General features: G+C 41.0%; 1 protein-coding gene across 1 annotated transcript; it reads left to right on the top strand.

Annotated features, from left to right (window-relative positions):
* Window positions 1-46656: 46656 nt before the first annotated feature.
* Window positions 46657-104900, top strand: RSPO3 (R-spondin 3; the record flags this gene model as incomplete). Its single annotated transcript, XM_079550466.1, has 5 exons — window positions 46657-46753; window positions 81009-81200; window positions 82566-82712; window positions 85027-85224; window positions 104707-104900. The coding sequence occupies 5 exons, from the start codon at window positions 46657-46659 to the stop codon at window positions 104898-104900; spliced, it is 828 nt and encodes a 275-aa protein (XP_079406592.1).
* Window positions 104901-135764: the final 30864 nt, after the last annotated feature.

The raw sequence follows: 135764 nt of genomic DNA, 5'->3' as shown, positions 1-135764 counted from the left end.
TGTAAATGTAATTATTTTTTTATTTAGTTTCCACATGGCATTCAAACATAACATCTCAGTTTTCTTAAATAAAAGTGTTGGAGATTTGTTTCACTGTTTATTCACTTTTCTGTGATCTCATTGTCCATGTCTTGGTCAATTTGGTCTAGTAAAACAGATGTAGGTCTCACAGATACTTTATCTATGTGACAACAATGGCTGTAAACCAAGTGATCATGCTTATGTTTCTCTTGTGTTCACAGTCAGCTGCTACAAATAGAGAACATGATCAAAGAGCATTTAGAGAAACAAGATCACAACTGAAATTGGTATTATTTTCCTTTTTTTGTATTTTGCTTTTTTTTTTTTCTTTTAGTATCTGCCTTTCAGCTCAGAAGTCCAATTGCAATACATAGCTAACATGCTGTGTCATGATGTGTCTATTTTCCATCTGGTTTGCATCCTACTTGAAAGATAGATACTCCCTAATATTACAGATCAACAGATTTTGCCAACTTTTTTTTCTTTTTTCTCCCTCTTTATTCTTCATTTTTTCCTTTTTCACCCAAATGATTCCCTCCTACCACTTTTAACCACATAACAATGATAGGTTTGTATGCATTTCTGGGTACGGTGACCTGTATTTTATTTTGATATATTCTGGAAGATCCTCACTGACTTCATCAGAACTGAAATTAATTTGAACTCCGCAAAAATACAGCCCACTTTTCCTTAAGATCATTCATATATATTCCCCTGAGAAGGTTAAAATAGTCTCAGCATTTTCCTGTAATTGACAGCCCCATGTGCTGCAGCCCCTTCTGTTGCCTGTCATGTTGGTTATCACAGGAGGTAATCAGGTGGTCTATGGGCATCCCACATTTTGTTCTGTGTTTGGCCTGTAAACTGGTGGTGTTCTGCTGTACAATTTTGTGGCTTGCTATATACAGATTTGGGCTTGGCTTGGCTCACTGTGGTATAAAGTCATGTAGGAAGGATCAGAAGCGGACTCTCGAGTAAGATGGTTTAGAGCCCTATTGAGGTTTTCTTGTGAAAGGGGAAAAAAATCTCCCACACAACCAACTCTAAGGAAGGGATTACCTGTTTTCATTTGCCACTGAACCAAATCTGAACATCTCCAAGATGTTTTTGTGGCTAAAGTATAGCTGGTATTGTGAGAAATGATGAAAGTTGTGGCTGAATCCTGTTCTCAGCGATGCCCATGTACGGCTGAAATAACTACTTTTTGCAAAGGAGTCATGCAGTTTTACACTAGTGAAACCAAGGGCAGAATTTGCCCCAGTGGTTAAATGTCTGTCTCAGCGAAGGACTAAGCACAGTGAAATCAAAGCAGCCAATGAGCCCTCCTTGGAGGTGCGCTCATTTACATCAGCTAAAATGATCCTACTCAGTTATTGTTCTTGAAAGTATTTGGATGTGCACTTATTTTACATCAGCTGAAGGCTGCAAAGCAGTTAAATGCATATTGAATTTCACACTGATATCTCTGAGATGTAGTGCTGGTCATGAAGACTTTTGAAGAGCTTCTACCATGCTTCCAAGCAATGGAAATTAGGTAAATGTGTTGGTTCTCTGACTGTCCTTCACTCCTGAAAGCAGCCTCAAGGGCCAAAGGGATTGTATGTCAGTGTGAACCAGACAAGCATGATAGGGTAAGTGGAGACCATAGTGGCTGTAGGCAGGGCATCGGCATGGTTGACTTTTGCCTCATATCTGTAACTGGGAGTGATTTAGGCAGGCTCATGATACATTCAGCATTGCATTGCTCTGGCCTCTTAGAAAGTTTCCATATTTTCTGCAGACCTTTTCAAAGATCCCATTTTCTGGATGGGTAGAAAAGGTGTTGCTGTGAAAACATAGCAAACTATATGTCTCTCCTTTTGTTTTTTTTTTTTTTCTTTTGTTTTGATTTGTTTTGTTTTCATATAGGGCATGGTATTTGGCCCTGTAATATGGAAAACTGTATTGCAAAGGATATTTGTCAGCTTTTACACTGGTGTATGAAAGCAGTAGTTATGAGTGATTAGCAGTGAGTTATATTAAACTGAATGTCCAGACTTGAATATTCATGGGCCCTTCCCTTGGTACACATTTGGGACAATATTCTCCCAGACTCATATTAAAAAGAGTTATTTCTTCCTCTACACTTTCACTTTTGTTGTATGCAGAAGAAATTCTTCCCTTGAAGCATCCTGTGAAGTGTATTCAGAAAGGGGTTGCATCCAGAATTAACATCAGAGTAGGATTTTGGTAATATTTTGTTCCCTGCAGACTCTAACTCACTGAGTGAGAAGCGCCATTCATAGAATCATAGAATCATAGAATCATAGAATCATAGTGTCATAGAATCATAGTGTCATAGAATCATAGAATTGCAGAATCATAGAATGGCCTGGGTTGAAAAAGACCTCAAAGATCTCAAAGATTCAACCCCTCTGCCATGGGCAGCGTTGCCAAACACCAGACCAAAATTCCTTCCAGTACCATTCCTTCCAGTACCCAACTTCTGAAGCACATAGATAAAGAAGATCTGTGAACCATGGATGTGAGATAGTGAAAAGTGTAACTTAGGTATTATGGAGACCAGAGATTGGAGTTGGGTGGGTTATTCAACTTCCAAGAGGCTGTAAAGTTAAATGAAGTGCCTACCTATACTTGCTAACAGAAAAAAAAAAAAAAAAAAAAAAAGGAAAAAAGAAAGAAAAAAAAAAGGGGCTCCACTCTTTTCTTCTTTGCAATTATTCTGCAATTATCCTGCTCCATACCTCATAAGCCTCTCTCTTCAGTAGGCAACATACTGAAATTTTTAGATAAATTTAATATTCTTTTGGTATCCCCAACTCCTTCACAAAGGACTTGACCCTTGAGTAGGTGAAGAGCATAGAACTGTATTGCTGTGCAGACACTCTTGTTGTGGAAGCAGCGTAGTTACTTGAGACTATGTATGCTTTTAGATTCATAACAGAACTGCTAAGGTCAGAGATGAAACTGCTTCAAAACATCTCAGGGCATCTAGAAATGTTGGATCAGCCATATTACCCCCTATGGAGCCACAGTTTTTCTTCAGGGAAGTGAGTGCTGCTTAAAACAATATCATGCACTGATCACTGTGCAGTAAATTCCAGTTTTTTTCCCCAGTGTCAGTTTCAAGCTTTGGTTTTCCCTTGACACCTCAGATATTTTCACAGGCCATGACCTGTTTGTGTATCTTATGTTGAGGACTAGTTTTGTTACAGGTGTTAAAATGGCATCATACTGACTGGGAAATTTTGACACAAGCTCTGAAATAAACATTTGTAACATAGGTCCATACCCATTTTTCAACATGCACATCACAGCAGTGTGTAGCCACACTTACCAAGGACGCTCATGGGACAGCACAGCACTGCCTGCAGCAATCAGCCCCAAAACAGTCCCTGATGGGGTGGTGAGGCTGTGCTGAAATCTTCCCCCTTTCAGAAGACTTCACAGCATAACCTGAAGTCTACTTAAAGCAGTGGGAATCTTTTCAGGGTTTTACATAAGGGCATCTTGGTCTGGCTGTGAATTAAATGTGCTTAGGTGGATGTGCAGTTTGGGAGGGGTCTTTGAGAAAAGCCTAGATACTGCAAAAGAATGTATCAGTTTGGCAGTAGGCAAGATGAATTAACTGGACTTTGAGGATGCACAATAAAGCATGATTATTTTCACATGCAACTTTCAAGCTATGAAGCTCTCTGTTTCTATAAAATAGGTTCACAGGAATAAAAATTCACTGGAACAGGTTGCCCAGAGATGCAGTGGAAGCCCCGTCCCTGGTGACATTCAAGACCAAGCTGGAGCGGCTCTGAGCAACCTGATCTAGCTATGCATGTCCCTGTTCATTGCAGGGGAGTTGGACTAGATGACTTTTTAAGGTCCCTTCCAACTCTAAGGATTCTATGATTCTATATCTTTTCAAAATTCCCTTCGGAAATTGGCAAATTCTGCATGTATGGATTTTTGTGTATAGCTGATAGTAATAAGATTAAATCTTTTCTTAGCAACATAGAGAGAGGTCCTTTGGAACTTCTCTGCAGAAATACATATATTTGCCTAGAAAACCATAGAATAGATAACTTTGGAGGTTTTTCCTTTTTGTCCTGCTTGGTTTTAGCACCCAGTCCAAGATGCTCAATGTGTGTTATCATTTTGCTTTCGCACTGGGATTACATCACAGAAAAAGGGAAGGTGGTGTTGTTAATACTAGAATGCAATATGTAAAAAAGTTCTTCTTCTTCCCATTCATACTGATGGAACATGTTGGATTTTGAGGATATTTTAATGTCTTCTAATGGAGCTGGTCTGAAGGCAGAACTAGTTTATATATAGCAACTTAGAACATGGAGGAAAGGGAGCATTTGTGCACAGGAGGGGCAAGGACAGAGCTACTCAGAAACATCATAAATTAGCATACTGTGATGACATATGAAAAAAAGGGACCTGGTTAACGAACCAAATTGTTATTGCAATGAATGTTTATTTTTAGAGTTACAGGAGGTATATTTTAGAGGCTATTAGTGAAGAAGAAAAAAAAAAAAGCGTGGGGGAGGGGAGGGGGGGTTCTCTTAACATCTAACCACATGCTTATGCCCTGCAATGCAGGGAAACAAGGAGAGCATTGGATTTCACAGATAGCACCACAGACAGCTATTAAGGTCTAATCCAGTGTCACATTTCTGCTCAGTGCTGGCTAACGACCAGCCCAATTTGCTGGCTTCTCCCTCCCTGTGTTTCTTCATTGTTTCAAGCCATGCAGAGACTTATCCTAATAACGGGTCAACCCTCAGCCAAATGTGTTCAATTGAAGGCCACCATGGGAGAATGGCAGGATATTGTCTTTCCAACAGCAAGTGAATTTCAGGCAGCTTAAGGCAGTATCCATTTCACTATAATGCTGGTTTATGTTACAGCCCTTTTCAAACTTCTAATTGCCCTGTACTGCTGACATTTATAGACATCCCCTACTTTAAATGAAAACACAACACTGAGGTCAGAAGGAGGTTCTGGGACAGCAGAGATCCCAGGTGAGGCCAAGGGAGGAAATTACTTCAAAACTTCCAAATGCCAAACATGTTGGGGTGGGGGAGAGGAGAAGAGAGAGGAGAATAAAATCCAGAGGTGAAGGAGACCTTGTTCACAGCCCCAGAGGTATGGATGAATAATAGTGACTCTCGCTTAGAGAAACATTCAAGGCTTTGAGCACAGCCAGCCCTCTCTCCCCTCATTTTCTCCCCCCAGATACAAACATTTTTCACTGTTCATGTGAATGCATGACTCTATTTTGGCCTGGCTTTTCAGCTTTGTTAAACTGGTGGATCCCCAACAAAGTTAGTGACTTTAGGAAAGCCAGGAGCCTTGTCATACCTCAGTGAGAAAGTCCTCTACCCAGCGAAGAGGAGAAACTCCCAGATTTTCTGTCCTGTTCTGGCATCCTCATCCAGAGGAAACTGATTTAATGGCTGCTGACAAATAGGTATTGTTACATAGGTTGATGCTTGCATTCCAGCATGCTGTGCAACCTGCCAGCCACAACATGAGGTGAAATCCTAGCCAGAGGCCAAGGTGAAGCAGGGTGAAGTCTTTTCTTCACGTGGGGATCTACTGGAGTGATTGATTTTGTCCTTTTCACATCATTCCTATACTGTGATATTATTCCCCTACTGCCACTATTCCAAGGGAAAAATACCTGGTTAGGACAAAAGTGAAGGTTTGCTACTGTGTTTCAGTGAAGTGCTCTTTATTCTTCTATATCTACAACCATTCTTGAGCAACTCTGGGGAATCAAAGCTTGGCAGCCTGGCTGAGCAGGGTAAGGCAGGGCAGAGTAAGGTAGCAGAAATCAGGGGCAGGACTAAGGACGGCAGTTTTTCACTCCACCGGTTTTACTCTTTTGTAAGGAGTTGGGTGTTGAGCATAGGATGCATTCTTGCCTGCAGGAGTGCAGGGCACAAGCTCACAGGTTTGTGAAACAGGTGGAAAGAGAGAAGATAAGACAGCAGGAGGGTCTGCTTGGTTCTCTATCCTGATGCCACAGCTCCTTAAGAAGCGTGAACACATCATTGCTTTGATCCTGCTGGAGGGTTTCCTACTGCATCAAGGGAACAACCCCTTACTGCTTCTGAATGGAGAGAAATTCAAAGGGAGAAAGCACAGGGACTGAAGAGATTGTGATCTTCTGGTTCTGTTCATTGCTAACCACCACAAAGTGATGTTACATTGGAAATTTATTCTTCCTTTCTCTTTGTTTTATTAAACACATCCAGGAAATGAACTGGCTTGGAAGTAGAGATTGGGATGTGAAAAACTGCACTGCCTGACCTGCTACTTGGTGCTCTCCTTGAGCAGACCATTTCCAGGACTGCAGTGGATCAAAACAGGAGCTTTACTTCTTCCCTTGTGTCAGTATCACCTTTTGAAAGACAAGATTGTGAACTATGACACTGCAAAGGAGGATAAATGACATTGACGTAGAATTTGGAGTATATACCTACTATTCTGTAACTGAAAAAAAAATAAGATAATTCTGTCCCAGTTATGTAAAAATATGCTTAATCCCAATGTAGAAAAGCGGAGAATATATGGCTTATAGTTCAAATACACTGCTTAAAACTTTTAGGTACATAATACTTTTTTACTTGAAATACAAGTATGTTTATGTATAACACCAAAATTCTGTGATTACACATTGCTATAATAAATATTTAAAATGCTTTTATACATCAGTATAAAATCTTCTAAACTGTCTGATATGTGCTGACTATGAAGTCTCGTGGTTTATCCTGTCCATAGATACACTTGCACACTTTTCCTGGTGTTTTGCAAATTATCTGGCAGTTATGTACTAGCTATTACACAAGATAGTCAGAAGACACAAGGTGATGGGTTAGAATGTTTCAGATCAGTTGCTGATTATTAAAATGCAGCTCCAGTGACTTTCAGTGAGAGAATAGTGACAAATGTTTTTGAAAATCCTATGACAAACATCTCAATGCTTTGATTCAGTTGCTTGTATGCAGACCTCATAGTATCTGAGAGAGGGTATCTGCTATATAGGACTGGTAGATATTAATAGGACCTCATGGAAGTTCCTAGATTTCTGGACAAATAGCATGAATATTTTTATGATAAAAGTTGGGGAGGGGAGGTGAGGATGCAGCATATTCTCCACGTTTAGGGGAACTTAGCTCTGGGTGTCATACAATGCCTGCAGATCTGACCTCTGTTGGTCATGGCAAGTTTGAGTTTGAAATTATCAAACTAAGGGCAATTCCCGATAAAGAAATGCTTTATGCTTCCTTGTGGAAGGACGATAATCTGCAGCTCTTAAAGAAACAACCTGGAAAGATTCCTCTGCCTGACTTTTTTGCAATTTTGTCTTTGACCTTTCATAGGGTTAGATGATGAGGGAAAAAAAAAAAATCAAATTCCTTTGATTTGGCATTTTCAGCAGTTTGGAAAATATAGTTGGAGTTCTAAATATCATCTTATCAAAACAATGAAGTTTAAGACCTTATAAGACCTAAATGGAACTTAGAACTAATGCAGGACACCTGGCACTAACGTATCTGTTTTTCTCTATGTTTGCATCTGTTCTGCTCCAGACATCAGCAGAAGATAACTGAAGTTCTTCCTAGTAGGCAGATCAGCCAAGTCCCATAAGACTTAAAATCCTTGTCCTCCAGCATCCCATTGTTGTGTCAAGTAACATTCATGCTGTGTTAGGCTTCCTGTGGCTTTTCTGCTTATACCCTGCAATGCCTGTACCACTGAAAACTTATCCAGCTTCTGTTTCTGCCTGATCCATCTTGGTTCCGTGCTGCACAGAAAAGTCCATACCTGGAGAGAGGGAGTAAATAGGGAGAGCTCTTGCAAATGTGTTTATGCCATATCTTATCTTTGACATTTTTTCCAGAGTGGTGACAACCTGAGTCCATGTTATTAATAGCTCCAATGTCTGCAAGTAATTTTACCTGCTATTGTATTCTATTTTTGTGAGAGATGATATTTCCACTAAAATTCACCAGTACAAATGTATTGCCTCAGTATATAAAGTACATTTTTTATTTCTTTTCCTCTTAATTTCTGTCAAGTGACGATGTACTATCTCAGAAAGAAAAATGTCATTCTGCTAATGGGATGTGTCAGTCTCCTTAAGCCCTGGTAGGTTTTTATTTGAAGCTTTTGTTCCCTTCTGACTCTAGCTGTTCATGAAAAAGAAGCCTATTCCAAACAATGCTTATCATATATTTATGAATGGGAAACCCATTTCTAATGCAGCTCCTTGTTCTTGCACTATCATTTCTGAGCAGAAACTCTGACCTATGTTTCCATCGTTTTCAGATTTCAGCTTGTTAAAGGGAGTATTCGGTATGCAGCACAACATTCTGCCAACATTTCATTACATTTAGGGATCCAATTACTCATGCAGAAAGTATTTTTTTTCTAATTTGGAGTAAGTTTCCTTTGTCTGGGGAAGTTTTATTTTAATTCCCTTCAGTTTGCAATATCCTACAAGTATTCAATTTTTTAAATTGTAGCAAATGACAAAATAAACAACTTTTTTTCTCCTCTCCTCTCCTCTCCTCTCCTCTCCTCTCCTCTCCTCTCCTCTCCTCTCCTCTCCTCTCCTCTCCTCTCCTCTCCTCTCCTCTCCTCTCCTCTCCTCTCCTCTCCTCTCCTCTCCTCTCCTCTCCTCTCCTCTCCTCTCCTCTCCTCTCCTCTCCTCTCCTCTCCTCTCCTCTCCTCTCCTCTCCCTCTCCTCTCCCTCTCCTCTCCTCTCCTCTCCTCTCCTCTCCTCTCCTCTCCCCTCCCCTCCCCTCCCCTCCCCTCCCCTCCCCTCCCCTCCCCTCCCCTCCCCTCCCCTCCCCTCCCCTCCCCTCCCCTCCCCTCCCCTCTCCTCTCCTCTCCTCTCCTCTCCTCTCCTCTCCTCTCCTCTCCTCTCCTCTCCTCTCCTCTCCTCTCCTCTCCTCTCCTCTCCTCTCCTCTCCTCTCCTCTCCTCTCCTCTCCTCTCCTCTCCTCTCCTCTCCTCTCCTCTCCTCTCCTCTCCTCTCCTCTCCTCTCCTCTCCTCTCTATCTCTCTCTCTCTCATTTTTTTTTTTTTTTAAGTGACTCTGGAAAAGAACCAAATCCAGATGAGATGCATCTACAGGACTTCTGAGTGAAGGCAACATTAGAGGGTATCTAATTAGACCTACAGTAATAACATCACCATCCTTGTTACAAGACATATATATCTAAAGGCTTGTGATCTGCTGAGTTAGGAAGTTAGCAAGCTGGAGGGTCTACCACAATTTCTGAGGGCCCAATCAGCTATACCACACATTACACACACCATGGAAATTATAACCTACTGTATAGCTTTTGTGTAATCAATTTGGAATGACCAGATTTGCTCTCAAAACAAGACTTCCAGGATGTGAAAACCGCAGATCTGAGCAAAACCACAACTCCCTATATGCAAACTGTCACATTTTTATGTAGTACAGTGAATCTAAAGAATTTAAAACAAGATGCAGAAAATCTGAAATGCCAGCAAACTAGTTGTGCTGTTTGCCCATGACCACAGAAAATGAGTTTGCATGTCCTATAGAGTCTGCAACTTTTTAAAGAACATTTAATGAGTATATTGAAATTGCTATCTATGAATCCAGGCATATAGCCTCACCAAATCCTAATAAAGCATTTCTTCTTCTTGCTCTTGCTTGACTCCTGAATTCCAATTCAGTATTGTAAGGGTAAATGTCCTTATTCTCTGAAATGTTGATCTATGCTTGTGAATTTTAAGTAGCATTTGTTCTTAAGAATTTCAATTACTTTGTTGGGCACTTATATCTCTTTTTTTTTTTTTTTAATTTTCCTCTTCCACTGTATCTATTTGCCATTTTACGCAACATTGAGTTTTGATGCTTTTATTAATTTTGGCAAAAGACAGGAAATGAAATATCATAAATAATTCTAGTCCGTTTAGAAAAGTCCATGACTGTCACACACTGAAAAAGGCCTTTCAAATGAATCCCATTCAAATAAAAAATACAAGGCAGCATCTTGCCTTGTAAAATTCCCCTTTATTTTGACACATTTCTGTTATTTTATCACATATGCCATGAATACAGTGAAATTAGTTAAAGGAAAATGAAAACTGGACGATAAATTTATCTCAGGCATTGCAGAGATTACATTCAACGTATACCCTGGACTAAAACTTTTTCTAGGTAGTCTGTTTAATACTCTTTCCTTGCTAGATTTTAAAAGGAAATATTGTACTTTTTAGCATCCAACAAAGCACCTTTTACCAATTAACTTCTCTGCAAGTATGTTGGTTTTTTCCTTTTTTTGCTTGAGTGATTGAAGTTTTAAGCTGTCAAACTTAATCTCAGGAAATCTGGAGTTATCCCCAGTGCCCCCTTGTGTAGCCCGGAGTTCACCACCTGAGCTGAAATGGGGATAACAGAGAGTGGTGCCCTTCTCTCTTTCATCACACTGTCCTCCACCTGGCATTATATGGGCAGAACCCTTCTGGCTTCTGTATTTAAAAGATGCAGTCAGTATTTAGAACACTGCAAAGAGAGTCTAAGCACTGAGCAGGCTGAGGCAAACCCAGAGAACTCATATGGATAGTCCTATCCTCCCAAAAAGAGATGTGGCAATCTCTGGTGGCCTGTGACAACAGGCTAACAGGGCAGGCAAATGACACACTAGTCTGGCTAGTTAAGTAAGAATTCATCCATCCATATCCTTGGTTCTTCAAATATAAATTGAAATTTCCCATACATATACATATTAAGGAAAAACTATTCATACCTGTGTCAGTGCTTCTGTACAACAGGAAGATGTTGGAAGAGGTATGTTTCTTCACAGCAACTTGCCCTCAAATTTTTGAGGTCAAATTTTCAGTGTTCTATATTCAGTCAACTCAAATTACATTATTAGTACCATCATTAGAAGTTTCTTAGTGTCATGAACCCAAAGTCATTTGATCATAGATATCAACCCATTAACTGCTTGTCCTTGTTTCCCATTGTAGCCACTTGGAAGAGAAAAGAATATTTACAATTGAGGTTTTTTTTATAAGACATTTTATGACCAAATTCTTCAGGTGGGTGGTGGAGGAGAGTGTACAAAACTAGCTGGCAATTGCCCTTATTTAGTTAACTGAATCTTACCAACTGATACAGCTGGGACAAGGCTCTTGGGGGAACGCTGATTAAAGAACAGTGGTGTACCAAGGGCTGAGAACAGTGGCAACTGAAGCCATGATTTAGATGGAAGGGTGTACACCTAACAGCCACAAACATCATGTAATACAGAAGCACACGTTGGCCTGGCCAACAACTCAGGGAGCAAAAACTCTCTCCTTTCCTCTCTGCAGTATATCCACACTTGCCAGTCATAACTGTATAGGAGCAGAAAAAGGAAAGTTACACAGAGCAAGTGTCTGGTTTGAGAAACATCTGAGTAACCTGAATCAAGTGGCAATGCAGAGGTGTCTATTTTGACACATACTAGCAAAATGTTTATAGATCTACTCTGGGATCCAGAAAAATGTTCTGTTTTCTGTTGCACTCAGTTAAATAGATCTGGATACTATGCACTCCCTCTGTTATCAGTAAGGCATTTACGCTCCTAAAAACCCTCACTTCCATGAAGTTGTGGATCAGAATGAGCAACCAAATCTTCTGAAACTTTAAACTGCTAGTCTGAAGTTGTTCCAGAGTATGTCTGCAGATAGAGTCAGCAAGGAAACAGATTTACAACATGTGATGAGGGGATGGGGACAGGAATTCCTTTGGTGTTTAGTCCATACTGGATCAAAATACATGATTAATCCCAAATCATTTTTTCCCCTATCTTGCAATTCTTTGGAGAAATCAACACTTTTCCTGAGCAGTAACAGGAGCTTCTGATGCTTCACTGTTCTCAAACAAGACTGACTGCCCAAGGCTGGGGACCCACTGATCCTCCCCTTCGAGCAGAGCTGTCAAGAATGAAGAGAATTTGCAGAACATGCCTTTGCTTTGCCGAAAGTTTCCCAAATTCATTATATTTTCAGGAAAACAAATACACATATCACACAGAGAGCATTCTGCCATCAGGAAAATGTTGGCAGGATGTATTCACAGCAAAGAACAAAGGCATAAAAATAAATAAGACTAACAAAGACAAGTATTCAAACATACTGAAGTATGTGTTCAGAGTCAGGCATCTCTGATACTTACTCAAGAAAGTAATTACTTTCTTGAAGTATATCCAAAACACTAAGCTAACTTACTTGTTATTCTAGAAATAAAGATGGACAATACAGTTCTGGTTTTCTTGCATGCCCTGCTGTATCAATTACAAAGACCAAAGAGAATAAGTACAAAACCCCCTTCACACGACAGCAGTTGCACTTAACATGTAATTTCCATCCACAGAAATATATGAAGTTTAGAAAACAGATTTTATATGTATGTATATGTCCAAACTCATCTGCACATACAGAGTTTGCATGATTTCCTAAACTGCTGCAAGGCATAAGAAGACAACACAGTCAATTAATTCACTATAGCACTTCTCCCTATCAAACAGAATATAAGTAAACTGCAGTACATCTTCACACTGTGTAAGAAAATGCATTAATTAGTGGTGAGGACTGATGGGGGCTCAAGGTGGTCTTAATGTCCCTCTTACACCAGCATCATGACAGGACTTGCCTAGGGATGCAACCATGCCACTGATGAGGTTACTTTCTCCTGCCATCACAGCACTGAACACTGTCACGTCTATGCATCTTCTCTCTATGCCCTGACACTTCCTTTCATCATTTTACAATGTACAAAGAATGCACTGTAGTATTATTTTCAGTCTACAAATGGTGATGATGTGTTGATTGTTGGACTGGATGATCTTAGGGGTCTTTTCCAGTCTTAATGATTTCTATGGATTCTGTAAGCACTTTAAGGATTTTGTTTCCTTGTACACCATAAATTCTGAAGTTTTTCTACCACAGGCACTGTTTCTTTCTCTTTCCAATGACAAGAAAAGAAATGTAGCAAGTCTGCCTCTAACTGAAGTACACCTATAAAGGTCCTGAAATTAGATGGAATGATTATAGGTCATTTTGATGACCTGCCATAGTCCCTCTCCACTTGAATTTCAAAATGCATCTTCAATAATATGACACTTCAATCATTCAAACTCCCTTGTCCTGCCAAAGATTTCACATTGCTGCATGCTGATTTGTTCACATTAGTAAATGCTACAAATGAGTCTAGTAGGTAAACTTGCACAGCAGTATGTGATCACGTACTTTGGCCGCATATCCTAAGACTTTTTCCTAGCTTTCACACTGACATAGTAGCTAATTATATGAGCAAACTGTAAGCCTATCTGTTTGCCCTTCCCTGTTGCCAAGTAATGTTTGGTTTGACATGTGACAATAGTTTCAAGATGCTTGAACCAAGGTTGATATATAATAAGAGAATGATGTTGAGTGGAAACAATTGCAGTAAGTAACTTCCCTTATAAGGTAAAGAATCAGGAAACTATAAGGTATACATTTAAAATGCTGTATCCCTTTAGCAGTAATTTCCATGTTAGGGGATAAATCATATTATCATTTTACCTTATTTGATATTTATAACAAATAAAGAAGTACACAGCTTTCTTTATAGACTTCTACAAAAGAGAAGAAAAAGAAGAAAATAATGTATATATAAACTATCCAAGTATGACTTTGGATCCATGATTTCCGAGCTGGCTGGTTACTTCATCTGTGACTTTGATCCAGCCAGTGTCTACAGTTATGCATAAGTTTACATATATTGAACGCTATGCAACCAATGACAAAGATTTTGCAGCTAATTCATAAGCAATTGCAGATTCACTTCCTAAGCTTGTATCTCAGAACATGCAGTCAGTATCATGGCACAGCAGAGATAATTCTTTCCACTTTCCTACATCTTTTCAAGTTGGAATAATTTGGCTAAAATTAACTTAATTTCTAAGTCATCAGAAAGCAAACAAAAAGAAGTCTTGCTTATATATATGCAATTATTTGGTGTCCTTGAGAATTCTTGGGGAAAACTGAATCCACTGATTCCCAAATATGTGAAACCTTTCCATAATATTTATATATATATATATATTTATGTGCTATGCAGCATTTTACATCTTAAACCCACAAGTATTGAATGAACCCCTTAGAAGCATATGGGAGAGTTGGGCTGGAATTTCTGTTGACTCTACTCTAGTACTGACAAGTGCCCCACATGTAATCTTTTGCTTTTTAAATTTTCTTGGTTGCCTAACTTAAGCAAATGTTGGAAGAGCCTGTTCATAATCCTCCTAAATTGTTGTTAACATCCTATTCTTTTCAAAGCCCTAAGAATTGAGAATAATTACTATTTTCTCTGCTCCACAGTCAAAGTAAATCCCTCTGAATTCTATTCAAGTCAGAGTAGAATTCTGCTCAGAGGGTAAAAAAAGGTGTACTGATGCAAGTATGTCTGATTTGTTGGAATAGTGATACTATTGTCAATAGCAGTAAAGCACCCATTAATTTCTCACAGAAATGCATTGTGCCTCAAAGAAAAACAAACAAACAAAACAAAACAAACAAAAAACAAACAGGAAAGAACATTCTCTTCATTCTATTCATTTCATAACTGTTCCAGCTATTTATGGCCTGTTCTTTCTACCCAACCTTTTGGAGGCATCCATGTTTTTCCCTGGATGCCTCTATCTGTAAAGAAGGAAAGGGATTGCTTTTGATTGATCAGTTGAATCTCTGGTGAGAATGAAAATTAATTCCCTATTATGAGTGGAGAAGGAGTGGTTTCAATGTCTTGACCTGACCTGACAGCCATCTACTTAGTATGTTGTCTGAAACACTTATTTTGGGATGTCAGCTATTCATCCTAATCAACTGAAACTTTTAGTAGGAGACTAAGGGAAAACAGCTTTCTATTACAACTGATCAAAGTTTAAATAACAAATGGCTAAATGGTTAGGTTTTGTAGAGAGAAATCTGAAGAAGAATGTATGATACATTTTAATATTTCACTAACATTTTGTACTGTTCAACCTTGTTTAATTACACTTCTAATTTAAATAAATAAATAAAACATGACATCACTGCATCCAGGAGAAAAACATCCTTTTACCTCCACCACGTTCTGTACAAAGGCACAGTCACAGGTTCAAGAGAAAACACAGTCTATTTCTGGATGGCAGATGCTCCGCAGTGTAATCATTATTCACTGGGCACAGGGATTTTGGGGCAGGCTGCCAAACATCCCATGTGACTCTGCTTATTACCACATTTCTTAAAGGAGGGATTTTTCTTGGAAGAGGTGAGAGTTTATGTTTGATTTGCTATGTAGTTCTTGACAAGTAGTTTTTAAAATTAAATGCTATCATATTTTTTCACATGTACAAAACTTCAAAGAATGTGATCTTCTGCCTCCCAAACAATCACACATTAAACTATAATTCTATGTAGAACTCAGCTCTTCATAAGAAGATAGGAAAACCGAGGCCTGCAGCTCAAACCCTTAGATAAGTGCATGTAAAATATACTATAAAGAGCAAGCAATATGTTCACTAACATGTTCCTTCTCCAATACAAATTGATCTTATGGTTATTTTGCCTATGTGCCTCTATTTAGACATCTATGTTCATCTATGATCTGTACAACATACTCCTCCCAAATGGTAGTGGATAAAATAATCTAAAGATGAATTTAGTTCCAGGATTTGATGGGACACAGGACATAGGACATGACAAACACATGGTTAACATACTCTAGATCCTCTCTGAGAATTCACAGCTGTAGATCACCAGATCCTTAAGCTTTGCTCTTTAGATAAAGGATGTAACCTTATAGGGATGGAATAATAGGACTTCATTTTAGACAAATAAAAGGTGGTGAAAAGATGAATATATTTCTTCACTGCAAACTTCAAAGGCCCAGATTTATATCTTTTAACTTATTCTAGGTTTGTAAGAGTTAATTTCAGCACCTCCAAATTAAAATGTCATTTAGACATATAGATGTCTTAATTGGTAACTAGTTGGGCTTTAGCTTACTTCATGTATGTGTCAGCAATGCAAATGTCTCATCTGAGCTGGTCATCTAAGCTCTCCTTTTAGATAGTTAGAGAATGTGGCACCTTATAAAGCTATTCTCTTCCTGAAGTAGATTTCCAGAGTAAATCTTTTAGCCACATCTTAAAACAAAACAAAAAAAAGTCCTTTATTGATGTTGACAATAAAGAGAAGATAGGGAACTGGTTCCCATGTAGATATCTGTGTTGTGGACATCGTAAGTACTAACATCTTAAGTACTAACCCACTAGGCAAATAAAACACAACCACGTTTAAAAACTGGAAGCAAGATGGATTATTTATGAGGAAAGACAGAAAATGCTGGCATATGAATTCAGCTTGGTTAAGCTAAGACAAAAATTCTCTTTCATGTTCTTCAGCAACACAAATAACAGGAAAGAAGAGGAAGCTTTCCTGATATGATGAGACTGCCCAGCCTTGTCTACATCAGCTGACTGGCAATAAGAGTTTGCCTGTGGATTGATGGCTGACCCAATCTCTGGCTGAGAGGAAGCACACCAGAGGGTAACAGCATCCCAGCCACTCTGTAATGGAGACATCGGGCCCTGTAGGAGCCACAGCCACCTCCTGTGCTTGCCTCATTCCACGAAGCCTCCTTCTTGGCATCCATCTTGGGGACAGAAGTTCCTTCACTTCCTTTCTGGAAGCATGAGAGAATTATTACTAGAGAATAATGGGAGGGAGAAGGCAGATGGACCTGTGGCTCGGGACCACCAGGAGCTCCAAACTGCTGTCCTACTTCCCGGCTCTTCAGCTAAATAAGGGATCTGAGATTCTTAGGAAGGAAGGAAAAGAGCATCTCAGAACAAAAATGCCTTTGAAATGTTCTCAGATGCTGAAGAAGTCCTTAGGGGAAAAATTAAAATAAAATGGGTTTGATAGCCTCTGGTTTGAACGATTAAGCAGCTTTTTCCATCTCTAATTTCTATGACTTCATACTGGTATGTTGAAATCCACACTCCATTGAAACTAAGGATGAAACTCCCACTGAATTCCAGGAGCCAGGCTTTTATCTGCAGTGATTGAGGAGACCCTTTGCTAATTCTAATGTCCTAAGTGCTATTCTAGGAATTTCCCCATTGTCATTAAAGCCACTGTTGTCTTCCTAGTGCCGCAAGAGTAATTCCAGTTGAAAAGTGATCAGCAGAAATACAAGAATCATAATTGTAAAGCTCCCTTCCTTTTTCTCACTGTCTTTAACAAGAGATGTTTCCACTAATCAGTCTGAGAGCTTAAAATGTTAACCTACAGATGGGATGTAAATCTTGGTAAGATCAAGTTTGGCTCTACAAGTCTCCATGGCCCATATGCAGCTTAACAGCTTCTTTCTATGCTGACACCTCCCACTAGTCACAGCTGATAGCCCAAAGCAGCTCTCAGGCTTAACAAATCTATAGATAGGAGGCAATAACTGAGATCTGAAGGGAACTTGGAGATCCCAGCTTGTTTCTTACTAGATCTATCCATTGCAACTAATGCAAAACATGGAAGCATTTAAATGGTTTTTCTCTCTCCGTGCTAGACTCTCTTCAGTATGAACACTCCACAAGTATCCTTTTGGATATGCTCTTCTTCCTTGCTTGTGGAGGGGTCACACCATGTTTGTGCAGTTGTTTCATTTTTGAGGAGCTGAGGTAGTGAGGAGAATGCAACAAACCCTTTCAATTTAACCATGGCTGTTTAAATACATAAGCACAGAAAGAAGAATGCAGTGTGAAGGCACACCTCTGAGATTTAGTGCCTATCCCTGGATGATGGGGAGTGTCCTTCTTGTAGTATTTCCCTACTCTTGATGGTATCAGGCTCTGTAGTGTTTCCAGCCCACCTTCTAATGCTGGAAATGCTTCAGCTTGGAATCCTGGATAGATCAATGAGCCATGTATGACTCTTCAGTGTATCAATACCAGTCAAAACAGGAGGGCAGTCCTTTGTTCCCTTAAGTGCTTCTCCTTTCCTCATGCCACCTGGGCAGCTTGAGACTTCAGTAGGTCTCAGCTTCCAGAAAGCACCAAAAGCTCAAAGTGAATCCAAAGCTTAGGTGTTCTGAGTAATCCTGTATTTTTGTAATCAGAGATTTGTAATCAGAGAGAACTAACAATATAGGTATAACTAAGATGAGAGGCTGTCATTGTCCAGCCTAACAGGATTGTTAGTTTTGGCTTTATCCAGGAGCCTTAATTTGGCTGGGCTTCATTGCACATCAGCTGTATGGTAATCAGTATTATTTTACCACACTTTCCCTATGTGGCAGTTTGGACAATATCTACATAGTTTTGTTCATATTAAATACTAATGGTGCTTGGCATTGCTTCTTTGCAAGATGCTTCTTCGTGTTCTTTCATTTGTAGCTTTCTCTTCCTTGACTGCCTCAAATTTTCCTACATGCTTATAATTGCTTTTAGCAAATCCGTGCTTCCTAAATGAGGCATGCGACTCTACACACTGGAGTGCTCCACAGCAGATAGACTGCAAAATTGCATTCAACTTTGTTGGGGTTTCTTTCTCTACCAACAAAACTAGAAAAGGATTATGAAAAAAAACAAATCTGCCTCCAGAACATCCTGATGGCAATTATTTTGTCCTGCAAATGGCAATTTAATATTACTTTTTTTTTTATCTGATGTGTAAAACCGTAAGAAAAAAAGTGGGTTTGATCATAACCATGTGCACAGCAATATGAATAACAGATTATATGAATAACATTAATGCTCTTTCTATCAAAAGGTTGGGAGCTTTTTTCTTTACTTTTCCACTTTGTATGAAATTACCATTATCATCTGTTTTTTTTCAAACATCAAGGCAACCGTAAAGTGAAGCAAATACCTGTTGAAGTTGAAGTAGGAGAAGCACTGCTATATTGAAAAGAATCTTGTGTGGCAACCAGACTTCTATCTTCATTCCCAAGATAAACTAACATAAGACTATGGATTTTGACATCTCTAGATTTATTCCTGGTTTCTGATTAATGTGATATATAGAATTGATCAAAGTGATACATGTGCACCAATCTTCCACATGTGAATTCAGCAAAAACGGTTTAGATTATCACCATATAAATTAGGAATGTGTCATTTTCTTGAATGAATTTGTATCAACTTTTTGCTGCCAAACAATTGAAAAGTCCCTGCTCTGGGAAATTCCTTGGCATCAGCTCTATCCATATTCTAAGAATAAGTAATTAACTGCTTATATTGAAAACAGCAAAGAAAAAAAAAATGGAAACAAATGGCTCTCTGCACAAATACTTACAGACTGAGTTTTCTAGTAGAGTATCTTTGAGGTTCCTGACAGTAAAATAGCATGAGAAAAAAGACATATTTTTTACCAGAAAAATCAGCAAGAAAAGAATCAAAAGGGAGGTTGGAACTTGATGATCCTTGGGGTCCCTTCCAACTCAAGTCACTCTATGATTCTATGATACTTGTATGTAACAGAAAGCAGAAGTACCAAAGAAGTTTTTTTTTTTTGCCATCGAACAAACTAGTTTCTAACAATAAGAAATAAGAATGATAGTAATTGTAAATAAGTAAATAAATAAATAAGTAAAAAAATAAATAACAGAACTTAATAAATTAAGTTGTATTCTCACAAAGTGGAAGTAAATTCTGTGTTTATATTTGTATGTTGAAAAAAAAACACACTGGGCCTTAATAAGTGAGAGATTTTCCATTGCTACCAATTTGCAATACCTTAGCAGATTGCATAGGAAATCATTAGAACAAGTCCAAATGCCTGTCTGTGCTTTCTGGAATTGTATTTGCTAAAGAGAACTGGCTCACACTATTAAGCAGAGTTAAAGCTACTATGGAGGTTTAGTAGCTAAACAGCAGAGAATACCTGGGAAATACATTGTGTATTTGTCAGCTCAGTTGTGGTTTTCTGAATAGTTCTAAACTGTAGACATGGAAAAAAAAGCTTTGAGGAAATAAGATCTTGTTATTCTCCCCCCTCCCTCAATCCCTCAGAAGAAAAAATACAGAAAGATATAAGTGAAAGATTCTAATTTCCCTCTTCTGTAAATTATTGTTCAAAGCCCATACCCATAAGAAGCCTCAAAGGCTGTATAGATTACAAACTTATGCATCATCTTTGTATGCAATGAATTATGACCTGGATGAACTTCATAAATCTCTGTGCAAGAAATCATGCTGTAATGATATCAAGGTTTCCTGGGAGGGCATTTATCTTTCTCTGCTGTGAGATTATCCCTTCCCTGCAATTTCCCACCTTGGTCAATACAAAATTGTTATCTTCTGCAGCAAAGGAGCCAGAAACTTAAATGGTAAAACATTTTTCTCATCATATGATTCTTTCTCAATCCCCATGTATGTACACTGGATTTGCCATCAAAGCTGTTCTTCATGTAACTGTCCTAAGGAAACCTCAAGTTCTAACTATTCATTTCAGAGATCCACATAAATCTGAAGATGCTGTTGTTTGCATTGTGATTTTTATTTCCAGTATTCTGGGGATTTCCAGAGCTGCAAGTAAATCCACTAAGCTCAGAAAATTTGAAATCTACTATTCTCAAATATTCCAATTCTCCCTCTAGTAAATAAACCCAAAATAAATTTGTAATAAATAAGTTTTTCTAAAATGATGTAATACTTACTTTGTCAGCTTGGCAAAATGCCATCAAAAGTGCAAGATTCCTCAACTTATTCAGTCTTTACTAAAACTTGCTTTTAGGCAACACGTGGCAAAGCTCAGTGGCATCTATAATTTGTGTAACCCTAGTAAACTGTCTAACACAAGACAAATAGATACATCATCAGCTTCAGTGAGTCTTCCTATCAGAATGTAACTATTTTACTGGAAAGACAAATACTGAGCTGTGCTCTCAGATACATTAACACAAAGTTGGAATTATTTCAGTTAAAATCAGTGGAATTACTTTAGCTTCCACTTAGCTGCACTGTGATGCAATTGACATCATTCAATTTTCAGTCCCGTGGAATATAAGAATATTGTCCACAATCTATCACTCATTTCCAAAAAAGTAAAAAATCTCTGTAAAAATCTGTACATGTGAAGATTTTTGAAACATTCAATCACTTTGCCTTCTGAATAGTAAAGTTTTCCTGCATTGTATCATAGCCATGCTTTGCATACCAAGATATATTAGTAATGGCCATTCAAGGATCCTGTCAGTTAAGAAACAAAATTACAAAATAGCTGTGACATTTGACAGAATTACCATTTACAAGAGTAGAGTTACACAAATGCAAGAAGCTGAAAGGGTGATCACTTTCTTTATTTCTTCGTATTAGCTTAATTGGATATTAATCTTCCTTCAGTGTTCCCAACACCAGGAATTATGTGTGGAAACTGTCAAAACTGTTTTCTGTCTGGTACTAACTGGCTTCTATTGATGCTCATGAATTCAGACTTTAATAAAGACTGTCCAACATTAAGCACATTTGAAAATTGCTTCTGCAAGTTACTTCTGACTGGGGAAAATGTTTTCTTCAGGCTGAGCCCTTCTTTGGTCAAGAATCGTCTCAAAATAGATCCCACAGTGGGACAAATGTGTTTGTTGCTTAGATATGGTCTGCCAAATTTTCATGTGGAATCTCTCAAGCCAAGGAGAGAGAATGACCTGTACCGTGCAAGTTCTTCATGGGTGTTTAATACCCTTAGTTTGAAACCCTAGCTCTGTTTATTTTTCTCATATAAAAACCAAGTCTTGTTTCTGGGTCCTAGGTTTGGACCAGACCTCCCTGCCAGTGAGGCCTGGCAGGAACAACTGAATAAGCAATTGCTTTGGGTCATGCTGAAGTAACCCTGTGTGACTGACTGGTGGGAGCAGGCAGAACTTGCAGTTGCTCCTGGGCTGGCTGACAACTGAAGGCTGTTATTGCTTACCCTTCCCCTAACCTTCAGCTTATCTTGTAGCTACTGGCTTTGTTTGGTCCCTGAATCTTCAACCTAAGTGCTGACTTGCACCATGCCTATCCTACTGCTGAAGCAAAGGTCATGTGATGTGTTTACCAAGCATAGAGAGTAAATCTTAACAGTCTCTGAGTTCTTCAGAATATGCCACTCCTGTGAATGTCATTCAGAAGCTCCCTAGCATCTGGGTTAGCTGCATCTGGATGTGAACAGCTACAGCAGAAAGCATCCTCTAATCACTGCTTCCAGATGTGCACACCTCTCATATGAGGTGCTAGGACTCATAAGGACATATCCTGTGACTCATAGTACTGCATGTACTGGCACTACTCTGAATTGTTTTCATTACGTGTTAGGAGTGATCCCGTTCATTTCCAGATGCCTACACTGAAGCACTCACAGCCCACTAGCTCAACATTTCCTTCCTATTTCTTATGCTCCATATTCCTGCCTAGGATTCTTACTCCAACAGATGGCAAGACACAGACTCTACGGAGGGTGCAGACCTGTTCTGGCTGCTGACATTAATCCAGTTTTCATTCTGTAGCCCCAGAGCAGACTTCATGATGTGGGGTATGTGCAGTAGAGCAGCTTGGCATCTGAAGAAGGCATCTTGGCCTTGTAAAGAAGACCACATAGATTGCAAGTGGATACAGCAGGCTTTAGTAACTACAACATTTCCTTGTGCTGATGGTCAATACTGGAATAGAGTACCAAGACTGTATCACTGTGCTTTCTGGTAAGAAACGTTCAGAAAACTATAAAAGGGACATGCTCCCACTCAGATAAGAACAAACAAGTCAGAAAGACTCTATTGTGCTAGAAATGAGTTATTATTAAACATAACATAAATGGCCTTTAAATGGCTAGAAGTTTGTGTTTCACAACAGCTGACAATTTATAGTGATTGTAACATAGGATATTTTTCAGGTGAGCTACTGCTGTGGTAGTGGTACTGCTGAAGACTTCTAAAATTCCTGAAACGTTGAAACAAATAAAATATCAGGGCTTTCATCTAGTTCACTGGACTTTGTGAAGCAAGAGATAAGGAATCCCCTACTAGCCTACAGTGCTGGCACATTTTGAGGATGAGGTAGAACTGGAATTGCTGAACTTAGCTGGCAGAAGCATATCTACCTAGTTTGTGGAGCTTACCTGAGATTTGGTGACAGCACAAAGAAGATTGAGAGAATGCTAGAAGTTCATTCTCTGACAGTCTGCCCTGACATTTCTTCTACAAAGGAAATTACCCTGCATCAGCGTACAGGCAGGCACTGAAATTAGTGTTTACAGGAACAAGATGCTAAGTGAAGTTGTGGGAGCCCTGATTATTGCATCCTGCTTTGGGATCTGCGCAGTTCTGCAGTTTCTTGAATTTTAAAATCAAGTCAACCAGAAGACTGAAGTTACACATTGAGCTTTCAAAAAGAGCTTCCTTCTTCTCTATATGGAGATCAAAGAATGATAGTTTGGGTTTACAAAGGCTGAAAACTGTTTCTCTCGTCCCAAAATGCCAGTGACTGTTCCAGCTCTTCTCATCTATCTTCTCTTAGATGAGCTCCCATTTTTCAAAATGGAAATGGACTTCCTTTTTAGACAAAGTGTAAGTAATTGTTCTGGTCCATCATATTATGGACAAGTTCTGCTGACAGATGAGTCAGCAGACAAAGGCATTGACAGGGATTCCATACACTAAGAATGTCAGATCAACAGATTTGCAGTACCGTTACTGGGGCAAATCCAAGTGCAAGACAGTGCAGAGAGATTATTAGGAACAGCTCTGAGAAAGTCTTGGATGAGATTCAAATCATTTGACTTAATAATGTGTTTCAGATTTGGCCAAGAGGCAGAATTGAGCCTTCAATTTCCACAGAAAGGTGCCTACCATTAAATAATGCATTCTTTCTGACACATCACTTTTTACCAACCTTACTGTTACAGCACTTTAATGATTAGTTACTTCTACTATCAGAGAGGTTTGTGTGCAGATAGGATGATGTGTTTCCTACATCCAAAATGTTTGCTGCAGGCTGTGTTTGCTGCTAAGTAGATAAACCACATCTGAAGCACTAATGCTCTTATAAACTGGCTTTTGCTTTCTGATCATTTCTTTTAAACACAGCTTCTACTCAGCATCAGAAAACATTAGCACTTTTCAGAGAAACCAGATCCCTCAGCTCTGACAAAATTTAGCACCCTGATCATTACACAACACATGGTTTCAAAGTGTCTGTTGCAATTTTAAACATGTGTGATGCTACTTGAACTACACTGTCTTTTTCACAAACTGCCCTGGGGAGTTTGTGGAACACATTTTCAGTCAGGTTTCCTGGCACTTTAAGTATAGTTTTCTCAAATAGCAGGGAACATTGAAGTACAAGATGAAACAAAATAATGCAGCACGGAGTAAGCAGGTGCAACTTTCATGGAGTGTGCTAAGAGGTGTTGTGAATTCACAAGTGTTTTGAGTTATTCCAAGTTGGGTTTGATCTGTTTTATCCCATTTTGTCATTTGGGAAGAGTCTTCAAAAAGTCTATCACAAAAGCCAGGAAAGCTGGACAGCAACAAATTGTTCCCTGCTAATTTAATTTCCATCTTTCCTGTCCTGAGCCATTTTTAGGACGCAAACTCCTAGCAGAGGCAGACAGAGCACTTCTGAGGAAGCACTTGTTCATGTTGGTATGAAGCCTTTCGTGATCAAAGGAGTGGGTGAGAAATGGTTTTGCAATGGGATGATCTCTTTGATCCAGCTCACCACGTATGCACTAGTGATAGCAGTAGGGAAGGCTGTGAGTGAAGGAGTGAGCCCACAGGACAAGATGAGACCACCACTTTCAGCAACAGATTAGATTTATTCATATGATCCTAGATGTGTGCTGTGTGTTTACCCATTGCTCACGGCTACTGAAAAAATGAGCGTGGACTACAGTCATGGCCAAGTCAACTTCTTTCTTGCAGCTTCAGAAATATAAAGTCATGCTGTCTGCCAGTCACAGGAAAGGGCAAGATGTTGATCAGAAACTGCAGTCAAGGGAGAGGATCACAGAATCACAGAGTAATAGATGTTGGAAGAGACCTCTGGGCATCACCTTCTGCTAAAAAGTGTTCCCTAGAGCAGGTTACACAATAAAGTAACCTGATTTTTTCCTCATATTCAATTTTTTCCTCATATTCAGACAGAACTTCCTGTATTCCAGTTTGTGCTCATTACCTCTTGTTCTCTCATTGGCACCACCAAAAAAAGTGTGACTTCTGTTATCTGAAAGCCAGCTCAGTGTTTCATAGTATGAATTGGCATTTTTCAGCAAAAGCTGTTTCCTGTGAATTCCCTTGCTTGTGTCTGCCTTGCTTGCTTCATCCAGGCCAAAGAAACAATGGAGCTTCTCTGCTCTTTCTCTTCTCTCTCTCTTCTCTTCTGCGCTCTTCTAGGAGCGCAGTCAGTTCCCATCAGATTTAATACTGATGTCTATGCTAAATAAGAGGCAAAATTTAGCCCTACATATGCTAATTTTGGAAGGTACTATTTCCAGAGCTATTATCAAGTGTGGTACCTGCTGAAATATCAATTCCCTTTGTCTTCGTGATCTTTCCCTGGTGTATGCCTGCTTCAGCAGGAGTAAGCTAATAAGAAAAGAACCCTCTGCATTACCTTAGCCAGCTGAAACGGGGATATGGTGCCCTGGGGAATAGCTCTAGTCATTCAAGTTTTTCTGCAGACACTAATAGTAATTGGCCATGAAGGCAAAAGACATACCTGTTCTCCTGACACATAGCTTAGTGAGATGAGCAAATCACCAAGGGGAGCTTCAAACCCACTGTTCCACCTCTATAGACTGACATCTCCCCCTCTGAAGAACAAAAGTAAATCTCAGCTCTAGGGTAAACAGATGTAACAGTACCATTGTCAGTGATATTTTACTAGACAGACAGTTCTGTATAGTGAAGGCTCAACTGGAATACATACATATACAGAGCTTAAAAAGATCTGGTTTAAAATCAAGCAAGAATAAAAAGCTGAAGAAAGCTTTACAATAAATTAAATACAAAACTCCGAAACAGAAGAGAGCACTGTTAGTCTTCTGGCACAAATATAATACGAAGTTCTGATCTCAACAGATTTTAGCTTTTCTTAGGCAGAACATCCAGAGCAGGTATCTGCCACTGTGAAACTTTAACAGAAATTTTATTTGAGTCATGTTCATAAAGTCTATGGAGCAGAATAAGCTATGACTCTTTTGGAACATTGTTGTCTGGCCTTTGAAAGTCTCTTTAAGATTTGTTATCCTGCTCACGCTGCTTTCTTCTCTTCTGCACATATCACTATCACCAGCATGCACGCAAATTGACCTGGCATTCTTTTTATCACATGGGAGAGATGTTTCATTGTAAATAGTTGTGGTGATATAAGACAATATAAGATTCGTAAGATAATAATCAGATCAATGAAATCATCATCTAGTTACAAAAGAAAGCAAACCATATGTGAAATAAATTTTAAGCCAGCAGAAAGAAAATCCAGTGCTGTCATCACCAGAGTACTTTATCACCTGTATAGAAGCAGTGCATGTGTATTGGACATTCTTGCCACCCACGTCCTAAAATGTTCATACAGACCAGTTTTACCATGCTATCATAAAGCAGAATTTATGCATGATACCGCTGTGGAAAGAGTATATGCCATCCTCATTCAACATGCTTTCTCATGTTGAATGTGCAGAAGAAATAGTCAAAAGCTTCAGAAGTTTTTGGACGAGATTTCTGAGCAAGAAGCAAGAAGACTTCTTTGATATAAATAGCTTTATATCTCCTTCCCACCTTCATAACTAATTCTTAGCTGTTACTATTGTATTGGGAATCCAACATCTAGGCAATGGGCTTCAATTATGGGAGAGCTATCCAAACTGAAGCAGCTATTTTTATTATTCTCTGGCATATTCTTTTTTTTTTTTTTTTTTTTTTTTTTCATGAGGGATGTCACAGGATGACTGTGAGGCTGGGATTTCCCTGACTAATGTAAAAGCTCTGCCTGGGTGAAGTGGGCAGATGCTGACCAGAGTCTTGTGGAAAATGTTGCTGGCTCCTGCTCTGACATTTAACTTGTCCGTTCCTGTCCAAGTTTTCTCTGCATCCAGCCATTGGACCACAATAATACTGGAACTCATCATTTTCCTGGCATTTCATCCACTCTCTCCCCAGTCCCTGCACTGCTAACACAAAGATTTGCAGCATGCAGCGCACTGCTTTTGGCATGTGAGAGAACAGGCTAAGAGATTAAAGATAGCCAGGTAGCACATGCTTCCTCTCCAGGCATGCATCTTCCCTGAGAAAAAGAAAAGAACCACTGTGGTACATGCTGCGATGGCATGGTCTTTTCTCTTCTAGGGGCAAGATCAGACCTGTAGGCCAGATTCTGCCTGCATGCCTCTCACTGGGCATCCTCTGTGTTAGAACGGCATTGAAAATCAAAGCTTGCTAAACAGAGACTTGGGGCTTGAATAATTACAGGGAATATAGCAAAGTTTGTATGGAGTCACCTGCTGATTTTGCACCAGCAGTAATGAAGGTTGTTTTCTCTGCAGTTCTGCATAGGAAAGGACACACCCATTGAGATCTTATGTCTCTACATTGCCTCATACTCCATGGCACATCACGGCACCATGCAAAGGATGAGAAATGGAGCCACGCTCATAGCCACTCATAGCTACTCTTGTTATGTGGGCATATAGTCACATGCATTTAATCATGGCATTTGCAACAGTTTGGTCACACAAGAACCATGCAGATGAAGTAGCATTCCTCATGTGGATCCTATCACCAGAGCTTGCTTTCTGCTGTTGATGGTAGCATGACTCATGTTCTTGAACCTGAGCACAAATGAGCTGTGAAAACCCCTGAGAAATTCAGAAGCAGAGGCAGTGTGTTGTGACACTGAATGCCACAGAACAAACTCATCTCTGTGTTATGTTCCAACATGACAGTGCTTCAGCTGCACACTCCTAGAAAGCATCTACCATTAAGCCATCCATTACCAGTGGAAGCCTCTCATTCCTTTGCTGCAAAGGCAAAAGTAGGTAACTCGTGTGTGATTTATGGGGAAAACTCTCACTAGATGAGTGCAACACACACCCTGTGCCAGCAGCAGTAAATCCAACCCAGTGTGCTCTCCAGGGAATGCTTTGTGCAGTAGCCTGAAAAATATGTGCAATGCCTTTGAAAATCTTGCGGTTGAGGGTTGGTGGAACATTTCTCACCGATGTTCTCTGTGGCTACCTGCCTGCGCCGAGAGACTGCTGTGGCTGCTGCCACAGCAAACACTGCCTGGTGTCAGGGCTTGTGTCAGACTTCCCACATCACCCTTGTGTACAGTCAGAAGGCTACAAAGTTTACCTGTGTTAATAAAGTCTGTATTTGTAAAAGAGAGAGGAAGAGATGATTTTAACTAGTCTTGAAAAGAAGGATACTGTAATTGCAGCGCTGAAGTGTTTGAAAGTGTTATTCGAGGACTTTGAAAAAGTCCTGTTCAAATTCCTATGAGGAGAGCAAAGCAAGCTCTGAGGTTACTGAAGAACTCATCTGAAACCAGCATCAGTAAAGCAAATTCTTCTGCATCGGGGCCCTGAGAAGGACTGATGAGCAGCGGCTGGGGCAGACAGCACGATGTTCTCAGGAAAAAGAGGAATTAAGCTAGCTGTCATCAGTTGTAAGTTGTTTTCCATTTTTGTTCATTGGAGTGGATTAAAATAATCCCAAACTGTTAAAATACTCTGTTCAACTCCAAATAAGAAAAGGAGCTCATCTCCTGCCATCTGAATAACCCCAGCAAAGAGTGGAGAGACACACAGGAGGTGAATGAATGCCTGTCCTTAATGAACTACAGGGCAGCAGGAGAGCAGAAAGGAAGCAGGTCTCCATGGCACTGTGCTGGGATATGTCTCTGCGACCTCCATCCTGCAGCAGGGCAGCAGCCAAGCAACTTGTCCCTGGGACTTCCCCAGGGAAACACTCACCAGCTGCTTGGTCCTCCTGGGACCCTCTGCTGCTGCCAGCAGCAAGGGTTTATTTCTCCCTGAGCTCAGCACAGACTGCTCCAGGCAGCCACGTACAGCTGCCATGTTACGAAATGAAGAGCATCTCAATAGTTCATTTACTTGAACTGGCTAATGGTGGTGACTACGTTGAAAAATAGTGTTTTGTAGCAGAGAATTTGCTCTGTCAAATAATATTATGGTGCTCTTTGTAGCTGTCTTATGGAAATAAATAGGAGACATTACTTTCAGAGCGATCTACACATAATCACTACCTTAAAGGAAAAGGAAAAATTAAATCAGTCTCAGAAATCTGGGAGATGGCAGGCGCTAGCCTTCTTAATGGGATTAATAAAAATAATGGCTGCTGTTAATATTAGGTATCTGATTTCCAGTGCTGAGCAAGAAAAGTGCAATACCTGCCATTTTAAATTAATCTGTCATGTTTTTATTCCTTCCTTTCCCCCTGGGATTTCAAAAATCTTGACGAAATGTGTATATACTCTTCAAATATTTCCTGAGGCCAGGGGGGTCCATATGCTCCTAGGAACAAATTTTTCACTCTGTGGGTCATTCCTGATGACATTTAGATTTTCTGATTGGTATATATTGGCAGCACAAAGCTAGAAGATGATAGGGATTTATTTCTCCTCACATATAATGTCATGCTTTCTACAGTTTAAGAGCAGCAGAGAAGTAATGTGGTATTTTACAAAGATTAAGCGAAACACCTCAGTGTTCGAATTTTGATTACAAAGCTCCTAAATTAGACTGTCATTGTCAAGGTAAGAATGATATTTTATTTAAACTGCTGCTGAACATATGGTGTTATTTATGCATCAGACATCCATGACAGAAGGAATTTTCTAAGTCTAATTTATGCTGCTAGTGAGCAGCCAGCAAAAGATGAGACCTCACTGCTTTTACCAGCTAACAGAGTGCTGGTTTAGATTAAAATAGTTCAGGGCTGTATTTTCTTGAAGGAAAAATAATCTACACATTTGTACAGAAACCGTGACTAATGTAAGTATAGATCAGTATCCTTCCTCCACTGTCAGACTGTGCCTATGACATAGTCTCTGTTTATCCTTGGCTACCCATTGCGCATCATATTCCACGGCCTTTTCTGTTTTGATTTTTTTTTAATTTTTTTAATGAAAGCATTATTTGCACAGGTTAGAACAGAGGAGGCTATGTTCAGGGATGGTGGACACGTCTGTATTCATCTCTGTATGCACTGAGTTATTGAGATTGCTCTTTCACTTATGTGGAACATGAAAGTAGAATTTGGAATATGGAATATGAAGCTGAATTTTTTTTTTTTTTTGAAGTCATTTTTACTCCTAACTAGGGACAAACAGTCTAGGAGTTAATGTGGTACATGCTGGGAATTATTATTATTATTATTATTATTATTATTACTACTATTACTATTATTACTATTACTATTATTATTATTTAGGAAAATAGGAAATGAGTCAGAAGTTTAGAAAAAGTTGAATATATTTCAGTTCTGAATCCTTTCTCCATTCCTCACCTTTCCAGTACTGAGGGAGGGCTCGAGCCTGTATCCATCACCTTGATGCATTTAGCTCAGCTCTGTAGTTGGCCTTTAGAGGTACAAAATAGATACTTCTTTTAAAGCATGATCCACCTAATTGCTCCTTCTTGTCATTGTCTGCTTCCACCAGAAAATAGATTTATTTTTCCTTAAATGTTAGCACTTACTCATATTAGAGATCCCCCAGGCAGGGATTTGTGATACAGCACTGCTAAATAAATGCAAGTGTGTGCTATGAATCACTCAAAGGGAGCTGCTAAGTGTGCTAATAGGTGGGAAATAGATGTAAGATCTTCACTTTTCAGTTAGAACTTCTGAGCTTTATCTGAATTTTTTTTTTTTTAATTATACTTTATCTATGTAACAAACATACTTACATTGAAAAGACAGTTCTAATGTCAGTTGCTTGCCATGCCCCCCACTGTGAAGTGGCTGCCCCTGTGGAGGCAAGAGTTCTCTACAGAATCAGGACAGACAGTGCGAGGCCTGATCCAGCCCTAGCTTCCAGAGTGCAGCTTTCAGCCGTCTTCCACTTACAGACTTTAAGCTTTTCCCAAGGATGCAACGAGGCTTGTTCTCCCCTGCCTGCACTCCTGGATCTAGTGGCACCATTGAGCCCTGCAAGAGGCATAGAGAAGCACTAGGCTTGCAGGCATGCTGTCATCTGCCTCCTTGATCAGAACAGGGAGAGATCAGCAGGGAGCAGCAACAATGACCAGCAGGATAAAATAGTCTGAAGTTTTGGGACATACTCTTTGGGATAGGATAGGATAGGATAGGATAGGATAGGATAGGATAGGATAGGATAGGATAGGATAGGATAGGATAGGATAGGATAGGATAGGATAGGATAGGATAGGATAGGATAGGATAGGATAGGATAGGATAGGATAGGGGGAAATGGATTCAAAGTATAAGAAGGGAGAATTAGATCAGATATAAGGAAGAAATTTTTTACAGTAGGAGCGGTGAGGCACTGGAACAGGATGCCCAGAGATGTGGTGGATGATTCTATGATTCTATGTTTCTGTTCTAAGGAGTGTTTTGTCAAGAGAGCCTATGCATCAAAAAAAAAAAAAAAAAAAAAAAAAAAAAAGGCACAGAGATGGTGCCTGTTGTTTGAAAGAAAATGCATCTGCTGTTGCCACTTATTTCAGCAAATCTTTGCAAAGTACTCAGGTTTCACCGTCAAAAACATTAAACACATGTTTATATCCAACTCAGCACCATTATTAAGAATTTTCAACAGGATATGAACGAAGTCAATAAATCTAGAAAGCGGCTATCTGACAAAGTCCTCTGACCTGCAACAAGGACATCCAACAGCGACACAGAAAGGGGCGGTGGTGCTTTCACAGGCAGGGTATAATAACACCAGCCTGAACAAGCTGACCAATACCCAAGTGGACCAGTGTCAGAATTATGGTACACTGCCTTACACTGATGGTATCTGCTATTTCTAAAATGACACCATTGAGCAAGGTAACTTTGGGTTAATTCTCCAGCCTGTTTATTAGCAAGTTCCCAGCTGCATCCATGCTGGTTTTGCTGAGGTACCAAAACCAAAAGGAGATAGAATCTGATATCCTATTGTCTCTAATGCGCAAGAGTTGCTCTTTAAGACATTCATATTCTAACTCTGTGTTGACAGCACAAGTGTGAGATGCAGATGTGCGCCAGTGAGTGAAGCAGAGGTACATCTGCTGACTCAGACAGCAACACTCTCTCAAGTTGGTATTTCACACTTCATGATCAACATGAAATGGCCTAATTTCACCATAATGTTCAGTTTTCCTTAAGCCAAGTTCACCATTTTTAAAAATACCTGAATTTTTTAAACTCCAGTAAGACGTGGCTATATTTTTTACTCTCATAAACCCTAAATAACTCTACTCAGTGGGCTGTTGGTGCATACCAATAGGTGGGATCTGGCTCCCGCCAACCTCCTTGGCTGTAAAAGTGAATAGCAGTTTAAGTTTGCCGTGAGATAGTGCTTGTCTGTTTGTTTCCCCTGCCTTGATGAGTGGGAATGAACCTGAGGCTTTGTTCTGACAGCAAAGTACCGATAGTGTGGAAGCCATCTGCAAACAGCCCCTGACTTCTGGCCTACAAACCCCAGCTATTCCCATCTCCAGCTTCTTCCCAGCAGATCCTGCCAATCATGACAAATTGTGCAAAATTTGCAGTGAATTTGTGATGTGGAGAAAAGTCCGCTAAGGGACTAATTTGACACCATCAGATGCAATTTTCCTTTATTACCCTAAGGCAAGATTTAAACTAGTTTCCAGGGGTGAGAGGTGACTCCATTAACCTGCTGTGCTTGCTGCCACCTAGACTGTCTTAAGCACAGCAAAGCAGAGCTTTTGCTCATTTTCTCGTCTTTTCTGGTATTTTTGTCTTAGGGAGGAACTTTTTATTTTCCAGTGGACATCTCTTTTCATATCAGTACTGATAGGCACCAAAGCCTTTTTTACAGCTGTTTTTCGGCGTGAGAAAACCCAGATGTAGGCTCTATTGCTCCAACAGACCTGGTTAACCCTATGTGGTCTGGCACAGGGAGCCAGGGCTATGGAGGGCAGGGACATGAGGCCCCAAGTGAAGCTGAGGAAATGGAGGAAGTTGAAGTGGGGGGAGATGTGGAACATGGAGCCGGCCCCAGTCCTGCAGCGCCACAAGGGCCAGCTCTATGAAATGGAGTCATAGAGTACGAGTGACAAGAACAAACAAGGACTTTTACACTTCAGATAAACATCTGTGTTTGCGTCACCATATCCTTGTTGCACCACATCCAGCATTCTGGGATAGTGTAAGGCTCTCCCATTTGGCTCCACACAGCTCCAGCCCAGGCCCAGCAGGGCTCCTAGCTTAGGGTTCACACTCAATAAAGCAACTTCTTTGGTTCTGGATTCCAGCAGGCACTAGAATAGTGAAGCCCTAATCTCTTGTAATCACCTCTGAGTTGTAAATCTTCCATGTGGTGCTTGCTCTTGTGTATGTTTATCCATGGTACAGTTACTCTACTACACAAACTGCATAGCAGTAACATAAGCTATGACATAGTGACATAACACTATGTGTGACATAAGTGTCATATGTGTGACTATAGTGACATAAACTATGACAAGTGACATAACACTAACTCCACATGAGATTGCAGAGCCACATCTACTGCCCAATTTATGATCATTCAGGACTCAGTTCCATCAGAATGCACCATGAGAACTCAATGCTGCAAGTAAGGAGAGAGTTTACAAAAAATCTGTCTGTATATGTTTCTTTTTTTTTTTTTTTTCCTTTGAATAATCTGAAAAAAAAATGAGCCTAGTCCTGTTCTGTGCTGGTGAACAAGCTGAACAAGCTGCGAAGGACAAAAGCAGTGCTCAGCAGTGTTTTCAGTGATTAGTTAGAAAAACAAGGACAAAAAAAAAAAAAAAAAAAAAAATCTTGAGCATGAAAGAGATACCTCTCCTACAATGAGTGGTAAGTGGTTTAGCTGTACCAGGGATTTCTGGTGTAGCAGAGGCGAAACCATCTTGAATCTGCAAATATTCAATGTTTGTCTTTGGCAATAATTTGGAAAAGGCATTGCAGAGCCAAGAACAAGAATCCTTGGGAGAGCAGATACAACACAATCTGCCCCAGTGAAGTATTCTCCATGGTTTTAATAGATGGCATAAATTCTGAATGATGAGGTAGTTCCATCACTTTTCAAAAGTCTTTTTAATTATCAAGAAGAGCTGCTAAGTGAGCTAAAGTGAGCTAGTTTTAAGAAATGAAATCAAAATATTTGTATAGGGAATTGGATGGGTTTGTCTTCACCTATTTAACTAAATTAGGTGAAGCCAAAATGTTGAGGACTGATGATTATTGCAAAATAATCTGGATGAAGAACAGTTATAATTTTCAAGTTAATTAGCTATCTCTAAATAGTTTTACATATCTGTGGATATTTTTGTCCTGAGGCAGACAACTGAAAGACTCTGCAGACTGCATCACCTGAGAGCACAAATCTGGGCCACCGTACTTCTGATGGCAGCCATGCATTTCTGTGGTTAGGTACCACCTTGTGTGGCTAATGCTACTCAGTGTCCTTCAGGAACTGACCAATATTCTCAATTTTTGACACATGCTCTCCGCTCTTTTCCCTCTCAGAGGCAGTGTGGGAGGCAGGCCTCATTGCCATGTAAAAATGCTTGCAACACCCTCCACCAGGAGCGATGCATTTGCTTTCAAGATCAACAATCTCTTTGGGAAGAAAAGATAAAATAAATACAACCAGGAAAATATATTTGAATTGAATTACTGGCACTACTGTTTTTACCTCTCCACAACCTAGCTATGACTTGTAGAACATCCTAAGTTAAGAGTTCATAATTCCAGCTAAACTTAATGATAGTACTTACACAATAGTTATGTTGCAACAGCTAATAGGCTTGGTTGTGGACAAATCTGTTTTGCTACATCTCTACTGACTTTGATCCACAGAATGTTCCCACTGCTGTAGTTCCACCGGTAGGTAGGAACAACTGTAGCACTGATGCAAGTGACCACAGCTAATTCAATGATAATATTGTCTAATTGTAGCCCAGGGCAGGCTGCTGTGCTGGCAGTCCTTGCTAGTGGTTGCTGTTGGCTTGCCCACCCAGATCTCCCAGCATCAGTAGTACAATGCAAATGTTTCTGATGGACAGCTTGTAAGGAAAATTGTGAACAGATCAACTCTATCTCAGCTTTCTTCATAAACACAATGATAACAGTAAAAGAGTTTCTCAAGGTTACTATGAAGACTAACAAACTAATGCATATAGAGTTATTTGAAAATGAAGAATTTTTAATATTCTATCCAGTTATAAAAGCTTAGATGCAAAGATAGTAGCCTTCCTTCTAATTCAAGTGAAGTGTACTTTTAGAAAGTTCTATAGGTGCTGGGCTTTGACTGTGACAGAGAGCAGTTGATTGCTGTAGATAGATGTGACACTGAGAGATGAACTTTCTCTTCATGAACTTTGGAAAATCTGATTCATCTCAAGTAATTAAAAAAAGAAAAAAAAAAAAAAAAAAAAAAAGATGGGAGAAAGATAAAAAGCAAGAAAAAGCAAGAGAGACAGAAAAGGAAAATACATTCTTTGTGCCAGAGTAAGGTGTAGGGCAATGTTTCATATTAACCCTGGTTTCCTTTTCGTCCAGCTGATTTCTTCAAAAAACACAGCTATAGCTGATCCACCAGTCCTATGGCCTGCATTTTTCCTCAGGGAAACTTGTTAGGGTTAGAAAATGCACGAGGAAAAATGTTGCTCAGAAATCTGAACATATTTTTTTCAATATAGTATCTTTGTAAGAAAAGGGGATGAATTGAAGATGAAGTTTCTCATTGCAATCTCATTTATTTATTAATTTATTTGTTATTTAGTTTAGTTTAGTTTAGACTATCAGGAAAGACTGGAAAATTTCCAGCCATGCCTAGATAGAAATCATTGGACTGCACTGTGTTGAGTTGTGTTAGGCTTGACCATGGCACTTTCTGAGGGTGTAGAGGGCTGGAAGTCAAACTCATGTCCCACCTGGCTTCAAAAAAGAATGCTTCAAAAAAATATGACTCTCCCCTACCATAGCCAGTGATTTCTGATCAATGGCTTTCTCTTTCCCAAATCAAGTGGGAATTTTCCAGAAAGGAGATAGTCACAGAGGAAGAGGGATCTCCCAGCCTGCAGTAATAGGCTTGCTGGTTATCCATCCCTGGGGCTGATCACAGACAGCGAAAGCAACCTGACCTGGCTGCACAGAGCTTTGCTCTGGAGCTCAGCACCCAGGAGAGCATTGATGGTAAATTGCAGAAGATCAAGCTGCAAAATCCTACACCAATATGGATGAGCTTATCAGGTAAGATGTCCTGTTCAATTTCTCTCTGCCAGGTCAGTAGCAATTGTGATGACAAAGAGAGACACAAGCACAGACTTCCCACAGAACAGATGTGCTCCCATCACCCAGCAAGCTGAGGCAGATTACAGAAAGTGAGTAGTGCCTTCTAGGGGCTTCTTCAAAATGCCTCAGGCCTATGAGAAACAAAGGTAAAAAGAATCATTTTGTAAATCAGAAATACCAGTCAACTAAGATGCTATTTCGTGTGCTGTACCAGTGGACTGAGCTTCCTTCTGTGCTCTCCTTCATATGCAGCAGCACAGAAGATAAACTATTTCAGCTAATTTCAGACACCTACATGTCTTAGGGCTCAGCTCAGCTCTTTCAGACATCTATCCTAAGACAAATTAATCAGTTATAGAAATCCCTGTCTTTCCGATGACTGCAAAGGCAGTCTAAGTGACAAGTTCATATGCAGATATGTGATCAGATCAGTTCTGTCCACTGCTAACTACTGCCCCCACATCCTCCCCACTTCCCCCATCAAAAAATGCAGATGCTCTGAAAGCACAAGTCTCAGCACAAACCGGGCTGTGTTCATTGATGAGTAAAACCAGGTTGAAATTCAACTGCTAACTCTGGCCTCCCACTCATTATCTCTGCTTCGTGTTTAGATCTCAGGGAATTTGTGGAGTTTCTGGGTTGCCAGACACCAGATAGTCTTTTCTGTGAGACAGTGGGTGTAATTCCTTCAACGATTGTGGATCCCTAGATGGGAACCTCGTGAGTATTGCTCTCTCTCTTCTGAGTTCATAGGCTGTCTGACAAACGCTTATTTTCTGCTGATGTCAGAAAGCCAGTAGACATTCAGCAGCTGTGAACAGTGGAAGCTTAATAAGAGCAGAAAAGTTTCCAGTCTGCTGCTGCACTGGTTATGTATGCAAAGTGAGGTTAAGGAGAGGTAGCTCTGCCCTGTCCCTCAGAATAATTTTTGAGGTAGAACAGTATTCCCTCTTGTCTATCTCAGTATATGTTTAATTCTTAAAAAGACTTCAGTGATCCTTGCAATGCAAGGATAGTAGGTAGGATATTCAGATAATAAATAAGTTAGTAGTGTGTAGCTGATGGGATGCTACATCCAATTCAAAGGTACATTTCAAATGCAGAGTTGTCATGCAACAGACATAGCGTGTCACCAGATACTGAGGTCATACAAAGCACTGTAGAAAATGATCTTCAATACAAGCAATATCTCCATTTCTTTGGGATGTGAAATTCTTATACTTTTTTTTTTTCTTTTGTTTCTTAGTGCTAAGTTTCCTTCAAAGCTAAGCTGGTATTTGCTGGTTTCAAGGGCTATTTATTGATGTGACAGTGACACATTGCTCTGAGTAATGCCTCTTAAGTACTATTAGCATGTATCTGATCTGAAAACACACAAACACATTCAAACAAAAATGCTGTATTAAAAGTCAGGCCTAAAATAAATAAACAGGAAGCAAAATGAACATCTTGAAAGAGGGAACTGTATTTGAAATACTTTAAAGATAAATAAACTTTTAGATTTGACTCCCTCTAGAGTAATTTTAAGGAAAAGCTTGATAGAGGAGGTTTCTTTTTTGGTTACAGAAACTCCCTCCCAGCAGTCCTGAAGAAATGTATTCCTTTCTAAGTGCAATCCCTTTGTGCTTCTTTGTGGCAGAGCACTCTCCTGGTGCCATTGAAGCTGGGCCCTGCACAGCTCAGAGCAGTGTACGTCACTGACAGAAAACCAAGGAAGACCTTCATTTTTAGTAAGTACTGAAACAGCTGTAGTAGTGTATGTTGACATTTTCAGGACTGGAGATCAAGTCTTGTCCGTCTTTGTCAACCCTTGGTCTGTCCTGCTTAGTTCGACCATACTGGACCCATATCTACAGGGAACTGTAGTAGGACAAGATCTTCTTCACTTTGACCCTTGGGGTCAAGAATCTCCTGAGCTGCAGTTTCAAACAAACTCAGTACTGCAATACTGCAACATCTGCATATCCCAAGGGTCTATTTTTCCTAGAAGGAAGATCACCTCATTCAAAATTAACAGTATCATTGTAGCTACTGAGGTCTATACAACTGCTTCAGCTGAACACTCTCATCTCCGTTGTCCATAACACAAGATCCAAAATTGCATGGCCATGCATTTATATCCTCTGCCAACTCCACTGCTGCTCACTCTGAGGGAGCTGCAAAGGATTAAGTAGTAGTCAGATGTTCAGAAGAAGAAAAGGTAGCACATAAAATAAAACACTCCATTTCAAGAAACCACATATAGTCTTTCCAAAGTGTTTGTATGTCTAATGAAAACAGAATATCCAGTACATTCTGTAAGTTTCATATGTAACAAAGAAGAGAGAATAAAGGACAGGAATGATTTTTCTTCTTTGCCAGACACTAAGATGCAAAAATACCTAAAGGAAATAAATGCTTAAATATACTGCAGCTGCCTGATTTGAAAACACATTAAATATATTTTTCACTAACTTCTGAGCCTGTGATGAATTCTCAGTTGCTAGTTTTGCAAAAACACAAAGGAAAACAACCAAACAAAGCAAGCAGCATCTTTTCAGCTGTAGAAATGAATAAATAAACTCAATCACTACAGCTCGCGTACTGCACTGCAGTCCCTTCAGGAATAAATTTGGATCAGTACACCATAGACTCCAAAGGGTCAACATGACATATTGCATCATATCCCCCTACACAAAAAGGAATTCACTAACAAACATCACTTCCAAAAGTACTTCTTTATTCCCCTTTCACATTATAGTTTCTTATGAAATATTCTAGTGGATGGCTTTGGTGCTTTGCCACATTTCTCTCAATCTATTTATAAATGTTTTGTTGGAAAGAAAGTAAACATTCTGGGACAAACACTTTCTAAACCTTAGCTATTTTCATATAATACTCAAACTGGAATTGGTTTTGTTTAAAATAATAATAATCCTGAACTGCTGTACAGAATGACACAAAATCTCCCAAGCTTATTAAAATGCAAGAAGGAAAAAATGAAAAAGCATAAACCAAAGGGGCTTATACCTCATCTACAAACACAGAAATGATTTATTTTATGAGGGGAAAAAAAAAAAAAAAAAAAAAAAAAAAGGCCTGCCAGGTAGACTGCATCCTGCTTGGTATTTAGCTGTTAACAGCCTTAAGGGCAACCACCGTCGTTTGATTATAATTGACTAACATCCCACTGGAAAAACAGCAGCAGCGATGAGCCCGTGTTTTATTTCCTTCCCTCTCTCCCCTCCAGTAGCGGATGAAACAAATGTTTCGCACCTGAAGGCTCTGCCTTCACCCGGAGGACAGCACACCCGGTTCCTGGGGGCAGGCATTCCGCATGCTGCTGCGGCGGCGGTGGGCTCCGTGATGGCCGCATCCTTCCCACCACACCGGAGCGGGGGACTCGCCTCTTGTTTATTTAAATGACACTGTTGTTTGAAAGGATGGGGGTTTCTTATCCTCTTGAGTCATGCATTCTCTGTCTGGGATCCTCTGTTTAGGCACTTTTAGCACCTCATTAATTACTAACTGCAACTAAGTCATGCTGTTTTGCAACTCTATTGCCTTTGTTAAGAAATCTCAATCCTGTGTTAGAATGTGAAAGGGGACTGTTATCTACCATATGCCCTGCTTGACTCCTTTTTACAAAATTAGCTTTCTAGTTCTTAAAATCCTTATACAGGTGCTCTTTATACCCTTACGGTTAAACATCCGGGCGGTCACACTTCTAGAAGCTACTGGTGTCGGTAAAGAGAGAGAATAAAAAACTACTCCGATCCCTGCATTATATATAACATTTTAGCCAGAAAGGCACAATTTCTTAACAAAATTTTAGAAGTCCTGGTATAAAACTCAACTCCAGACGCCATTTAATGAATCTGTGGATACTTAAATACTCTCAAACAGTTAATTATTAAAGATGAATAACTAACAAACCAAGCAATTGGAGATTTTATTTCACTTTTAGAAGAGAGGTTGATGGGATGCTATCACGTAAGGAGCAGATAAACTTCCCTGCTGTGTGCTACATGTTATTGCTATGTGTAACTGCAAGCATGTTAAAGCAGGTTGGTACGAGAATCCAGATCCAAACAAGGACTTTGATAACTCTGCAGAAAGCTGTGATCTAAGAATCAGCAGCAGCAGCAGCAGCTCAGCCTGGAAGCATGCCACATTCTTCCCTCTTTGGGGTGAATGCTCTCGGGATTCAGCCCTGTGGAGACCTGGAACCAACACGGGCAGGGCTTCTGGGAGAGCAGTTTGAGGGCCAAACCCAAGCAAAGCAAAGCATAAATGCTCTGAGGAGCCAGACCTGGCTGCCAGTCCAACCTCTGAACAAGCACCGTGCAATAAGTTCTTTATAAGTTAGTAAAGGGAAACTGTTTAAACTAAAAGAGGGGAGACTTAGCTTAGATGTCAGGGGAAATTTTTCACTGAGAGGATGGTGAGGTGCTGGAACAAGCAGCCCAGAGAGGTTGTAGATGTTCCTGTTCCTCTCCACCCTATCCTGTGCTTTTCTTGCAGTACAGCTTTCTTGTAATTTAGCTCCCCAAACCAGCTCCATGCAAGGTGCAAAAGTGCTGGTATTAGTACAAAGGCAGTGCCAATAGCATCTGACAACACTGGGACCAAAGGCTTGATATAAAACTGCCTTACACCTTTAAGACTGAAGCCACCAGAAGCCACTTACTACCATCAGGCAACCCCCTAGCTATTGCTACACTGTAGAAGACATCAATATGTGACAAATCCACCACACATAACTTCACTGAATTGACTAAAGGAACCTCTGGTGGTCTTCCATTCCAAGAAATAAGCAGGCTTTATTCTTTTTTCAAAAGAGAAAAGATTGTAACACTGTCGATATTGTGATAACAGATAATTAATGACAAGAGTTTTGATCTGCTCATCCTCTTTGAAGTATGAGGGTGGAGCCTCAACTCTCGTGTTCTCTCTCTGGTCCAGCAAGTCTTAGATTAGAGAAACCCACAGCTACAGAACCCATTCCCTTCCTCCTGGGAGAATATTCTGTTTTTTAAATGAAAATGAAATGATATTTAGAAGATAGAGTAGTTTTCTTGGTGTGTTTCTGAGCTTTTCCTGTGATGGAACTGGGACAAGGAACTATCTGTGCCTGGGCCTGAGGCAGACAGAAAGGCTGTCCATGGGCATATGCAATCTTAGCACAGAGGAAGATTCTTCAGTTCACCGGAGCTGAACTGCATCAAGACTTCCTAGCAAGTGGAGGTGGCTGCTGAGGACAGCTGTAACAGCAGCACAGAAACTCCATGCCATGCACCATGTCTTTCCTCATGCCTGCCTGTTGACTTGTGCACATGCAGGGCAAAGTGCACATCACCCACACTACAGAGTGAGCACTCAGATGAAGAAACAGATTTCTCTACTCCCTGCATTCCTGAAGGATTCTACATCAATAATTTCATCAGTAGTGTCCTTACTAAATCAACACTTTTGAGACCTTCCTGTCCTTTAGTGTCTACTTTACATGTCAGGCTCGTTACTCCTTGCTTTTCATTGTGCACTAGATTAGGAAACCAAATGCGATGAAGTGAAATTTTTTTAAAACTTTTTTTTAAAAAAAAAAAAAAATTTTTTTTTTAATCCCCTCAGGATTTCACATTTTTTTTCAGACAGCTATTTCCCCAGTCCAATGTGCTACTGCTAATCGTTGGGTCAGCACCACCCAGGAAGTGGGAATGAGCAAGTCATTCCAGTGAGTCAGTGGGATTTGTTTAGGGGATCATAACCACCAAACAAATTCACTGGGAGTACAACCACAGTGAGAAAACACCCAGGCTTATGATTTGGGTGCTGTGAGTCGTTCTCCCAAATACTGGGATCACAGAGAATTCAACAGCCAGACAAATGAATGTGTCAGAAAGCCCCGTGAAACTTTCGTTGTTGGTTACTCACATCCTCCAGTTTTACTCAGTCACAGCTTTACCTCGTGGGCTATCACCACACAAAAAGTAAACTTGTGTAAAGTGATGCATGAATTTAGACCGGTGTGTAGTGATTCTGGTGCTACCCCCGTCTAGACTGAAAGCATTCTTTTAAACTTAGCATAGATCACAAAAGTATTTGTGTTAATCACCCCCATTCCAGGCTATTTACACCCAAACTACACTGAGACTTCCATGGCAATGCTGAGCTTTTTACTAGTAAATCACTGTTGCTCTAGGCACAGATTCTGCAGAGACAGAACAAAAAGTTGGTCTCAATCCCAAAGGCTTTACAATCTGATGGCAAGTCCAAGAGATGGCCATCTGACAGATGAACTGAGAGAAACAATGAGTTAGCAAGGTTTTGAACATCCTCGCATTAACTGCTACAGCTTTCTCTGTGCCAAAAAGTTCTCCATTTCATTTTGACGCCTTCCTGTTGGACTTTCTTAACTGAGCTGCATCTGGAAGGTTTGTACCGCGGAATCCACCCATGCATTTTTCCCACAAATACTCTTTTTTTCCCCTACATATAATAAAACAACAATTCAGCTTCCTTCCAGAGCTATCCTGAAGACCAGATCCAAACCTCTCTTGGACTCACGAGGGGTCAAGCTGACGGCAGCGGGCTTTGGAGCTGGCTTGGGCAGAGGGATCGTCCAGACCGACATGCTAATTTAGGGTCTGATCCTGCAGGCTTTGATTACACTGAGATTTCATTACAATGACAGAAGTCATTGCACAAGTCAGAGATGGGAAAAATCAATTAGGTCATCCAGTTGTTCTCTGCCAATGTAGGATTGTTCCCTATTGTGCATTTTATTAATGTTATGCCATTATGTCTTTTAAATATTTAAAGCATAAAGACATTATTAAAAATATTGGGATTGGAACATCAGGAGCTAGTTTACTTTTAAAAAGCACGCACTTTCTCACAGTTTTAACCTACCGTGAGTGAAGCATTTCTCATCACTCCCTTCTTTTGGTTTATTTAGACTACACAATTATAATCCTCTGTTTGTGATATTAACAGCTTTTGAGAATGCTCGCGATTTTACAGCAGATTAACCTCCCAAACTGAAGTTGACTGAAGAACAAATGGGTTGTGTTAGGAAACATTACACAGAAATGGAACAACTGTCAGATTTGGAAGTTGGAAAAGAGCAGTAACACAGACACACACACACACATACTTACACATATATATGTGTATATATGTGTGATTTGGGTTATTGCTTCTACATGTGTGCCTCTGCACGTCTTGCCTAATGCATGCTCCCCTATTAGTTCATACAGGAAAAAAATGTGGGGCAAAGACTGTCACGATTTGGGGTCCTGAGCAGTGCCAAGAATATTGTTAGTGATTAACAAACAGTAATGTGTAGGATTATGCAAGTTCTGTTCAGGGTGAGTGCTGCAACCCTCCAGCCCTCCCCACTTGCAAAAGGCGTTGCTTTCACAGATGCCTCAACAGCAGAAGTCTCATCTGTGTGATGCACAACATGAGGAGCACCTGAAAAATAAGGATCTCATGTTTGATACTGAATTTCATTTCCAAATTATGTCTCAGAAGTAATCCATGGCCTTTAATTCTCTACTGTGCTTCCCAAGTTGGGAAGGCAATGACCCTTTTGTTCACTTACACAAACTATTTCCAGTCTAGAGAAGAACAACAAAGGGGGTAGTATTCAGCTGTCCTGTTCACATGGCTACTTCTGTGACCAGAGTGCCGCTGTAAGCAAGCATCATATCAGCTATTTATTGAATACTATTATCTTAAAGTCTTAGTTTGGCTATAGACTGAGCAGCATGAGTTTACCTCCCCTTTCCCTAATTTATTTACTATTCTGAGAGTGAAAATTTTCTGGCTACAGTGAGTTGCACAGAGAAACCCCTGGGCAAGAGCTGCAGCAGCGAAACACCATACACCATTCTTTGATGAATAGGCTTTACTTATTTATTTATTTATTTATCAGCTTCAGTTTAAAAACAGCTCCGGGCTGATCTTACAGTCACAGATTCAATGAACTAAATGCAGTTCGGTCAAACGGAGGGCTAAGAAATCTCTTGAGTTCCACAGCCGATGAGGATCATCAGCTTCTTTTACCCTTTCCACAGACCCAAGCCCTCGGAGGGCTCACGGAGCCTCCCAGGAGCCGTTCCGACTCACCGGTCCCTGTCCCGGCGCTGCGGCTGTCCCTGCCCCGCTCCCGGTCCCACCGCCCCGCAGCTGTGCGGCCCCGCTCGGCCGGGCTGATGTCGGCCTGAACTTTGCCACCGATATCTTCTCGGGATGAGCGACATAAACACGGCACTGCACTCCAGAGCATTGCTCTGGAACGAGCTCCTTCCACACATTTCAGTAATATCAGAACTGTCCCCATGCGCACCGGCACGCGGGAGGGCTCAATCTCCAACAAACCCGAACCCAACCCGAGGAGAACGCGCTCTCCCCGTGCCCGCGCAGCCCCTCTGCTCGCTCGGCGCGTTACTTTTATGTTATGCCTCTCCGGCAATCCCACCCCATCCGGCTCAAGTATCCTGGATTAGAAAGACTTTTCCTAGAGCCCTTTTCAAAGGGTGCTTCCCACCGCCCTTTAAATCTCCTACATTTTATGATACGGATATTTCACAGCTCCTAGCGGGGCAGCGAGGGGAGAGACCGAGGAACGGAGTTACGCAGCAGCCAGTGCTCGCAGCGCTCGGGGCTTCCGATGCCATCGGCGCCGCTTTATCCGCCGCCCTCTTTACTCCCGGCGATAGCCGCGGAGATAAGGAGCGGAGCGAGAAAGGATTCGGCGAAGTCGACACTTTCCCCCTGCATCAGCCTCACGCCCTTCTTTGCAACCTCCCCCTTCCCACAGAACAGCGGTCCCTGCCGCAGAGAGGAAACGCGATACCCCTCCATCCAACAGCGGCTGTGCCCCCGCTGTGCTCTCTGACGGGATCCCGGCGGCGGCTGCGGACGCCCCGGGACACAGCGACTCGGCCCGGCCCCGCGCCCCCACTACCGGCCCCGGCAGGACCGCTGTTCTGCCGTGCCTTGTGTCCTGCCGGAGGGGCTGTCCCGGTCTGCCCCGCACAGGGGCAAATGGCAGAGGAGCATCCAGGCAGAAGCCCTCACTCCGGTCAGGCTGCAGAAGGCTTCAGACCCCACTCCCGCCTCCCCATCCATCTCCATTTAGAGCAGGGATGCGGGAGGACAATTGCCAAAGGGGTGCCGCACTATGTCCTCCGCACTACAAAAAGGCACGGCGCATCTACCCGGCCCCAGCGAGGGGGGCAACTCGTAGGGCACGGGATCCCGGGAAGGACGACGGCGGAGGAGAGGCGAGAGCAGCCCGGTCCCGGCCCGCCCCGCCGTGGGAGGCAGTACGACAGCGGGCTCCGCGCCCCCCTCCCGGCCCCGCTGCCGGAGGAGGACGCCCCAAGGGAGCTCCCCATGCCGTGCCGAGCGCCGCGGGCTCGCCTCGTCCCGCCTCGTCCCGCCCCGCCCCGGGGCCGCTCCCCCGGGGCCCCGCTCCGGAGCGGCTGCCGCACGCGGCCCGGCGGGGGCTGCCCGTCGACGGGCGGGGGGGGCCCGGCCCACCTGCGCCCCGCGGTTGCTCCGGAGCGGCGGCGGGGCTGGGTCCTCCTCCTGCCCCCCCGGCGCTCCCGCCCTCGCACACTCCTCGCACCGCCGTCGGCCCGCCCGGCCTTGTCGGCACCTCGCCCGCCCGCCGCACGCACGGCCGCTCTGCCGCACGCCCACCGGCACCCCCCCACCATGCTGCCGGCATGGACCCCGGCGGCGGCTGCACGGCTCCTCTCGGCTGCTGAGTGCCCTCTGAGGTCCGCCGCAGGTAGCAGCGGGACGGGCGGCGCTGAAGTGGTATAGGAAGAGCAGAGGGGAGAGGAAAATTAATAAATAAATAAAAGAGGAGGAAAAAAAAAAAAAAAAAAAAAAAAAAGAGAAAAAGAAAACGGAAAGAAAAGGGGGAAAAAAGCGCAAAAAGCAAAAGAAAAAAATAAAAAAGGAAAAAAAAAAAAAAAAAGGCCACCAGCTCAGCCAAGCCTGGCTTTGGACATCGGCGCAGGTATCTGTGCCGCTGTGCTCATCCCGCGCCGCCTCGGTTTTTTTTCGAAAGGAAAGGAAAAAAAAAAAACGAACGGAAAGGAGAAGCGGAACTCTCAAAGGGTTACTATGCAATTGCGACTGATTTCTTGGTTTTTTATCGCTTTGAACTTTATGGAATACATTGGCAGCCAGCACGCCTCCAGGGTACGGCGACAGGGAAGAAGTAAGTGCGAAGGGCTTTCTGCTTTGCCGTCCCCGCTCCCCGCGCCGTGCCGCCCACCTGCCCGGGAGCTGCCGCGGTGTTCCCGAGCCCCGCGCTGAGCGGACCTGCGCGCGTTCCGCGGAGTTCGGATGGGACGGAGCGAGGTTCGGTTCTTTCCTATTTTCTATGTCCCCTCACTGGGATGAGCAGCGCCGGCTCCGGGATGAGTTGCGCGTGATCCTCTCCGTCTGCTAAAGGGGAACTTTATTTTCTTAGCGCTTCCCAATGAGAGAACACGGTGCAGGTAACTTTTTGCCGCGATGTCCCGAGAGCCTTCGTCCCCCCCTCGATCACATTGCGGTGATCGGAGGAGGCCGCAGAGGGCAGAGCTGGGACCCGCCGGGACGGATCGCCGCCTCATAGCGAGCGGAGTCCCCCGCGGTGTGGCCGCCCTGGCAGCCCCCGGGGCAGCAGCTCTGCCTCACTCTCCGGGTGATTCCGAGTGGGCTGAATGCATCCTTCCCTCTCGACCCGGCCGCCCCGATGCACGCCGCAGGCAGCCGTGAGGGAGCAGCCCTCAAGATGTACGGCTGCAGCTCCCGGAGGTGGGGGACTCGGAGCTGAAGCGAACGGAGCGAAGCTCCGGCACGGTTCGCCCCACGCTGGGCTCCGAGCGCCGCCGCGCTGTGCCCTCACCGTGCTCCTCTCCGGCCCCCGAGGGCAGCGACCGCGGCCGATCGCGTAGGGGAGGCACTTTTTGCACACCTACCGCTCTTATGTCCCCTTCCCGTGACAGCTGCGGACAGCGGGGAAATGAGCGGTAGCTTGCGTTTATTCAGCGAGGAGTACATCGAATTACTTCCTCAGGGAGAGGACGCGGGGGCTGATGTTATTATTTTTTGCTCCCCTCCCCTCCCCGGCATGAGTAGCGTTTGAAAGGCTTTTTTGTCCGCTCTGCACACAGGGTCCGATTCACCCGGCGTGCCCCGAAGCGGATGGGGGCCGCAGCACCCCTTCCCCGCGGCAGCGCAGCGAGCGTTCGGGGCTCGGATATTGCCTTTGGCACGGGACGGTTCCGCGGTCTCACGCGCTAACCGCTTGCTCCCTTAAGCCCTGGCAGCCGCGGCCCCTCTGCTCCAGGGGCTCCCCGAAGGAGCTCGGCCGAGGGACACGGGAGTCGTACCCCTTGCACCCTCCCCGTGGTCGTTCCACGCACCGTTCTCCGCCGTCGGGGCCACGCAGCGGGGGGCAGCCCCAGGAGCACCTTGTGCGAGCCGCGCCGTGCCGGACCCAGAGCCGGGCCAGCGGCGACCTCTGCTGTCCTGAGCCGCGGCGGGCAGCCGGCGGCAGGTGCTCAGCTTGGCTTGGCTCTGCTCGTGCGGTCCTACCTGAGCCTTAGCCCCACTCGTTGAGCTGAGTGATTTTAGGGAGCTAGAACTGGAGGTGTTGGCTGAAAATAACAAACAAACAAACAAACAAAAACAACCAAAAAAACCCAGAACACCTGGATGGCGCAACGTGGAGAAGGTACTGAGAACTTGCTCAAAGTTTTCTGTTTAAAAGACAAGAGTTAAGCTGAACTCACTGGTGAGCAATTGATGGAAAGAATTGCAGCTAGAGATGGAAAGCTGGCCCTTGGCTTTGTAAGTGAAGGGCCATATCCATCAGAATGTCTCACTGGGATGTGGTTGAGGTCTGGTTGAGGTCCTTAGATCAGATGGCTGTAAAACACACTGAGGTATCACTGCTGCTTATTGGGTGTGAAGCGAGAATTAGAGTGTGAGTATTTATGGAAGCTCTTATAAAAGAGGCTTGGGACACTATTTGCACAGATTATTTCAGCTGTAAATATCTGCGGATCTTTGTTAGTGGATGCTGCCACTTGAAAAAGTGACAGAAGTGGTAGAAAAGACACCTGTCCGATGTGTCTATTACATGAAGACTTTCTCTGGATCTCTTGTCTCTTTTCCCCAGTCAGTATCCTTTAAACGTAAGTCCCAGACCCATTGCTTGGGAAGTGCTTCCAATTTTCCACCCCACCTATGTACTTCAAATGCAGTTTAAACTATTTTCATCAAGCCATGAACGAGTGAACTTCTGTTACTTCACTTTGTTAAATATCCGAGGCCCTATCCTGTGTGTTAATACCACCACATTTTAAGAGAAAAGAATAACAAAGCCTAAACTGACTAATTTGCAGTATGCAGCACCAAGCTCAGCTCATGTAAATTGAAATTTCTTTCTTAATTTCCCCCATCAGGAGGGCCTGGTGCTGAGGCATTACTTATTTTGTACCTGTGGACCAAACTTTCATTGAAGTTACAAGTTGGAATATCTAAAATTTCTGTCTCTCTACAAATTGTAAATGTGCTGCTGGAGGAGTAGAAGTAGAGGTGGATCTCATCCGAAGTCAACAGTGGGGTGCGGACAGGGGTTGCGTCCATAAATAGATGCGGCAGACGCGATCAATAAAAGTTCAAAAGCAAACATGCCATTAGCCAAGAGATGTGTGTGTTCATTCTGATAAGAGCACTTAAGATTAACAAATTGAGTTGCTTGTTGGGGTCCTACAAGAGAGATTAATATGCAGCAAGTAGAGACTAACATACCACCTTGTAGGAAATTCTGTGTATCTGCCAGTGAGTAGTTTTCTTAGAAAAGAAGTAGGATTAAGTCCACAGTTCCGAAGTGTTTTGGCTCTGCAGACCACCATCGGCCCTCCACGCTCAGCACCGACAGTTGTGCACCTTTCTCATTGACCTTTTAACTGCCGGAAATGGAGCAGTGTTTGATGTGGCTCTGCCAGTGACCTCCAGAGCGTTTGCTGTGACCCCATGGACTGTGAACACGCCAAGGGCTAAATTTGGGTATCATCAGAGTAAGCAAAGTGACAGCAGACAGATAGAAAGTCCTGCGCTCGTATCAGTCCTACATCTGGGAGTACAGCTGTCAGCATGACTTATGGAGCTGCAGTTTGGGTGCAGAGCTGCCAAGATGTACACTGCTGTTGGCTCATGGTGGCCAGTGTTGGCATTGCCTCCTGTCTTTGTCCCAAGAGAAAAAGGAGAAATTACATTACTAGTTAAAATAACATTGTGTTTTGGGAAGTAATTTTTTTTAGCAGTTCACCATCAATATGCATATTTCTAGCACTTGTATGTATGCTTGAGGTCGGCACGGCACGCATAGCGATACAGTACATTCTAAACATAATATAGGGGTTATTACTGATTTTTTTTTAAAGAAATCATTTAATATCTGAGTGCAGTAACGGGGGGCAGAGCTTAGCTGATCAGTAGCCATCAATGAGCTGAATCTGACCTTGGGTGAGATTAAACTGTTCACTGTTAGCTCTCTTTCAGAGTATTTATGTCTGGCCAATGCATTTTTTTTTGGTGATGGTTGCATCTTTGAATAGTCAGCGTAAATACTTTGCTGTGACAAGTGCGTCTTTTTTTTTTTGTAGTGAAACTATATTTCGCGTTTGTGGATGAGCCCGTTTGTTTCGAAATACTGTGAAATTCTTATGACAGTCATAAGAAGCAAAAGCAGCCATAGAACAGTCTCATCGTACTTTCATAAACTGCGAACAGATTTCATAGCAGTGATATCTTAAATAATCAAATAGGGAAAAAGCCCTACCCCTTGCTGAAAGCATTAGAAGAATTATAGGGTAGCTTGCTTGGGTTGTTTTTTTTATAGCTGTGCGTGCGTGTAGACCCGGGCTTGAAACATACCAGCTGCTGGTGGAGCGGCGCGTATCCCAAGAGCGTCGGCGTGTGAGAGTAAAGAACACTACAGATCAGTTCCCATTTCATACCTGACATCTGAAATGGTGATAATTTTCATTTCTTTTCCATCCAGCTCCTGAAGGCACTTCTTAATCTATTTAAAAGTTCTGCTGAACTGTAAATACACATAATGCCACCACTTCTTAAAGCCATTGACAGTGTATCAGCAGATATATAAGAAGTCATACTTCTCTTCGCAGACAGAACAAAACATTGCTATTATTAATGTGATGACTTTAGAGCTTGAACCTGCCTCCATAGTTTTCAGTGGAGAAAGTTCCGTGGACTTTCCTGAGCTGCAGAGGGCTCTTTTCAAAGGATCCCAGGAAAGATTTTGAGTTTTGAAGGATTCCTGTGCCGGAATACTTGCAAAATATCATTATCCAAATATGTAAGATACCTACATAGGAAAAAAAAACAATGCCCTGTGCCTTTCACATATCATCTGCCTGCGAGGCAACTTCTTTCTTAAGCATATGGAAACGACAGCTATTTTACTACTTTCACTTACTGAGCCAATTGAAGCCAGTGCAGCAAATGCTGAGATGAATTTTTTCTTTTAAGCTTGTTTTCAGTGTATGAAGCCTTTGCAAATCCCTAGTACATTCCTTCTTGTTCAGTTTTTTTGTTTTTAGTCTTTTCTTTTTCTGGAGACAATGGAAATTCTAATAACAGAAATTGAGCTAGAACTTAGAAATGGGACTTAGCCATTATCTGTTGCTTAGTCCGCTCGTTTTCCCTTCCAGTTAATAAAGCAAGCATGCTGTCTGGACTGTGGCTCTTACCCACTAACACTAATAAGCTGCCTATCGCTTCATATTCAATCATTTATAGGCAGTGACTAATGGGAAAACTCTCCATTAAAACCATGGGGGTTCCTGAGAACCTTTTTCCCCTACAATAAATTGTCCCATTTGCTCTTGAAATTAATTTAAAAGTTGCGAAAGTCTGGTGAAAGAGATGTAAAACTAATAAGGAATAATATTTTTGTCTCATTTCTAATTTTGGATTCTGAACAATTCAAAAATGCTTTGCCAATTTTTTTACCAAAATAATTCAGAACAAAGTAATCTTATCAGATGAGAAAAAGCAGCTGAAACCATACATGTTTTTAAACAAAAATCTGTCTGCTATTACCACAAACAATGCAGCAGTAAGTATTTGTTCATGCAAAACATGCTCTGGCCCTCAAAAAAAGAAGATCTACTACTTTTTTTTTTTTATAAATAATTGAACAACTGGGCTTCTGACAATGGCAAAACAATGACTTACTGGACACTTTATCATAATGAAATCCAATGGGATTTATTAGCAATTGCTTTGGCCATATTTTTGTTGTTAGCAGTTGAAATGAGCAACGCCACTTAAAGAACAAAAAGCACAACTGCGCTATGGCTATAGAATAGTTGTCAAATAAACATCCTTGTGTTTTGATTTCTAGCTTACGAGCTCTAGATCATGGACTTTAAAATGTTCACTTTAAACTATTCACTCGCATCATTACAAACAGCTCCCACTCAAGAAAAGGAGCCGCAAAACTTATTCACACAAGGACTAGCTGCAGGGGTTGGAGCCAGGGGGGGCCCTGACCTCTGGCTGGAGTGGCACTGTGCTCCTCACATAGTGCAGTATTTTGCTCCCCACAGCAAAGGCATTAATGGGGAAGAACTTAACGGGATGCTTATGGTGATACTGTTAAGCAAAAGTAAAACCCTGAACCACACGTTCTACATGGAGCTATAGTAGCGTCTTGATACAGACATAATTCCTTTAGGTCTCTTGTTGTGTGTCAGCTTCATGTCCTGACACATTTTCCATTGAAACATGAAAGGTTCGAGATGTGGGATTTCAGATGTTGGATGTTTTCTGCAGGGTAAAGCAGATTTTAGGGTGCTGTAAAATAAAACAGGAACTCACTGATGCGTGTTGGAATGGCAATGATGTAAGAATTCTGTGGCTTCCTGTAAGGTGCTAGGGGAGAAACAGCAGGACTCAGATCCAAGAGTGGGGCACAGATGCCTAAGGTATGTCTGGTGCAGGATCGGAACACCTTACTTTCAAAGCCCTGCTGAATTGCCACCTTAGCCCTAAAGTGGACAGTTCTCAGGTGGTTTGTTGTTTCTATGTGAGATGTTAGCTTGCCCAGACTGAGCATTCACCTGGCATGGGAGACTTTTGAGCTCAGTGCCCTTCTGACATTTTCTCTTAAAGAAACCGTGGGTAAAAAAAGTTATAAATAAATAATACCGAATAATAAAAATAATGAAACAGATTTCTTCCAAAGATAACAAGGGTCTCAATCATCTTGCTGGCGACTGCTTCTGTACGCAGAAATATGGTTTTCCCTGTAAGCAGCTCACTGACCCTTTCCTCTCTTGTGCTGCTGGCTGCAGCCAAACCACCTGAGATGACCTGCAAATAAGAGTCAGTTTATTTGTGCAGATCAACTTGAGCTAAAGGCATGTGACATAATGTCGTTTTCCAACTCTAGATGAATATTTTTGCAGCTAAGATTTTGGATACATTAAGGGTAATAAGGCTGCACCTTCCTTTGTTTCAAAGAGTGAGGCCTCCTTCACAGTGTTAAAGAACATAGGCACACACGTAGTCTTACAGGTCTGGGTACCAGTGCCAGGGCACCAAACACCAAAGATAGCCAAGATGTGATACAGTTTCTGGCCCCAGCTAAGAATTCCTTGCTCAGTGTGGTCATTTCTGTTCCCCCCTTTTGGAGCCCCCTATGCTTTCCATGCACTGGAAGGTAACTTGGATGCCTCGCTCGGAGCTGCTAGCACTATTGACACCAAAGCACTGACTGAGGGCATTGCTGCTCAAAGCAGTGATACTCAGGACAGCATAAATCCCTTACTAATCACCAGCTCCTCTGCCCTGCTTCTCTCCAAATAACTCACCAGAGCAGTGATAGTGTTTTGGTGGGAAGTTACAGCAGAGGTAGGCTTTTAATGTGATTCCCTCGTCTTTCATGTGAAGCAAGGAATGATATTCCTTGGAGGAGGGAAGGGGAGAAGGTTCTTCTGTGAACTACAAATGCAGGAGCAACCAGCTGGTGAAAGGAGATTTCCATTGCGTTTCTTGCTAACATTTACAAACATCCACATGAACCAGAGCTACTAAAACCTGACACTTTAATATGTTTACAGAGTTTATGTGTGTTATCAGCACATGTAATACTCCCAACAGGATTTATTACAGGTTCCTTTAGCAACAACATTTTTTATTCATAACAGCTCAACTGGTCAGAGAGGAAAACAGCCAGTTTCTTCAGAGCTTGCCTCCCACACACACTTGCCCTGCATTATTTGATCGCTTGTTCATGAAGATTACAAATATCAGTGTCGGCAAGTGTTTCACAACCTTTTTTCCTAGAGTGTTCATAGTTAATTTCACTACACTTTTTCTTTGCTGCTGAATAAGAGGTTACTTTTTTAATTTTGCTATCTGTTACACAGATGAATGAAGAATTATTCCCTCAAAATAAACTGAGTGGGACCAAGAGATATTTATTTAACACGGGAGTCAGAGAATGTTAAGTGCATACATTTAGCAAATCCGAAGATTACAGAAAGTTTTAGTAAAACACAGAATTAAAAATAATCCACTCAGATAAGACCTTGCAGTGGGCATAGCGTCCGCAGATGTCATAAAATATAAAAGACAGAACTGTAAAAGCAGGAAAGGTAAACAAATTACACAACATGGTAATTTGCAAAGATGTTCAATTTTGTGGTCCAAAATGAGATAACGCATTTGTGGATTAGGCTTCTGCTTTATGAAGAATTGAACAGCTAATGAGTTTCAGAGTTGAGTGTGTATTAAAACTGAACCTGGAATTTTGCATGAGTGCACAGAACTTTGTAACTTGTGCTGCACCCTGGACAAGCATTTTTATGCCCAACGCCCAGCTTTTAGGGCAAAAACATCTTAGAAGTGCTATTTAATACATCCACTGAGGGAAAGCTTCAGTGGTGTAAGAATTTATCTGTAGGATTCAGGTGTATGTTACTATCAGCAAGAGGACATCCATATAACTGCGGAGGTCACATATTATTTTCTAAGACCAAAGTTATTCTGAGAAACAAATTAAATATAAAAACAAATTCCCCTGGAAAGATAGTGGACAAAAGTATTTCCATTTCTCTTTTGATATCATTTATTTTTGCCAACAACATACAAAATTGGTATGATTTGAGAATGTTGATTTTCTTCCACAAATGGATACCACGAGCTTTCTTCTCAGTAACTCACTTAGATGTTAATCGTACTCTAAAAAATACATCTTATTTCAAATATCTCAGGACAAGTAAGCTGTTACATTTGTATCTCTGAATTAAATATATTTTGAGAAATAGCATAACAAATGGTAAAGTATGTTAAAGTTATGTGGTCTCTTAAAGGTCCAAGTGGGCCCGATTGCTCCCCTAACATGAAAATTATGGAACAGATTTCACATAGGCTTTCCTTTGCAATGTTTCTATGTGCTGTGTCTGGATGCTGATGAACAATTTTCACAGAGGTTAGAAGCATGGGTTGTGGGTCTTATTCCTATTTGCTGGGATCTGGCTCTGCACAAAAGGAAATGAGAATTGTACCCGTCCAAGATGAGAACAGGCTGCTGTTCTCCTCCTTCTGAAGTAACACTTTCCAGCTAGCAGTGAAGTCCACTTCTTCCTCATTGTAAATTAGAGCTGAGTCCAGATAAAATAGATTAATCAAATGAATTGTATTCTCTTGCATTGTCCAGCTTTATTGATTATGTAAAAAAAGTAGGATACAAATCATTACTACCACTAAAAGACCACTGAGCATTACAAAAGTCAATCCATAATCCTCTCTGAAACCTTGCATAACATGTTGAAAATCAGTTATTTATTTATGGAACTACTTGGTTGACCCTTTCCTCCTTGTTCTCCAACTACCTGTGACTACTGTTGTGAGCATCAAAAAGGGCCTCAGATTTTTATCTGGGGAATGCAGAGAGCTTTGACACATCTTATCCAAAATAGATCAGCCACAAAAATTGCAGTATTACATATAAGAGAGCTTATTCAGAAGAATCTTCCATCTCATGCTTTCTGGCTCCCAGTTCTCTATTTTATGCATTTTATTCCCTGGAATCACACAGACCTACAGCTGTCATCCTTGAGCTGGAAAAACCCTTAGCACACTGTTTGCCTATGGTCTGCTAAAAAGATCTTTTCGACCATTAGCACACATAGCATTCAACAGAAATGTCAAAAAAAAAAAAAAAAAAAAAAAAAGAAAGAAAAAAACCAACTATATACTTACCAGATAAAGTAGGATGGTGTTTAAAACTGTTTGCAAAATGTTAGCAAAATCCATTATTTTGATTGAAACTGTATTTATACATGCTCATACATTTAGCCAACTCCTCTTCGTTGCTGTACATTCATATTTTAATCTACATATATGCATACAAACTCATGTAGACACAAGCAAGAATTAAAGGTCTTCTTAACACATTCTTAAAGTATTTTTACTTTGAAATTATTTTAAAATAAAATAAAAGGGTCAGTCACCCCAAGCACAAAAGGTGTAGTTTTAAAATCCTTTTGATGCATTTGAAAACTTGTCTTCTACTCTTTTTATGGTCTGTTTGGTCACAGAAAACAAAATCTTTTAAATCAAACACTCAACTAGAACAAAAATAATTGGATTGGAAGTTTGGTATGGGAGCCTCTTTTTGTTTAGCATAAAACTACACCAGGAATTTAAACGGAGCCTTCCTTCTTTGGTGGTATATAGGTGAAAGCTATCTGGCTTTTTGTAAGGCATCTGTGAGCTGGTTGGGAATTTTAGCCAGTGAGGAGAAAAACAATGTTTGTTGAGGTGAACTGTGTGCAGGTGAGATGGGTAGTGCTGGAGAAGGGTCTTTGTGTTCTACATAGCAACTGAACAGCACTGTTGCTAACATTATTTGGGGATGTCCATGAGTATATGTGTCTGTGTAAGTGCTGAGGGAACAGCAGGGAGTAGTACTTTTTGTGTCATTTATGAGAGAAGTGTGATGATCATAAGTCACATGGCAGGTTTTCAGTTAGGGTCTTGGCCTTGTTTTTATTGGGAGTTGGTTTAAGCAGAATAAACATCCCATAAAGATTACGGGATTGATTCTGTTTCTAGTTGCAACTATTGTCAGGAAGCAAACAGATCGAGGAGCACTACCAACATAAAATTTGCATATTGTCAGACTACAGCTTAGATATTTATATAGGCTATTAAAAAAAAAAACAAACCCAAAACCATGATGGTGGGGGATTTTTGTTCTCACTCAGCGAGGAAAGGAGCAGCAATGTAGTCTGTACTTTTCTTCATGAGGTGCTGGTAGAGGTCATGAGGCTACTCCACCCTCTTTTGTCAACGTACAGCTGCAATTTGCCATTTAGAAGTGTGGGAGGAATCCTTTCACTGTTTTCTCCATACTGTATTTTTTCACTTTGTTCAGCACTCATGAGTTTTCTCCTACTCTGTTATCTCCTCAGCTACAATTGCCAGGCTTCCCACTTCCTTCTCTTACTATATCTATGAATTTGATTACTATTTCTCAAAGTAGTCACTGAAGTAATTCGCAGAACGAAAACATCCACCATGCCAGGCCAGCATGGACAGTGGATAGCTAAAAGAGAGGGAACATTCTCTCATGCCCAGTTAGTAACTATGAACAAGTCTCCCTCTCACCATTCCCTTTTAATGTAAAGCCAGTTTATTGCATCTTGTGGTTCTGAGCACAGGGTCTGGAGGAAAAATGGTGAAAAGGGAACAAATGCCACTGAGCCATGGTATGGTGGTATTGATGCTAGCAGTGGATTTCTGGGTGAGGAAAAAAAAAAAGTAGTGAATGACTCCTTTGATTTACAAAGCCACATTGTAAAAATAAGCTATGAATCTCTGTGTGTATACAAAGATGCAAATTCGTGGAGCAATTGTCAAACATAGTCTGGTAGAAAAATAATAAGTGAGCTGGAAGAGTTTGTGTGCTTTAATGAAATACATAGCCCTGAGGGCTATCAAGTGCAAAAGTGTGAAAGGTCCTGTTTGGAAAGTGGTGAATGTACTAGTTGACATCAAACATAGCTGGGACTGTTTGATCAAGCACAAGTACCAAAACATTAATCCAGTTTGTCTACTGATCTCCAAGAAGTAGGGAGGGACCCTTCAGAGACCAGCAGAAGAAGTTTACCAGTTGCAAAAATATCTGGAGGAAGGGAAAGGGAGGTCCTCCCCTTAATGTTCTCAATAATGTTTCCCCAAAACATTGTCAGAGTGTGCTACTGAGTGCTCAGATACCAGAATAACTGGTCTCAATTTAGCAGGAAATTCTCCTTCTCAGATGCAGTATGGATTGGCAGTGGAGTTTGACAGCCAAACTGCAATATGTTGCACTCCTTGAGCAATTCCCAGCTTTCGTAATGCCTGATCATCCTAACTTTCTGTATGCCAAGCCCTTTCTTCGACACACTGAATTCCTCAAAGCTCTGCACATCTCTGTTCTCTCTTGTGACAGCAGTTGAATAATGTCTACAAATGGAAATATCTCCTCCTCTTGGCTTGCTATAGAACAGTAACCCCTTCCCCCAGTACACTCAGTCTAAGTGAATTTACAGAGTTAGTCTGACAGTTTCTGAAACAGAAAACCTCTGGTTAGTGACAGAACCCAAGCACTGCTCTCCATATGGGCGGGCCAGTGCTTCTTGCTTCTCGTTAAGATGGACTCCCTCTGATGACGTGGGAATGGAAGAGATACCACACCCCCTCCAGCCGTCGGCCTCTTGCTGAGACAGCTGTCATGTCTGCCAGTTCTTCCTGAAGGTTTTACAACATGGACAGTTTGAAACAAACATCAGATGAAAGCAATTTTGAGTCTAAACCAAGTGCAGCCAGGTTTGTATCGGTGATTTATTGGTGAAAATCATAATCTCCTATTACCTACTGCATGAGCTATCCAGTTCTTTGGCTTCCAGCCATTTTTAGGGCCTGATTCTGCTCTTATTGAAGTTAATGGGAGGTTTTATCACTGATTTCAATAGGAGGCCTTTAACTTTCCAGTATTCTGTCCACAGAGGCTTGAAGTGCTTCCAGATTTCCATCACAGTCTGCGGTTCTCCTCTTTAAGTAAATTGGAAATTAACAGATTGCCTGGGCCCACACCTTTGGATAAAGGAGAGCTATAGATCTGATTCAGCTCTCACTCACAGACCAGTTTCATACCTCAGTAGAGTTACTCCTGATTTATACTGGCAGGGGAGTGAGGTCCAATGTTCCTTATGCCTGGGTCATTGCCAGCAGAACATGGAGAGAATTCAAGTCACTTGTTATCCCTTTCCCTGCACCTCTCAAACGCAGCGTATGCATACATATATATGTGGATATATTAGAATCATCTGGACTCTTTTAAGTTATTCACCATTGAAACTGACTTCAAATTCAAATTTTAAAGTTGAAATAACAAAGAAGGAAAAAAGAGCCAGAAGGGAGCCAGCTGCAAGGGTACTCACAATTTTCATCAGTCTACAGGACACTCCTAATAACATATTTTACTACTTTGTAGTGAACTTTCTTTGCTTCTGCCATAAATATATTCCCTGTGCTGTAAATGAATAGCTTGCAAGCTCAGTAAAGTTAATATAAAAGAATAAATCTTAACTACCTAATGTCAGGTCGGAAATATAAATCTTATCTAATATGCCAGGTCAGAAGGAAAGAATACTTTTAGCTGAAAATAGCAAATACTTTCCAGTGCAGAGTAGGAACTTATTTTTCTCTTTAAAAAAAGTATGCTGCCCCTAATAAGATGAGTTGAACAGTCTCTTTTTAGAATCTCCACAAGAAAAATAAACACACAGAGCAGAGTTAATTTATAAAATGCTCCAAAGTTTATTTTGGCAGAACAGTTTTAGGCAGTGAGATTTCTCTCCCTCTCGCACTTGCATTCATACACACATATTCACATACACACACATTCACATACGCACACACACATCTCAAAATCAGGGCAGGGCCTTACAATGGCAAATACTACAGAAAACTGTTGGATCTGGACAAATTCACAGATCCTTATTCAGGCTAAGCTCTCATTTTAAAATCAATGGATTTTTTTTCCAAAGTAAGACAACAACTCTCTGAGGTTTTCTGTGACCTGCTGTGTGACAGAGAGAGATAACAAGCTGCGCAAGTGCCTCTTGCCTCAGGTTCTACCAGAGACAGGGCAAGTGGTACAGCTTTCATCCCCTCCTCCTGCTGTCAGGGCCCCATGCATCGAGCATTTGTCTGACACATGGGTCCTTCCTTGGGGCCACATGCTCTCCTTGCTTCACAGGACTCCTGCTCCTCCTTCACACCTCCTTCACATGAACAGCTCTGGTTCTTGAGGCCCGTGTGTGCCTTCCACACTGTGAGGTGCTCAGTACCACCATGTTATAAAAGGCAGATCCTGACTGCTAAAACCCTGCAGAAGAGTGCAACGAGTGGGTTTCTTTTCTTTTTCCTTTCTGGATTCTGGGAAGATGCCAGTAATTTCCAGCATTTGGTCTGACAACTCTTCTACTGTAAATATTTAGAAGAATCCGTTAGAGATTAAACAAAGTGTAAGTAACTGCTCCTAATTGATAGCTCTTATTATTGTTTGCAGCAATAGGCGCTTTACAAACTCATGTGAACATCCTTACCTCTGGGTTACTTGTAGGGAAGGACAAGATGGAAGGCAGCAGGCAGAACACAGTGTAATTTGAGCATCAGTGTGTTATCATTATAAATAATCAGTGCAGAGACAGCATTCTCTAATGTGTGCACCCTACTCACAAATCTTCAGGACAGCAATGGGCAGAGTATGCTAAGGAAGTGTCCGAACTGATGTGTTTTAACTGATCTGTATCAGGCTGCAAAAGTACTCAAAGTCCTAGTTTGGACTTTTTTGTCTTTCTGTTTTCTGCCCCCTCAAAACAAACAAAAATACACAACAAAACATCACTAACGAAAATACACAACTCCAAACTCTCTCCTAAGCCTACTTTCATCAGAAACAGCCTTTGCACTATTATCACATGATAAAGGGGAAAAGATGAGCACTTCTCTGGTGGAATATATAAATTAGATGAGCACTTCTCTGGTGAAATATATAACTTTCATTATCTAAAATTCCTCTGATTGCAATGTCTGAAGTGTTTACCGTGCAGTGTGATACTGGAAGTAGGTAAGGTTCTTCGTGGGCTGATAATAAAATTCTTAAGAAGTAATGCTGACAGAAATAACTTTCCAGTGGACTCAGAATTGAGAATTAAAAGGGCCACATTTACAGCTTTCTGAGAAAGATGCATAGGTGCACCTAGAGCCTAGCCAGTTTTTTTTTTTTTTTCCTGAAAAAATATATGACATGCTTGGAACACAGTTAACAGCAGGTATATTTCTGTGACATGCATAGCACTGCAAGATTTTGTGTTCCAAGAAAGGCTGGTGTTACTGTTATTTTTTTTCCTCATTTTAATTACATTATATATATACATATATATTGGGATTTTCCAGTGAGAAGTGTATGCTGGTTCCAAGAGAGAAGGGGCAAAAATGGATTACAAAGTTTGACTCCAGTTTCCTCCTTGTTGGGTCCTGCAAGAAAAAAAAGCCTGCAGCTCATCCAGGCCACTTGTGATGTTTTCCTAGGGTGGTAATATCTGATACTCAGAAATATGTGGCATGCAAATAGCCCTCTTGGCATTATATATAATTTTTGAAGTTGGCAGCTTCCTTTCATTTTCCCTCTCTCTATCTTAAAGAAAATGTCTAGATATTTTCTGGGAGTTATTTGTTCGTCAATTCATCTTAAGTTTCATAGTTACATTTGAATTTTCAGACTTTCAGTCATCATTTTCAGTATGTAAGTTTAGAACTTTACTGAAGAGGAGGTAAAAGTGAGCTGGGTAACTGGGAGAGTTAGGTGAGAGCTGCTGAGCAAGAGCATGCTGGCTCACTGGATGTTCCCATTACTTATTTCTGTCACTTACGGAGTCACAGGCTTCAACATCACAGCAGAGAAGAAGGGTGAAACTTGTTAAAGTAAACATGTATCCTGCAGGTTGCCTAGAGAGTGAAAAGGAGAAGGTACAGTGCTTGTGTTGATCTGAAGTAAGCCTCCACAAGTTAAATAAAAGGGGATGCATCAAAATAAGTAATTAACATCCCCCTCGCAGAGGATATTGGACTGGTGTCTAGACAGATGAAGGTGATGTTTGCTCCAGCTATTACTCTGTGCAGTTGACTAGTACCCAGCACAAATTAAGCAATGTGTTGTTTGTGTGTGTTCACAAGCATAAGATGCACTTGAAGTACAGGTGGAGATGTGTTTGACTCCGGTGGATGCAGTGCATTTTTTCCAAGTGTTGCTGAGGCAAGGCCATCTCTGACTGAAATCATTTCTGGCTGAAATCAGTAGAAATCTCTCAGAGAATGACTGCTGTAGAGTAGGTCTTGGATGGAGCACTGGCCTTTCGCTATCACTGGACATCATTCATGTCCAAAAGCAGCAGACAAAAAGCCTTTGTCTGCTATTTGGTCCTTGGTCTGTCTGGGCTTTCAGGTGCTGAAGTTTCCTTCCCTAAAGCTATTAGGAGGAGAGAACAAGAGTATTTAGAGTTTCTTGACAGTGGCAAGGATGATGAATGTCAAGTAGCAGGTATGGGGAAACAACTTCTATACTGCCATGTGTGCATATGGAGCTTCGGGATATTAGGCAAAATCAAAGCTTATGCTTTGGAAAAGCTCTGGAAGGGCAGACTAGATGGTCTCTTCAAGCAAGAGGTACATGAGTAAGGAGTGTTTCTAAGCTAGTGGGCTTGGATAGCTGAAAGCAAATGGAGTTGTTCTACACAGAACTCCTCTAAGCAACTGTGGATCTGAAATTGGAGCCAATTTTTGAATTTCTGTCAGGAGAAAAAGCTGTTTTCTGACACATGTTGATGTTGTAGAATCAAGATGGTCCAGAATCTTTTTTACAATTACAGACAGCAAGATTTTTAATAGCATAGTCAGATTAATTTAAGAGTTGAGCTTAGTAACACAAACATCTTTACTAGTGCCAGCAGTTCTGTTAACATTCTCCTTATAATAATAGCATTAAGAAACAGAAGTAAGAATGCACCTTTCAAAACCCTTACAAATATCAGTCCATCTTTCATATCTATCCTCTTGAAAGTTTTTCAGTAGACCATTGCCATCAGTTTATGAAAAGCATGAAAGAGGCAGAGAAAGTATTTTCTAAGTCTAGTCAACAGTAATGATCTCATTTTAAGACACACAGATCACTTACAATTCTTGCTGAAGTCCAGAAGGTCATTCCTCTTTTGTTTGTTTTGGTTATCAAGGAACAAATCTTCCATTGGATAATTTGGCAGGTCTTTGTTGATGTTTGTATTTGACTGACCCAAATAAATAAAGAATTTAATCAATTCCTTTGGCTGTAGGAACTGAAAGCATAAATACCAACAATCAAGCTGATTATTGGACAAAAAAATGGCAGTTCTTGCACAATGTCATCCCTAGGTAGAAGTTTAAGATAATTCAGATGGAGTGAGGCCTAAAAATGCCTGTTGCCTCCAGTGACTACAAAGCCTGATGCCCGAGCTGAAGGGACCTACTACTCTCCATCTGCAGAAGTGTCAAACCGAACAAGACCCAGAAAGATTCTTGAGGGGACAGGAATGCTGGTTGCCTACAAAAAGGGAAGGCGAATCCCTATATGGATCCCTAAGTGCAGGCACTTTGATTTTCAAAGTTGGGTAGAAACCTTTCAGAAATGGTAAAAAACAGTTGAAAGAGAGAAGAACCCCCAGGACTCCTAGTTTCTACTATGGAGAATGCTTCAGTGTCATCCTTGAATGTTCAAGTGCAGCATACGCTTTAATTCTCCATCACTTCAGGGGAATTGCTGGTATATCATCTCCCTTTTGTGATGTGAAGGGCCATTCCTGCTTACCTTACAATGTTATGACCATGATGAAAGTGATTCTCAGAATTTGTTCCACAGTACCATATGGTTGGTCATATCATAAGCATATACAACATGAGTGTGAAACACATGACTGAGGATAGGAGGGCATTACAGACACTTAGCCCAGTTGTGAATGACTACTCTGCAACCAGTAAGAGCTGAGGTGCTCAGCTTTATATTTCTAGAACAGGAGCCCAGTTTTCTGGGGATGAAAAAGAAGTGCAAAAAGAGAGACTATAATAGTGAAGTTCATTTTTCTATTTTTTCCTAAGAGCCATGCTCACTGAGTGGACATGCTGTTTAAGGCAACAGTTTATCCAAGTTGTATATAAGACAGCACCTTAAACACATTTCAGAGATGCTAGTTCGAAGAAGCCAAGTGAGATGCATGCTGTAGTTCAGACAAGACAGGAGCAGTGAATAACTTCTCTTGTTATTCCTTTTGCTTTTTGAGCAAGGAGGAGTATTCCATCATTTCATTCCATTAACACATGAAACAACATTCCATTTTTATATCCCCTTTAAAATACTAATTTATCAGTGCTTTCTTAAATTTCTCAGATACAGAGAATAAACAAACTGAGGAAGAGACCATACTGTTGAAAGATTTTAAATAAATGTTTAGGTTTTGAAAAATGAAAAGGTACTGTTAATTTTCTTTTGTTTTCTCAGTAATTTCATGTGAATGTTAAACTACATTAGACAAGTGGCTAAGATTATGTGAAATTAAAAGGATACTTTCTTGATTTCTTCCCTTCTCTGTCCTGCACAAATATATTGTGGTAAAATCAACAAGTCTCCTACCATCTGTTTGCTTACACTGATGCTTCATCCAGCAGATATGCTACATTGAAACCTTATGAGACATAAAAATCCAATTTTGTTCATAAGGCAACAATGTGGAGTTTGTTTTAACGAAACTGAAGTTTATTTTATTTCTGAAAACTCCTGTGAAGCAAGTAGTTCTCAAATCACAAAGAAAATATTGGATCATCACTCTATATTAAAAATATGGCATTTTTATTTGCTTTTATCCACAATTATTTCACTTTCTTTTTTCTATGTCATCAAAATCAGATTGATGAGTATAATATAACTCACTATGAGTAAGAAAACGATGATATTGCTGATACTATCTGACTAATGCTAACACAGTGCTGAGCCCTCAGAGTGTGCAGCCCCCAGCCAGGGCTCTGACTGTTCGAAAGTGCTCTTCAGATGGGCAGAACTGTACACCTGAGAGCACCACCATGATTCTGTCACTTGCACAGTCTGCAGTGCCTTGCAGACTGTGTTATCTGAGAGATGCTAGGGGTTTTAGGATTAGAGGGCCTGCTGGGAGAGGGTAACATGACCCCCTGCCTAGCAAAAGCACTAGGACCTGGTCAATGGTTCCTTTCTCAGGCGAAATAATTTATGGTTGAGCTGCAGCATACTTTCAGAAAGATGTCTGGCCTCTTATTTGAAGCACACATGTGATCGAGATCATATGGCCTCCCCTGAGGCCACTGCAGTTATTAACTATGAAGGTGTCCTGAACTTGGCTTGGATTATGTGATCAAGACTCACTGATTCCTATTTCCAACCACTAATCTGCTGTATCTTACTTACAATAGCAAATGGTTTTATAGCATCAGATATTTTAGAGGCAGCTCCTAATTACAGACTGACTGTTTTTTCTACCTAGAGAAAGATGGGCTTTTTGAGTGCGCACTTCAGGTGAGGCTGGTTTTGTAGAAAACACTCCACTGATCTAGATACAGATTTTATTGTACATTTTTATCTCTAAAGCAGGCCTAACTGAAGCTTTAATGTATCTGTTCTCATGCCTGTTTTATACCAGTATAATTCTTCTGGTATTAAACTTTCAGAGAACTGTTCCTTGCTTATAAAGTCATAATAGAAGAAAGAATTGGAGAAGTATTGGGTTTACCAAAGCATTTTTCCTGTGTTGTGACCAAACAACTGTGTTCCTGACGTAAGTGAATACCACAAAGCTGTGGGCTGAAAGCAGATATCCCAGTGCAAACTGCCTAATGGCTGTACCCTGCCTCCAGCAGCTCTCAGACATGTACCATCAAGATACTTTAAAGCTTAGAAATCTTCAGAGGAGGAAAACAGCAGTGAAATAATTCACTAGCTCTTCTGAATGCCCAGTACTGAACTCTTGCTTCATCCTAGGCATTGGGGTGGCCACATCTCTCACATGTAGTATAAAGCAGAATGAGGCCAACAGCAATCATGTTGGGTTTTGGTAAGAGCCTAGCAGCTCTACAGGTTTCCCAGATTTATCAGCTATGACTGGTTAGTTCTCAGACAGGCAGTGTATTCCTTTTCCAAACATACGCTGCTGAAGAGTTGCTTCAGTGAAGGAAAGGAAAAATGATATTCCTAAACGCTCTCACATCATGGAGCTGGATGTTACTCGATTGCCTTGAAGACCTCAGGATAAGAAGTCCTACAGACTTGCACGTATATTTAGAGCATTATTGCTACAGCTACTGCTGAGATTAGATTACATCACGTTCCCAGGGTTTTTTCAGGATGATGGAAATCACAACATGTTTTGTGATAATCGTATTTTTCTCTCATTTTCACATCAGTGAAAAACACTGTAATCATTTTCCCCGATCTTTTGGCGTTATTCTCCCTTGGTTTCCTTTCAAACACCTCTTTCCAATTTTCTGTGAGCATACCTTTGTTGTACTTTTTTGTTTCCATATGGAGTGTTACATATTATATTGGTATGGAAAATATTACAGAGTAAACAGTGGATTTGAGCTGAAAAGGATACTTAAGAGATTAAGGAACAGGATTTGAGTCTCTCTTTCCAGAACACCATTTTTTTTTCTTATTGAAGTAAAAGAAATCTGATTTTATTCATAGCAGGATATAGTTTAGGAATTTCTTGATAAAATCAATAGGTAATCTCAAATTTGAAAATCTTTCTGTTAAAAAAGCACTGAAATTATCATCTTTATTGAGCCTTCTGCAGTAAAGAAACAGAGCTGCTAACTCTAAGCATGGAGGAATCTTACTCCCACATATTATGTCAGTGATTTAAAAAGCAAAACCATTAATTTTTAAGAGTTAATAAATAAAATAATACCAAACTCTTCTCATAAGCATTTTGAGTTTACGTATCTTTTCTCTGTAGAATTAGGAAGGAGATTTTCTTAAAAAAAGCCTTCTACCAAAAGGAAAAAAGCAATGTTTTTGTTCCTATGAAGCACATTGAAAACATAATCCTGTTGCAAATATTTGAAGCTTTTTGTTCTTTACTATGAAATCTAAAAATACTGAAAATAATTAAAAATGAAAAATGATTTAGTCTTCTAATTATTTAAGGGATGAGAAGTTCAGAACATTATTTTCAGTGTTTGGGTTAGTGTGTTAAGAGTCATGCTTTTGTCTACTTCAGGAAGATACGTGCCGGCTACAAGCATAAGAGCCTCTAATCAAGGATGTGATGTATCCTTAATTTTAATCAGGCGTTTAAGTCTAATAGAAGTCAAGGGGTCTGCATCACATATGTGAAGGCAACTATATGCTGATGTGCTTTCTGGAGTGGGGTGGAATTTAAGCATGAGCTTACACGGTAATTGTTTGGGTTTTCATACATTTGGGTCTGGATAAGCAGAAAGTAGCATAGAATGGATCAACAAACATTAAACGTTAACTTGGTGCTCAGAATATAGAAAAAAAAGGGCCTTTTATTTCCCTGAAATTTCTGACCTTTTTTGTTATTTTTCTTCTCCCTGCTGCTCTTTCCTCACCAACCACAGTTCTAGTTTGCTGTGGACAATTCCCAAAGGGAACATTCCTTGCTAGAGTAACTTAACTAGCTCTTTTCCTTCATTTACAGCAAGTACAGCACCCCTTGCAGAATGCAAAGCAGACCTTTTGGCCACAAGCCACCACTAATAGCATGTTTTCCAATAATCTAATCTCTTCAGTCACAGAACAGAAATCAGAATGTTAAAAGAACTGACTTCCCAACTCGCCTCAATCTGTCTTTGAAATCTCTACTTGGAAATGTCATATGATTGACTAGAACAAATGGTTGCCACACTTGCACCCATGACTCAGTAGTTGCTTTCAATCTGATGTATATGAGAGAACCCCATATAACACAAGGCTGAACACAGTGCCAAGAACAGTTACACATGAAGGCTTGCGTGTGCAAATAAAAAGCCAGAAATTTCAGCCAAATTTGAGAGTATATTGTAAACATCCATGAATTGAACACCTCAACACTCCTAAGAGATAGGTATCATTTCTCCTTTGCAGCTGAAGAAACTGAAGCCCATAGTTGACATGGCCAAAACTTTTACGTTTTGCTCTAGGAGTGAAGCAACTACTCTTTGATTAGTCTCCTACATAAACAGTTGCATTTTCAGACAGTCTACCATTTGCGTCTTCCACTGGCATGCTGAAATTCAGGTCATGTATTTGGGAATGATGCAGGGGATTATTTATCTCACTTGAGGCCCTAGATTTGAAAATGTTGATGTTATTACTTTCAAATTCACAACGCTAGAAGATAGAAAGGATTTCTGAAAGGAGCTGTATGCTAGTGACTTCATCAGCCCTGAAACTGCTAGCTTTCTCCAAAAAGTACGGAACTGTGGTGCTGTTAGAGAGTCTCCGGAAACAAGCAAATACAAAATAACTAGATGTTGAAAGTTTTCCTACTGCTTTTATTTTCTTCCACCATGTTTGCTTTATTTTCTTCTGTACTGGAATGTATGTAAGTTTGCTTTGGCACTGGGAACTCATACATGTGCAATAATTTTTCTCACTTTCTAAAATGATGAAGATCTCTGTTGGTCTACAGAATACAGGTTGATGCCTTGGTCCATCACTCTGCCCCAGGACATCACTGTTATACACAGTGTCACTTGAATTCGGTCGCCAGCAGTGTGTGCTTATAGGGAGCTGATATCTCATTTTGACAGCAAACTGCTTGACTTGCTTCAGGCCACTCCATGAAGTCATGGACTTGGTTAAGACGGATGTTTTCATACTAGTGCACAGTTCAACCTTTCCTTTTACTTCTTTCTTTTTGGCATCCACAAATGTCATTTTTTTATCACAATGTCACTGCAGCAGCCCAGCACTTGGAGTGGTGTTGTTGCGGTCATTTCATATCCGAGGCCTGTCTCATGGCAGCCCGACATGATGCCGCAAGCCACTAGCCACCAGTTGAGCTGCCAAACATTCATCACATTGGATGCTTTAAAAATAACTGCTGTGATTTCATGTTTTTCTAATATCTGGAGGATGTTTGCTTTTCACTGAAGCCTAACTAATTGTTGGTGTAACTTACATTAGACAGTTCTATTTGCAGCAATAGTTTCTATTCCTATCATTTATTCTGCATCATCTTAATTATTTTACAGTACGACAAAACAGAACTGTCCTTTCTTGTTCATTACTGTAGTTATTAGAAAAATGTTATTCCACAGAGCACTGCTGCAAAGTGCCAAAAATATTTTGCAAGCTGGCTAAGGCATCTGACACCTGAAAAAGCAGCCATGTCAGCAAACAGATCATTTAATTATGGAGCAAGTTGGGTAGGAAGACCTGCTTCATTAATTTGTTCTTACCTGTGCAGTGTAAGGTTAACATGTGCCCTCTGGACACTGCTGTGATTCAGCCTGAATTATATGATACATACTAGTTCCATTGGCAAAATACTTTAGCAAAACTATATTTTTAAGACCATTTGTTCAACTGTACATAATAAGTGTTGGAGAGTACATTTGTTGTTCATCAGCAGTGTTAAATAATATTCCAGACAAATAAAAACTAGCTACCCATGAAAGTTATAATTCCTAGACTAACTGCTAATCTTTTCAGATGTTTTTATGTTCAGTTTGTGTTAAACTGATTTTAAAGGAAAAAAAAACAAAAGCAACATTGAAACAATTTCAAAAACATTGACTTTATAATTCTTTAAAATACTTCGTAAAACTAGTAACAGTGACTCTAAGCTTTCTAGATGTTTAATTATAGGTCTTATATTGCATATATATTTTTTTGTTTAATTTGTTTTTCTTTACCTTTGCCAGTGGGTGTCCTCCATTTAATTATTTTTTCTTTAGAATTTCCTTTTCCTTTTAAATTTACCATATATTTTAGCATTCCATTTTTTTAAACTGAATATTTCATCATCTTTTCTTTTTTTGTCAATTTTGCATGATACCCACTTTCAAAAATCCTTGTGGAACAGCTTTTCCAGTCTTCAGTCCATAGGGGCAGACATCTGAGCAAGAAGTGCTCACATCCTTTGGCCAATTGGGCCAAGCTCCCAGTTGCCATCCTCTCCAGGCCATTTTCACCCAGCAGGAGTCTCCAGCATGGGCAGATTGGTGCCTTGGCCTCTGCCTGAGACTCTTGCCACCATAGCATCCATCAAGGTCACTGCATGCAAGTTAGCTGCAAAGGAAGGCAATGACTGATGGACTTGTTTTCCTGAGGTCATGATGGGCCTATAGCTGTCCTGTCCCAGGTCAGGCTGCTGCTGCCACCAGCGACTGCTGCCATTTGCCCTTTTGAATGCAGCCTCTGCATAAGCTTTTGATTAATTTAACTGTCTGAAAAGTTTGATGTGTCATCATTTTACTGCTAATTGGTTTTAGGATGAAGAACATATTTCTGCAGATGTTACATTTAAATAATAACAGTTTAGATTCATTTTCTCTTGTGCTCAGCTGAGCAGACTGTTATGCAAAGACTTGAGAAGTGGTGGGGCACACGGTGTGACATGCATTGTGTCCCTGTTTAGAAATAAAATGGGTGATAGCCCTGCTTTCCTCATCAGCTCCCCAATAATTCAGCTGAAATACTTCCCAGCATGGCTGTAGACTGGTGGCAGGCTGCCTGCTGCATGTTGGTGCAGTGATGGTAGATACGTTACAGTTTTAAGGGAGAGAAGGATGCTTGGTGGGAGTGAAAAATTTCTTTCACATGGGCCAGTGTGTGAGGCAGCAAAGCCGGTAGGGAGGGGAAGGCACCAACTTCAAAGAGAGGGCAGAAGGCATACAGGGTGATGAAATAAGCTCTAACTACGTGCTATTCATATTTACTTCACAGAGAGGGCCAGGTGCACAGAGCTGTTGAACTGGGTCTGTTTGTCAAGAATCAGACACCTACATAAATTCCACACAACCTCTAACTTAATCCCACTCAAAGCAGACCATCTAATCACACTGGCCTTTAAAAATCAGATAATGGTGCTCCAAACCAGGGCTACTCTAAAGTTGTTGACTAATGAGTGGGATCCTCACTCTTCTTTAGGAGTTTTGCCATTGACGTTGGTTGGCCAGGACTGCAGGCAGTCTGAGCTGGCTAATAATGAAGCCTTTTGTCTGTTTTCATATTGTACCATCTATGCTTTGCATTCAGAAACCTTTGGCATTTTTTTAAACTGTTGGTGTTCCCAGTAATACAAGAGAAAGTTGAAGATAGTTGGATCATTTCATGGGTGTTGATAGCATATGCATCACCACCCAGTACTATAGCAAAGAAGCAGTCACTAGACCAAGTATTTTTACCACTAAATTAAACTTGAATTTTGGGCAGTATCTTGCATTACTGACACAAGATGAGTAGTTGTGTCGGCCTGGACAACTTAACTTTTTTTTTTCTCCAGGAAAATTAGAGATTGGTGATTATCCTTGTTACAGATCATGGAAACCAATGTTTAGAGACCTTCCATCAGTGTGGTATTTCTTAGTATCTATACTCTGGATCCAATTCTTGATGTGAGGCTTGAATTTAAAGAGACAGGTTCTGATTCAGTGGTTGCGGGCAGCAATCCAGAATAGTTCCACTGTAAACAACATAATTTGGGGCTTCCACTTAGTTTTCATATGGTATAAATTTTATTGTCATTCAGAAAAAAAACATTAGTTCATTCAGTACAAAATTTTGATCAATACCACTTAGGAAAATATACAAGATTGAGAGGATATAAAGTAATTGACTGAAGACACATCTGAGCAATGCCAAGGTAGTGGGCTGGCTTTCTGTTTGGCTTATTAATTTTTTTGCACTATAAACATGGTAGTAGAAAAATCATAACTTTGACATGGGATTACAGGCTTTTGCTGTCTAAATCGTTCTCCCTAGTCCCTAGCATGGAAAGTAAAATCAGTTACATCCTGCTGTTCTTTCTGTGGTTTCTGAAACAAAATTTTGAGAGAAAAGCTCTGGTCTCAAAAGACCCTGTGGGAAATGGGAAACTTGCAAATGCTACTGTAGTTGTGTAACACTGACAGTATGAGCTGAGTGATCCTTAAACAGCTTTGAAGTACACAAGTATCTGTGTAATACGCAACAATAAAAGTCTCCAGGATGCTGAAGTAGAAAAACAAGCAAAATAAGCTGGGGGGAAAGGCTCTGCTGCTGCCAGGACAACATGACCACCAGCGAGCTTCTTTAGAAACACACCAATGATAGGCAGAAGGCTGGTATTGAGTACAAAATGTGCCTGCATATTTCAGAGAATGTGCATGTACAATATAAGGGTATGATTTTTTACCTGATTAAAAACTGTGCCTGTTGTAGGGAAGGGATCTGAGAGTCATGAGAGTCACAATTACATTTGGCAACTTTGGTTTTAGAGTTTTGTTCACCTACAAACAAGGTAAAATCCAATGGTGATTTTCATGATGTCATCTTGAAGGATTAGACTGTTAAAATCCCTTCTAAAGTATTGAGACACCAAGTAAAATCTCTTTCCAGCACTTGTGTTTTTTTTTTCACCTTAACACAGATGCCTTCTGTGCATATATCTGAGTCCTAGCAAGCATAATGAGACATTGCTGATACAGCTATTAGGTGAGTCTCATTATGAGGGATGTCCCAAAAGTAATGCCTCCTATGTTATTATGTTGGTCTGTGACACCAGAAGTAAACGTTCATGGTGTGGCAGTAAAGGCTGAACCTTCCCACCAATTTTTGGTCACATTTTGTTGCTGTGTGACAGGTGGCAGCAGAAGGGCAGGCTGACAAAACGTCATCTGACGTGGAAGTGCCTATGGAGCAAAGGAGGGGAATTGAATTCTTCTATGCAGAAAAAATGGCACCATTGGCATTCACCAGCGCTTGCTGAATGTTTCTGGAGACCAAACAGTGAATGTGAACACAGTGAGGCAATGGGTGGTGCATTTCATTACTGGCAACAGTGACAGTGGTTGACACCTCTGCTGGTGCAGATTGTTATGAGCTTGACATGTAGCCTCTTTTTCATTGTTGTTGAAAACACGGAGCTAATGGTGGTGTCTATGTTGAAAATTATTGTTCTGTAACTGAGAATCTACTCTATCAAGTAGTCTTAGTGTGGTCTTTGTATCTGCTGCAGTTTCCATGGACATACTTTTTGTAGATGCTATATCTAGACAGTAAGGATGTGGTAATGTAATTCAGTTTCATATTCTTAGAGTAGATTCTTAGAGTAGACAGTCTTGAAAGTTTGTTATTTGGGAACAACTACAGCTGACTCTACTAGTTAAATCTGTAATTGCTTATAGGATTTAGAACTTGATGTCAGAAGGTATTACACGACCTGGTCCTACTTTTTCCATAATCACAAGATTACTTAAAGCAACGTGCCTCAGGAAGCCTGTTGGGTTCCTATACTAATTAATCTCACCGGATTTGTAAACTTTGGTGGTGATCCATAGTACGTGGGAAAAAAAGTCAATTTCCCTCTCTCACCATGAAAAGAATCTTTCAGTTTATTTACAAAACTCTCTGGAATGAGAAGGAGCCATTTGTGGTTGCTGTGGCTGATTTCTCTTGAGCTGAAGATGCTAGGAGACTGCACAAAACTCTGTACTCCTGGTGAGATTTTTCAGCCTGTTGATGCTCTTTGTAACTAAATTTGATGGAAATGTGTTCTGGCTGCTAGTGTGCTTAATTTTCAAGGTCACTTTGTCAGACATGTGTTTAATAATGACAATGCATCCCCCAGTGAGATTGCAGCCATATTTAGTGAGGTACTCCTTACTTGTAGATACCAAAACAAAATGGTTACAGATACAATCTTAGGCTTGGAAATAGTCCCATATTCATGTATCTGTGGCCCTTTAGAACTGTTGACCCTTCATGAACAAAAGAGGTTGATTTCCTTTCCCTCAGATAGGAAGTGTATCTTGAGGAAGCCAACATTCTATCAGGCCAGACAGATGTTTGAGGATTTTTTTTCAGTCCTTATGAGATCCTTTTCTTTCAAAACACAGATGGACACTTGAGGATCTTCTTTGTTGAAGACAGTAATACTCTGAAATAAAACTGAAGTCAGACAGATCTCTGGAAGAGATACTGTCTTCTTAGAAAGTAATCTTAAGGTGGTTTTGACACAAATCACAAAGAAGAGAAGCTGTTAAGACTTTAGTAGTTGACTTTTAGACTAGTTTTCCTGTTTGCTCTTTCTGTGGCTGTCTCTCCTTTCAAGGCTTCCTTAGACTATCCAGAGATGGCAAAATGGAGAGTCCATGCTCCTTAGGCATCACCATTGGTCCTGTTGCATCTCGGTAAACTTATGGCCAGTCAGACATAGCAATTACTGTTGAAAGGTACCTACCCTGCCAAGCCCAGCTGCTGCCCCATCGCAACATGTCCTTTGCCCCCTCGTGGGTGATTTAAGGCCAAACCATCAGATGGAGCTTAGCCTGTAAGATTGAGCTCAGGTTTCACCTCAGCCAGGCTGGCAATCTCTTTAGTTGTGATAATACAAACTAATCAAATCCATGTGTACTCACTCTCTCAGTGCTGTCCTACCACTCCTGGACTTTTCTGATGTTCTGCACTGTATATTACCTACATGTTAGTTCAGTGTTTTTATCCTACAATTGTCTGTTCTATTTCTAATGCATTGCCACACAGATAAATGCTGTCCAAGAAAGTGTATGAGGAAATGCGCTGTGGTTTGCAAACTGAATTCCTTAATGACTTTCTCATTAGAAGAGCTCACTGCCAAATGCTGTTTGCTTTTGCCTGAAGGACAGTCCACGTGATTAAGAGTAATTCTGCTTTACACGAAATAGTGTTTTCAGGCCACTGCCACAGACAGCTGCTTCACACTAAGCAAGAGAGAGAAAAACAAATGCCAATAAACTCATGGAGTGATAAAATGACACAAGAACTCAAGGGATATCTTATTCCAAATCCTCCCATCACCAGAGCTGGTAAATATGGGCATCCTGTTTGGTTGGTGAACCTGGGGCAGGGCTCAGGTCTTGCAGTGAGGTCCACCCAGGAGAGGCTTAATTCCAGGGTAACTGCTGTGAAAATATTTCCTGTGCGTACTCACAAGCCTGGGAAACCAGGAGTAACAACAGCTCTTTAGCAGGGATGGATTTCACATGTCTAGAACATTCATTTCAAGAATAAGCCTCTAAATTGAATTCTGGTAGTTGAAGATTAATGGTGAAACAGTGCATCTTAGCTTCACCAAGTGGAAGAATAATATTCCTTTACACCAAGCTTGTCCCCTGGCTGTCACAATATACTCCTGCCCCTATTTCTTGTATTAATCCTATCAATTTTAATATATATGTAAAGTAAAACTGAGTGCAAAATTTTATTGCCAAGAGTTTTAGAATTTCTTCACTGCATGCTGTTAAAATCACTCATCATCCCACTATTTAAATTTCTGTTTCAAATTCAGGTTCTTGTCCATAACTTTCTGCTTTTGACTTGGAAATTGCAAATCATTGTTTCCAGAGTAGCTAGAGTAAAACTTAGGAAAATATTTTGAGAAAGGAAAATCCCCAGTGATTTCATTTCCTAATGAGGCTGAAAACTAATAATCTGGATAAAGAGCTTGAACAAAAACAAACAAACACACAAAAACAAACAAACAAAAAGGCCCAGGCAGGGGAAGAGAATAGTTCAAGATTGCTTTAGAAATCTTCTCTCATCTCTAGTAGTTAGACTTAATAGAAGGAAAGATTCTAGATTCTGGACTTAAAACCAGGCACAAGACTACTTACAAACTTCTGTATTTGTTGAGCGTCAGCAGTTCTGGCTGGTGCTCATATAAGAGGTGGGTAAGAACTTCCATGTGAGTCTCTGTGCTTCCACCATGTACTGTGACCATTGGTGTGCTGTATTTTCTATCTTTGAGAGCATAGGATTTCATGATGCTCAAGGAGTGTTTGAATACAAGAAACCTGATTGCTTGACTGCTGGTAAGGCCATAAGGCCACCTCTGCGCACCGACATTGCTCCTAGCAGCCCACTCACAGAGTATCGTCAATCTAGCTTATGAAAATTAGTTTTGACGGTTGTGCAGGAGTTTTTATATTGCGTTTTATTTTATTTTGTTTTTATAATGAAGCAGTTTGCACCAAAGGCCAAATGGTTACAAGTGTAAGAGAGTGTTCCTTGGACCTTTTTGCAGTGCTAGAACCCTGAGCTTGTTCTGCAGCCAGCGCCTAGCCCATGCAGCCATAGTGCCTCCTGCTTTGCCAAGGCAGTAGATGTCTCTCTGCCTGGCTGCCACATCTAAAAGTTGGACAGGAGTGGCTGTGCTCTCCAAGCAATTTTTCATGTATAGACTTCACAGCATTTCTTAGGGTGGATATGCATTAAAAAAAAAATTAAAAAAAAAAAGTGAAGAAAAGGAAAAGTGTAAGCAGTGGAAGCATGGATGGATGACTGGCTGTAGAAGAATATAGGGATGTTGTCTAGATCTGCAGGAAAAGCCAGAGTGCAGATGGAATTGAATATCATGAGAGATGTGATAACATGAAGAGTGTCTTTAGCTGCATTGGGCAGAAGAGACAGGCAAAGGTTAGTGTACCCTCTCTGATAAATGAAAAGAGAGAGCTGGCCTCCTCAGACATGGAAAAGGCTGAGGTACGCAATGAGTTCGTTGACTCTGTCTTCATTTCATGCAGGCTTCTCACACCTCTTGTGTTCCTGAAATTCTAAGTAGGGTTTGGGGGAGCAAAATTCCTCCTGGTGTAAGAGTGGAGCAAGCTCAAGACCACCTCATGAGGCTGAATGTGCACAAGTCTACGGGGCTAGATTACATGCATTCTGGGGTTCTGAAGGAGCTGGCTGATGTAGTTGCCAAGCTGCTCTCCATTATATTTGAAACATTGCGGCTGTTAGGTGAAGTTTCTGGTGACTGGGAAAAAGAAAATATCCCTCTTATATTCAATAAAGGAAGAAAGAAAGACCCAGGGAACTACAGGCTGGTGAGCATTACATCTGCGCCAGGGAAGGTCCTGGAGTGGATCCTCCTGGAAAAGATGTTAAAGCATGTGAAAGATGAGGAGGTGATCCAAGACAGCCAGCATGGCTTCACAGAGGGCAAAACATTCCTGACTAATCTGGTGGCCTTCTGTGATGGAGCTGTGGCATTGGTGGACAAAGGAATGGCAACTGATGTCATCTACCTGGACTTGTGCAAGGCCTTTCACATGGCCCCACATCATATCCTTATTCTAAATTGAAGAGATAAGAATTTGAATGTTGGACTATTAGGTGGATAAAGAATAGATCAGATGGGTGTAGCCAGAGGGTTGTTGCCAATGGCTCTATGTCCAGGTGGAGGCTGGTCACAAGTGATATCCCCCAGGGGTCCATCTTGGGGCTGGTTCCCTTTCACCTAAGCCATTCTGTGATTCTATGGTAAGTATAGAAATTTGAAACAATGCTTGTACCAGGTGTAACATGGTCAGATTTCACCACTTCTAGTTGCTTCCTCATGGTTACAATGTGTGACAGCTGTAGTGCCTGAGATTTGCATGCACCTACCGCTTGCTGCTCCAGGAGAGTTCTGTACTGCGCAACAATAAGTTCTCTCCCTGTGACAAAAATGTGTTTTGATTTTCTTCATTTCCATCTGAAATGCATTTGACTTGGACTTTTGGGGAGTGCAGGGAGCAGCCCTGGCCATCGCTGATCTGTGTTGCAGAGCTCAGGCACATGCTTGGCTTGGAGTCTGAAATCACAGAATCACAGAATCACAGAATCACCCGGGTTGGAAGGGACCTCAAGGATCATGTAATTCCAACCCCCCTGCCTAGCAGGGCCACCAAACATACACAGGAGACTAATGAATAATGAAGTGGAGGAGACTAAGGGGTGAAGAGAACAAGGTTCTCAGTAGAGCTTGGAGATGCCTTTTGTCCAAATGTCATGCTCTCCCTCATTTTCTAGAAGTGAATGTTTTCCCTTCACCATTTATTTTTCCAAAGTTCAATGGCAAGACCCAGTGCTGGGTTTTCATACAGAACCAGTTTTTGGGCGTTTCACTGCCCCTGCTTTTTCTTCTTGCCTGAGCCAGTCCAGGAGCCTGCATTGCATTCCAACAAAGCATAATGAAACAGTTTCATTACACAGATACTGGGCTCAAAAAAAATGTCAGGCACAACAGGAGACAATTAAAAAAAGATCTTTTAAATAGCTTTTAAGATAAAAATAAAACAAAACAAAACAAAACAAAACAAAAAAACACCTTAATTTAAAATGTCAATTCTGGCATGAGAATTTTGCTCTTTGCATTTCGAAGAACAGAAGTTTTCTTTGTTTCACACATTGAGTTATAACATGGCATGAAATCAGCCTTTAAATGGAGCTTGACTTACATGTTTTAACCTATTCCATGTTCTGTAACACTAACAATATGATTCAATGGTGCAAAGGATGGAAGAGCTCCCCTTTGAGGACAAGCTGGGAAAGCTGTGGCTATTCAGCCTGGAGAAGAGAAGACTTAGGAGAGACCTGATAACTGCCTTCCAATATCTAAAGGAGGGCTATAAGAAAGAAGAGTACAGAATCTTTAGCAGGGTCTCTTGTGATAGGGCGAGGGGAAATGGCTTCAAACTAAAAGAGGGGAGATTTAAATTGGATATAAGGAAGAAATTTTTTACAGTAAGGTTAGTAAAGCACTGGAACAGGTTGCCCAGAGATGTGGTGGATGTCTCTGGAGACATTTGGGGTCAGGCTGGACAGGGCTTTGAGCACCCTGATCTAGCTGTAGGTGTCCCTATTCATTGCAGGGGAGTTGGACTAGATGGTCTTTAAAAGTCCCTTCCAACTCAGAAGATTCTGTGATTATATGATTCTCCATTTAGAACTGTGTGCTTTCATTTTTGCTGTTCCATTTGTATGAGATATATCTGTGAGGAACAGAAGAAGGGAGAAAGCATGAAAATGATAGAGTACATTTTATTTCATATTTAATGCTGCTGGAAGTAAATTGGAGATGGAAATTGTTCATGTAATGGATCTTAGCTATAGAAAACTATTCTCTTTTGGCAATAAGGTACTGTCTGTCTCAAGGGCTCACACACAAATCTTGACCTTTGAGCAGTTGCATGTAGTGTCTTCTCTATCAAGCAAATTGATGCATAATGATCAGTCACAGGTACTCACACATTATATCTTTCCTGTCAAAAGTGATAATCCATATTTTATATAGAAGATTTGATGGCAAACATTTTATACTTCTGCTGCTTTTTCTTCCCACTGTCAGGCTTAGTGAAGGAAAATCATGGATAGTTTTTAAATAATGTCAGCTTCTTATATCACATTACCATGTCTGCTTTGAGAGTAGCCTTCTGCAAGAATCACAACATAAGAGTGAGAGAGAGAAAGACATTTTCATGTAGTTAACTTTAAAAAGTCATTTTTTTTAGGTCTTAATTTCAAAATCAATATACTACATACTTTTAAAGTCTTCTTGGAAAAAAACGTTCTATACTTAGTGAGCATAGTTAGTGTGTTCTGGTGGTAAAAACACTTCTCTTGAGGTTACTCTACAAAGTAACTAACTCAGAGATAGAGAATTAGGTTCTTATATTCTTATTGAAATTGTTTGCCCCAGCAGGGCCAAAGTTTGTTCTTTTCCTACCTGTTCAGCTCTACTGAGGGAAATATCCCCCATTCTGTATTCTATCAATGAAAAACGTAAATCTGAACTCTGATTTCTCAGATTGTAGGACTGGTCAATGAAATCTCAGAGCATAGAGAAGTGCTTTTCCCATTCCTGGACTATGTCTTTTTGCCAAAACTGAACAAAGCATAGAGGTATTTCCAAACTTCCCCTGACACCAGGCAAACTCACCTAGGCTAGCAGTTAGAGTGGCAGTTTTCAGCCTGTAAGCCATAGATTCATATGGGCTTCTGGTCTGCCTCCAAGGGATCCACAGAAGGGAGCCAACAAAAGCAAGCTCATCGTTTGTATGAATTATTTATCAGTGTCTACTGATACAAATAAATTCAAAACACTGAAATAGGTGATGAAAGTATGGCACATATACATTTACAGAAGTTTTACAGGCCTGAGGACAAGGCAGAACAAAAAGACAACAGTATTTACACGTAAGATTTATAAATGTAAATGAGGTCTGGATTTCTCTTGCACACAAAATATACGTATAACCAGATGTCTCAAGTTGAAAGATGAAAGCTTACACTCAGAAAAGTGTCTGGGTTTTTCTTACAAAAGGAGGTAAAAAAAAAAAAACCTCTCAGACTTGAAGCTATATGATGTTTAATTATCAAACTCTTATTTAAGAATGAAATAATGAAGTAAGAATTTGTACAGTACTGAAATATTCAAAACATTATTCTCTACCACTGAGAAATAATTCACTGATGAACATCTGCTACTGAAAAGACAGTCTGCAATATTTCTCCCTTCTCTGCTACTTCTAAGCCCTCAAATAAGAACAGAACAGACTTGAGCAGTGAGGGTATAAGTTTTCCTTTTGACGTCTGAAGATTTAGAACAATCCAATTGAAATAAAAATGTAATCCTACCTATGCTTCATGCTGGGATTGGAGCAGGGTAAATGCCATAGTTATGTCTGATCGTCAGGTTGTGATTGTTAGAGATGCTGGAGAGAACATTCCAGGGAAAGAAGGAGGGCGAGAAGGATGGCCCTCCTGTGTCTTTTTATTAACACGAATTAGCATGAAATCTAACAAGGGCATATTCCTGCACAGCAGAACTCAATAAAATGTCACTTAGTCAGTGGAGGAAATGATAAAGTAAATTGTTTTTCAGTCATCCAGCTAATAAAAGTAAATACAAATGAACATGAATACAAATGAATTCATTTGCTGAGCTGTCTGTATACAAGGTTAATTGAAGAAACAGCAGAAAAGCCACTGAAAACTTGAAAAATAAATGTTCTCTAGGATGCTACTGTTCCATAGTATCTATTTCAAATATAATTTGCTCTTAGTCATTTCTGCAAGAAATGGGCACATCAGCTGAGATTCTCAGTTTTATAGAGATGAAATAATCACTGGAATGAAATGTTAAGTCATAAAAGACAGCTAAAAATGAAGCAGTCTGTAAGAGCTGTCATAGAGCAGGATGGTCCACCCTTCTGAGCACAGAGGAATCATTGTACCATGGTTATTTTGAAAGAAATTGTCTAACTTATTATTCTCTTCCCTCCCTTCCCTATTTTTTTAATGCTTGTCTCCTCAGTGCATCCTAACGTGAGCCAGGGTTGCCAAGGAGGGTGTGCTACATGTTCGGACTACAACGGATGCCTGTCATGTAAGCCCAGACTCTTTTTTGTTCTGGAGAGGATCGGCATGAAACAGATCGGAGTATGTCTTTCCTCATGTCCAAGTGGATACTATGGGACACGGTATCCTGACATTAACAAGTGTGCAAGTAAGTGCTGGATAAGGGGAAGCACACAGGTTTGTTTGAATGCTCTGTCTCCTTAGGAGAAAAGACAACAGAGAAGCAGATGGACAGGCTGAGTCTTTTTCTGTTCAGTTCTTTTATAGTAATGCAATAGATATTAACCTGAGCAGGGAGTTAAGGTGAAAACCCACAAAACTGCCTAAAGCTCAGGGCTTCCAGCTCAGCATGAATGACCTGCCTGAGTGCTGAGAGATGGCCTCCTCTACACTTTCACACAGAACTAGAGCATTAGCAGGCCACAGGCACTGCTTTCCAGAGGCTGCTCAGCAAGTTGGAGTGGCAGTGGGGCTTAGGGAAAGTTGAGGGCCACTGAACCTTGGAGCTTGGGGCAGTTTAGCTCATTGGCCTTCCCCTTGAGACAGAGGAAATGATGGCTGGTAGCTCTCTGTGGAGATGTGTTTTGTTCTGGTCTGCTTATAGCTCATCTTGCATGCAATGTAGTCCTGTAAATGTGTGTACCAAAATGCAAGGTCTCAACCTGGTTTGAGGAGGTTACCTAATTCGTGTTGCCTGCAGGCTGGGAAGCAGAGAACTACTCTATTCTAAAGAATTATCTTATTTACCATTTGGACAACATTTTGACCCCATTATGTATTTTGAACCATGAATGTACTGGTTTTGCAATATCCTTATCATTCCTTTTCTTTCCTTCCCTCCTGTGATCTTTGTTGTTGAGTTCAGCTTTTAACCCCACAGGTGATATAAAAACATAAGTGTGACAGCCAAGACACTCTTCAGATTTTGCCTGGTACTAAAATCTATTTAATGAAGAAACCCTAGAGTAAAATCTTGCAGAGTAACATGACACTGCGAAGAACTTGCTCAGTTTTCAGCAGTGTGTGGCCTTGCATATCAAACATGAGCTGTATCATACACAAACTTTTACTTAGTTATTTTAAAAGACCTGAGAACTGGGAAATATATTGTTTATGCTGATTTTAAGCAAACTCTAAATATTTTATTTCTCCTGGATGGATGGAGATAGATAGCGTGGAACTGGGCCCAGGACCTGTAGCTATATGCACTACAACTAGTGTGTTGTTATTCTGATGGACTGTGCTTTGTCTTCAGTTTGCATAAGTCTGCAAGAATACACAAAGCATGTGACCATCCAGCATCAGACCATCCTTATTAATTTCTGACTCACACTTGTTGTGGTCCTCAATGTATGTACAGGTCATAAGGGAGTCCTAAAAATAATTTGCTTCCTTTGAAGACTTTAACATTGCTAGAGCCTTTTAAAGTGATTTTACCTTGAATTCTATTGTATTTGAGTCTGTGGTGTTTCATAACAAAGAGCGTCAGTGTTGTGTCCTCTTTGCATTTCAGAATGTAAAGCTGATTGTGATACCTGCTTCACCAGAAACTTCTGCACAAAGTGTAAAAGTGGGTTTTACTTATACAGTGGAAAGTGCCTTGAAAAGTGCCCTGATGGGCTGGAAGCCAACAACCACACAATGGAGTGCACTAGTATTGGTAAGTCCAGCCCCACATAAAGGCCCAGCCCTACCTGGTTTGCTCATGGGGATGGGGGATCTGTGAAGGGCACGAGCTGCAAGATCAGTTAGAGCTCAGGGAAAGGACAGCTCAAATCCACCCAGGAAATATTCTGCATCACAAGGTACAACAAACTCACATCACTTCATAAAAATCAAGCTTGGTAGTGCCCCAAAATACAGCTCCGATGCTAAGGGCAGTTCTGCCTCAGGAAAAAAAGCCCATTTCATCCTGCTGACTTGGCCTGCGCTGAGGTAGAATGGCATCCACCTTTAGCTTGAACTGTTACAGTGTTGGCTGTATCACTACCGTCAAAGGTATAAAAATGTCAATGCAAGTCTTACATTATCTTAAAGTTTAAATTACTAACTGCCCTGGTTTTAGTCCTTTGTGCTATCTGTGCCTTTACAGCATGTGTGCACCAGCATTTTGAAGCTTATATTCCCAGAGAGGAGGGCTAGAAATTAAAATGGTATTCGTGCATAATCACCTGACTCTAGAAAGTGAGGATTAAAATCAGATGGCGAACAGCATAGCGCTCTCTGTGAAGGAGTGAGATTGGCGGCACTGCTCTGGTGACTCATGGCTGCAGAAACGAGAGCTGCTTTTATATCTCTTCAAGCCTCTGACTCACAAGCTCCAATTCTTCAGGCCAGGGCGATTTTGGAGGTCAACACACCTAGCTGTCTGCTTCATCCCTCTGCCACCCCTGCAGCCGAAAGCAGGAAGAGTGATGTGTTTGCCTGCGGGCTGCTGCTATCCATGTCCCCCGCCATGAACACACTGAGGCTGCAGCAGGACTCAGCTTATTTTGGTGCACTGGCTGTGAACTGTGGTGGCTGCGGGCTGCGAGCCACAGTGGGAGCAGTAACTTCTCCAGCCACCTGCAACCAGTGAGCGCTTAGGCACAGCCTGGCCATACTGGAAATCTCCTCCTCCACAGCATCATGCACATAACTCTCCCTGGCATAGCCCATTTGTCAGGGCAAGCAATCAGGAGTAAAAATAATGTGCGCTGGTTCAGTGTTTTCTTTCTCAAGTAGCTATTAGTTCAGGTGGTAGTGACGATATTTACAGTTTTATTTTCTAGCAAAGACTTTCATCTTTGGAAGCAATTCAAGGGATAATTTTTGTTTCTTGGTGGCTGTTTCCAAGTGCTATAGCCTTAGCTGCTTGAACAATGAGTCAGTCTTTACTCAGAAAAGCCATTTAAAGTTATGGAGGAAAAACAGAACCTTTCTGTGCACGTGAAGGCCAATTATTTTAACAGGAGAGCTCAAGTGTAATGTTAGAAACAAGATTACCCACATGACAGTTTACTGGAGGGAGGCTCAGAGATTGCCTGAGATCAGTTACATTTTTAAGTTTTGAAAAATTTTAAAGTAAATTCTGAATCTGCAAAAATGTTGACTTAGGAAATCCTCCCTATAGAGAGGTTTTTTCTTCTATAGAGAGAAGTTTTTTCTTCTTTAGTGGAGGCTTAGATTCTTAAGTAACACATGAGAAAGCAAATAATTACTACCTTTTATTAAGAGTAGGGTACTGAGGAGGTGGCACGGAAGTAGCATAGCTATTAAGACCACGTTTTGAAGCTCCAGGTTGCCCACATTTTTGTCTATACTTTTTGGGCAAGTGTCCAGTGGCATACCTTTGAGTTCCCAATATCACTGTAGTTTAGAAACTGCAACTTACACTTTTCTAAAAGGCTACAATCCCTCATTAGTACTAAATTTCCTCTGCTTTGCTAACTTACACCTTACATGTGTTCCAGATCTATCACTATTTAAGTTGAATGCCAAGCAAGAGATAATCAAAGATGCTTGGTTCCTAATGTAATGTTTCCATAACAGTTATTTCATTATAACTCTATCGATTTCCAAATTCAATACCTCAAAGACCAGCTGCAGCAGCTTGACACAGTGATTTCCTTCTGCTCTCTCCTGTTTAATTCCACTAAAACCGAAAGGAGCTCTACCTCCACAACACCAAGGCAACCTAAGAAAAGATCCCAGTAACTGATTTCATTGAGACCAATTGTGTTTTTGCTGCCATGTATCAGGGACAGAATTACAAAATAGCAGGTTCAAAATAGCATCTGACATAATTATTTGACATTATTGTATACAGTATACCTTCAGTAGTACAAATTTACTCAATTCACTGATTTAAATCCTGATTCATTTCATTTGTGTTTGCTAGCATTTAGCTGATGCAGAATAAGATGAATGTACCATATGCATAATGTATACAAAAATATACTGGCCAGGCTCAGCTTGTCCTATGTTTGTTGCAGTGCACTGTGAAGCTAGTGAGTGGAGTCCATGGAGCCCTTGCACAAAGAAAGGAAAAACATGTGGTTTCAAAAGAGGAAATGAAGTAAGGGTCAGAGAGATCATACAACATCCGTCAGCAAGGGGCAATCCTTGCCCAGCTACAAGCGAGAGCAGAAAATGTATGGTACAAAGAAAGAGATGTCAGAAGGAAGGAAAAGGTACCACGTTATCATCATCATAATTTGAGTTTTGTATTGTACTTGTTTAAATATTCGCATCTGAATTCTCAAGCCTCAATTGCTGGCTTCCCCAAAACTCCCAATGACATGACATTCATTGAGCTGGAGGGAACTGTGCACTTCCCTGGTGTAAATAAAGTCCTAATGCTTCTGAAAAAAATGCACTTTGTGTGATGCAGAGTACACAGCGTGGGTAGGATGGGAAGATGCACTCTCTGTAAGTACTGCTGAAAGAACTGCCTAAATGAGATGTTGCACATGCAGCAAAAAGGTCCATTATAAAACATGGCATGGTGAAAGGTTTTTGTTGAATATCAGGCAGTCAAATTTCATGGTTCAACCATAAGATTCCTCTGAACTGGTTCCTATGTCAAGCTCCTATTCAGGTAAGCCTGTAACTCCTACTATTGCAGCGCTGTGACCTCTCTCACACCCTGACTTCTTTGTACTAGCTCTGGTTGAAAAATGTGGCATGATCTTGCTTTCTACTTGCAGAGTCCCAGTGTAGCAGAAAGACCGTAACTCTCTGGCAAGCAAGGGAAACTCCACTTAACACCTCCAGGGACAAAACATCCACAACCTCTCTGGGCAGCCTGCTTCAGCACCTCACCACTCTCTCAGTAAAAAACTTTACCCTGACATCTAATCACAATGTCCCCTCCTTTAGTTTAAAACCATTCCCCCTTGTCTTATCATTATCTGCCCCTGTAAAAATTTGATTTCCCTCATGTTTCTAAACTCTCTCTAAATATTGGAAGGCTGCAATGAGGTCTCCCCGCAGCCTTCTCTTCTCCAGGCTGAACAAGCCCAGTTTCTTCATCCTGTCTTCATAGGAGAGGTGCTCCAGCCCTCGATCATTCCTGTGGCCCTCTTCTGGACCCTCTCCAAAAACTTCATTTCTTTCCTGTGTTGGGGATGCAAGGTAGAGCAGTGTGTCTGCCTCAGGGGAGCAGCCAAGACAAGCTATGTACAGACTTCTTCCTGTTTAGACTATATATTCAATATGTCCATGAATATTATTGCTTTTGCTCCTGCACGGTGGCACAGCTTGAAGCACAAACCTGTTACTTCACTGAAACTGGAAGAAAAGAGTATTTTTTTCTGCAATAGTTACAATACAATACGTCAGAGCTGAAAATATAGTTCTGAACTTCAATTTTGAGTCTAAAAACTATTGGTTTTCTTTAAGGTGATAATGATGCCATGTATTTGTTTTTGGTAATTTGACAGCATTCTCAGATTGGATTTTTTCTCTTTGAGAATTGTCTGTATTTCATACGTACTTTAAGTGAAACTCCTCACCTATTTTACTGTCAATCCTTATTTAACAGGATCTGAGCCAAGCCGAATTTGAAAAATACTGCACACCACAAGAATTCCTTTAAAATCTTTATTTTTCCTGCAATGTGCATAAAACCATTATTCTTCTCTTTTGAGCAAGTCACAGAGTATATTCTAGTCTGTTTCACACTCAGTAGACAATTCCTTTGAACTTTATGCAGTCAGATGTAATCTACATTCCAACAACTATGTTCCAATACTGCTTACGCCTTTGGGATTTGCATGTGTATAGCTGAGAGGATTTTTTTAATGTTTTGAAAGACACCACTGTACAATCCTCTGTAATATTACCCACAAATGTCTGTCCAATTCATTTTTGTACACCTTCAAAGAGAGATGAGTTTATTTAAAATGAAATAAAAGGTAATCCTTAATAAAACTGAGGAAATTCACACATGAAACATTAGGTTAAAATAGGTTGAAGGGATGCATTAGGCTCAGAGTTTCCTTATGTTCCTACTGGGATAGGGAAATAAGGCTTTCCAACTTAATCTCCAGGCAACTTATCTTCCTTACTGCCACTGTCCCTTATTACTCCAAGAGAAATTTTTTGTTCCCCTGCAAACAAGAGAATGCTTGTACCAAAAACTAAAGCAAGCTCTGTTCTTATGGCTAGCTAGGCCAGTCAATGAGATGAGGGGGAGTTAACAACAAAAACTCTTTTGGACAGGAAAGGGAAAGTAAATACATTTGGACTTACTGTTAAGAAATATTGAAAATGCTATTTGCATTGTACAACTTTACACTGCCACTTGGGGATTGCTTTGGAGACTAGCTTCCAGTGCATTGACTAAGTCTAGCAGCAGACCTAGCAAGAGCCAACAGTGCTGCAATCTGTCATCTGCAATCAAACAAGTTAGAAGACAAAGTTAGTTCAGTCAGTCTTTGCCATTATTGTTGACTATATGTCTGTGGCCGAGGGAGTAAGGGCAAAGACCACATCATGACGGGGTATGCTCGTCACAGATCCCTCAGTGACTTTGCTCAAGAAGTTGAAATCGGAGACAGGATGTTAGTCATTTCAGTTGCTGCTATCTCAGAGAGGCAAGTGCATATTTCTGGAATAGTTACACAGAACAAGATAAGACAAATGAAGATGGCTTTTTGTTTCCATCTGCTTGCTAGTATGCCATTAAAGCTGGTGTGATCCAGTATAACTCTTTTTTTTTTTTCCTTTCCTTTCTCTGTCTAGTAAATTGAGTTTTACTGGGAGAAGAAGCTAGAGTTTTGAGTGCATGTCTTCAGATGACTGTGGTATGCAGGAGTCCTATCAGGCATCCATTAAATATGCAAAACCACCTGTTAGCTAAAAACCCCAAGGCATTTGTCAAGATTTTACTTCAGCTGAAAAAAATGTAACTTTATTCTAACAAGGTTAACAGATAGGTCACAGTGAAAGTAATGCTTCCTATTAATTTCTATGATAACTGCAACCAATACAAAGAGCACAATAACACTACTTGATAGAAAAAATTCTCTTAATATTATCAATATTATTAAATTCTCTCATAAAACCATGACAGCTACAAAAAGTTAATTTTCAGCATTATCACCACCATTAGCTATGCATTTTTGCAGCATGAACAAAATCCTGCACGCTGCACTTGTAAAAATCTGCACCAGTGGAGGTGACCCAATGTTTCACAGGTGCTGTGATGGTGTCATTGCTAGGAAAATGCTACCCACACAGTCCATCTTTCATTGGTCCAAGCAGATGGAATTCAGAAGGAGCCAAATCTGGACTATACTGTGGGTATGATAAGGCAGTCCAACCAAGACTGACAATTTGCTCCACAGCAAACTGGCTTGGGGCCTGGCATTATATTGTTGCAAGAGGAAGGTTCTCTTCTTCTCTGCTCTGACTCAAAGTTCAAGTCTTCAACTTAGTCAGTGTTGCGATGCCGTGGTCGGAGTTGATGGTTTGTCCAGTTTCTAGGAAATCTGGAAGGATCACCACTTTCCTATCCTAAAAGACAGTGCTCATCACTTTACCCACTTAGGGCTGCATCTTGAGCTTTTTCTTTAATGGGAAATTCACGTGTTGTCACTTCATGTACTGTCATTTTGACTCCAGCTTATGGTGGTGATACCACATCTCATAAATGGTAGTGACGCGATTCAAGAAACTGGATCAGCCTCATATTGATTCAATAGATCCTGACAAACTTGCTTATGTTGTTCTTTCCGTTCCTGTGTGAGAATTAAAGGGATCCACCTTGTGCAAACTTTATGATATTCCAGCATTGCCACCATCATTTCCAACACAAAGTTGCTGATCTTCAGCTCTGTATGCAGTTTCCTGTTGTAAACCAACCATCTGTGGATAAAGACATTCTTCATTTCATAGTCTGACAGCTGTGCATGACCATCCAAAACATGGCTTGTCTTTAATGTCAGTGTTGCCACTGCTGAAACACATCAACCACTGCCTCACTGTGTTCACATCCACCATTTGGTCTCCAGAAACATTCAGCAAGCATAAGTAAATGTCAGCGGGTGCCATTTTTTCTGCACAGAGGAATTCAATTCCACACCTTTGCTTCATACACATTTCCAGGACAGACACCATTCTGTCAGATTGCCCTTCTGCTGCCATCTGTCACACAGCAACAAAATGTAATGGAATATTGGTGGGAAGTTTCAGCTTTTACTGCCATAGCACCAGCATCTGCTTCTGATGTAATGGACCAACATAGTAACATAGGAGGCATTACTTTTGGAGCAACCCTGGTATTACACAATAAACTACTTAATTTGTATTCAGTTAACTTAAACTCACTGAGTTACCCACCCTAGTGTAAACGCTCTGATGCCACATGGATTCATGTAACAAAGGAACACAGAAGGCGCCTTTAGTATCTCTAACAATAGCAACAAAATCTTCATTTAATGTCTTTTCAAGGTGCATCAATTTCATTAATGGCCAGATGAGGTGTCCCAGGCAGCACAGAGAAAGAGAAAGAGAGCCTCTATTAAAATAAGAGAAAGCGTGTAAGTTGTATTACAATTTTAAGATGTACAGGGAAGTAGAATAGGGAAGGAAGCCATTAGTAGAGTTTCACACTTTGCAAGAGTTTTGAACCATGTCCCATAAAATCAATGTTTTGTAATCTCTACAATACAAAGAAACCCCTTTGTACCCATTTACATAAATATGTGCCATAGCAATGTGTTTGTTCCTGCAGTAGTATCAATTTCTTCCTGAAAATTCTGGACTCTGGAGTAGTTGTTTACTCATTTTGTAGAATTTTTTTTTTTTTCATACTGGACAATTTGAAGTTGATGTGCACTTGATTTTTACAACAAGGGTTTTGCCTTCTGAGAATTCATAAAAGGCATGACAAGATGGGAGTCATCACTGAGCCCCTGCTAAAAATTAGTTGCCTATGGCTAAGAAGGTCCTTGATGTATCATATCAAAGGTGGGATACTGGAATACTGCTCTTAGGGAGGGGGATTCATGTGCCATTAGATGGATTCTAAAAAGAGCAAAATGATTTTTTTATCCAGAGGGAGCTCCCTTTTCACAATGACTGCTAAGAACAGTCCAGGGTGGATGATGTGGATCTTACCTGCTAACTTCTTAAGCATAACTGCACAGGAAAATAAGATATTTCAATCACAGCTCATCCTGAAAGTCAGATCCTCTCTCCTTTGTATAGCTTGGTGGTATTTAAAACAAAAGGATTGGCGCATGTGAGCCAGAGAGACATCACAAGTGCACTGTTCTCTAGACTAACTGTGAGAGATGGGGTGTCCTGTGTGAAGGTCACTCGTGTGGTTGTGGTTAATGACCTTACTCCATGGTGGGTCACAGGACTTCTGAAGCTTCAAGATGAACACAAAGCTAATTACTGCATCCCTGTGTTTACATTCTGCATACGCCAGTGGGTCATAACTCTGGCCTTTGCGAGCCTGACTTACTATAATTGAGGAATTGAGTTCAATTGTTTATTTTCTGTTTGTTTCTGCCAAGAGGACCTCTCATTTCCTTTCCTCGCAGGGTTTTGACTCTTTAACTTTAACACATTTCCAGCCCCCTACACCAGGGCTGTTGCGACTGGTAATTCCTTAGTTGCAACATCAAGGGAAATGGCTTTCTGGAAATACCTTGAGCAAGGCAGGACACGGACAGCACAAAGCTGACCACCACCATTGGCCTGCACAAATGGTCACCATTCAGAAAAGAGATCTTGGGAGAGAATGGTTAAGAAGGGAAAAAGAGGATCAGTATGAGTCAGAGAGGTTTGTGAATCCAAAATAGCTAGTAAGCAAGTATGTACAGCTCAAGAATTCAAGGGCTGGAAAGGCAGGGAAAACCCATTTTAAAATTTAGTCGAAGCACTTTCAAAATATAATTGAAGTTAGGCATTTTTGAATGTCATATTATGTAACTGCAAACTAAGACCTTAAAATCCAAACGAATTAATAGTAGTGTAGCATTTTGCTACAAGTGTGCTTACTTTGTGTTACGGTGAATATCAAATTCTTACTGTACCTCCTAGTTCTGACAGACATACACACTGTGCAAGCAGGCAACACAAATTTGCTGCAAGTCTTTGCACATACAGTGCTATACAGTGTGACAGTCATCTCAAAGCAGAGAATGAAGTGGATGGTCAGCTCTTCCTGTGCAGTAAGTGAATCCGTAAAAAAAGCTGACTTCATTCTTATAATAAAATGTGGATGACGTGGGAGCACTTCTCCCTAGATCACTAAACCAAATAAGGGATAGAAATCATCTCTTTCTCCCTTTCCAGTCTTCCCTTCTGGAGGTTCCCTGTGCTCCAGAAGTGGCTTGCAAACATCCTTTAGATGTCTGAGCTCTGTAGGAAAAACACAACATCACTAATACCTCTCCCTCCACCCTTCCAAAGTGCTCATCCATTCAGCACCAAATTTTGAACATCTTTCTAGTATCTTCCCTCTTGAATAGAATTATCTGGGAAGGTGAAGTCCATAGCTGTGACTGTACTGCTAAGGAAAAGCATGCAAAGATGCACTCTCCTTGACTACAAGACCAAGGAGCATCTTTTGGTTTGCATCCAGACTATTTGGGACTATTCTCCTGCTTTGGCTGGTGGGGAGAGAAAGGGAGCTGGTGCAGGTCAGAGACTGAAACCAAACTAGCAGTCATGCAGTGCAGACACAAAAGGGCCTTCCTTTGTTGCACAGCTGTACTGTACTAATCCACAGCACCTTCCTATCTGGTGGCATCACTTTACTGTGTTCCATGGAGACGAAAATAGGAAACCATGCCTACTGTATTCTCCCAGCTGCAGGGCAGAGATCACATGCGAAAGAACAGAATATCTTTTTCTCTTACCCTACATCATTTCCTTAGTCTGCCTGCATGTCCTCATTTATCCCTTTTCTCCACTTCTCACAGCTAGTACTTCCAAAGCCTTGCCCTAACTTCTAGCATTGTAAGGAGCAGTGGGATTTATTTGTCGTAGTTGGAAGAGGAAATCAGCCTCTTGCAGGCTGTGCGTCATGGCCACATATCTTGATAACTTTCTGTTCTCTACTCCCCAGCAGACCAGAGCAAGCTGTTTTCTTGTCCTTGGGCAACATTACCATAGAGTAAAGATGAAGAGAAGTGGCTACTGATAGCACAGCCCACTTGGCCCTTGTCATCTGGGATCTACAACTCCATTTTTGCCTGTATGACCTGGAAAGAAGAACAAATGCAAGAAAGCATTAGTTCTTACAAATCCATCAGATCTAGTACATCCATCAGATTTAGTCCAAGAATGCAAAATATTTGGTGTATGTGATCTACAGAGTAAATCTGGCAGTGGATGTTTCAAGTTTTAATGGTGACACAGAGAGCACTGTAAAATCATCTAAATCCTGAGCTGTGGAACACTTCCATGTATAGCAATACTGTTATAGTACAGCAAATTGTGAGACTAATGGCACTCATTCACTACTGTTTTAGCTGCCTAATTCTTTTAAGGGGCATTGTCCAAGATCCATCGAAATCCCACTGGCTTCAGGGTACTTTGGATCTAGCTGTAAAGAAAAGATTTTTCAACATTCCTTTGTAACAAAGTGAAAACAAGCACTTTTTTGGCTGCAGCTTCTCCTCATCTTACTGAGTATTTGCCTGTTCTTCCCACCCAAGCAGCTCTGTTTGCTTTTCCCCATCCAGGTCTCTGCATCTCCAGCCTCCTTGTCTCTCTCAGCACATGCTCCCTCCTAGCTCTGACACCTGTAGTAGCCTTTAGGCTGCCACTTCCCAGCTCTCCTCCAGCCCCTTAACTCTGACAAAGAAAACATCTGCTGCCATAGCTTTTCATTATAAAGAGCCAAAGGAGCTTTGTATTGTTCCCAATGAGATAACATCCAGTGTTGTTATCAGAGACTGTAAAGATCAGGAAAGAGGTTGTGGGAATCTCCATCATGGAAGATTTTTAAGGAGGTTAGACAAACATCCATCAGAAACAGTCTAAGTATAGCAGTCCAGCCACAGAGTCCAGTAAAGAACTAGATAATGCTTTGATAAGCTTCCCTACATTTCTAAAATTACCACAACATTTCCATAAATTTTTTTCATGCCTATTGCCTTCTGTAAGACTTCCACAGACAGAAGACATACTGCACATTTGCACAGCACTATTTCAAGTATTGCTGTCTATTGACACATTCAATATAAAGTGTCCTTCTGTCTTTACCAAGCTCAGATTTTCATTTGGGCCTGAATGAGGGCATTGAAACAAATTTTCTTCCATTTTGTTTAATTTAGGTATCCTCTCTTGGTGGTATGCCTGCCATGCTGCCATGCTCCTATTTGCACTCACCAACTATTCCTGTGGACTTAGAATCATAGAATCACGGAATGACTTGGGTTGGAATGGACCTCAGCGATCATCAAACTCCAAGCCCTCTGCCACAGGCAATGCTGCTAACCTCCATATCTAATACTGCAGCAGGCTGCCCAGGGGCCCATCCAACCTGGCCTTGAACACCTCCAGGGATATAGCATCCACAGCTTCTCTGGGCAGCCTGTTCCAGCACCTCACCACTCTCTTGTCACACTAATTCACTAGAGATGAAAGCTACCACCACTCTGTCAATGAACCTATACAAAATTTGATAGTAGACAAAGATGTGGTTCATCAGGGGAATATTGCTGTATTTAGTTTTTTTTTTAAAAAAAAAAAAAAAAAAAAAAGTTAATTCTAAGGACAGATGCAAACAAATATTTTTCACTTGTGTTTGTTAAAGTAATTTTTAAGTGGCAAGAAATTAATGAGAAGAAAGAAAGACATCAGTCATTTGTCATGCAAAATTTTGGTGGCCATGTTTTTAATGAAAAAAAAAAGAAACCATTTCCAAAATTTTCAATATTTAGTTTCTTGAAACAAAAAATGGCTGTAAAAAGAATTAACCAGGGGTCCACAAGCTAAACATCTGCAGGCTAGTATGTAATTATTAACTCTGGGGATTTTTCTGGGGTTTACAAGCAAAATGACCCAGTGATGAAATTTTTTGAATTTTGAATCTAATCTAATCCTCCCCAATATCTATAGCAAACAGTAGCCCCAGCATAAAGATTTACAACCACCGTTATGTCTCTGCTTTGTTCTTAAACATGTATTTACTTCTGCTCATTTGCTTTCTGAAATTCCCTCTCTCATTTGTCATCTGAAGAACTCCGTTTAAAAGGAAAACAGACTTCAGACATGAAACACAACTACATTCCTGAAACATGAGATGAACAACCTTTAATTCACGCAACCTTTCATTTACAGTAATGTTTAGTGCATGGCCCAGTCTCATTATGAACGATGCCTCTCCCTGTCATTAGCCTACAGAAAGGTCTAAAACACTTAAGTGTTTAAAGGAGCCCTGTTTTAGCCCCGGTATTCTCTCCTTTTCTCCCTCCCCCACTTTCCATATCCCTTTCTGACTGCTCTTGTTCTAAGTGCATGATATAAATGCTATACTTTGCAAACTGCACTTACTGTTGGCTTCAGGCTTCGAAGGACCCTTCTGAACACTTTTTATACAAACCCTTGCAAGGTCACAGTTGGAAAAATCTCAGCTGGTGTACTTGGATCCCATGAGCTAGTGACCATTTATAATTAATATTAATGAATGGCAGACGACAGATGTTTATTGCTTAAGTAGAAATGTGCATTGCTAAACCAGAAGGATTTTTTTGTTTAAATGCAGAGGAACTGACTTTATTTCTCATGTAGATGTGGGTGGTGGGAGGGAATGCCAGTAGGTGATCTGAACCCTGCTACCTTTAAGCATGAGCAAGGAATCAATACTCCATAAAGGACCCGAGCTCTCTGATTGATTGAAGCCTGTTGTTCAGTTCCTTAAAACGTTAGCTGTAAAAGTAAGGAGGAGTCTTTTCATCCATTTCATTGGCTTTAACTTGCACTAGTAATGGCTTTCATCTGTAGCTGTCAAAGCATTAAACATAATTAAGGAACCATTATCTTCGTTCTATAGTTGTGGAACATGAGGATGTCATAAAGACTCCATTATATAGATAAAAGTCCACCATGAAGATGAAGAATCGCAATCCCAGCCACAGCCTATTTTATTTGTTAGATTTTTTTTCCCCAGTGTTTTTAAAACAAACTAAAGCTATAATGGATGAATTACTGAAGTTTAAATCTGACATTGTGGAAGATGCAATATGGAGATGGAAGAATCTCTGTGAATCCCTTTGAATACTGTAGGGCTTATTCAGGTTTAAAGTTGATGGAACTTCTGTTTTCTAGCTGAAAGCAATGTACTCTTTCAGAGTACAAAAAATAACTTCCTGTGACATACGAGAATCCAGGGTAACATTTTCAAAAGTACATGAAAAGCTGTAAGTAATTTTTGAGAATTTATGGCTAAGGTTGGAGTGGGAGCTCTGGATTCTTTGTGCAGCGTGTTCTACTTCATTACTATCTTACTGTACTGTATGTTTACTGTTTCCTTGCCCCTGAGAATGCTACACATCTGTATGACAGTCCATAAAGTGTTTCAGAATGTGCCATACCAGAGCCTTGCAAAATATTTTTTATTTCAGTGGCTACAGAGTTGGTCTTCAGTATTATAAGAGTGCTTAAGGAGTTTATCGCGAAAGGAGGAGACAGTCAGATTTTAGAAACAGTGAATTATTTCATTTTTCACTAATCTGAAAACTCTTAAAAGAGGCAGGAAAGTGTTTAACTGATTGGTTTTAAAGACAGGCATGAGCATAATAGTTGATTTGTGTATAAGATCTTCCTCAAATGAAGGCAAGAGATGGTTAGAAAGAGAGATCTTTGCTGGTCCCCACAGTCTCTGTTTTCAGAGTCCAGAGAAGGTCCTGACTTCTTGCCATACATCCTACTGAAGAAGTGTCACTCGTGCTGCTTTCACTTCTGGTTCCTCAGAACCTTTTTGCAGCCCTGCAATATGGCTCTTATAACTGGCCCTACTTACAGGCTGCACGCACCCCACGGGCACACTCACAAGTGCAATGCCTAAGATTATTACAATTTTACCAGCAGTGCTGTAGCACTCCTAATTCATCCCCTGAGCACAAAAGAGAAAAAATAACACATGCTTGCAGCAAGTTCTGCTGGGCTGCCATTATCTCCTGCTGGCAGGAACTTGGAGCAGATCTCTTGGGGAGGTGGCTAAGGGGTTGCAGACATTCCTTAGCACAGCCTGGTGCTCTGTGCCATGAGAGGCTGCTTTCTCTTCCCACTGGGGGCTTCATCTCCTCTAACCTTTGAGCTATCTAACCTCATTTGTTCCCCATCTAAATGGGATGGTGGTCAGTTTATAAAGTATACTAAATAAAATGAAGTCCAGTGATGCATCATCACATGCAATACTCATTCTTCACATTCCACTTGAAGCTACTCATAAAACCGGCTGCTAACTTCAGTGTGCAAAGCCTGTGTTACTACAAACAGCTTTAGATCCAGCGTTCATTCTCAGAAGGATTTAAAAAGAATAAACTTATCACATTCTTGGAAAAAACAAGAAAAGACTAGAGAGACTGGATAAAATTTACATGGACAATTTCTTCTATCTGTGACACGTTTCAAACTGAGGATTTACGGGAAATATTAAAATAACTGCATTCAGTTTTGTTTTTTTTTTTCATGCATGTCCTCCATGACCCCCGCAGAAATCTCTGGGTTTTGTTTTTAATGCACTTGAATTTTCCAAAGGAATGGAAAATGCCAAATTGTGGAACTCATCGTATTTCCCAGAAAAATATTGATTTCAGTGAGGACCCAGGAGAAAGCAGGCAGGTTCTGAAACAACTCTGCTTTTGTGTTAGGTTTCTGCCCAGTATTCTCTCAGCTTGTCTGCTGGGCTGGCCCTTGGCAGTCCACCTGGCAGGCTGACAAGGACTCAAGAGCCTGAGAACTTGAGATCCCTTTGATGAGAGCATCTTGGTCATCTGAGCTCTTCAAGCTTCATAGACCTCAATTCTGAATCCCTTTATCAAAAAAAATTTCCTGAGCCTTTTTCAGAGGCAGCTCAGGAATCTTGTTGTTTCCAATCCCCTTCTCCTCAAGCTGCTTTTTGCTTGCTGAAATGCCATTCTTCGAGTAGGTGAGAAAACCTCATAGAACCAAGTGGAAATGGCCAAAGTGAAATGTCACGTCACTGTTGTTGAAAGGGGACTTTTGGATTTGCTGATCTGAGTGAAATTTAGAAACATGACCTGCCATTTTAATTGGGATGAAAATGTGTTTGGAAATACGGGCACTTCCTAGAGAGGGGAAGATCAATGTTCTGGCCAACAGAAATAGTACACAGATACTGGAGACATGAAACAAAAAGAAATGGTCATTTTTCAACGCCTTGCTTGTGAAAAGAACCCTTGAAAGCAAATTATTTGTTCATTTATACCAGAAAACAACCTTGGTGACCTCAGTGTGTTTAAGCAAGTACAACAGAGGCAAAATCAAGCCTCTGGCATATTCAAGTAATGGCATCCTGGCTCTGGGCTGATGATTGTGCTGAGTGGATCCATCAGGAGCTGCCTCTCATGTGTATGTGAGCTACTGCTCCACTGGCTGATCAATCAGTCATGCTGGCCAGGATTACTGCGAAGTGTGTACAGGTTCCCATCCACCTGTCAGCACAGGCATCACCACAGGTGGGAAAGCAAACAAATGGAGTAGGGAGGAGACGGGACAAGTGAACCATGCAAAGCAGGGCCAGTGTTACATCCTGTTGACTCTCCATCTTCTTTCACCTTCCTGGGATGTTGGATAATTAAAGAACTGCCCTCAGATACTGCTCCAAAACGACACCTGGCACAGGACAGGTGATGGAAAGCCACCAGCCTTGAGAAGGAAAACTGCCCTTTGAGGTCTACCTACCTGGCACTGTTGTGCTTTACCCAAGCTTCAAAGTGATGGAGTTACATTTTTATATCTCTTAAGACATGTGTTTTTCACACACGTTTGTGTTTGAATGCATACACACAATGATGACACTGAATGAAGGTCCAGTACTGAGTGAGGCAGGTCCTGGTGTTAGAAACAGTACTAGCAAATCCACTTTGGGATCACTAGCAGAGCCCAGTGTGTTCATGTAGGGAAAAAAGCATTCTGCATTGACTGTGTATGGATGCATCCAAATATTGGATAATATGACTGTCTCCTAAACTAACAGGTTACATTAATGCAAATGGTTTACGGAAAGCCAAAGAAAAAGGCCTCTCTTGTTTATCCCTCTCTTCAAAAAACTCCAAGTAGAAATTTGAATACTGAAGAAAAAAAATTATTTGGATATTTTCTCCTTTTTACTATTGTACTAGAAAGAGTTCAAATGTCTGCTGAGGCACAAGCATCTGTCTCTTATCATGTATAACTTTTCTTGATTATTTCTAGAGAGGCAGACTAAACATGCGACTCTGACATAATGCAGCATCACATTTTTATTTCTGGTTTGCTCAAAAGCCTTCACCAGCTGAAGTAAGTCTCTAAAAAGGACTATATTTATTACCTCAATGTGGGCTAGTAGGAGGGCATGGCTTGTTGGTATCTTTAAGGAATACAAGCTACTATAGATCTCTTTCAGTATCCTACAGCTACAATAGGGTAGGGTTTTCTGGTACCAATCACAACTATCTGCAGCCTTTCCATTGTCATCTGATTGCATTAGTCTTGAAAGAGAATTATACAGAGGATTTGGACACTCATCTACCGTTTTGTAAATTTTAAAGAGCTGTGAAAACTTAATTCCATTCAGAAGTAACTCTCAAAAATCTCAATGCCAGCTCAGCATGTAGGTCGGAGGGAGAACACTGCATTCCTAAATACCAGCATGGTGTAGGTCACTTCTCATCCTAAACAATTGGAGTGTTTTTTGCTCAACTAAATAGCCATGAGTTTCCCTTCTTTGGAAACACTGTTGAACTTTTATAAGCTGTGGGATCTTATAAGATGAAAACTGTTATGTAATTATAAAATTGCTGTTGTTAGCACAACATTAGTGTTGATTAAAACAAGGCTGCTAACAAATTCCCTGAGTCCCAACAGGCAAGTGCAAAGGAAATAGATGCCTACAGGCTCTGTTTTGAACAGACAGCAATAAGTGCTTCCATAAACAGCAAACAGAACTCATTACAGAAATCTTCCTTCTCTGGTTGCTTCTTCAACTGGAGGATATTCTTGGATTTTCAGGCACTGGCAATGTCTTTTCTACAGCACAAGAAAGAGCTCCAACCCATTTCTGTTGCTAAGAAGTTGTCAGGAGCCAGTTATGTGAGGGACTTTCCATAAGCCTTGCTTGTGAGCTTGTGAGTGCAGCAGTGTCATTTCTCAAGCATCCCAAGAAAGAAACTACTTCCCATATACCTAAATGGGATATAATTCACTCTTCAACTGTTACAGCAACAAATTCTGATATCTTCTGCCTCGGCATCATTCACATGCTCAGAATCCTTCTTTTCCTGTCTGCTTGCTTTTTGAAATTGGTGTTGATCAGGTCTGACCTATTCCTATATTTAGTCACAATGTTCTCATTCCTACTAACATGCCCAACTCAGTGTTGTCCTTTCCTTGTAAGGACCCACAAGTACACATGAGATTAGTAAGAATATTTTTCAAGTGAATGCAGTTTAGTGGTCCAGATCCTATTTTCAGATTTAGTGAAGATCAAGGACCCTAAATCTCCTGAAAGACTTGTAGGTTTCAGGCTCTAATGTCACCTCCCATCTGCAACTAGAGAAGTATTTCTATTCTCTAGAGGAGACAAGGAAGTAAGTTAGCCACAAGTCCACTTGTGCAGCTGTTCAACCATGTCAATATCATTTGAGGTATCTGGATGTATCTAAGATCTGTAGCTATCTGGAGTGGTATGTGAAGGTCCAGTAGGCTGTTCATATACAGCTCAGCAGCAGGATAATGTATATATGGCCAAATGAATTGCTTCTTAAATGCCTTTGATCCTTAGCTCCTATTAATTTTTTACTCAACTTTGCTTCAGCAATTGTTTCATCTTCAAGAGGAACAACTAAGGAGATGAAATGCACTGAGCCTGGTAATAAGTAGGTAATGCTGACACAGGTGATCCTCGCTATTCTGTTCGTCTTCAGATCTGGTAACTATAAAAGTGGGCCAACATAACTAGGAAAGAAATGATCACTGATAAGAAAGTTATGTTGTTTAAACTTCATAGAGTCTTACCAGATGAATCAGTCACTAATGGCTTGTGAATGAAAGGACAATGTCCTCTGCCTCACTGGGCAGTTGTGGCTTTGGAGGCTTGTTATCTCAGCAAATAGTGTGAGTACATGCCATGGTTTGTGTTCCAGAAAAAAATATGTCACTTTTCATGCAAATGAGAGTGATCCATTTGCAAAATATGACATGACTGGATTACAGAGCTGTACAAAGTGATGTAAGAGCCTGGTGAATGCTCCTCTTACTGGTATCTTCACTTGGCACAACTTCTTCCAGGTTGTCATGTTGTTGTTGTCCAGGTAGAGCAGTAAGGAAGGGGTAACACCCCTAACAAGGCTAACAAATGTCTCTGAGAAAGATGAGAATAGTTGGGATGGAGTGTGGTCATGAAGTGGGGGCACTTAGTCCTCACATTTTGCCTCTACATGGGAGCACTGAAGGGTCAGCTGAGGCTGTGAGGAGTGTGAAAGAACACTGTGGCACGTTGCAGCTGTGGCTTGTGGTCTCTTATTATAGCTCTTCAGCTGATTACAGTGTAGTGGGGAGGATTTGTGGTCCGTGGTGACAGGCACAGTGGAAGTACCAGAACCCTTCCAGACAGGAGCTCATTACGTATGTGCCTGCAATCCCAGCAGACACAGTTCTGTTTCTTGTCTTGCCCATTCTGCTCTCCCAGGATGAATTTCTTCATAGGAGTGATGTATCCCAAAGAAATACAATCATCCTCAGTGGATAACATCCTCACCCCTCTGGGATTTCCATGATACCTCTTCTGTGACAACTCCCACTGGAGCAACGCAGTTTGCACAATCAACTTGCACTTATTCCTATGGTGGTTTGGGGTTTTTCTGTCTACGGAAAGGAGAAGTGAACAAATACACTGCTCTGATTCCCTGTGGTAATTGCAACAAAATATAATAGGGTAAGACTAAGCATAAGACTAAAGAAGACAAAATCTGGAACCTGCACATCAGCAATCAGCTGCAATGATTTAGTATCTTCTAAATCCCGAGTTTTCCTAACCCATGATCAACTCTTGCTCTTTTGCACCATAAGATAAAGCTATAGATCTAGTGGAAACTGCACATTTGGTGTGACAATGCAAGGACTTCTCTGAAACAGCCTAGTTTGCACATTTATAGATGTATTCCAGCATGGAGTATATAAATGCAGATGGGGGGATTTCTGAGACTGTAGGCTATAAATTAGGTTAACAAGAAGTCAGCACCTTTAAACTGATTTGACATGTAATTATATCGTTCTCTGAATTAATTTCACCATCTGCACTTAATTTGAACTACTGCACTTCTCAGCCTTACAGCATATCTGTAGGCTTATTTCAATATACAAAGCTGTCATTATTAGAAATAGCAAAGCATCTCCTATCTACAAGAAAACTGACAGAACAGACTATTTACTCCGGTACAGTTGGCAATGTAAAGTTTCCGTTTGAAAGAAGAGCTGTTTTTATGCCAGTTGTTTCACGGAGCTATTTGACTCTCATGAATTCACTTTTTCATGAGCAAAACATTTGCTTGGAAGTGTTTGACTACTTCCTATTTCAATAGACTTGTCCTCTTTTCTTTTTTTTTTTTTTTTTAATTATGTTTCAGAAGGGCTTATGGAATACATAAAAAGAAAGAAATGATGTAGTGTCAGTGCATCACTATGAAAGAATTCCGTAACCCACGGGAAATGGCAATAATTCCAACACAGTGCCTTTTTTTACATCCTCTTCCTGGCATGCTGAAGAAAAAAAAAAAAAAAGAAAAAAAAGAAAAAGAAAAAAAAAGCATCGCATACACAGCGTAAATTAAAAAATAAATAAATAAAAAATAAATAAATAAAAAAGGCGTTCCAGTGGCAAATAAAAGAGGCGGTAGGGAAAGGGCGTGCTGACTTCCTCAGGCACCCGTAGGGTGAGTAGGACCGGCCCGGGCCCGGCTTCCGAGTCCGCCGGCGGAGGCGCCGTGCGCGGCACCACAGCGCCCCCTCGCGGCCGCTTCCGGCCCTGCAGCTCCGTCAAGGGGAGGCTGTGACTTTTCCCCAGAATATTTTTTGCCTAGTTTGTATTTTTGCATTGCGTCTGTTTCATTGGTGAGTTTCAGCTTTATTCCTGCCTTTGCCTTGACTTCACCAAATGCAAAGAATTATGTGGACAAACTTGTAGATTGAGTAGCCCGTATCATTTTTGCACTTTTCATTTAGCCTAATGCCCAGATTTCCTAACAATCTCTACCATTTCAGGAGTCCAGTTCAGTGTGCTGTAGCAAAGGATCAGGAACAAATTTCTGGGAAGAAGATAACATGTATGTGAGCAAGGAGAGAGATGCATGCAGGAATTTGTCTCTAGCTACACCCCAGTGCCAGCAGATGGCATAACAAAATTAATCTGCTTGTAGAATCTTCCTTTGGGTCCAAACTGAGCAGGATAAAATGAAGTAATATTATACTGTCGTGAAAACTCCCACTTCTAAAAATACTAGTGAAAGGAGCTAAACAACCAGTTTGGGCAAAGGTGACCTTTCAGTGCTTTATTGCATTACCAGAACAGATCAGATCAAGAGGACAGTTGCATTCACAAACAGCAACAATATGGAGATGTTGGTATAAAACCATGCAAAAAAAAAATTTTTTTTTTTGAATTGCACAGCTGACTCTGAGCAGAAGTAACACTTTAAATACTTTAAATAAATAAATTTTCCTCATTTTATATAATAAAATATCAGTATGATTAAAACAGAAACAGTGAAATCATGCCTAGATGAGTTTAGCTTCATGTTAAGTCTTCCTCGGAACTTGCAGATATGTAGCCATGTGTATTCTTAGTATATTCACACATGTATATAAAAATACGTACATTTTGATCCATGACAGAAAGGGAAGCCATTAAATATTTTTCCAACATGCTTAAATTGTGGCTAAGAAGTCACAGCTGAAGCTGCTTTGGCCAGTCACTTAATGAACAATGTCAAACGCTGAATGGCTGGACAGTTTCCATTCAAAAAAACATTTCAACTTGGGCCAGCTATATTTACAAACCACTGGAACGAAATGCCATACTGTAATTTATGCATTATTAAGAGACAGTGTTACAGCTGGGTATGATGCATGCTCATTCTGACTGGAACTCTCCCAGATGTGGTTAGCACTCCCTGAGCCTGGCACACCCATTCTGCAGGTCTGCCATGCTCGCTCCGTCATATCTTAGGTGGCATTGTCAAATTCAGAGAGGGATTCTGCATGTATGTGGGATCATCTCTGATTAGTTACTAAAAAACTGAGGGGCCATTTTGCATATAAAGCAACATGAACAATTCAGATGTTTGTCTGTACTTGACTCAATAAGTGTGAAATAGAATTTCCCATGCTCTCCTATCTCAGTATTGGTCAGGAAGCTGTAAAATTAGACTGTATAGCTACACAGTAAGAAGAGGATACAGCATATCCTCACATCTTAGCCTTGCTCCTTGCTTTCTGCCTTTTCTTCATCACCTCTGAACCTCTTTCCCTTTTTCCAACCTATCTTGGATTGGTTGAGTGCCTCTACTCTGCCTGACCTTGGATGGTCATCAGTTTTCAGCGAAGCCACTATACTGCACCTACTTCCCCACTATGTCTTACTCCTGCAGAGACTGCAGGAGTGCCAAAAAATCCCAGCTCTGATTTTGGGATGGGAATAGTTCTCAATATTCAGCATTGGCAAAGTTCTGAGTATTCAGCATTCTCAACCACAAGAGCTACTGTCAAGTTCAACTTCCCCAGTATCTGTGGGAAGTCTGGGTTATATCTGCTGATATTTAAAAACAAGAAGTGTTTTTGACATAGAATAAAATGATAGATTTTTTGCAGTAGTAGAGTAGTTTATGAGGTCTATAAAGTTATATCAGTCAATAGTTAGTGTTACCTGGCTTAGAAGCATAGAATGAATCATAGAATGGCTTGGGTTGGAAGGGACTAAGGGATCAAGTTCCAGCTTGCCACAGGCAGGGTTGTCAGCTGCTATATCAAGTACCAAGTAAGACTGCCCAGGGTCCCATCCAACCTGGCCTTAAACACCTCCAGGAATAAGACATCTACAATCTTTCCGGGCAATCCATTCCAGCACCTCACCAGTCTCTCAGTAAGAAAGCCCACAGGAGTTCCCATTTGTGTTTTGGTGGAGTACGTGGAGCTGTGCCCCTGGCTGGGGGAGAGAGAAGTACATTTATATTGGTTCTAAAACACTGATTGTCTCCAGGGAACTTTCAGCTCTTTGTTTAGAGCCAGACTGATGGGAGGTACTAATCCAGTGTACTAATTTAGTAGGCTGATGAAGAGTTGGACACTCCCAGACGCTGTTACTAGTGTCCAGCTCTTAATGGGAGGTGCTAATCCAGGGCAAGTTTTACAGGCTGTGGCAAAGCAGGGGAGTTAGAAATTGCAGCCTGAGCAAGTCTTCTAATGTGTCATCATTTTTATTTCAGGGAAAAAAAATAGGGAGGAAAAAAGAAAAAAGTCCAACAAAGACGAAAGTAAGGAGTCAAAACAGGAAAGCAAAGGGCGAGCAGCCCGAAGACAAAACCGAGAGCAGAGGGAAAACAACAACAAAACGCAGCCGAAGAAACGAAAAGCCCCCAGTAAAGAACAGAACCTGGCACCTGTCGACACTGCACATTAACAGCCTTCCATGATTGTTTAAGTCTTATGATGCTGCTATCTCTACCAGATCGCCCTGATAGGTGTTCCAACCGTTCAGGCCGCAAGTGGACAATGCTACCAGTTACTATTAAACTTTAAACAACATTCCAAATACTTCCTATATTCTCCAAGCAAACATAGTTTATTAAAGAGATTGAGATGAGCCAAGAAAAAGTCTAATAATGGGATACTTTAGAACTGTTATATTATATGCTTCCATGCATCTGTAAAAGGCAATTAAGAAATTTTGTATATATTAATAATAGGGTATAAAATATAGCAATATAATAATGAACGACATTCAGATGAACAATGTTCTTTTTCTTTGTAAAATATTTTTCAAGTTATTGTTTATGTATGAAGCAAGAGATATGTCTAAATCAAAGATGCAAATCGTATCCCTTCATATATTGTACATAACTATTATGAGGAGGAGGAAAACACTTCTGATTTCTGAAGAGCCAGGAGGAACCAAGGGTTTTATAACCTCTGGTGGAGCAGAGTGGTATTGCCTGTGGTTCCCTGGTCCGTGCTCCAAATGTGGATGAGAGACCACAGGGGAAAGCCTGCAGAGCTTCAAAAGCTGAGGGAAGAGAAGCAGAAATGTCTGCAGCTTTGAAGACTGAATCCCTGAGGCAGAAAATGATGGTGCTGAGCTTGAATAGCACTCTTATCTGTGGGACAACAGAATGTTTTCTGGTCTAAACAGTGGTACAGTGTGTGCTGTTTTATGCTTTTTATACCTATGTGTAACTTAAGTCTACATTTCAAATCTTCTGGTGAATGACAAATCGTATTTGTAGGAGACAATGTTGAGTTAATAAAAAACAGAGAAATAGACCATGTAACTGTATTTCTCACAGCGATGCTGTCTCCTTTTCTGCTGGGGGAGGGGAAAATTTAGAAGCTTCACAGAGAGAAAAAGAAAACTTCAGCCGCAATGTGCACAGTATAATCACAACTTCAAGCATATCAATGAATAGAATTTGCCAACTTTTATCTAATTTTGCTTAAATTCTTTTCCCAGTTCTTCTATCTGAGACAGAAGAAGTGAAAATGTTCATTGCTCACGGAGCAAGCAAAACCCCTTGGTAATGTTCCTGCTAGGGTGACACTCAAACAAGGTACAGGCTGCACTACATGCTGTCTCTCTGCTTAGAAATGGATTTACTCTTTACAGAAAAACACTGAAGGGCCAACTGATCACATTTACTTAGTTGCCATGCTTTTCCCAAGGGTAGTTTTCACAGGAGTAATAGCCTGCCTAGTGTGCCCTGTGGTCTAGAAAATGCAGCAGGCAAGCCTTCCTTGCCAGTTCTCCAATGATTTTGACTATACAGTCTATTTTGGACTTCAAAAAAGACTCAATCAATGACTCTTCAGTGACTTTTGGAGGGAGATACTAATTGTTCAGCCAGTGATGCAGTATTGTTTCTTACATTTTACTTTATAAGAACTTTGTCTCTTAAATATACATGTATAGATGCAGTATTTTGATAACAAGGTTGTTGAAGGCTCTCACAGCTTGGCTGTATCTTTCATGAGAACTAGTCAGAACTTTGTGTGACTAGACTCAGACTGTTTTCATGTTATATATTTGCTGGCTGAATCTAAAGGTTGACAATGCACAACATACAGTGATGTCTGTAAGGATAAGAGAAAAGTGGGGCATGTTGAATGCCTGTGAGAGGCACCTAACAGTGGGAAACTTGAGTGGAGGTGGCTCCCTGCAGGTTCCCAGCTCCATCAAGTAACTTATCTACATCCTCCTTCCAAGTGAGCTAGTCTCCATCTCATACTGCTGACCCTAGCAGCAGCAATCTTCTGCACTTGCATTTTCCCATTCTCTCAGTAGCATCAGCTGAGGAGAAGCTGGTGTCAGAGAAGCGGAGGGCACAGGAGCTGTGCTCAGCAGTGAGTAACCAGAGAATGTTGAAGGGAGGCAGAGAGAGGAAAGGGCAAATCCTGCTTCTGCCAGGCTCAGATATTGCCACGGAAGGCTGAGTTGCAGGCAGCAGTTTTGTGCTGAGAGGGGTTGACATCACAGCAGGAAGAAGCATTCAGTGTTTCAAACCCTCTTTGGCAGCTGCAATTACCAATCTGCCTGGGGTGCTGGTGGAATATTAAGTTGCTCGGGAAGAATTTACTACTCAATTTACTTCTTCCAGGGACAGGCTGATGGCCAGGTAAACTATCCCTAGCTGGATCCGTCAAACAAGACCACCTGCTGGACAACATGGATAACTTGAACCCAAGAAAGCTTTGTCTGCAACTATTAGAAATGTTCAGCAGGATGATGTCTTTTTCCTGCTGCAATTAAATATGGGAGTTAGATGACATGGGGACTTCAGATGGAAGAATGGTTTCTGAATAAAGGTATGAGCAAAACCTATACAAGTAATTCAGAGGAGAGTTAAGTAGAGGAAAAAAAGCAAAATAAGGGAGCTAAACCAAGAATGTCAGTGATCTCAGTTACTCTCTGTTACATCATTTGGAGTCAATGAAGGAATGCCATTTATCTGGCAAAGACAGATGGAAGACTGGAAAAGCAGTATTAAGAGCAACAGATTGAAGGAAAAAAGAGAGTGAAAGGAAAAGAAGTTAAGACAAATGTGAGTTTTGCTATATACTCCCATATAAACCTTTATTACAAACTCTGGTGCATCTTTCCCTTCTTACACAAGTGGTAGTGAAAAAGATGGTTTGTCTTACCAAGAACAGGGCTTGGAATACTATAACATTTCAGCCAGGATAAAAGTGTAAAAGGAACCTGGCTTGTGCTTGTAATAATTTATAGCATGAGTACCTGAAAAAACATGATACAACTTTTCCTGGAAATGATCAAGGAAGCTGCTGTCATGTTGTTCACTCCCACACAGGATAGTGTTTGATAATATTTCCTGTAGCCATGGTGAAGCACTAAAAAGTATGTCCAACTCATCTGGGCAACTAAAAATTTCTCCAGTCCTGGCACCTAATGAAGACTACACTGATTGTACGTGAATTACTCCCAAGAAACTGAGGAATAATACAAACCTTTGTAGGCCAAATATATCACAATGATACTTATTGTCCATCAAGCAATAAGTACATAAAAATCAACAGTCAATGAGCTTACATGCAAACTGAATAAGAGATAAGGGGGAGGGGAGTCGTTGGAAGCTACTGGAGAAAGGCTAACTACAAATAGATACTACAAATGGCTGTGACTAAATTTGTGTGAAACAATTGTTTCCTGGTTAAAAAGTGCTCAAAATCTTAAGATTTTGATTACTTAACATTTCCAACTTTAAGTAATTCCCACAGAAGGATTGTGAATGCAACTTTCTCAGTTGGCCAAACTGTTGGCCAAATTCACTGTGTGCTAATTTTTAAAGAACAGTTCTGGAATAAAATACCTAATATCAGTTACAATCAATAGAAAAAAAAAAACAAACCCACAAAACAAATGAGGTGCTATTATCTCATTAAAGCAAGTCAGGGTACTATAAACAGTAGCAAAAAGACAGAAAATATCAAAAAAACAACAGTTATGGTCCAGTCTCCAGGTCTCACCAAGCTATGCCTAGTTCTCTCACCTGGATGCATGTTAGTATAATCCTGAATAAGGGACTGTAGTGGTAAGACATGAGAAACAATTTGAGCTCTGTACTGTTGAACCCTTCAATGGAATTGTTGCAGCAGCTTTATTCTGAGCCACCTCCACAGCAGAACTATCAGGCTTATCAACACACTGAATGAGAGATCCTCCACTTAGATGGGTTTTGCTGCATGCAGTAGCAGAAGGACCTATCAGCAGGATGGGACCAACCAGCTCTCGCAATGAAAGTCTTGTGTCATATCCTCTACCATCTGACTCCAGATATTTGTGGTTGTAATACTGATGGGAAAGCAGCACATGAATATTGTTATTAATTCAAAAGTATTCCTCTATTGACCTCATGAGTCACTGTCATTTCCTTTTTTTGTTTCTGTGGCTTTAGGCTCTGAAACTTACTGAAGGCTCAACTTCATGATGCAGCATGAATGTACAATGTCTTTTGTATTCAATTGCTATGCATTGTTATTTTCAGGGTCAGCACTGGTTTTCATAGTTTGTGTGAATTTACATCAATTCTAGCAATAAATCTGCATAGCATGACATACTAGCTTATTACAGGAATTACTTTTTACAGTGAAATTATGCAAGTAGCTGTTAAAGCTGCAGTTTCAGACTAGCTTAGATTCAACAGGAAGGGCTTGGGTGGAAGTGTCAGATTTTCAGCTTTGTTGTCTTAGCACAGTGCTCATACATTAAAGATCTCACACTCTTCCACAGCAAGTGTACCTCCTCTAATAAATGAGAAGGGATCGAATTCTTTGCTCCAGCCTTCATTAGCAGTCAGGCTTTCTGTGCCTTTGACATCCCTGAACTTCTGACCCCTATTGGTCAGGGGACCAGTATCTCTTCCCCCTGTGAACTCGGAGCAAGTCCAACATCACCTCTGAATGCATACAAGCCTATGGGGCCAGATGACACACATCCCAGCATTCAGAAGAAACTGGTTGATGTGGTTACCAAGCTGCTCTCCATCATATTTGAAATATTGTGGCTGTTAGGTGAAGTCTCTGGTGACTGGAAAAAGGAAAATACCCCTCTCACATTCAAGAAGGAAGAAAGACAGACCCAGAGAACTACAGGCTGGTGAGCATCACTCTGTGCCTGGAAAGATCATGGAGTAGATCCTCCTGGAAGAGATGTTGAGGCACGTGCAAGATGAAGAGGTGATCCAAGATAGCCAGGATGGCTTCACTAAGGGCAGAACATTCCTGATCAATCTGGTAGCCTTCTATGACAGTGATGACATCTGTGGACAAAGGAGTCTACCTGGACTTGTGCAGGACTTTGAGATGGTCCCACACATCGTTATCTCTAAACTGGAGAGATATGGATTTGAAGGCTGGACTATTGGGTTGTTGCAGTTGGTGTTACAGCTGAAAAGATTATCATGGTAAAAATGGGAAAAGAAACAAACAGGGAAGGAATGCTCACCTGTAGCTGAAGATCTAGGTTCATAGAAAGACTCCACAGATGAGGGACCTCCAGTGCCAGTCAGTCCTTAAATGGGGTCTAAGAGAGGTGCAGCCAGGCTCCACCTCTTCTGGTCACACAGGTGAATTGCCTTCACCTGTGCTCCCAGGACTGACTCAATGCTTGCCTCAGATAATCAATCAGTGGTTCAGACTGTGACTTAACAGATCCCATACATAGGTGGATAAAGAATTGGTTGGATAGTTGTATATAGCTGTAGGGTTGGTGTCAACGGCTCTATGTCCAAGTGGAGGCTCATCACAAGTCGTGTTTCCCAGGGGCCCATCTTGGGACTGGTGCTCTTCAACATCTTGATCAATGATATAAGCAGTGGGACTGAGTGTATCCTCAGCAAGTCTGCTGATAATACCAAGCTGAATGGTGAAGTTGACATAATAGAAGGAAGGGATGCCATCCAGAGGCACATGGACATGCTCAAAAAGTGGACCTATGAGAACCTAATGAAGTTCAAGCCAGAAAGAAGTTCAAGCAAGAAAGACAGAGAGCTGTTGGAGAGGGTCCAGAGGAGAGCCACAAAGATGATCAGGGAACTGGAGCACCTCCCCTATGAAGACAGGCTGAGGGAGCTGGGCTATGGGGTGACCTCCTTGCAGCCTTTCAGTACCTAAAGGGAGCCTACAAACAGGAGGGTAATCAACTTTTTGAAAGGGTAGATAACAGCAGGACAAGGAGAAATGGTTTTAAGTTGAGGGAGGGAAGATTTAGTTGGATGTCAGGAGGAAGTTCTTTACAGAGAGAGTGGTGAGGTGCTGGAACAGGCTGCCCAGAGAGGTTGTGGATGCCCCGTCCCTGGAGGTGTTCAAGGCCAGATTGGATGGGGCCCTGGTCTAGTATTAAATGTGGAGGTTGGTGGCCCTGCATGTGGCAGGAGAGTTGGAGATTCATGATCCTTGAGGCCCCTTCTCTTCCTGGCCATTCTGTGATTCTGTGATGTTAGGATGAAAGTTTTTTACTCGAGGGTGGTGGGTTAATTAAATAGAGAATATGTGGATGCCCCATCTCTGGAGTTGATCAAGGCTGGGTTGGATGAGTCCTTGGGTAGCTTGATCTAGTGGATCCATGGCAAGGGGGTAGGAACTAGGTGGTCTTTAATGTCCCTTCCAATTTAAGCCATTCTATGACTCTATGATTCTATGATTCAAATGTACTTAGCAGTTATACAGTTCCAATTTACTCTCTCACTCAACCTCTTGTTAAAGGTGGATTAGATCTTTCCTACAATTTTGTGATAAATTGTTATCACCTAAATAGATGTTAAGTAAGTATGTTTGTTCACCATTGCAATAACCTATCTGTCACTTACATCTTTCTTTCTTACTTTAGCTACAATATTCCTGGTGGATTTAGGTTTGCTTTTTCTGCTCCGGAATGCTGATTACATTTGCCAGTAAGAAGCAAGAGTACACATTGATTTGTTTGGTATATAAATTTCTGGTTTTAATTGCTTGTTGATACTGTTCTATAGAGTATCTCAATATATTAATAACATCCATATCAATCCCTCACAATCAAAATGGTCATTCAATTTCTTAAAAGAAAGTTCTCTTTAGAAGTCTAGTTGGAAGAGCATCTTGATTGAGTAACATTTACTAACCATTTCTTTAGATATAAACCTGTCTGAGAATGATGATGCGCAATAAAGCAGACCTTTAAGGATTTTCAAAATTGGCCATTTGGTATTCCTTTTTAGAATGTACTAAATATTTCCTAGGAGTTGCCTAAAATGTATTTCAATTTCTTGTGGCTTCAATTTCCAACTCAGCATTATCATGCTCAATCTGGTCTGTTCATGGGAAGGTTAATAACAAGTACAGAACTTTCTGCCTTGATTTCCTGATACCCTCAGAAGCCTGCAATTGCATTGTGCTCACAGCTGTGAGCTAAATTACATTTAACTCAATACACCCTATAGAATCATGGAATCATAGAAGGGTTTGGGTTGGAAGAGACCTTTAAGATCACGTAGTTCCAACCCCCTGCTATAGGCAGGGACACCACCCACTAGATCAGGTTGTTCAGAGTACCATCCATGTTGGCCTTCAGTGCTTCCAGGAAGGGGTATTTACAACTTCATTGGGCAACCTGTTCCCGTGTCTCACCGCCCTCACAGAAAAGAATTTCTTCCTAATATCTAGTCTAAATCTACTCTCCTCCAGTATAAAACCATCTCCCCTCATCCTGTTACTATCTGCCGTTATAAAAAATCACTCTCCAGCTTTCCTGCAGGCCCCCTTCAGGTACTGAAAGGCCACTATAAGGTCTCCTCAGGACCTTCTCTTCTCCAGGCTCTCAGGTTCTCCTCTCCCAGCTCTCTCAGCCTACCTTTATAGAGGAGGTGCTCCAGCCCTCTGACCATCATGGTCCTCCTCTGGACCTGCTCCAGCAACTTCATGTCCGTCTTATTTTGGGAGAGCCAGAACTGGAGACAGTACTCTAGGTGGGGTCTCATGAGAGCAGAATAAACTGGCAGAATCACCTCCCTCAACCTGCTGGTCACACTTTTCTTGATGCAACCCAGGATATGGTTGGCCTTTTGGGCTGCAAGCACACACTTCTGGCTCACATTGAATCCCTGACAGTCTTTAACCATTCTCCTTTCTGACTGGCTTTCCTTCAGCTGCATGCACACACCTTCAGGTTTCCCTGTCTCCAACTGAATTTTGGAAGCTCAAGTCATTGGAGTTACACAGAGTGATATCACATTCACCTCTAGTTTTATCTCTTCCTTGTGTCCTCTCCACTTTCCTACTAAGTGCCCCCTTCTTCTTCCCTGTTCTTCTTCTACACTACCACCAATCCCTTCCTTCTTTTCTCTTGGTTAATGTCACTGGCAAATCTGCTGGTCAAATGGCAGTGCTCTCTTTGTATTTGACCTCCAGACTTTTCACTCTCTTCAAATCTCTCACATACTTTACTTCAGCTGTTTCATCTTATGTAGGCTGGAAAGTAAAGTTAAAACAGTTTCAATACCAGACTCCCTTTTAATGAAGGAGTCTGAGTCTGGGGACAGGGGAGTAGACTAAAAATCCTCTCTTGGATGAAATTTCCACCACAACTTTCTCAGTAATAAGTACTGTGGAAGCAGAAGAACATTTGCAGGCACCACAAAAATAGGACGCAATAAAACAGGAAAGGAAGGGAGAAGAGTAGTGAGTTGGTCTGTCAGCTTCAAAAGAGTGATGTGAACAACATTCATCTAGCCATAGCTATTTTTTTTCTCTTTTCCCTATTGTGTAATGAGAATACAGGACAAGGAAAAATGATCCCAGAATGAAACTACCAGATTTCTATTTATTTAATTTTTGATGCATCAATAAGAGGGAACTAGAGAAAAGACAAGTTAAGGCAGATATGGGAACAGGAGGATGAGTAAGAAGTTGTAAAACATACTGTCATAATTTAATATATGCATGAAATAATCTCTACTGATTTGTGGCCAGCACACCTATCGCTGAGCTGGTTAATAAAGTTCTACGGTTGTTTGGGGCAACCTGTATAGCAACCACCACCTTGCACTAGTGAGACAGGTATTCTTCCAGAGAAAGAGATGAAAGAAATGCTTTTGTAATTTATTTTTTTGGGTATATCTAAAGAACAGGAGGGCAGTTCCTGTTTCTACCCCATACTACAGCACAAAATACATGTTTTTTTGGATGACTCATTCCTTATAAATGCTATCAGTGTACTTCATACTTCCCTAAAATAAGCTTCTAGGAAAAAGGAAAGATGAATGAAATTTCACAGGTAACACAGCCTGTTCAAGGGTATTTGTTTTCTTATGATAACTCTAATATTGTTTTATTCTGATGTCAAAGTTGAACAGTGGTGCAAACTTTGAAAAACATCTTACAGCGAAAGTGTAATTCAAAATGATAAAGAGAAGTTTACCTCAGTGACATTTTGTTCATAAAAGAAGCCTCCAGTGAGTAAATAACAGCAAATCTGTCATGCTGGTACTAATAATTCTATCCTTTGCAACAGGGTTTATAGTCTCATACAGCTGGAGAGGACTAAAAATGGGTAAACTGCCTCTAGATGACACTGATGAACATCACCGCATGACTGCTACTTATTGGAAAAGCAATGTCCTAAACAATGATCATCCTACCATCTATTTTTCCTCACTATTCTGCTAACTGGTGGAAGAACATCAGATTTTTCAATGCTCCTGGACAAGGAGCATTCACTCACCCTGCTTTTAAAGCAGATTTCTTGAACAGTGGCAGATGTGCACGGTTCTGCCGCTTTTTGTGACAGACTCCATGTCAAATGTCCTGCTGCTACGCTATTCGTTAACAGTACCTGAGATATTACTGCTCTTCCAGCCTCTCCCTTCCACTGGAGAGTGACATTGGCAGCTCCAAGCATGCAATGAACATCTCGTTTTTCAAGATTCTTGTTACATCTTTCTAAATCACATTCTACCCACCAGCCCCTATCCCAGATACTTTCTGTCTAGTAGATGGACCATAAGTAGGATAGTTAATTCATGCTGCTGACTGTATGCCTTGGAAGACCCATTTGCACATGTATGTGCGTTAGGATCAGAGATGGAAGCACTGGGGAAGAACTTGGTTTTCAATCACACTCCTCTAAAAAAAGATGAGATGCCATTACAGTTTTAGACATTTTTAAAGCCTGAGAGGGAACCTTTACATGTATTAATCTCCCTTAGTCATCCCTGAAATGAATCCCAAGAGCCCAGCCTGATCTCTTGGACTGCAGGCATGGCCCATTTCTATGTTTGTAATATACCACACTGTTTCTGTATCACCTTCTCCCCACTGATGCTCAACTCATTTCCTAATGGGATCTGTACGAACTTACATTCTTCTTCAGTGTTAATGAAGTAGCTTGCATTACTGTTAATAAATAGTGAGGATTGAGCCACACTCCATTCTCTATCTAGACAAAACCCTTTTGGAGCAGCTTTTGGTGATAGCTCTCCAGATGATCTGAAGTACAAGCACATATCCTACTCTACAGGGGTTCCTTTGCCTTACTGGCATTTTCTGAGCTTCAGTAGTGCAACAAATGATGTAATTACCATTTCTCATGTGTAGTTTCTTTTCACATTCTGTTTCCTATGACCCTACATTTGAAATGTCTAATGCATTACTGAAGTCTAGACATGCTGTGCTTGTAGAAGGAAGGAGAAGAACAATCAAGCATTCCCAAGTTAGTGGAAATTCCCTTGAGAAATCATTTTCTTGTTTTGATTTGTTTTGCTTTGTTATACAAGACAGAAATGTCAATATAAAATAATTTCTTAAGCACATTAATCCTGAGACTTGCATTTTCAAGATTAATCCCTGGGGAAAGAAAAGCCTGGTAATTAAAAGTAAGTATTTGAAAGTCAGCTGGGCAGCTTAAGCTGATATTCTCATACGCCATTAGGGGGCCACCTTAATATAAGATCTTAAGAATGAAGCTTTTAGAAAGACTTAGAAGTTTTATTCAGGCAAAGAACACTTGTTCAGGGATAAGTAAGAATTCTTTGCAATTTTCTCATGGGTCCTACAGAATCCTAGGAGCATTTTCATACATTAGGAAATGCAGATCCACTGCAGTTCAGTTACTATCAGTGGGTGGTTAAAAAGCACAATCCCTGCATTGTACCTAAGCTGTAATTAAAGTGGTATCAACTATTTTTCAATATAGAAAGCTTTGTCTTCTGACTACAAGAATAAGTAAGTCATTGGTCAGGAATGTTGGATAGTCATAGTTTCAGGCCTATAAATCCTGCTTAGTGTGTTTTGTAACCAGCTTTTACTGAAATATTACTTCATAAAAAAGTCACACTAATAGCATCACGGATTGTATTGTGTATTACTAAAAGCTAGAGCTGCAGAAGCATCTTCATCATCCTTCAGCTACCTCCATTTGTGGGAAAGCAATAACTGCCATGGTTTCAAAAATGGTTGACAGTATCATGAGGAATTTCAATATTAATTTGAAAATGGGATGTTCTTTGCAAGCTATACACAAGCATCTAGGCAGTGACTTATTTAGAGGATACACTGACAGCATTGCACGATTTCTTTAATAGCTTTTAACTTGATTTTTTTAAATTCAGTGATACAGATCCGCAGTTAAGGTTTCATTGCATGTTATTTTCATGTAAACAATAATGATGACTTATCTATATAAAGCTGTCAGCACAACTTCTGCTGCCTTGTGTGAGATCTGCTGCCAGGCCATGAAAAAAGTGCTTGGGACACTTCCTTGGCGTTTGGCTGGTCTGATGCACCAGGCAGTCTCTTTGCTCAGTGAAGCACAAGAAGGAATCTCTGACAAGTCTTCAGCAAAGTCTGAGAAGATTCCCATGGGTATTTACGAAGCAGCAAGAGGAAATTCTGCTAGGCCAGAGAATCATAGAATCACTTAGGTTGGAAAAGACCAACCATGCATAACCATACCACCCTAACAACCCTCCACTAAATCATGTCCCTGAGCAGAAGGTCAGATAGAAGGGTTACATCCATCAGGTATGTAACAGTGGTCTTTCAGCAAGCACAAGTTAAAGAGATGATGTTATACTTTTCAACTACAGAAAGGGATATCTGGATGAGGCATTAAAAACAGTATTTTATGACAAAAGGAGGGAGCCAGTGGAAGCAATACCATAAGGAAACTGTGGAGCCTCTGACAATGAACTTCAGCAAACACAAGTTAGAAAAACAGTTATTAAACACCAGAGCATTAGAAGAGAGGGATGGACCATGTTGACCTTGTAGAATTTTCTCTTGCCGTCTTTTGGTATGATTTCCTGCATCTGATTGTACCTATGAAGCAGATTGCAGATATATACAGCAATGCCAATGAGGCTGAAATGGATATGACCATGAATGGGATTCAGTTGGAGGACAGCTGAAGGAAACAGAGCTACGGAGCTTTTTACATGTCTAAATCTCTCTTCTCTATTTTCTGTATACTGAACAATAGCACCCAGTGAGGGCAGAGAGAAAAGAAAACTGCAACACATGATGAACACCCTGAAAAATCTAGATAGATAAAACCAAAATATCACTTCTATCCCAACTGTAGCCAGTTTATAATTTTACCTTTTCTCAGAATGTGCAATGCTTGCACTCCTAGCTCCCATTTTCATGCATTCAGACAAAAATACCCACAGTTTTTCTTATTCTTTTCCAAACAAAACTTAAGTCTCTCTGTTTCTCAGTGACTCAAATGAAGAGCAAAGCCTCCAAATTCAGAAGAAAAATACAAAACATAAACTCTATAATCTCCTTTTTTACAGGAACAAAACTTGTACCGTCATGTTATCTATCTGTCAGCTAGCTATGCCAGCACCTTTCCAGCTTGCTGGCCAGTTTAATCCTGACTTAAAAAAAAAAATATCCTAAAAAATTAGGTTTATTCAAGGTATACACTTGATAGAGAGGTCTTGGCTTGTGAGCCAGCACACGCAGAGCTCCAGAGCTGTCTGCAAGAGGTGGATAAAGAGAAGGGCTGTGGCCAGAAGACCTGAATTCAAAGGAAATTGGCTGCTTATTTTGTCTGCTCATGGAGCGAATAGTTCTACTTTCCAAAATTAAAATTTGTAATTTCTAAAGGGATCAGTGATACCTGTTAGCAGCCAAAGTTGCAGCTTTACAGTGCACCTGAAAGATACAGCCTGGAAGAGCAGAGCCCTCTCTGATATTATCCATGCTGCCACTCCCACAGACAGTGACAGGATAGATTTGTAGGACCCTTTTAACGACCACGTCAGCCACACACATACCAAAATTTAGTCCAGCTCAGGCAAATCTTCTCTAGCACAGACAGTTCAAGCATTACTGCTTGCTCCAGTAAGTGTAAAGAGAAAGCAGCAGAGGGAGCACAGTCATCACTGCCCTACTGACTCCCGAGGAAATCTACTGTGCCCAGCACTTGGCAGAGGGATGGCAATGTAGAGACAGCCTCCCTGGTTGTTCTCTAGGCAGACGGATGACATTTTAAGAACTGTTGATTCTGTCATCTTAAGGTACACACATACATTATGTCTACAATTAAAGAAAAAGAAGGATTCTTCTGGATTTCTCAAAAGTCTTAGGCATAGTTTAGAAGACCACCTCCTTCCTCCCAGTCACAGGTGTCTCTTCCCAATGCCAGAATAATTTACCTACTCAGTATAAACAGCACAAGTAAAGTAGCAGCACTGAGGAATCAGTGATTAAAGGAGTCAAAGGCAACAAAACAGGAGCCTAGTTACAGGCTTCAAGGGTGTGCTTCTCACAACTTACTGCAAAGGCTGACAGGTGTTGGCAATCTACAGTGTGAGTCTGAGGCAATGGAGCTGAGGGATGGACGTGTTAATGCATCTGAGCAATTGCTGACTTCTCACACACTGAATAGATTACAACCTCTCTAGCACAACAAACTTCCCAGTAATACACCTCCTGCCAAAAGACATTTCTTTACATCATGACTGAAGAATATGAACTACAGGAGAGACCCAGCATCCCAGATCAATACTTACCAGCTTTCCAGCTGGAAGAACCATAAAGGAAGAATGAAGCTACATAAAAAACAGATGGAATAGAAAATTTGGTGAGGACGGTATGTTAGTAAAACGTACTTTACCCGGAACTTAGTTGTTCCTTGCACTGGATCATGTTTTTATTTCAGGAAGTTTCTATTTCAGGAAGGAAAAGAAAAAAGTCTTCTTGCTTTTGTTTTGGCCCTACGCTTCCAGTATATTTCAGACTCTTTTGACAGTCAATTTCAGCCTGAAATTCAGAGCTAGGATGCGAGTGAGTCATGTCAAATGAAGACTGCTCTCCATATATTCTGACTCACTGCATATTTGAATTTCCAAATTGAAGTTTTTTGCACCCTCTGCCATCTTAGGTAATGTAGCAAATGATTTAGATGTACTATTTTCACTCACATTTTCTATCGAAGCTTGAGAGATATTACCAACCAATGAGGAGACTTCTTACTAACTTGTTTGTTGCAGTGCTGAGATTATCTGAACAATATTTTCTTTTTAAATTCAATGACATATTAATAACACATACGAAACACAGGACTTATGAAGATCTAGGCCTGATCTGACAATTAAAAATAATATGGAACAAAAGCATATTTCAAATCTGTATATCCTCAGTTGTAATTTAGAGGGTCTGCTTTGTGGCAGAAACTTTGAAAATCGCTTTTGTCTTTTTCACTCTATTTTCCAAGATTCTACACAAACACAATGATCAAGAGCAGGATTTCCAGCTGCATGCGAAGGAGAGTCAAATGCAGCCCCAAAGGTCACTAGGAATGATTTCTACCTATTTTCATTGGCTCTAGAAAAACCTGTGACTGCTGTTTGTCAGTCAGAGTGCTGCTGTACAGTTTTCTGCATTCCAGTTCCAAGTAGGGCCTTCATCCCCTCCCAAGGTGTTTGAAGAACATCCCAATGAGAGTTTGTCTAACCTGGCAGTGTCTTGCTTGGCAGCTGGGTAACAAGAAGCATTGCAGTGACTTGGCTGGCTCACAGCACGATACCTCCATAACCAACAGAGAGCCAAGCAAAGCTATCCTTATGTGGGAAAACTGTGAACCATTGATTCAGGGGTTGCTAATTGAAGATCTGAGATTCAGAAGGGCCTAACACTATCATTTTCCTCATTCTTGTTTTGTGGGCTCATGATAATAGCTTAATTATGGTTTTAATTCTCAAAATATATAGATTATTGTTCTTCAGTGCAAGGGGTAGACAAATAATGATTTCTCTGTTACAAGTCCAGCAGAAAACAATGCTTCTTGTTTATGACAGGGACTGGATAATTTATTTGCATGCAGGAGGTGGTTTGTTCCACTGAATACCCTTCAGCCTTTAATCTGCTTTTGTTCTGAAATAACACAGTATATTACAACTATCATTATATTACAATAAGCCTTCAATTATTGAGTGAATGAATTTAATCAAACAGGAGCATGGTTCATATATAGATGCAATTACCTGTTAAGTTATGGCTACCAGTTGTTAACAATGCTGTCTTTCACTGCATCATGAGAAATGGTATTTCCTCATTTAAACATGCTCAATTATCAGTAAGGGTGCCATTGTTAAGTAATATTCTATTATTCTATTATGGTGTTATTCCACAGCACTACCCACAGACAGACAGACAGCAGAAAGATGGCAGCTTTGGCATTCCTTATTTATGTTGTACAGTCCCCTCATTGGCATCACACACAGGAATTTCTATACATAGCTCATTATACATGAAAAAAAGGTCACAAGGGTAAGTTAACCTGATGCAATTCTTCAACAACTGCCATCAGGATAAAAATGCTTTTGCAGCTTTGAATACTTTGGCAGCTGACAGCCCTGCTAGCAGCAGCCTCTCTTTTGTTCACAGCTACTCTGAAGACCTTTGGCTTCTCTCAGCGCATGCCTAATAGTCACGGGCAAGCATGATTCCTGCTAAGAAATACCAGCCTCCGCTGCTTACCTGAGCTTATCAGGCTGTGGCCCATCAGTCATGATGAGAGCACCATGATTGTTCTAGTTCTGAGATAAAGGATGAGGTTTGGTCTGAGATGAACTTGCCCATTTCTCAGTGTTTACACAGGGTAGGTGTCTAAACTCCTGTTACTGTTGTCAGGTGAGTACAGACAGTACAGACAGTGGACCCTGAAGAATGACTCAACTATCCAAATAGAGATGACCAGGGACATTTTACATTGCCTATCATACTCAATGCAACTTCCAGAGAGGGCATGGATCTGCTGTAAGGCCCATGTCATACCAGTGGCAATGCATACCTCCTACTTTATCTCTGAAACGTCATTAGATGTCACAGTAATTGCTTCTGATCTTTGGTGTCCACCTTAGAGTAAGCTGATTTGACCCAGAGACTCTTTTGACTATCCTGATTAAGAACTGAGGGCGGCTGCCTGAAGCATAGAGTGCCATTTGAGATGCCCTGAGGTTCATGTCTGGTGTCTAGTTACTGCACAGGGATGTGGGTATCCCAAAGGCCGTGTTATATCTGCCAGCCCCAAGTTTATGTCTCAGAAACTCCACAGCATCTCAAGGGGCATGAGACACCTGTTCATATGAACCTAAAGACTAGTTACATCTCCACAGACTTAAGTGGCTAACTAGAAATCTATAGAAACCACCATATAAAGGCTGAATTGTTTTTGAGGCTCAGATTGAATCTTACCCAGTGTGACTTAGCTTTGATTTACTTCCTTCTGGTTTAAGAGATTATACAAAGACAGTGATAGGTACTCAACTGAGACCATCAGCTCTTAAGCTGCCATAACTGAACTGTCTGTATGAATTAGTCTAAAGTGAGATGACAATTTTAAATGCACTTAAAATAAAAGTCACACCCTATCTACACTACTCAGTCTAACCATCATCCCAGGCTCCTCTCCAATATGAACTTATATGTTTTCCACACAGATTTTGACTGCTTCTGCATTTTAACTGTGTGATCAGCTAAAGAATGTTCCTGTATAAATGTCTTGCTCTTTATAAAGCTGGCTTTCTCATAGCCTTGTTTTAGACAGCTTTCTACCCCATTGCTGATGACAATAGTATTCCAAATACACTACCATAGAATTTGGGCTACTAAAGATGCAGTAATTCTTCAGTGAATCAAAGAGGAACGAAGATAGATAACAGTCCCCGCACTGAAGGATGTGACCTGATGATATCAAGTAAAACTATGAAGTGAGAAATCATATCTTTGCCAAACTTTTCAGCAGAAATATCCAGCTTTCACACTCATTCAGTAATCCCAAACTGCCCACCCCATCTGTCCAGATATCCCAAGTCCCAACTATTCCTCTGCAGAGTTGGCAAACCTTCTCTTGCAGAGAAACATCTCTTCCTCATACTATTATTTTACTAGTATCTGAAATAAAAGTTATGAGTTATAATAAGCTAGGTAATGCAAACAATTGCTCAATTAACACAATTAGTCGACATAAAATCAAGTTGAACCAAACTCACACGTGCTAATTTATCTCAACCTTTATGGAACATAAAATCAGAATGCTGAACTAGAGCACCACAGCAATTTTGCCACAGAACACAGAGCAAGATGCATCCATGACTGTATATGAGGATGCACAAAACTGTGCACATTGCTTAAAAACATATGGGTAGCTTTCGTGCTATGGAAATGCAAGTAAAAGTGCATTTAATCTACTGATTCATATAATAAAGCTCTTCAAGCCTTATGACATTACAGTCCTATTCCACTTTCTTTCACTATCCCATTGTATTAGCTCTAATTGAGTTTTGGATGAAATCATAGGAAACAATTTGTACAACCCAGTGTTGCTTCACTCAAGGAGTTATATTCTTACAACAGCAATGAATACAATTCATACACACTGGAACAACACAGCTGCAGCATACTGCTTGACATGAATTATGAGGATGGCTTTGAGTGCTCAAGTAAATCGATGTCATAAATTTAGCTCTGGTATAAATCTAGGAATTTATACGGGGAAGGAGGCACCAAAGTCATCTTGTTGTTCACCTGCTCTGTGTTTTAAAGGCTATGCATTATTCAACGCTGATGTAAGCACCCCAAAGTCTGCTAAACTCCATGGAACTGCACTCAGCTAAGCTAGCTGTGAATGTGTCCCTATGGCACTATCCAATATGCAGCCAAGTCAGCAGTGCCAAATGGTGACACAAAAATGAGACATGCAAAATCAGATTTGTCAGAGATTGTTTCAAAGTTATTGGAAAACTTGTAGCTTTTGTCTGAATTTAAAGAACCCCATCACAACTTCCTTGGAGAAAGAATGACAGCAGTGGCAGAAGTGACCATCGTAAATCTGAAAGAATTAACTGACAGCAGAAAAACAAATTCTGGAGAGGAACAGAGGCCAGAACTGAGCTCATATTAACATCTTATTCTAAAACAGGTGGAATGGTGAACTGAGGCTCCTCATCTGTTTGCAATATCAGCCCATCATGGCCTTTGATGGCACTGCCATAAGTCAAGAAACAGGAACAACCTTAATTCATTGCTCTTTACCCCAGCATTTAACACTCCACGTAATTAGAACTCTTTTTAATATGCAGTTCATGTGAGAACTTAGAATAAAATAACACAATACCTAATCTGCTTACTTGAACATTTTGAAAGAATACATATTCTCCCATATTAATGAAAACATCAAAAGCTTTTCAGGATTAAGAAATCAGATCTAAAACCTCCAATCTAATATTCCAGATGCACCAAATAAATCTAATTCACACATCAGGAAGCTCTTCCATGGGACTCTTTATCTCCCTTTACTTTCAATAATAACCAGTAATTATGAACTGATGGGAAGAAGTCCAGCTCCCAGGTGTAGTAACTTCCAGGGCAACATTACCACAAACTGAACAAATGAATTTTTTCTTGATATTGCATCAACCAAACTGAAGAGAAAAAATGCCATAAAGGAAATCCAAGCAGTTACAAGCTCAAGCATACATAGTAAAGTATAAATGTAAGTAACCACAACTGAGGAACAACAGCTTTCCTCAGAGCATTCCCTGATGATGCTTTGGAGCCTGGAGAGGATGATGATGTCAGCAGAATACTACCATTTTGTTCTTTCCATCTTCAAAGGGTTCTAACAAACCTAAATGAGGCTCCCATGAGACAGGTAAATGTTAAAATCCATCTTACAGAAAGCTAGATTTACTTTTGATTTGGGAAAACTCATGCCAGAGCAGAGATTAGAAAGCTGTACCCTCTGAAGTCTGAGTCCCAAAGGCACAGTAATGATTTTGTGAACTTTTCCTCTCAGCATTCTGCTTTCTGCTTACCGTCTTCCTTTGGGTCCAGAGAGCAGTATGGCATTGTTGTAGCTAATTTTTGTCGTTCTTTGAAACCCACAAAATTGACTCAGACTCTATCAGAACAATTAGGACACTAGAACTAACATGATGAGCAGGAAGTGGCTGACATTAAGGCACTAAGCAGACAGCGTGAAAGGGCATTGCACTCTGAGCTGCAGAAAATGCATTCCTTCACTTGAGATTGCAAATCATTTATTTTCTGCTGAAGTACCTCTTCCGGATAAATGGCGCTAGTGGGGGAGCCTGCTCATGATATTTTTAAACTTCTTTGTCAGAGACTTCAACCAGAATGTCATTTTGTCCTTCTCCTCCCCTGGCAAAGATCCACACAAGGTTTAAAAACACTCCCTTGCTTTCAGATCATTTCTTGTCCTCTTTTGTAGGAAGGAGAGGACATCGAAATCTTTGTATGTGGCCTGTACCAGTGTAAGGGAATTGCAAGGCAGCAGCAGTGAATTACACAGATATCCATTGGGCAATCTACCCTGCTGGATTGAATGAGGCTACTTACAAGCATAAATAAGAGACTGGTGTAAGTACTGTGTTGGAGCTGTGTGGGTATCAGAATGATGAGCCTTTAACTTTATTATTTTTTAATATTAAAATAGCGTTTTTGCATCCCGTAAGCACTGAGGATGCCTCAAATTCTCAATTAAATCCTGTCAGCTCAGAGTTCATGCCATTAAGAAAGGAATGGTTTTGTACGCATTTACTCTGCAATCCAGGAGTTTGCTCAGTGCATTAGCTAGACTGGGAGAGAAATACCTGTATTCAACCAACACTGTTTTGAAGAGCACAGTTTCCCTACAGTTACCATATACCATCTAGTGATACAAAGGGAAACTGCAAGTTCTATTTCATTATTCCTTAAATGAAAGATGATGATCACTATATCACATTTGTGATATTTTGCTTTCTTTCCATTAAAATAAAACGTAGGCATAATAGTGCTAGCTCTAGTAGATTTTCATCAAAATCTAGTGACTCCATCCAGTTTGCAAGAAGATATGATTTGTGAAAATGTATTATCATAGCACAAACTCAACTTCAACTACAGTTAAAATACAGTCTGCCTTATAGCTAAATAAATATTCATTAAAAAGATGTAAAACATAGGGGACAAAATTAAAAAATCTAGAACTTAACCTGCTTATTTTTTAAAAACTTCATTATTATGAGGATCATGTTTTTCTATACTATATTCTCTTTTAGTGGGAAGGAAGTTAAAAAAAAAGAGATTTTAGAGGTCTAGAGTCCAGAACACAAGATTTACTACTGGAAAAATCACAGAAACACAGAATCACAGAATTGATTGAGGGTTTTGCATATCTCCAGAGAAGGAGACTTCACTGCTTCTCTGGGCAGCCTGTTCCAGTGCTCTGTCACCCTCACAGGAAAGTTTTTCCTCATATTCATAAGGGAAATTTCCATGTTCCAGTTTATGTCCTTATTCTGTTGCTGGGCACCAACAAAAAGACCTTGGCCCCATCCATGTGACTCCCATCCTTTAGATTTTTATAAGTGTTGGTAAGACTTCCCCTTAGTTTTCTACTCCCCAAACTGAACAGTCCCGGGTGTCTTAGCCTCTCCTCATAAGAGAGATGCTCCAGGCCCCTCATCATCTTTGTGGCCCTCTTCTGGACGCCCTCTAGGAGATCCCTGTCTTTCTTGAAATGGGGAGCCCAGAACTAGATGCAGTACTCCAGATGTGGCCTCACCAGGGCAGAGCAGAGTGAAAGGAGCACATCTGATGATCTGCTGGTCACAGCCTTTTAAATGCACTCCAGGAAAACCTTGGTCTTCTTAGCCGCAAGGGCACACAGCTGGCTCATGGCCAACCGGTTGTCTACTAGGACAGCCAGGTTTTTCTCTGCAGAGCTCCTTTCCAGCAGGCCAGTCCCTAACCTTTACTGATGCATGCGGTTATTCTTCCCCAGGCGTAGGACTCTGACTTGTCCCTGCCAAACCTCATCAGGTTCCTCTCTGCTCAACTCTCCAAACTGTCCAGGTCTCACTGAATGGCAGCACATACTGTCAAGAAACTTACTAAATCTGTCCATTCAGGTCAGTGACAAAGATGTTGAAGTAGGTTTTCATCCTGGAAAACTGCTGTAAGGAAAAGAAAGGATTTAAGTACATTATATTATAACACAGTAGCTGGGGCTTTTTGTTGTTTTTATTTTTTTTTTTTTCCTTCTGCTTGTCTGCTTTGCCATATGGGTGACTTCAATTCAACAGCAACATACACTGTGATATGACTGTGACAGATGGGGTTATGGAAAAAGTCAACGTTTACTTACTGGTGGAAGAACATTTTACCTTTCCTGCCAACTGGGGTAATAAAGTAAGTTTGTGTGTGTGCTGTGTGGAATTTTTTACTGCCTCTAAACGAAAGCAAAACAATACAGACTTCTCCCTGTGAGTTCACAGACAGAATGGGTACAGGTCCAGTGAGAGTCACAGGTTAGGAGAAATGAGAAAAAGAACTCACCCTCAACTCCTCACACTTCTCCTCCTCAGCATCATTCAACTTTATGTTTTAGAGAAAAATGGGATTGTTCCCATGACTAAACAGCACAATCCTTCCAAAACTGTTAAATAACAGTCTATTTGGCAGACATCGCTACATATCTAAATTATGTAAGAAAAATACAGAAATTATACGAGGTACAGAATTTGATACATCAATTCAAGCCTTAGCATTTCATTTAGAATCTACAAATAGTGACTAGAAAGCAGCTTAGCTACAGTACAGCAAGACCGGTAAGTGAAGACTGCTGACACATCTCAATAGTTTCCAACTGGTCAAATTGAAAACCAAGTTGTAAGACCAAGCCTTTGAAGGGCCATTGATCACCTCACAGCCAGCCAGGCATTGCACTTCACCAAAACAACTGCACTTTCGGGGAGCTGATGCAGAGTTACATTTGTCTCAGTGATCGTCATACTGGTCCATCATACTGCTGTGACAGTGCTCACCAGTGACTGTTCCTGAGAGCCAGTGCTGCCAGGGACAGGGACAGGGACCAATGGCCTGACATTAGCTGCGCAGCACAGGACCAGCTGCCAGGCCACTTGGTACTTCAAATGCCTGCAGCATCAGGGACAAGCTTGTGTCGAGTACTGTAGAAACAACATATCTAATTTCTAAAAAGAAAGAATTTTGGAGATTTTCCATATCTCACCCAGCCCTCTGTGATGGTAACAACATATCACTTTAATGAAAATGTTAGAGGTGCGTGGGGGGAGCTCTGCAACAGCTTAGAGGATAGGAACACAGTGAGCTATAAGCAATAGGGTTTCATGGAACAAATGTGTCATCAAAACACTGTCAGGATTTTTGCTTTTAATATGTTTTTGCTTTGGAACTCCTCAGCCCCTCCTCTGGCTGCCTGAACAGAGGAGCCAGGGGCACACCTGCCACTCTAGTGTCATGTTGGTGGCTTTACAGCTTCTCATTCTATACAGATGGGTTGCTGAAGTTATAGGTGTGAGGAAAAGGGGTAATGATTCCATGAATCCATACCGGATTCCATACCCTATCCCATTTATGCCCCACCCCTGGAGGTTCTTAAGGCCAGGGTGGATGGGGCCTTAGGCAGCCTGATCTGGTAGGTGGCAAGGGGCTGGGACTGTGTGGGCTTTGAAGTCTCTTCCAACCCAAGCCATTGTGTGATTCTCTGATTCACATATTACCCATTCTTATGCTGCCATTGTGACTTGGAGAAGCTTGGAGCTTCTCCAAAATCTGTTTTGATACAAACTCAAACCATGGCAGGAGACTGTTTTCTCCCATCTTTCCCCAGTTGTGTCACCTGCAGCAAGGGTTGAGCTCATAGTATACCTGCATATCTGCAAAGGTTTACATGGTATCACACACATCTAAAGAAGTAGAAAAAAAGTCTTCATAAATAGAAAGACTGAAACATGATTAATAGCTCTCAATTGTCAAAGCATCAGCAAAATATTAATGGTGGGGGTGCAGACTCTTGCTAAGGGAGGAGGTGTCCTCTCAGGACTTGCCTGGTGAATCTTTACTTTTCAAGCCACTGTGCACATTAATAATGTAGTGGCAAGCATCAGACACGAATTCCAGATTGATGACACTGTAGGCAACGGTAACAAAGAGAAACAAAGGAGGGCACAGAGCTGCGAAGGAAGCAGAGGCAGAAAGAAAGAGTGGAGGCGCTTTCAGTTGCAAGACAGGCAGAGCTAATGCATGTTACAGAAACCACTGCACAACCAGGGTAAATGTGCTGGTGCCACAGCAGCTAGTACAGAAAGAGATGTGCACACAACATGTGTTTGGATTGAAATAAAAGCTGGCAATGAGGGCTGATGTTATTGCAGGTACCGTTCTTCGGCTACCCACTACAGCACAACCCGATATTGCCTTTAACCATCTCTTCACGGAGAGTAAAATGAAACCCTGCTTTCACTACTGCACTTTCTCAGACGAACTAAACTGTCAGACTCTGAAACACAGACGCGGATTTATTTATCACTAAGAACACCTTATCCAGGGCGCTTTATTTTCCTATAACCTCCGTTCGATGGGGACGCCGAACCCACAAAAGCTGCGGTGAGGGTGTGCTGCAGGCCCCGTCGCCATGGCAGCACCACGAGAGCGGGGTGTGGCGGCGCGGCGCCATGGCGTCACACGCGCGCGCCCCCCCCAGCGGCGGAGCCGGTTGTGGCTCCTCCCGATCCGCGGCGTCACGGTGGCGCGGCCTCCCCCGCTCTGCTCCGCGCGTGACGTCGGCGCGTCCCGCGGAGGCGGCGGCAGGTGGCGGCGCAGCGGCGCGAGCCGGCTCGGCCCGGCGGGTGAGTCCCCGGAGCGGGTGGGGGGACCAGCGGCCGCGCTGACAGCGGGATCGGGGCCCGGGCGGGAGCCGAGATCTGGCCGGGAAGTAGGCGCCGGCCCCAAACAAAAGGCCGGCGGGCGGAGCGGGCCTGCCGCGGCCCTGCGCCCTGCGGCGGAGGAGGACCGGCGGGTGCCGCCCTCGGGTCCGGGCAGGGGCCCACGTCCAGCGGCGCCGCTGTTCGCCGCCGAGGGAGGAGGCGGCCGTGCGCGGTCGCGCAGGGCCGCGGCCTGGGCCCGGCGGAGGGGCGGGCGGGCAGCGGGCCGGCTCTCGGCTGCCGTCCGTCCGCTGTCAGCGCCGGAGCCTCGCAGCCAGAGGGGGAGCGAGGAATGTCGGCGAGCGCGACAGGAAGCGCGTGAGGAGCTGCGAGCGGTGCCGCCAGGTGCTTTTGTTTCTCTGTGGCTGACGGTCCGGGCTCGAGGTTTTTAATTGCATCCTTCGGGAGTGATAAAATGGGACGAAAAAATAGGTCCTGCGCTTGGTGCTATACGTATCGTCACCGCTGAGAAATTATTGCGAAATACTCGGTAAATACGAGATTTCTCACGCTGTGGATGTCTGCTTTCCGCATATGAAGAAACCCCAATCAAAGCATCTTATTTCCGTCTTCGCATAACTTTCCTGCGGTGTGAAGGAGAAATAGTGTAGAGCTTGTTGCTGGGAGCGCAGCGTGCAGTGTGCAGGGTAATGACAAGGAAGAAAAGGGAGCGGAGCTTTAAAGTGTTCTGTCACATCGGTCGTGCTGAAGGTACAGCGCTGCGGCGTTGTTAGCTGCTGCCTCTGGGCAGTGGGTTGCTTAAAATTAGGCCTTAAAGTGCCTCTGAAAACGCACAGCCAAAAGTGATCACTTGTGGTTGTACCGAAGGCATGTTAAAATCTGAATATTGATTTGGTCACTTGGAGTAAATCTTAAATATTTGATGTTTGTGCAGGCTTGCTTTATAGCCCTATGCAGTTAATGTGGCTTCTTTCCAAGCAAACCGAAGTACCAGTTGTTTAAATGGCTGAGTGAAAGTTTTGTTCTTTTTGTTTCCTTTCAAATCCATGGCACTGGTGTAGACGTAATGGAATTGTCATTTGCCCAGAGAGATGGAGCTGCAGGACTTTTGGAGTTGAATAAGGTTTGGAAGGCTCTTGGAGTTGCTGGGGAAAAATCTTTCTTGGAATTGATGAGTTTTTTTCTCCTTTTGTGCATGTTCAGTGTTCCTGTGCTTTATTTCTCTCTCAGAAACGTTGATAGCTTCAGCTGCCCATTTTTGCTTTGTTTTCCCACAGGAATTTTGTCACTGTCCTCTTATTTGAGTACGAAACAGGTTTTCCTCACTTAAGTAAAATGAAATAGGACGCGGGGTCCCAGTTATAGCACAGCAGAAGAAACTCATTTTGAATAACTGTGTAGCAGTTTAGTACCAAAATGGTTGACTGTTCTGCACTTGACTGTTTTTCTGTAACTCTGATCCATTCCGATATATATAGGCTTTTTTAAATTAACGTGTAGTAATGCTGTGTAAGGAACGACAGGGAATTTGAAGCATTATCACATCAGTGATTTCTGAAAGTATTCTAAGTTTAAGAGAGAGAGGAGGCAGTGAGGTTATTTACCTGCTGTGCGGTCCAATGCTTGCTGGCAGTTACAGAAATACCAGATAGATTCCATACCTTTAGCTGATACTGTATCGATGATAATAGGCCTACAGATGGGAGAGCAATTTTTTTATTATTATTATTATTTTCTCTCTTATGAAACAGAACACCACCTGCGTAAAGCAACCACCACCATCTGTCCTTCCTTTCCCAGTATTTGGCTCATGCTGTCCTGTACGGAGAGTTCTGGGATCCTTTTTCTCCTGCTTCTACCTTCCCCCACCCCACCTCCTCAGTAACTGAGATATATGTAGGGAGCCTGATGGTAACAGTCAAGTATTGAATCACGGAAGAACGTTTACCTGTTATCATTTCCTTTGTAGTGCTGCACCTGTTCAATTTTCAGCCTCTGGCAGACAAAGGATGAGTTTGTGGTAACTGTTGTAAAGTGGTCTGTCTGGTGTTGCAGAACTTGTGAGATCACCTTTCATTTGAGGCAAGGTTTTAAGTGATAGCCTTCAGCAAGTGAGAAGCTGGCTTTAGTTGAATTTACCAGTGGTGTTTTTGTTTTTTTTTTTTCTAAATAGCTAAACTTTATTTACAAAGATTTCCTAGAGTCGTCAGTAACAAACACTGCATTTGCATTTAGGATTGGCTTCTTATGTAAGTTTCTGGAAATCTGTTTGTTGTTGCTATTTTTCCTCCACTCATGTCACTCATGTCTCCGAAATAGTAGAAAAGTGAAAAAATTGTCCTGGCTATGATGGGCTACTGGGAATTTGATAGGCAGCAGCCGACTGATCTGACAAGAGATGGTTTCACTCCATCTTGGCTTAGTAAAAGCTTGATGCTTTTATCAAAGAAGACCTCGTGCCATTTTTGGATGTCAGGTCTGCTAGGGGGAACATCGCTTCAGCATCCTAACATGGTGTGGGAAGAAACTGGCACAAGGTCCCCCAGCAGGCGTCCTGACAGCCTTCCAAGGAAACAAGGGGCGGTTAATGCTGGCTGAGCCGCAGTGTGGGACCAGTTGTTGCCCAGCTGGTGATGCCAAGTTTGAATTCCTATTCCTAGTGAGTGGGATTGTCCTTCATCTGTTGTGGGATGTGTTTCAGAGTCGGTGTGCAATAGGCTTCGTGGGATTGGTGACTGCACAGGAGGAAGGGACGCGCGCAGGTTGCCGCAGGTAGCGTAACTCCTTGTATGAGATGCTCTTCCAGTGTAGAAAGTTAATTGCTATGTATAGAACACAGCTCTCAGCCACTTCACTTCAAAGGAGCAGAGTCCAGGAAGGGGTGTGTGTGTAACCACAAGCATCTTTTATCCCGTTTAGTAAAATTTCCAGGACTGGCTTATTAAATAAATAACAATGTAATGAAGCATGGAGGTTACCTGAAGTCAGTATGTGAACTAGTTCTTTCTAATAGCTGTGCAGCAATTATGAAGTTGCTGTGCCATAATCCTATAATTATGCCCTAATTGGATTCTTCTAGGTATAATTACATACGTTAAGTACGTGCACACATTTTTTTCCCTGAGAAATCTGTCAGAAATGACCCAACCTCCTTCTCCCATCTCCACATAACATTTGGTCTCACAATGCGCTACCTCTAATAGCGGATTGCAAGAGGTAATAGATAAAAGACTTCGAGTGAAGCCCACAGATGTACCATAGAAAGCCAGCCCTAAGATGAAGGACTGAACGCCACATTCACAGCACTGAGCTTGTTGCAGCTGTCTCTTTGATCATAGCAAACACCATATCTTTTCTGAGCGGATTAGTAGAGCCAGAATTTTAATGTGATTGCAGCTCTCCAGATTGATGTGTAAAGAAATGGTGAGGGGAGATCTGTCTTTTGAAAAGGTGCTAGGACAAATGGTTAGGCACGTTAATTTTTGCATTTTTTTTTCCTTAGGAATGGTCTCTAAAAATAGCTGCACTGAATGCCACGTGAAGCTCAGCTGTAAAGAAAATAATGTTTGAGTAATGTGTCTTAGAAGCCATCTGAACATTTCATTCCAGTGTTATTAATGATAAGTGTTCAATCGTTGGATAGACTGTGACACAGAAGACTATAATGCAAAGTGTTCCATGTTCCGTCAGGGAGTTATTGCTCCTCCATTTCTCTCTAGTCTGTACGTTAGTCTGATGTGCACTGCTTTTATGCTGAAATGATTCTTTCCTTGAGCAAATGTTATAAGGAAGGCCCTAGTCAACAGACTGCTTGAATTGTGGAGAGTGCCTAGGGAAAGTCCCATGTTCACATGCACGGTTTTCTCCTCGGACACCTGCCTGTTTCGAGACAAGATACAAGACTAGATAGATAGTCCTTTGGGATAATGTGGTATGAAATGTTCTTTCTGCATATGTATTTGGGTAGCTGTTGTTACATTCTAAACTTCTAGAATGGCTGAAGTCATATACTAGAAATTAAATTTGCATTAACATAACATACTCCTATCTTTGATCTCATTTCTCCTTTTGTGTACATAGTTACTTTATGGAAACAAGGCATTGACTTAATATAGCTAAAGATAATTGCCTTTTGTAATACTTTAGGAACTTTAGGAAATGATAACTTGCGTAAATTAAGACGTCAAAATAATTGACGTCAAACTGTGGGGCAAAAAAATAAGACATAGTCTGATGGTGATATTTCTGTACACTGAAAATAGCCTTTGTCAGGTAAATGAAAGAATAGTAATTCCATTCGTGTAACAGGACGATGGTGGTGTGTTTTGCTTGCTTGTACCTCTGTACAACACTGTTGTAATGGCAATACTGTTTGCTTTCCAGTAGTGTGCAGAGAAGCTGAAACAGTAGTGTACCATTGGGCAAGACAAGTCAGGAATGAGCCAGCCTTTGGAAGGAGGACCTGCCATCGCATCTGGAGACATCTGAAGAGAGGACATCTTAGTCCTGTGGCATGCTCCAGTAGAGATTTCTTAGAAGAAGTAAGCTGCTGTTTTATGAATGGACTTATATTTGCCAGCTCCTTGACAGAATGCCTGCTAGCAGTTAGAATTTGACATGGAATCTGAAAAATTACTCTGTTTTTGGGTGGTTTTATGGGAATTTACGTTTTCTTCTGATGGAGTCCCAGTAGGCCAGGGGAATTCTCATACAGCTCCTATACATTACCTGGTCCATAGTAGCATACTTTGTGTGCTGCTGAAGGCACCCTAAGCTTACTCAGTGAAATGTAGATTTAAATATTAATTTAAAAGAAAAAGATAATAGAGGCGAGAGGAGAGGATGTGAGATCTGGCAAGACTGTAAGCCAGCTTCTTCTCAGTTGGCTTTGGGCTGTATTTGTGTTAAAATGCAGTGCTGAAATGCTTGTTGCTCTCTTTTTTTTTTATACCTGAATTGATTATCAAAATACTTATTTTTAGAAAGCATTGATGAGTTTGATTTAATTTATTCAGTAATGTAATTTTCCCTACTTCCCAAAATGATTAAAAGAACTCAACTTTCAAAAGAGCAGAACTTTAGCATTTGAAAGCCATTTTAATATGAAGACTTTTTTGGTTAAGTCTTGTTCTAAAGTTAATTTCAGGGAAAGTAGTCTGTACTCAGTTGTATTTAGTTATTAGTGTCGCAGAGCTGGAAAAAAGTGCTTCCACAGTCATAGCTTAGCAGAATAGCAGCCCTAGATGTTTTTCCTCCTTTCTAAGGGGGTACCTGTTTGATAGAAATCTGCATATATGTCATCACGCTTGCTTATAAACCAACTGTGAACTAGGTCTGATACTTAAATAGGTTATCAATAAAGGATTAATTAGGATCTTTCTTTAGAAACAAAAAGGGAGACAGCCTCAGTTTAGTTGATCTAAATCTTCAGATGCATAATTGTCCTGCATTCTGAGCACATGCAACTGCAGTTGTCTTATCTCTTATTAAGAGTTTACGTTGCTGGGTAGTGCTTGCTTAGAGATAAAGAGTTATTCCTTAACTGTATTAATTGTACACACAGTGTTTTCTTCCAAGTCATTAAAAATCACTGAAGACTTTAAAGATAAGACATTTATCCTTTCTTTACGTTCATGTGCTGTGTTGTGTTAAGGTTTTGATCTGTTAAAGAACCAGAGAACCCTCAGATTAATAGGCGACCAGTTGAACACAGCTCAGGTGTTACAGCATTGCGCAGTGAACAGGTGAGAACTCACTGCTTTTAGTTTACTTGAGTTAACTTATGATACCAGATACAATTTGATTTGTCAAAATGAACTGATTTTTGATCTCAGCAGATTGGAAATTCTTAATTACGATACATAGTTTATACAGTGGTTACTAATCTTTTGGTTGTTTCTTTTTTAATTGAAGCAGACAAGCTTGTAAAATGTATTTAGGGGAAGGAAGCCTTTTGTAAAACTGCAGCGTGGAAACAAATCTCAGCTGCTGTGCCTTTTCTCACAGTAATATGTCATTATGGGAACATTTGAAAATTCAGATCTTTATTCCTCAGCCATGGTTGGCAGAAATCCATCGATACATGGATTTCTCTTTCAGCTCTTTTGTTGTGAGATACTGATCGAATTGTATCCATGGGTACTCTGAAATTCAAATAGCTTTTCTTCCTTCCTTTTTCTAACAAGTTTCTCATCATAAAAACAAAACAAAAAATGAATTTTGTTGTAAAGTTTTGTTTGAAATGTGTGAGGCTGTCAGAAAGCAACTTGTTCTCAACACTGCTAGCATGGATCTTGCACATGTATATGTACTGTACAGTAAAGACAATTACCAGGTAGAGCCATGTCTGCAGCTGGCATGCTGAATGAAGAACTAGCACACAGATTAGGGTTTAATCTCAGAGAAGAATTTAGATACAAAACTGAAACATAGATGGACACAATTATGTGCTACTTCAGGGAAAAATATGAGCTGTAGAGCTTTTAAAAATAGTTTGATTAAAATAATTGGATTAGGGAAAGGCATTGGACTTTTTCGAGAGAAATTACAGTGATAGAAGGAAACAGTATGGAGAGAGACATTTTAAGTAAATAGCACTTATATATGCTTCTGTATCTATATTTATAATAATGTGTTTGCTTTTTTTTTTAATAGCCCAGAGATATTTGTGTAAAGCAACAAGGCTTTCACAGTTAACAATGGAGATTTTCTCCTGAGTGTTTTGCTAGAAGTATGTCTAACATTGGAACAGGCTGCCTGGGCAGACTGTGATACAACTGTCCTTGCAGGTTTCAAAAAACTGATCTAGACAAAGCCATGACTAGCCAGATCTAGAACTGTTGGTTGGATCATGTGGAGCAGGAGATGGGACTGGGACTACATCACCTGTGACGGTCCCTTCCGACCCCACCTTTCTGTGATTCTGTGATCATTTTGGTTTAGCCATTCTCAATTGTTTGTACAGCAAAGACTAGTTTTACCAGAAGGCTTGTTTTACTAAATATGAAAGCCCTATTCTACCAAATTCCTTGGAGATTTAATATGGAAAAGGTAACTTTTCAGGCCCC

This window comes from Tetrao urogallus, assembly GCF_951394365.1.
Source record: "Tetrao urogallus genome assembly, chromosome: 2".
Lineage (NCBI taxonomy): Eukaryota > Metazoa > Chordata > Aves > Galliformes > Phasianidae > Tetrao > Tetrao urogallus.
The sequence above is the reverse complement of the archived record's forward strand: the minus strand, read 5'-3'. Positions and strand labels throughout refer to the sequence as shown.